This window comes from Pinus tabuliformis, chromosome 3_1, assembly GCF_031772625.1.
Source record: "Pinus tabuliformis cultivar Carrire ecotype Pingquan chromosome 3_1, CPIR1, whole genome shotgun sequence".
NCBI classification, from domain to species: domain Eukaryota; kingdom Viridiplantae; phylum Streptophyta; class Pinopsida; order Pinales; family Pinaceae; genus Pinus; species Pinus tabuliformis.
The window spans coordinates 764870468-765014646 of record NC_142301.1 but is presented as its reverse complement, the minus strand read 5'-3'; the positions used below and the strand labels follow the sequence as shown (position 1 = coordinate 765014646).

The window sequence follows — 144179 nt, the reverse complement described above, 5'->3', positions numbered from 1 at the left end:
AATCACACCTTGTTAGGAATGGCGAGATCCATGTTAACTTTGAAGAGGTTAAGCCCAACATATTGGGTAGAAGCAATACATACAGCTATCTAGTTAAGAAACATATCTCCAATTGCTTCTTTATATGTAATCACACCCTATGAAGCTTGGTTTGGTTTCAAACCTCGAGTGAAACATCTTAGAGTTTTTGGATCAATATGTTATGCGTTAGTTTCGAAAGAAAAACGAACTAAGCTTGACTCAAGAAGTTTAAAATGCACAATGATTGGCTATTCTGATGAGAAGAAAGGGTATCATCTTTTGACCAATGGAAAATTCATTGTGAGCAGGGATGTCATTTTCTATGAAACTGAGAGTAAAAGTTCTGAAGAAATTGAAAATCTTCTTAACAAGTTAGAAACTAAGGGAAGTAAAAGAAATGGAAAAATGAAAAGTCAACCAACTTCACCAAATTGGTATGAACTTGATTTTCCTTCCTCTGAAGATGAGTCATCCAGTCCATCTACATCAACAACATCATCTGGGTCTTCTAACAGTTCATCCACATCTCCAAGAAGCAACAATTCTTCTGACAGTGATTCTCCACACTCTTCACCTGAACAAAGAACACCAGTTTATATTAATCCTCTTTACAATGATGGAGATTTTACAGAAGCGCAAACAAGTGAGCACCAACTACCGAAATGGATAGTTCAACTTTTGAAATATGTAAAGCCTGATGAGCAGAATAAAACAAGCACCAGAAGGACACATAGAAGTGAAGGAAATTTTTCCTTAATAGCAAATGATTTTACTAAACCTTCCACGTACAAAGAAGCAGTAAAACATAAAGAATGGCAACAGGCTATGGTTGAAGAATATCAAGCAGTAATTGATAACAACACTTGGAAACTTGTTGATTTTCCATCAAATGTTAAACCCATAGGATGCAAATGGGTTTACAAAATTAAGTATAATCAGAGGGAGAAATTGAAAAGTATAAAGCACGACTTGTCGCAAAAGGTTTTGCGCAGCAGGAAGGCATTGATTATGAGGAAACTTTTTCTCCTACAGCTAAATGAAACACCATCCGATTAACACTTGCATTGGCTGCTCAGAAAGGATTGAAAGTTCATCAAATAGATGTGAAAAGTGCTTTTCTCAATGGGGATTTACAGGAGGAAGTGTATATGACCCAACCGCTAGGTTTTGAAATTGAAGGACAAGAACATAAAGTCTGCAAATTGATCAAGGATTTATATGGATTAAAACAAGCTCCCCGAGCTTGTTATGCAAAGATGGATGAATACCTTAAGAAAGTTGGTTTTCAACGAAGTGAATCTGATGATACTTTGTATGTGTGACAACAGGGAAAATATCTGGTAATTCTTGTTATGTATGTAGATGATTTGATCATTACTAGCAACCATGATGATCATATTGCACAGGTGAAAAAGGAGTTACATGCAGGTTTTAAGATGACAGATTTGGAATTACTTCACTATTATCTTGGAGTTGAAGTCTTCCAACGTCCACATCATATTTTCATTTCTCATAGTAAGTATGTAGCATAGGTTCTTCAGCCATTTGGCATGCAAGATTGCAAGCTCGTTCTCATCCCCATGGAGAAAAACTTGAAACTTTCAAAATTTGAAGGGGGGAAAAGGTGGACAGTACAACTTACAGACAGTTGATTGGCAGCTTGATTTATTTGAAAAATTCTCATCCTGATATATCTTATGCAGTCAGTATTCTTTCATGTTTTATGTAGGAACCACGAGACAGCCACTGGAATGCAGCTAAAAGAGTTCTTCGATATATCCAAGGAACAAAAAATTTTGGTCTTCTTTACACAAAGACTAAAAATTTTGTACTTGGTGGATATTCTGATGTTGACCTTGCTGGGAGTATTGATGATCAAGCATCAACATCAGGTTATTTAATGAACATGGGGTCAACAACAATATCTTGGAGTTGTAAGAAACAAGCTACAGTGGCCACTTCTTCTGCAGAAGAAGAGTACATTTCAGCATGGGAAGCAACATGTGAAATTGTTTGGTTGCGCAGAATTTTGCAAGACTTGGGCATTTCTCAAGCAGAAGCTACATCATTATTTATTGACAGCTAGTCAGCCATCAAACTTGCAAGAACCCAGTTTTCCATTCAAAGACAAAGCATGTGGACACCAAGTATCATCATATCAGATCTCTCATTGCCAAAGATGTCTTCAAGCTAGTTTATTGTCCTTCCGAAGATCAGATCTCTGACATTTTCACGAAACCGCTTGGCAGAATAAAATTTACTAAGTTCAGGCATGAACTTGGTATCTATTGTAATGTATATTTGGATCATAGGGGGGAATGTTAGGTGATCCAAAAGTACAATTTATCATAGGTTATAAAATTAAAATAAAATAATTATTAATTTAAGATATTAAATTAATAATTATTATTCTAGAATGTTTAATCATTTAGAATTAGTATATTGTTGTAACTAGATATGACTCTCCAAATGTGTCGTATCTTAGGCTCTATTTTAGGAGATTTGTTAGCTAGTTGGTTTGAATAGCATTTATTGTAAATGGACACTTGTTATTTAATAAGTGATCCATAATTAGAGGTAGTTAGGACGTGGAGCTTATAAATAGCTCATTGCAAGAGTGTTTGGATGTTCGGGTGTAAACTCTTGCAAAATCAAATTATGTAATTATTTTTTTCCTGATTAATAAAATTACGTGTCTGAGGACACTTCTACCATTAAATATTTGTTCTAAAAAGTGTTTAAGACTATCATGATCTATTTTTACCTTGAAGTGTCTTCCAATTAGGTAGGGTTTCCGTTTCTTAAGTGCATATAGTATTGCCAACATTTCCTTCTCATAAATAGCTTGGTGTAAATACTTTCCTTTGATTGGATGACTTTCGAAAGTAATGAGTCTTTGTTCTTGCATTAAAGCAACACCAATTCCATTTCCTGAGGCATCACATTCCACAATAAAGGTTTTTGTGAAGTCTGGTGTAGCTAGGACTGGTGCTTGGCATATTGCCCCTTTAAGATGTTCAAAGGACTTCGTTGCTTCTGGGGTCCATGAAAATGTATCTTTCTTCAATAATCTTGTTAGAGGTGTTGCTATTCTCCCATAATTGTTAACAAAATTGTGATAATTCATCCATAGATGCTCTATGGATGTGGGGGTTTTCCATTCCTTAATGGTTTTAATTTTTCTAGGGTCTACCTTAACAACTTCATGAGATACAATATGACCTAGATATTCCACCACTTGTACTCCAAAGAAACATTTGGAGATTTTTACTTCTAATTGTTTCTTCTCCAATAGTTTGAGCACCATGTCAACATGTTGGACATGATCCTTCCAAGAATTGTTATAGATTAATATATCATCAAAAAATACTAACAAAAATTTTCTAAGTAAGGGTTTGAAAATGGAATTCATCAAAACTTTAAATGTATAAGGTGCATTAGTAAGGCCAAAAGGCATGACCAAAAATTCATAATGACCCTCATGAGTTCTAATTTTCGTTTTTGGAATGTCTTCAGTATTCATTCTGATTTGATCATATCCTGAACGAAGATCCAACTTGGTGAAGTAAATTGATCCATGCAATTCATCCAATAATTCATCAATGACAGGAATGGGAAATTTATCTTTAATAGTCAGCTTGGTGAGCTCCCTATAATCTAGACACTTGAGCCATGATCCATCCTTCTTGTGAACCAATACTACTGGAGCATAGAAAGAAATTTGACTAGGTTGAATTATACCTGCCTCTAGCATTTCTGCAACCATATGTTCAATTTCACTCTTTTGGACATAGGTATATCTGTAGCGCCTGATGTTTAGAGGAACACTTCCTCGAATCAAATTAATAGCATGATCATGATCACAAATAGGTGGGAGGCCTTTGGGAGTCTCAAATACCCTGGCATGATTGTTCAAGACTTTTTGGAGATATGGAGAAATGGATGATTTTGATATGGGAACCTCTAGTGAACATAATTGTGCAATTATGCCTCATTTTTCTTTCTTTAGAAGCTTTTTCATTCCATTAAAACTGATTATCTTTCCCGATTTCCCTACAATACCCATTAATTCAACTTCCTTTCCTTTTGAAGATAATTTCATGAAAGGTTCTTGAAATTTAAAAGTTATTGTACCCAAGTATTGTAGCCATTGGACTCCTAGTACAACATCAGCACCACCCATTGGAATGGAAAGCATTGGGCTATTTAATACATATTCTCCCATGCATAGCATTATATTATGGAACTTCCTTGAGCAATTTATGGTTCCTCCACTTGCAACCATCACTCGACACTCTGGCACTAGATATAGGAAGCAATTCAATTCCTTGGCTATCTTAAAATGAATAAAATTATGGCTACTTCTGGGATCAATCAAAACTATTACCTTTTTCTCCTTGATATGCCCTTCTATATTGATATTTTGAGGAGTGGTAATTCCATCCAATGCATTATAAGGTATGGTCGGATTCATTTACTATTTTTCTAGGGTTTGTTCCTGGTGTATATCCTCTTATTTTGACATTTCTTTTTCCTTTTCTTCCTCCTCTTCACAATCTATGTAAAATAATTTCTTCTTGGCACACTTATGACCTTTAGTGTATTTTCTATCACAACTATAACAAAGCCCTTTTACTCTTTTTTCTCCCAGTTTTTGTGATATAAACATTGTATTTTGTGGATGGCTAGGGGCAACAACACTTCCATATTTATGATTGTGAGTGTTAGGATTCCTTGTTGCCATAATTTTTCTTTCCATTTTTCTTTCCAACTTGAATACCTTCTCCAATGGATCTAGTTCCAAAAGGCAAACCTCATGTTGGATGTTATCTTTTAAAGTCCCTATGAACACATCAATCCTATGGTCTTCTGGAATATCCTTTACCCTTATAATCAGTTTTTGGAAGTCCTTAATGTGCTCCATCATTGAACCTTTTTGTTTGATATTTATCAATGGGCTAAAAAAAGTGTTGCTTTTTGTATCTTCATAATGTGTTAACATTTCATCTGTGAAAATAACCCAAGTGAAAATTTGTTTACGAGGGCAAAGCCATCGATACTATGCAAACTAATTTGGTTCGAAATATAAAGCTGCAATGCATACCTTTTGTGTGCTTTTCACATTATGGCGATCAAAAAATTGCTCCATCTATAGTATCCATGTTTCGAGATCCTTGCCATCAAACTTCCTCATGTCAATCTTTGCAACATGGTGGTCTTTTGATCCAATGTTAGAGTCTTTGAAATCATGATTAACATTTATTTTCTTCTCATCATGAGTTTCCTTTACTACTCTTTCACCATTAGTAACCATTTCTTGTAGAAACTTTGTCAAATTTGTCTTCACAGCTTCCATGTCTTTCTTTAAATCATCCATCTTAACTTCCACGCCATCCATCTTAGCTTCCACGCCATCCATCTTAGCTTCCACACTGTCCATCTTAGCTTCCACATCATTCATCTTATCTTCTATGCCTTTCTTTAAACCATCCATCTTAGCTTCCATTCCATACATCTTAGCTTATACGTCTTTATTTAAACCATCCATCTTAGCTTCTATTAATTTTTGTGCGAGTGAAATTTGTTGCACTTGGTCTCATAATTTTCATATATCATATTACATTTCTTCCTCTTTTTCATGAGTCATTCTAGAGCTTTCAGGTTGCTTACTAGGTGTTTCCATTTTCTTTCTTCGGGGCATAAATTACCTATAATATTGCTTCAATATGCCCTTTGAATTCCTCCAAACTATTTTTTGAAACCAAACTTATGCAAAAATTTAAAAAAAACTAGACACCTTTTTTCACTTTGTAGGAACATGATATTGAATCTGATGTATCTCTATAATTTTGGATCTCCAAGGTTTGAAATTTCTTCCTATGGTAACCCTCTAAATAATATTTCTAACCCCGCAAGTATGATCAAGATTGGATTCTCCAATGAAGGCTTATTCCAAATCTCCCACGATGACATGAGTATAGACTAATTTAGTAGAATGAACTTGTACGACATGCCGCGGGTTACTGTTTCAACATTAGGTTATGAAAATGATACCCAAGAAGCTACAGTCCATCTTCTTTCTGTAACTTCTTACGAAAATTCAATCTAATGCTCTGAGAAAAAGTTATGACAATATTCCCATGGTCACTTGTTTGGAATGTAATTCGAGGGTTTGCTAAAACCCTAAATTCCTCAAACTATATCTCCGAAAATATAGTGGGAAAAGATCTGAAATTTTGGTATGAGTTTTAGGCCAATTCCTTCTCAAATGGGTTTTTTTGTAAGCTTCTGAAACTTTTTAGTGAAAATGTTATAGTGAAAATGCAACAATGGCCTGTTTGGAGCAACAAAACCCTAGAATCTAAAGCTCTAATACCAAATGTTATGAAACTAGCTCACAAAAAGATAGAAAATATAGATCAACGCCTTAGAAATAAGTGTCTTCAAGGGGAAAACCTCTTTTACATTACGGAAATAAACAATTCTTAGATGATTCAAATGAAAAAACCTCCTGTGTATATATAGGAGTCTAAGGGGTCACAATATAAAGGCATAAAAATAAAAATAGTGGGATTTTATGGGGCACAATAATAACAATATGGGGACAATAGGGGCACAACAATAACAATAACGGATACAAAGACAATATTAATGGGGGAATCACTAGTATTATAGGGACCTAACACAACCAATATCAGATCATTCAATCATAACTCATTTCAGATCTCATGATCCTGATCCAACATTGAATTCAAGGTGCACAGAATATTTTAGATCAGATTACCAACATAGCCCCTGAAACATAAAATATACTTCATATAGAGGTATTCCTTAGAAACCCTTTTCACTTGCACACCCTGGCCTAATGATATTCTCCTCCTTATATAGCTTTTGTCCTTTCTCAATACCTCAAACCAAAACCACTTAGGATCGGTGGTATTCTTGGGTGGCATCAAATCGTCATTACTCCACTCAATATTGTGGGCTAATAACATGATATTGACCCCTGGTATTCTCTACTCTTGAAATTCCTTGATTTTCCAACTTATACATGCTTTTCCTCTTGTGGGTGTGTGTGTATAAGTATTCATGCTTTTTGTTCTATGGACCTGTGTGTATACACTGCTTTGACTAAGTGGACCTGCGTATACATATTAAAATGATTTTCACCATCCTTTACCCTCAAATTTTGAATTCTGATTAGTAGATTTTAGTTCCATCTTATTGTTCTTCTATACCGATGCCCAATTACATCTGAATGGATTCGTTACATGGTGGGTTGCCTTTCATCAAAGCTAAACTAACCTGTGAGTGAGTTTCCATTAAGGACAACACTTGTATCATAATTCCAACAATATTCACCCTCCAAGGGGATGAATGGTACGTAATATTCATGTGGTCCTAATCTTTGCTTTCTATCATAAAATGGTGTTCCTTCATATTCTTGCTTGATGACCTCTTCACGGTTTCAACTTCATGAATGTATTTTAGCATAGTCTCCATCCCCTCCTCTCTAACCATCATCCTGTGATGTCAAGGTATAGTACCTGTAAGTGAAATTCACTCACAACAAGAAAACATCAATCCATAAATCTCCTAGTCTAACTTTCTTCATGAGAACCACTGGTTGACCTAGAAATGGGTCCTAGACTAGGAGGAGAGCTCAACGATTGCACAATGTGAAGTTCCATAGAAGAGGAGTATAGGACTAAAGCTTGTGACTGCAGAATGTATAGTTATGGAGGCCTATGTGGGAAGGCTACACATTTGAGGAGTTCATTGAGGTAGGATATCCCACTGATAATGTTCAATCTGCATTTTGAGAGAGAGAGAGAGAGAGAGAGAGAGAGAGAGAGAGGCCAAGGGATTGTGTAGTTTCATGATCGGGAAGGCAAGGAGACAACTTGTTTCTTTCCACAAGGCAATGAGAAAAAGGAGACTAGATGGAGGGAAACATTGTGCTATTGTAGAGGTCAAGATAAAATCCTTGAGTACTATGACTGCACAAGGCATGGTCCTTGGAGGTAGAAATTGTGAATTGCACAGTTCTAGGAAGCAAGGGATCAACTTGAGGTTTTCTCTTGTGCAATGTGAAGTTCAAGGAGGCTAAGTGAGGTCAAGTTGATCGGGTAGAGGATCTTCCAGAATTTGACTAAGTGTGGCATCAATGAAGATATGAAACCAAGGTAACACTTGAATATGATCATACACTCAAAAAAATTTATGACACAACATAGACCACTTAGAACTTCAGAAACAACATGATCCCTTTAATGAAATTTCGAAATAGTACTCTCCTCTAAGTCGAAAACTTAGGGTACACTTTGCAAAGAAAATTATGACACTTGTATGAAAATTCTCAAGACTTGGGGAATATGTCTAATGAATGTCTTTATGATGAATAGGACCAGGTAGTGTAGGATAATGCATCAAAACTTGCCTTTAAGAATGTAGAATTGACTGCCTTTGACTAGGTGCAACACTTAAGATCCACTTTGTGACAATAGTGATGACACTAGTATGCCAATGCATGAAACTTTTGGAATGGATCTAATACATATTTTTATGATAAATAGAACCCACTAAAACCAAACTTTTGCATTGAAATGAACCACAACTCTGACTTCAACGATGCGTGACACTTCCCATTCCAAAAGAAGATACTTAGAATAATAAGTGAAAAGTGAAAAATACACTTGCAAAGGCTTAAAGAAAGTGAAAGTGACACATGATAGACCAAGGATAACATGAAACAGACACTTATTAAAGTGATTGCAAGAAAAAATGACAATTGCAAATGTGAAAGTGACACTTATGAAAACAAAGGTTCATTAGAGTGATAGTTGAGAAAACTCACCAAAATAGAAGTACAATTTCAATCAAAGTGAGGAAGACTCACAATGGAGAATACACATTTACTGTCAAAATATATTATGTAGTACATTATGTTGATGGATTGGACAACCACTATCACTAGTGATCATGCAAGCCTTATCTTCAAGAGTTGTGCAATTCTTATCAAAAGATCCTCAGTAGGCTTCAAAATTCTAGTGTAAGGAAAATTTTTTAGGGTGTTTGTGGCAGTGACAACACCTGGTGATACACTGGTAGAACTCTAGCTTCTCTATTCATGTTTCACACTGAAGTGCAAGGTATCTTTCTTCCAAAAAGTATTGATTCATTGTATGGAATACCTCGGATTCCCCATTTGTCTCAGTTATGGATATGGTCCCCTCTATTCCTTTTCTAAATTAAACACATTTACAATGCTTACCATATCACAATTGTTTCAATTTAGGAGTAGGGTAATATATGAATGTGAGTTTAAGATGATTATAGTCTTAGTTTCATCTTCCATATTTCTCCACTTCTAGGATACCTAGACAGTACCCCAACAAAGTCACTCCAATAACACAAGAATTTCCTTGCTACCAATGATCATGAATAGTCCATTGATGAAGTTATGTGCATCACTTCTCTACGTAGGAATCCTTTCTCTTCTTTCACCCGTTATTTATTTTATTATAGAACTATGTGTAGGAACTTATTTGTTTTACTAGGGTGGAAGAGGGATCCTCACTTATTGAGGGTAGAATATTTTTTTCCTTTAGAGAAGGTCATATATATACCTTTGATACAGGTTTGTTCGCTATTGATTTTCCCCTTTCCCTTCTCTAACTGATTGGGTCGGCAGGGAGAACACCATTTAGTTACAACACTAAGTCAAAGAATGAAGGTTGTATAATATATATGGGTTTTATGGTTCAACCAAAGGATTTCCATTCGAATGGATCATATTTTCCATTCAGACATCATTGAGTTTAAATATATATAAACCCAAAAAGAGAATATGGTGATAGATTAACCAAGAGTTGTTCATCATCACAATTTCCCTTTTCAAGTTTTTCCACATTATCTTTTGAGCCAAACAAGAGTGTCTTTCATGCAAAATATTATTAAGAAAAACATGAAAGAAAATACATAACAAAGCCAAATAAAGAGAGGATCATAACAAAGTAAAAGGAGAGAGCAACATACAAGACAAAAATAAGAAAACAAAAGAAAGACAAAGACTAGATGGAGAGTAAATGTAGGATGAGTGAAAAAAGGAAACTAGAATATAGCTAGACCTACTCCTAACCCAACCATCTAGAAGGTCACGCCAAGTGTAATGACATTTCCAATGTAAACACCACAACTTTTTTGAGCTTACAAAAACAAGGATACCAACAATTAAAATTGACATATAATGATCTGCAAAAGAGAGGACAAGAACTTGAATAGCTTGCACAAAATATCGAAGGTCTTACTGAAAGGTAGAAAGAGGTGTCATAAAAGATGACCTTAACCAACCAACAACCTTACCTTTCTAATGATAACAATGGTTATTCAAACCTCGAAGGTTTCTTGTGTATGAATATTAATCAGTGTTTTCCTTCTTAGTAAGCATAAAGAAAGATTGAGGATTACTATTAGCAAATAGGCTTGCTAAGTAAGATGCTTCTATCCAGTCATAAATTCAATCATGAAATTCAAAACAATCCAGTTGAAAACCCTAACACTCTTGAGAGAATGAAATTATAGTTAGAACTTCCAAATCATAAGAATAATATTGTAAGGGAAAGATAGCCTGATATGGTTCAGAGGATTTTTTGAAATAGTGAAAACCTAATGTAACCATCAATAAAGATTGAAGTGCCTCAAATGTTCAACAAATATCTAAACAGTGAAGCGATAAATCATAAATATCATTGGATTGAACTAGATCAAATGCTGTAAAACAACCATCATCATATTTTCTAGTGGGAAAATGGTTATTAAAATCACAGTTGTTATATCCAACATTATGATTATATTGCTAGCTTAACATACGAGAGTCTTGATTGTTGATCATTTCCCTTTCTATCCAATTCTATAAGAGGCTAGTAATATGAAAGATTGTGGAGTTACAAGCAATTGCTGGTCATGTAGATCTAGCAAAAAAATAACATGTTGACAAAATATTAGAAGGGAATATCAAATTAGATCTATAATCCATATCAGCATATGGTTCTTGATCCATTGAATGTTTCAAGACTTGAATTTTTCCAAAAATAATTATTTGGGTCAGAGCCAAATGATTAGTTTAATAACATTTGTGATGAATATTAGGAGCTAACAGTTCACCAAGGAAATCAATAGATAGGAATTATTCAACTAATGATAGTCTTTAAGTGCATCCATGAAAGGCATACATTCCAATCCTAAGTTAGATAGAAGAGGTGTACATGAAGATGAATTAACCACAACAATATTACTTATTTGATCAAAAACCTAGTCTCGAAAGATAGAAGAATTGTAATGACAAATCCCAAAATTCATCAAAAATAAGTTTTCAACCAGTGAAACAATATGAATGAAATAATTCTATGAGAAAATCAATATATGACAAAATTATGGAAACTCAACAAGAATACGAGAACCTAACATAACTGTCAATGAAAGTTGAAGTGCCTTGACTTCCTGACAAGTCCCAAAAATTTGAAAAGCTAGATAAGAACATTTTGAAAAATGAATCAAATCGTAAATTGCATGTGGATAACTATTAGTTAAGTTAACAATATTACTATTATCTAGGTGGAAATAATCTACATCACTTATTTGATCAGAACTTTCAACCTCAACAGAATAAGTAATCAAGTCGTAATATTCTTATGATCATAAATCTAGATATGTATGAACCATACAAATCTCTTGAGAAAACGGATTTGAAGAGTTATCCTCATGCAAAATAGGAGATGGTAAGGGATGGAATGGATGCTCTATGATTTGAATGTTTTCTTCTTAATCATGGATATCCTTGCTACCTTGTGTCAATTCAAAATTCTGCTTATTATGTGGGAGATCAAAAGATCACAACATATAAACAATATGGCATAAGGAACAAGGAGTTAAAGAAGAAGCTTCCATGAGAAAAATTTCTTTGACTGAAACATATTCTTGATCTAAGTCTTTTAAATCAATTTTTTCTTGAGATGTCGAAAGACCAATTGGTTCACTTTGGCTTCCATCATCACATACATCAAAGGAGTTATCCTCATCAGAATGATGACTGCTTAAGACTTTAGTTTCATTAGTAAAATTGATTTCATTTTATTAACTACCCAAATTATTAGATTGAATATCATCCAAGAATGAGGAAACACCATTTTCACATGGGGGATTTTGAGAAAGATAAGAAATATTGATATAATCTTCACCTTCCTTCTCCTTTACCTATGAAATGTGACTACCTTGCACCTATTCACTTCTTGGATTTGGAAGAGATTAATCAAGGAGATAAAGGGACAAGGGATCATGAGAAAATGATGATAGAGGATGACTGGTATCCAAATTAGAATTAGGACTGAATTTATGAGTGTTAATATCTTCTTGCATAATGGGGGTATTCTTATTCACCTTAAGCTCCATAAACCATTTGAAGGTTTCCTCCATCGGATTTGGATGATGAGAAATGGATGAAGGTTGAAGAGACAAATCAACCATTTGATTTTCATATTTCCACTCTTTGACATAATTCTGGGGAGGAATCCACATCAGAACTGAAAAATGAGGGGGAAAGGAACAAAAGGAAGAGTAGGTTCTGCTTCTGAAATTAGGAGTGTCACATGATCTACAAAATTTTGGGAAACAAAAAACATTAGGGGGTTTGGGCTCACCATGTAAAGAGATATAAACCAAATTCTCAACCTTTTGTTTAAACAAATCCCAATCCATGTCCTCCTCAGGAAATTCATAACAAAGGTGAAGGAATCAATTAACAAAATCCTCAATTGATTCACCAGGATTCATCTTAGTTGATTAATCCTTTTAAGAAGATATCGATAATCATACTTATCAAATGCTAAATAAAGCTTACTGATGAAGTGTTCAAAAGAATGGATGGAAGAATATGGTAAGGTATGAAACCATTGGTTAACTTGACCTTCAAGTGTGAGGAATAAAATTATAACAGAAATATCTTCCAAATAAATTTCATAAAATTCACAAAAGTAGAGAAAATTAGAGATGTGCTCGGCTATGGATATTTCACCCTCACCATCAAATTTTAATTTAGATGAATTATAAAGAGACTCATCAAGGAGTAAAATTTTACCTTTGGATTTATTAGAAAAACACCCTAGGAGTATGGTTTTGGAATCAACCATTTAATATAATATATTCAAAAGAGACTCAAGGATCACAACTTGTCATCTACCCCTCCCTCTAGCATGAACTATTGACGATTCTGGAAATCCTTCAACCAAGGCGATCTCTGCATTGTGAAGTCCCAATTAGACCTCATACCATTCGGATTAGGAGCCCCAATCCTAGTATCTCCCCAACCACCATAGCTTAAAGGTTTTCCTCAACTACAATGAATAACATAAGAGAGTATGCAGATAATGTTTGAAATCAACAAAAAAGTTCACACTGTGAAACACCAATTACAATGTGTAAATGGACACTTTCATAACGGGAGAGAGAGGAGTGAGTCTTTCGAAATACAACACGCATTCAACAAGATAAGTAGCAAAGCCACCGAAATAGTTCAAATTCCTTAGTACATTTGAGAAAAATATATACCACAAACATGTAAAGAATAGTCTTACTACCTTCATGATACATGCATGAAAATGTGTTGCCTCATGAAGATTCTTATTATTAGGTGAAATAACCAAGTATATGGCTACAAAAGTGAGCCACTAGCTCCAATAGTGGAACATTAAGTCACTTATTGCTTCTCCAAATAATGATTTTCTTTAATATGCTAAGATAGAGAAGCCAAGGCTAGTTATTCAAAGGATAAGCCTCCAAAATCCATTTTATTTACTTATGAGGGTGTATTTATAACAAGAGGGATGTCTTTCATATCCCCATGACTCTTGGGCTTCCCTCATGACTCTTAGACTTGTAATCTGACCTCTGAAATTCTATATGACTTTTGTATTTTTCTAAAAGACTCTTTTGTCCATATATGACTATGAGACTTTTCATATTCCACGTATGACTCTTGGATTTCCACACATTACATTGTGTCCTTTCCTTTTGATAATTACATTATTATATCGACAAATGATGTGGTAAGACACATGAACACACATGACATTGATATGGCATTGTTACAAATCACAACTTCACAATGATGACATGGAATCCATAATGAAGTGGCAATGCCAAGATATTCTCTTGTTTTTTTGTCTTTAATCTTCATGGGAGGTTTGTTCAGTAATTCATCTTCATGAAAGATCTTCTTTTCTCTTCATCTTCACCCTCTAAGGGTTTGAATTGTATGGATTATTCATATGGTCCTTATCTTTGATCTTATGTTGTAAACTAGTGTTCCTTCATCTCCTAGCTTGATAACCTCTTCATGGTTTCAACTTCACAAGTGTGTTTTGGCATAGTATCTTTTTTTCCTCTCTGAGCATCATCCCTTCATGTCAATATATAGTACTTGCAAGTGAAATACAGTCATGGGAAGATGACATTAGTTCAGAAATATCCTAGTCTAACTTGGTTCATGAAAACCACTGGTTGACCTAAAATTGTGTACTATATCAGGAGGAAACCTTAGGGATAACACAGTGTGAAGTTCCAGAGGGCAGGAGTACGATACTATAGCTTGTGACTCTGTAATACGTAGTGTTGTTGGCCTAAGCAGGAATATTGTATATTTGAGGAGATTAGTGAGGCAAGCATTACCACTTAGACCATGTAATGTGTCCTTTAGGAGAGAGAGGCCAAGGGATTATGTAGGTGCACAACTTAGGAAGGTAGGAATACAACTTCTTTCTTGCCACTATACAATTCACATAAAAAACTAGCTAGAGGGAAAAATTTCTTAGTTGTGGAGGTCAAGAGGAAATACATAAGAGAAATGACTATGTAATGCACAATCCTTACAGGAAAAAACTCGACATTTCATAGTTTGAGGAAGCAAGTGCTTAGTGAGAGACCTTCTACTACACAATGTGTAGTTAAAGGAGGTTGGGTGAGGTCAAGTTGATCGGGTAATGGATCTTCCAAAATTTGATAGTGGGATCATTGAAGCAGATATGAAACCAAGGTAAAACTTGAACATTATCACACACTAAAAAAAAATCGATGATGAAACATATAACACTCATCACTTTGGAAACACCATGATCTCCTTAATGTGATGGTGAAACAATACTCTCCTCCAAGTGTGACACTTAGGGTACACTTTGTGACGATAATGAAAAATATTGTACAACAATGCTCAAGGCTTGGGGAATATGTCTAATGCATGACTTTATGATGAATAGGACATAATAGTATAGGAGAACGCATCATAAATTCCCTTTAATAATGTACAATTGACTCCCTTCAACTAGGTGCAACACCTAAGATACACTTTGCAACAATAATGACGACACTAGTATGACAATGCATGAAAATTTGGGAATCAATCTAATACATGTTTATGGGATAAATATGGCCCATTGACACCATATTTGACCCTTTAAATGAACCATAGCTCCACCTTTTGTGATGTGCAACACTCCCTATGCCAAAATATGATACTTACAAAAGTAAGAGAAAAGTGCAAATGACACTTGCAAAGGCTTAAAGAAAGGTAAAGCGACACATGCTAGAGAAAAGGTAACATGAAAATAAAAATTACTAACTTTGATCAAAGAAAAAAGGACAATTAAAAACGTGAAAGCGACACTTATAAAAAACAAAGGTGTGCGAGAGAGATAGTTGAGAAAACTCACTGTAATAAGTACAATTGAAATCGTAGTGAGGAAGACTGCCAATGGAGAGGGAACACTAATTATCGATATGTTTTGTGCATTACACTATGCTTATGGATTGCATAGTAACTACCATTAGTAATTGTGCAACCTTTATCTTCAAGAGTTGCGCAATGCCTATCGAAGCTTGCATAGAAATAAGTGCACTTGTGAATTATTCAAGAAATGAGCATGCATACACAAGTGACTTTGATTCTTAGAAGAAGAATAAATACTTTACAAAACATTATATGACCACAAAGTGACCATAGAATTATAGTTTCAGGATCCTCAGTAGGCTCCAAAATTCTAAAGTAAGAAAAAATTGGAGGTTGTTTGTTACAATGAAAACACTTGGCGACACACTAGTAGAACTCTAGCTTCTCTATTTAGGCTTCACCCATAAGTGAAAGGTCTCAGTCTTTAAGTATTGCTTCAATGTATGGAATAAATAAGCTTCATGATTTGACTCGGTTATGGATATAATCTCCTATATTCCTTTCCTAAGCTAAAGACATTTACAAAGCTTACCATATCACAAGTGATTTGATATAGGAGCAGGGGAATATATGAATGTGAGTTTAATATGAATGTGAGTTTAAGATGATCAAAATCTTAGTTTTTATCATTGGTGTTGCTTCATTGCCAGCAGCCTTGGACAGTGCCCCAACGGAGTCACTACAATAACAAAAGTATTTCTTCGCTACCATTGATCCTAAATAGTACCTTGACAAACTTACTCTCTTTTCCTCTCTATGCAGGAATCCTTTCCCTTATTTCACACTTTATTTATTTTATCATAGAAGCATTCTGAGCCACTTATTTATTTTACTAGGGTGGAAGAGGGATCTCGACTTATTGAGAGAAGAAGAGGTTGTTGCTTCAGACAAGGACATATATATACCTCTTATATAGGTTTGCTCGCTATTTGTTTTGCCTTTCCCTTTTGTACTTTATTGGATCAATAGAGAGAACACCATTTAATTACAACACCGAGTCAAAGAATGAATATCCTAAAATAGATACTAGCTTTGGGGTTTCACCAAAGGATTTTTGTTCAAAAGATTTTGTTTTCCATTAAAACATCATTGACCTTAAATATATATAAACCCAAAAATAAAAGAAGGTGAAATATTATCGAAGAGTTGTTTGTCATCAAAATTTCCCTTTCCAAGTTTCACCACATTGTCTTTTGAGCTAAACAATAGTGTATTTCATGCAATGTTTTATTAAGCAAAGCGTGAAGAAAAATACATAAAAAAAAAACTAAAACAAAAGACCAAAAGAACAAAACAAATGGAGAGAGACACATGAAAGACAAAGTAAGGAAACAAATAAAGATAGAGTCTAGATGGAGAGAAAACGCATAAAGAGTGAAAACAAGAAACTAGAATACAACTAGACCTATTTCTAACTTAACCAACTAGAATGATAGGGTTAGTGTAATGATATTTCCAATGTAACCACCATAAATGCAAACAATAGGGTACCAACAATTAAAAATGACATATAATGATGCGCAAAAGATAAGATAAGAACTTGAATAACTTATACAAAATATCGAAGGTCTTGCCAAAAGGAAAAAAGAGGTTTCATAAAAACTAACCTTAACCAAACAACAACCTCAGATTCTTGACAAGAACAATAGTTGTTGGAATTATGTCTAATATGCTTTCCTTGATGGCATCCTACTTGATAAAGTTTCAACATTATGATAACATGACGTTTACACCGATTGATACAAATGCCACAACTGGTAAGAATAGAGAAAGGATAGTTTAGTGACAAATGGATGGTAAAGACAAAGTTTGAGAAAGTATACACGAGTCCTATGAAGCAAGGTCACGTACATACGTAGGTATTGAGAAGAAAATTTGTGTAAATAATCCACACCCTGGTAATGTGAATACTAAGGTTCTTTACCATGGTATTGATCCATAGTAATGGGTGTGTCAATGGTTATTCAATCCTGTCAAAGAATACTTATGACATAACCAAGGTATTTACCTAATATATTGGCTAAGGAAAATACTATATAAAGAGATAGAGATCAAGGTGTTGTGTGTGCAATTATTGGGTTGTCTGTGAATGATTTGATCTGAAATAGGTGTGCACCAACAAGCAAGGAGAAGACTTAGATCTGAAAGATATGGAATATGTTGACATACATGCTTGTTTGATTTACTTGCTGAAAATGTCGAAATAGCTAATTTTGATGAAACTATGATATTGTGATCTAAATGATTTATTCAACAATATGTAGTATTGCTAGTAAAGGCTACAGAAAATGAAATTGTTCTTGAAATGAATTTTTACAGATTTATACGCAAGTGTGTTTGGGAATATTTATGTACATACATGGATATATGTCTGTAGGGTCGCATATATTCCTACAAAATAATTTGTGTGAATATGTACATTGGTTTTGTCAATTATAAGCACATACATATGCAAATTAGCTGCAGGGAAGTCACATATGAAATCTACGGTTTTGCAGTATGACTTGTTGATGATATTTGATCATTTCTTTTATGTTTTATATTGTCTATCGATGATGTCTCTATCCTGATAATCCATGTTTGATATTATTTGTTAGGTTGAGTGGGCTATGAATGTTTATTAGTGATGATGCTACAATATGGTGATATTTGTTTGATTGAGTAATATATGATTGGTTCAAGTGATCTGTAACTGATAAATGATCTATATATGATGCAATGATTGATGATTGAGTATTCAATATTCTGAGATTTGTATGCAAGTCTTATATAGAGGAAACACATATATACACGAGTCTTATTTAGTATAGTCATGTACAAAATATCATATTTGTTTCTTTTGGTAGGGATCTACATTTGGTGGTTTGATACTCCAAAATTTTAGCTGATTTACAGTGTGACAATATCTCAGATTCAATGCTTCAACTTTTTTGGGTTTATGATTGATATGGGTCTAGTTTTAAAAATTTGATGAAAGGTGTCCTACAGGTTGTGTGATGATTGTTTGACAGGTGGATCCAGTCTAAAATATTATGAAAAGTGGTATATAAGGAGATGATGATTACACTCTTCAGAAATGGGGTAGAGGCTCCCTTCCAGTAGGCGATGATAAACAAGATCAGGGGGTTGGAGCTCCCTTCCAGTAGGTGATGGACAATGAGAGAAGATTGTAGCTTTCTGTAGGGAGGTTCCTATGTACTGACAAGAGACTGCATCAGTACAAATGTAATGTTTTTATTTATATCATAAGAAAGAAGATAGAGACCACAACGATGGTGATTTTCTCCCACATTGGTTTTCCACTTAAAAATCTTGGTGTTCTATGTGTGTTTGGTGTGATTTATTTACATTCTTTACTACATACTGAAAATTAATTAATCTACTTATGCACTAATTAAGAATAATCATCTGATGCAATACAAAAAAAAGGTAAACTAGATATACATGGGTTTCATTCTATAAAGTAGTGTACATATGCTTGTTTCCTTAATAATAATAACGTACATTTCTTGAAATACAAAAATAAGAAGTTTGAGTTTAAGAGACTAATTCACCGCCCGTTCCCCCCCCTCCCCTGTATTTTTCCAAACAAAAGGTATTAAACGAGGTCCCTCGGAAGAAGATTGATCACTTAAAGTGAGATCCATCAAGATGAGAAATCAATAGGGAGTATCTTCTACCTGGCCACCCTTGTTTGATGGAGCTAACTTGGGTTTTTGGAAATTAAAAATGAGAGCATATTTGCAGTCGTTTGGAGCTGATGTTTGGGAAATCGTTGAAGGAGACTATCTGTCAATGCTCTCCTAGGAATATTGGCATAATCAGAATTTGTAAAGGTTATGTAGATAAATACCCCAAAATATATATCAGACAAGATTATCTAGATCTATTAAGGTGACACTAAGGTAAAGAGATCTAAACATCAAACATTTAGAATTCAATACGAGACTCTCATAATGCATAATGACGAAATTATTGCAAGTTTTTTCCTTAAGGTAGATGAGGTTGTTAACTCAATGAGAAATCTTGGTGATGACATAAAATGTTAAACCGTTGTTGATAAAATTCTAATATCTCTAACTCCAAAGTTCAATTCAAAATTTTGTACCATTGAATAAATGTAGTATTTGAAGAACCTCAATATTGAACAACTCCATGCGGTCTTAAAAACTTATGAAATGAGAAAAGGAGTCCATCATATATCAGAGAAGTAGCATTCAGAGCTACATATAAAGGAAAATAAAAAGAGGATCTTAAGGAAACATGTTATATATCAAATGAGGAAGAATAAAATTTCGTAAAGAAACTCCAAGTAGGAACTGACAAGTTTAGAGTTAAGCTTCCTTTGAAATGTTTTTCTTGTGGAAGAGTTGGTCACTATGTTATTAAATGTCCTTATAAATAAAATCATGAGAAGGGAATAATTCTTCAAAAGGGAATCTTATAGGAAGTTTTGACAATAAGAAATAAATTTATACACACGAAGATAGTGAATGTTCTTCCAATAATGAGGATGTTGAATTTGATCAAGAATATGAATTGCGTAAGGAATTTGAAGAAAAATGTGTAGATGAATCTGATGATGTTTTTATGGACTCTCTAGAAGAAAAAAATACTCTTATTGAAGAAATAAATCAGCTAAAAATCCATCTAGAAGAAGCTAAATTAGCTGAAGAACTATTGAAGAAACTAATCCTAGAAAAGGAAAGGCAGAATGAAAGTTTAGAACTTGAAATAGTGGGTCTAAGAAAGGAACTTGATAAAACAAAGGCTCTAAATCTTATATTTTATAAAGGATATGAGACTTTAGAATAAATCATCAAAGTAAAATTCTCTCCTATATTTAATACATGTCTTGGGTACAATGGTGAATCATAAAAAGTATAAAATATTTTGAAACAGGTACAACAGTCTGTCTCAATGAAGTAAAAGGAAGCAATCATTAGAATTCCATCTCTCAGCAAAGGAATGAAGGATCAAATATCTCTCAAGTAAAACACCCTTACCAAATCTAAAGGGGAATCTACTAAAGAAGGTATTATACTACCAGGTATTCCTACTTCAATTGTCAATGGTTCACATGTCATAATTTTGGTCTTAAAGTTGTTTAATGTGTCACTTATAAAACTATTATGACCACTAAAGCAAGAAAAAAAAAGAATAGGCTTGAGGCAAAGAAATATTCTTACAATGTCTTCTCACCTCTTCAAGATGAAATTGATAGTTATGTTTTCAATAAATTTGGTCATAAATAAATTGAATGCAAAAGCAAAATAGGACCATTCTATCAGCATGAACAGAAGACAGTAACACCCAAGGTATGGAAAAGGAAAACCATAGACTCTGAAAATTGTGGTCTAGCTTTATATGTAGGAGATCAAGAAAATATTTGGTACATTGACAATGGATGTTCAAAGCATATGATAGATGAAAATAATTTTATCTATTTTAATGAAATAAAGAAATAAAATAATGTAAGTTTTGGAAATAATTCACTTTCTGCTATCAATGGGAAAGGAACTGTGATATTAAAGAAAAAGTTCAAGGCTAGAAATGTTTTATTTGTTGATGGATTAAGACATAACTTGTTGAGTGTTAGTGAAATATCTGCCCAACAACATGAGGTTCTTTTCAAATCAAGGAATAGTGTGGTAATAAATCTGGACACAGGTAAGATCATAATAAAGTGAACAAGTATTCCAGGCAATATCTATGTCTTGGAAGGAGGCTAAGAAAATTTTTACTTAAGAAAGTCTGAAGAAAGTTGGCTTTGGAAAAAAATATTGGGACACCTTAGATTTTCTCAATTATACAAAGCAAGTAGAATGGGATTTGTTCATGACTTGCCCAACATCTCTCGACCGAAAAATAACATCTACAAATCATGCCAATTTGGTAAGCAAACCCGAGTTCAGTTTAATGCTAGAGAAGGTACTTCAAGTAAGCCACTTGAACTTATTCATACTAATTTCTGTGGTCCTATGAGAAAGAATTTTCCTTAGGGTGAACAATACATCATATCATTCATTGGTGATTTTACAAGAATGTGTTGGTGTTATGAAACCAGCTCACAAAAAGATAGAAAAGATAGTTGAACGCCTTAAAATTCAGCCTCTTCGAGGGGGCAACCTCTTTTACATTACACAAATGAACAATTATTGGATGATTCAAATGAAAAAATCTCCTTTCTATATATAGGAGTCTAAGGAGTCACAATATAACCCAGCTGACCTAACAATAATAATGTAAAGCCACAAAAATAACAATAGAGGGATTCTATGGGGCACAATAATAAAAATATGGGGACAATAGGGGCGCAACAATATTAATAAGGGATACAACTACAACAGTAATGGGGTAATCACTAGTATTATAGGGACCTAACATGCCCCTCTCCTCCAAAAAGTGTTGTCCTCAACGCTTGAGTAGTTCTAGATGCTTCTGTATAAAATTCTCATCCTCCCATGTGGAATCTTCAGCGGATAAGTTCTTCCACTTGATTAGATACTTCGAAATTGATTGATTTCGTAGCTATTGAGTTCTTGTTTCTGTTACTGCTTTCGATTCTGTTATCACTCAGGTTGTAGTAAAGGGATACGGTCGAGGTAACCACAAACCAACTTTGAACTGCAGGTTCTAGCCCACCTGCAGTCAGAGAGGGCTCTCTCTTTCTGATTTAGCTTTTTTGATGATGATTTTAGGCTAGTTATTGAGCTCGGGGGTTTTGTTTGTGTTTTTGGTGAGAATATTAATGTTTTCAGGTAAAGAGGCGATGCATATTCCGGTAAGTTTCAAACCATTGGGCATGGAGTAAAGGAGTAAGACTACTGGTGCGTTTTCTTGGTCACAGGAGGAATAAGGAGCAAGGTAACTGCACATGGAACAATTTTTCAAGTTTAAAGGATGGAAAGAATGCTAAGGGAGGAGAGGCACTTAAGAGTCTCTCAGTCAGCTTAACAGATAAGGGTGGATGAGCTCTATCTAAGGGCAGTAAAGAATCCCTAGATAACTGTCAAACACATGTGAATTACGGTAAGTATGAGCCAAGGGGAATTCATATTCATGTCCAATTCATTTCAGATGAAAATATAAATAAACAGCAGAAATTGAGCCTAGAGTGCAGTTAAACAAATTCTAAGCTAAGCATTCTTTCTGTTATTTAGAGGGTGAAAAATGAAAATAGAGGTAAGAGGCACTTATTGATTCATGTTGCAGCACAAGAATTCCATCATGCGGTCTCCAGAGACCATCAAAAACACATCAGACAGTCATTCCTCCAATCTCTTCAGCAATCTTTGATTAAAGAAAAAGTATCAGACATACAGTGCGAGTCTCTAATGAAAAGTTATCAATTGGCCAACCCTTGAAACAATGCAGAGGGTGGTATATATAGGAGAAATTCTCGAAAATTGTTTATTACAGTTGTGACCTAAACAGGTCTGAAAGTAAAAGATTACTTTAACCTAAACCTATCAGGAATAAATGCAAGAAAATATCTATGGGCTGCGCTGAGGGCAGTCGTATCAAAACTGAATTAAATGCGTTGTCCTCGCTGGCTTGGTGCAGTGCATCTGCAATAACTGTGCATTGACTTCTTCTCCATTGTAGTTTGGTGGCTTTAAGTGCTTTAACTGTGATTTGAGAGCTGGGATGGGCTTGCACCATCTGATTTGACTTTGTTGAAGGCCATTCAATGCTGACTGGCTTTGGGAACTGAAGATTTCTATTAAAAATTCAACTGGTACTCTTTGCCTCTTCATCTTTCCTCTGATACTCTTTGACAAATGAATCAGGCAGGTTCTCTTCTTTGCTATGGGTCAAATCAAAACTTAATGGCCACTGTTCGGCCCTCTGTTTCCTTTAGAACTGTCTTTTGGTCCCTTCTACATGCCTCGCGAAGAAAAACGGGTCATTCGGCACCTTTCGGGCTTGTTGGGGGCTGCGTAATGAGGGGTTTTCCATTTCGGCCCTTTTCCCGTAGCCATGCGCGATTAGCGCTAGGCACTAATCGTGCATGAAAAACTACCTCAGAATTTGAATCCGGGCTTCCTAAGCACGATTTTTGCCTTTCGCTCCAAAAATTGATGATGACGTCAGCATGACATTAGCGGGTGGGACCCAGTACGGTGGATTACGTCAGCATGATGATGTCAGCAGGATGATGTCAGCATGTACGGCGGGTGACATGGCAGTGACACGGTGGTAGTGACGTGGCAAGGGTGACTCGGCAGGAGGCCGATGCTGTGCAGATGACATGGCGCAATGATGAAGCATACACATAGAACAGGACAGTCGACATGGGGTGCGCGCATAGAAGGCGGGAAGCGTTTCATCGGACAACTTTCTGTACGGGAGCAGTATTCGTTAGAGCCCTTCCGATGCAATAGAAAACTGAAAGGTGTCTTTTGTACGACGGAGAAACCGCCTCACCATTGGAAGCTAACGGCCGAGCAGCGGGGCGCCTCCGAAATCACCGAGAGCCGCCGGATGGGGAGGGCCCGATCCGACGGTGGATGGAACAGGTGAATCAACGGGGGAATAATGGATGGGCGCACGAATATTCGGATTTTGATATAGCGCGGTGGGGAGGGTAAAAAATTAGGAAATGCGGGTTTTCGTGGGTTAGTTTAGGCGAGTGGGGGCATAACTTAACATCTAATCAAGCTTTTGAACTTTAATCTTTAGAAAAAGACCGCGGAGGGTTAAAATGTGGGGTTTTAAGGGGTGAAGGGGCGGTGAAGGTTGTTATTCTGACCAGGTGTCAGAGTAACTCCTGCTAGGACACGGATGGGTTAAAAACGGCCCCAGATGGACCGCTTTCTCCCAGACTTAGGAGAATAGGGCTATAGTGCCAGGGAGGGGATATTTAATATATTTTTTGGGGATTTTTATACATAGTTTTAGTAGGGGAAGGGGAGGAATCTAGGGAGTTAGATAGTAGAATTAGTAGTCAATATGGAGATGATGAGAAAGCGATAAGGTAAGGAACCTTGGGCTATTTTGGGGGAATAGAACTTTGTAAAAGAAGAATGGAAATCCTTGAGTGACGCAGATCTTCACTGAGGCCAATGTTATAAAAGATGATGAAACTAAGAGGCTCAAGCATATCTTGATCTCTTCAAGGAAGTTAGTGAGTGATTTGGGGAATAAGAGGAAGGGGGAGTTAGTTATGTCCAGTTTGAGTTCCTCCAGATGAAAAACTACATCATGACTATGATCTAAAAAGATATAACACTTTAGAAATACAAAATTGATCATGCATGAACATTATACAACCTCAAAAACTACCTACCCAGCCTACTTTCCTAGCATTTTTTCTTATTTTTTGGATTGGGTGCACTTAGACTTGCAGACCCAGTTTTACAATTTTTTTCTTTTTTGTGTTCTCCTATCTAAGCCTACACTTGTTTCTGCCAAGGACCCAGATTAAGTAGTTGGGCTCCTTTGATTCTCTACCTATCTACAAATCTGCCAAGATTAATCTATTTGGACAGATATCATTCTCTATATTTTAAAACAGGAAATTGAAACCTAGGGAGACCAAGGTTAAGCTGTTTGGCCCTCCCTTTTATAGAACATTCTAAAAAATGGTTAAGTTATCAAAATTGGAATTCAGCAGTGGCATTTGTACTGGCACACTTTCGTAGTATCTTCTTTGACCTCTTTTGGAAATATGGAACCTTGTAGCATGAAAGATGACATATTTGGCATGTAAAAATGTCAATCATGAAACATGAACACCTGTTGCGACAAGAGGCTAACAGATTCCAATATAATTTTTCCTTCGTCGTCAAGTCCTGGCAATATCATTTGAACTGGGAGCTTGTCGCCTATAACCTTCTTTAAACATGAAACATGGAAACTTGGGTGCACTGGAGACGCTGCAGGAAGCTCCAATTTGTATGCCATAGTACCAATCTTTTGCAACACCTTGTACGAACCATAATACTTTGGTGATAATTTATTAGCTTGCTTTTGGGACATTTGTTTATATGGTTGTAGCCATAGGAATACCCAATCACCTATATCAAAACCTCTTTCACTACGATGTTGATCTACCTGTTGTTTCATTCCATTCTGTGCCAACACGAGGTTATCCTTTAAGAGTTGGAGGACTTGTTGTTGATGTTTGATGTGATGTTCCACTGCTTGAACCTTAGAATTTTCTCTTAAATATGATGTGATGGATGGTGGCTGATATCCATAAAGTTCCATAAATGGGGTCATTTTTGTTGTTGTATGGAAGGAAGTGCTATACCACCATTCAACCAGAGGCAACCATTTGACCCATTGTGTCTGTTTATCAGATACAAAGCAACGGAGATATCCTTCCAAACATTTGTTTAATATCTCAGTTTGCCCATCAGATTGAGGATGATAAGATGAGCTATGAGCTAACTGAGTACCAAGACAAGAAAATAATTTTGTCCAAAAATTTCTAGTGAAAATGGGATCTCTGTCACTTACAATAATCTTTGGGTTTCTATGTAGCTTTTGAATTGTTTCCATAAATGCAGTAGAAACTATACTGGCTTTAAATGGATGTGATAATGCACAAAAGTGTGCATACTTGGTAAGTATATCAACTACCACCATGATGACACTCTTTCCCTTAGACTTGGGTAAACCTGTGATAAAATCCATTGAAACCTCCTCCCAATGTTGGCTTGGAATGGATAAAGGTTGTAATAGACCCGGGGTCTTAATTGTTTCAACTTTCTTTTGTTGGAAAACCAAACATTCCACCACAAACTTTTTAATATCCAATTTAAGGCCATCCCAAAAAAAATCCTTCTTAACCCTATGGTAAGTTTTTAAAAATCCTGAGTGCCCTCCTAAGGGAGAATTGTGCAATTCCATAAGAATATTTTGTTTGAGTTGAATTCTTACAAAGGTATAAGCGATCTTTGTACCATAAGGAATCATTTTTCCAGCTAAATGTATCAGATGTATTGGAATCTTGTTGTAACTTTCGAATAAGTGCCCACACTTCTTCATCATTCTTCCATTTCTCCCTTTCTTTGTTTATCCAATCTTGTTGGATAATAGAAATGGCACATAACAATGTTTCCACATCCTCATCTTTTCTCGGGAGTGCATCTACCACCACATTTTGCTTCCCTTTTTTGTAGATGATTTCAAAGTCATAACCCAACATCTTTGTGACCCACTTTTGTTTCTCTTCAGAGGATAATCTTTGTTCTAAAAAGTATTTAAGGCTATCATGATCTGTTTTTACCTTGAAGTGTCTTCCCATTAGGTAGGGTCGCCATTTCTTAAGTGCATGTAGTCTTGCCAACATTTCCTTCTCATAAATAGCTTTGTGTAAAAACTTTCCCTTGATTGGATGACTTTCAAAAGAAATGGGTCTTCATCTTGCATTAAAAAAACACCAATTCCATTTCCTGAAGCATCACATTCCACAATAAAGGTTTTTGTTAAGTGCGGTGTAGCTAAGATCGGTGCTTGGCACATTGCCTCTTTAAGATGTTCGAAGGCCTTTATTGCTTCTGGAGTCCATGAAAAAGCATCTTTCTTCAATAATGTTTTAGAGGTGCTGCTATTCTCCCATAATTCTTAAAAACTTGCAATAATACCCTGTCAACCTGAGAAATCCTCACATAAGCTTTATGGATGTGGGGATTTCCCATTCTTTAATGGTTTTAATTTTGCTAGGGTCTACCTTAACTCCTTCATGAGATACAATATGGCCCAGATATTCCACCTATTGTACTCCAAAGAAACATTTGGATCTTTTTGCATATAATTGTTTCTCCTCCAATAGTTATAGCACCTTGTCAACATGTTCAACATGATCCTTCCAAGACTTGCTATAGATTAGTATATCGTCAAAAAATACTAACACAAATTTTCTAAGGAAGGGTTTGAAAATGGAATTCATCAAACCTTGAAATGTAGAAGGTGCATTGGTAAGGCCAAAAGGCATGACCAAAAATTCATAATGACCCTCATGAGTTCTAAATGATGTTTTTGGAATGTCTTCAGTCTTCATTTTGATTTGATGATATCTTGAATGAAGATCCAACTTGTTGAAGTAAATTGATCTATGCAATTCATCCAATAACTCATCAATGATAGGAATGGGAAACTTATCTTTAATAGTGAGCTTGTTGAGCTCCCTATAATCTGAACACATGTGCCATGATCCATCCTTCTTGTGCACCAATACAATTAGAGCAGAGAAAGAATTTTGACTAGGTTGAATTATACCAACCTCTAGCATTTCTGCAACCATACGTTCAATTTCACTCTTTTGGGCATAGGGATATCTGTACAGCCTGATGTTTGGAGGAACACTTCCTGGAATCAGATGAATAGCATGATCATGATCATGAATATGTGGGAGACCTTTGGGAGTCTCAAATACCTTGGAATGATTGTCCAAGACTTTTTGGAGATCTAGAGAAATAGATGATTCCAATGTGGAAACATATAGTGAACATAATTTGGCAATTACACCTCTTTGTTCCCTTTTTACAAGCTTTGTCATACCGTTAGAGCTAATTATCTTTCCTGGTTTCCCTACAATACCCCTTAATTCAACTTCCTTTTCTTCCATAGAAAATTTCATGAAACTTTCTTGAAAATTAAAAGCTATTGTACCCAAGGACTGTAGCCATTGGACTCCTAGTACAACATCATCACCTCCCATTGGAATGGAAAGCATTGGGCTCATCAATACATATTCTCCCATGGATAGCTTGATATTATGGCACTTTCCAGAGCAATTTATTGTTCCTCCATTTGTAACCATCACTTGACACTCTGGTGCTGGATATAGGAAGAAATTCAATTCTTTTGCTACCTTACAATGAATAAAATTGTGGGTACTTCTCGAATCAATCAACACTATTACCTTTTTCTTCTTGATTTGTCCTTCTATCTTGATGGTTTGAGGAGTGGTAATTCCAACCAATGCATTACAAGTTATGATTGGATTCATTTCTTCTTTATCTAGGCTTTGTTCTTAGAGTATATCTTCTTCTTTTGACCTTCTTGCTCCTTTTCTTCTTCCTCTTCACAATTTATGTAGAATAATTTCTTCTCAGCACACTTATGACCTTTAGTGTATTTGCTATCACAACTGTAACAAAGCCATTTTGCTCTTTTTTCTTCGAATTTTTGTGGTGTCAAACTTATAGGTTGTGGAAGGCTAGGGGTAACAACACTTCCATCTTTATAGTTTTGACTAGTATGTTTCCTGGTTGCCATAATTTTGCTTTCCATTTTTCTTGCTAACCTGAATTTCCCAAAGGCAAACATCATGTTGGATATTATCCTTTAAAGTCCCTATGAACAAATAAATCATATGCTCCTCTAGAATATTGTTTACTCTTATGTTCAATTTTTGGAACTCCTCAATGTGCTCCATTATTGAACCCTTTTGTTTGAGACTTATCAATTGGCTAAAAAATGTGTTGCTTTTTGTGTCCTCATAATGTGCTATTGATACCATACAAACTGATTTGGTTCCAAATATAAAGTTGCAATACGTACCTTTTGTGTGTTTTGCACATTATTGAGATCGAAAAATTGCTCCATCTGTAATATCCATTTTGCGGGGTCCTTGCCATCAAACTTCCTCATATCGATTTTTGGAATATGGTGGGTCTTCGATCCAACATTAGAGTCTATCGAATCATGATTAACATTCCTTTTGTTCTCATCATGAGTTTCTGCTACTACCCTTTCACCATTAGTGACCATTTCTTGTAGCAACTTATTCATATTTATCTTCAATTCTTCCATGTCTGTCTTCAAATCTTTCCTCAAATCGTCCATCTTAGCTTCCATGCCATTCATCTTAGCTTCCATGCCCTTTATATTAGATTCCATGCCATTTATCTTCGCTTTTGTTAGCTTTTGTGAGAGTGACATTTGTTGGACTTTGTCTTGTAATTTTGATATATCATATAGCATTTCTTCCTCTTCTTCATAAGTCATGCTAGCACTTTCAGGTTGCTTACTAGGTGTTTGCATTTTCTTTCCTCGGGCCATCAGTTATCGATAATAATGCTCTACTATGCCTTTTTAATTCTTCAAAATAATTTTTCAAACCAAGCTTAAGAAAAAATTTAAAAAAATCTACACGCCTTTTTTCATTTTGAAGGAGCTTGATATTACCTCTGATATATCTGTGTAATTTTGGATCATCTAGTTCTGAAATTGTGACTTGTGGTAGACCTCTATGTCCTCTTTCCAATGCCACTAGTCTAATCCAAATTGGATTCTCCAAGGAAGAGTTATGACAAATCTCCCACAGTGACCTAATTATAGACTACTTCAGTAGAGCGAAATTGTACGACATGCCATGTGTCCTTGTTTCGACCTTTGGCTCTGAAAAATATATACAGAAACTACAGTCTGACCTCTTTCTGTAGCTTCTTACGAAACTTTAATCAAATGCTCAGATAGAATGTTATGACGATTTTCCCTAGGTCACCTGTTTAGAATGTAATTCAGGAGTCTACAAAAGACCAACTTCCTCAGATCATATCTCCGCAATTATAGCACAAAAAGCTCTTACATTCAGACCCAAGGTTCAATGTGATTTCTTCTCAAGTGGGTTTTATTTTTCACTTCTGAAACGTCGCAGAAAAAAATTTATAGCAACAATGCCACGATGACCTATTTGGAGCAGCGAAACCCTAGAATCCAAAGCTCTGATACCAAATGTTATGAAACTAGCTCACAAAAAGATAGAAAAGATAGTTGAACACCTTAGAATTTAGCCTCTTCGAGGGGGAAACCTCCTTTACATTACACAAATGAACAATTCTTCGATGATTCAAATGACAAAACCTCCTTTCTATATATAGGAGTTTAAGGAGTCACAATATAACCGAGCCAACCTAACAATAATAATATAAAGCCACAAAAATAACAATAGAGGGATTCTATGGGGCACAGTAATGAAAATATGGGGACAATAGGGGTGCAACAATATTAATAAGGGATACAACTACAACAGTAATGGGGTAATCACTAGTATTATAGGGACCTAACAGTTGGATTGGCTTACTTAAACATAAACATGAAGCATTTGATAAATTTAAAGTATTCAAGGCTCTAGTAGAAAATGAGTTATATTTGAAAATCAAATGTCTTGGATATGATAGAGGAGAAGAATTTATATTAGATGATATTTTTAAATTATTTCAACAACATGGCATCAAAAGAAAATTTTCAAAGACTCGTCAACAAAATGGAATGGTAGAAAGAATGAACAAAACAATCCAACAAATGGAAAATTCCATCATTAATGAGTCTATAACACCTCATACCTTTTTGGGGCAAGAAAAATATACAACTGTGAATATACTTAACAAATATTACGATCGAGTTAATAGTGATAAAAATCGTTATGAGCTATGGTTTGGTAAGCCTCCATTTGTCAAACATTTTAGAATTTTTTGAAGCAAATGTTACATAAAGAAAAATGATGATAAGCTTGGAAAGTTTGAATCTAGAAATGATGAAGGAATCCTCCTTGAGTACTCTTGTAGAAGTAAGGGATATACATTCTATAATAAAAGGCTTCAAAAGATTATTCAATGCATTGATGTTGTGATTGATGAAGCATCCACAAGTTCCAAAAAGGAAGAACTAGAAGATGACAAAAATGTTCCTACTACAAGTCAGAAGGTTGTAGAAGAAGGAAATAGAGAAGCATCGAAAGAAAGAAATATAGAAGAATTGAAAGAAAGAAATGAAGGTCTAGATACATCAGAAAAGACACCTTTATGGCATGTTCAAAAAACCATCCTGGATCTCAAATTATTGGTGAAAAGGACTCTTGAATACAAACTAGAAGAACCCTTATTGGAACTTCTAGTTAGCTAGCCTTACTATCCACAATTGATCCTCAAAATGTGAATCAAGCAAGCAAATATTAATGTTGGGTTAAGGAAATGAATGAAGAACATGATTAGATAGAAAATAGTCATACATGGGAATGAGTACCAAGGTTTGATGATAAAAATGTTATTGGGAAAAAATGGATGTTCAAAAACAGATTGAATGAAAATGGAGATATACTTGACAACAAAGCAATACTTGTATGTAAAGTATATGCTCAATAGCTCGAGATATAGTTTGAAGAAACATTTGTACCTATAGCTAGACTTCAAGCCATAAGAATGTTTCTTTCATTTTCATGTTTTCATAGCTTTAAATTATATCAAATGGATGTCAAATCTACATTCGTAAATGTTGATCTAGAAGAAGAGATCTATATAACAACCTGAATGGTTCATTCATAGAAATTATAAAAATATTGTGTGCAAAATTAAGAAAGAATTGTATGGATTGAAATAAGCTCCTCATGCATGGTATTATCGTCTTGAAAAGTACCTTCAATAACAAGGATTCAAAAATGGGTTTGTAGATAGAAATATATATGTCAAGATGGATAACAATAAACTTTTGATAGTTGTTGTTTATGTAGATGACATCATATTTGGAAGCAATGTAGAATCTATGCATCAAGGATTTTCTTCAGTTATTGATGAGCCCCAAAAATGGGTAACTTATTGGGCTCATTTGTCCTTTTTTCTCCATTAATCCACCATCCTTCATAGTTTATGCATGAATTTGAGTATATTTATGTTAATTTAATTAATGAGAATAGTCACTTGACCGTGAAGTCTAATACGTGCTTATTGCAGATTTTTGGACATCTTTTGGACCAAGGTCAAGCATTTATGAGCCAGTTGACAGCCAAATACAAGGGAACAAGGCTAAGGATTTGTAGTAATGGTGTCTCCTACACTAAATGGCCCCTTGCTCGAGTTCTCCACCATTCGCCAAGAGTTCAACATCCCACCGAAGATGATCTCCAAGGTCAGCCAAGCAGCTTTTGTGAAGTGTCTGATTACTTACAATTTTGAGCAGCCAAGCCCTTTGAGTTAAGGAGGGTTGTTGGATGTCCTCATGGTGATAAGTAGGAAGGCTTCCAACCTTCATAGTTTAGCTCTTGAATAGTTGTATTTTCGCACTTTAGTGCTGCTTTGCATTTCAACTTCTTTTCAAGCTTTTGTTGTAAACCTTTTTGTGACATGGTTATTTTTTGAGTAATGGAGATCAGTTTCACTTTGCATCAGCTCTGAGCTTCTTTTAGGAGGCTTTAGCTCTTGGGGTTGGGCCCAAACCAAGTTCCAGTACCTCCTTTTGTGTACTTTTAGATGTTTTTGCTGCATTCCAAGAATAATTTCTGCTACTTAGATTAACATATTGCTTTGTTATTTAGGTTGGTTTTGATGATTGAAATAGCTTTTCATGCTTCAGGTTGTTTTGATAGTTTGGTAAAGGAAAAGACACGCAAAAATGCCACCAAGAAATCCTTGATCTCATCTCTCCCTCCTTGGGACCATGAGCTAAGACCAAGGCATACTTGCTGCAACAAAAACACAGTTTTGCCTTTCCATGCAATCGCAAGTGTTAGATTTTTAGTTAGGGAAGTTGACACCAGTTGTGATGACATGCTTAGATCTGTTCTTGCTCAATTTTCATAGCTATCTTACATGATTTTTTGCCAATAAACTTCTGTCCACAATGATTTTTTGATTTTAGGTCAGAATAGGTCAAAGTAGATAGATATTTGATGTTCTTAGTATTTCTTTGATCAGTTTGGAGAAATAGTGTGCAGATCACCTATAATCCATCCCTGCCTATCCTTCCTTCCTCACACCACCTACTCCAACCCCAGATTCCAGATTCCTTCCCTTCATTCACCACACTCTGCCAGTTTGACCTAATTTCGTCATTTTTGTGCAACATTGGTCCCTCCATCCTTAAACAAATCCAACCGTCTTCATCACTCCCTAGCCTCATTTACCAATTCCTAGACCTCTTCACAACCTCATCCAACCTCCATTTCCATTTCCCCACTAGTTCTCCTCCATCAACCCTCCAAAATCCTCTCTCATCCCTTCTTGTAGAACATCCTGTAGAACCCTTGCAGACTTCCTGTAGAAGATCACGTGGGCAATTTCTCGATATCTGATCACTTTGAAACTCTCTGGAAGGGTGCTAGGGACCCCTTAGGCCCTATTCTCACCTTCCCAACCTCCTGCAAGTGCCCGCTCCATTTCCTTTCACCAATCAACCTCTGCATAGTCAAAAATAGTTAAAGCACATGCATAATAATTCTGCAAAATTACTCAAAAATACAAAAAGATGTTTTTTCTAGATTTTGCTTCAGAAGTAGCTTAGACACATGCATCTTACCTTTCTAAGAGTCAATGGCATCCAATTCAACAACTTTCATCTCTTTTCTTGCACCAGTAGGGTTAGTCGGTAAAACTAGGGTTTGCATTTCCTTTCAGCTTTCAGCTTCTTTCTGCAAGTAGATTAGCCTGCTTTGAGTTAGCTTTCATCCATCATAATTAAAAGCTTCTTCTAAGAGCTCATAGAAGTTGGCTTAAGCTGCTAGCGGAGTTGTGCCAGCTGATTAAGTGACAGCCTGCGGCAAGAGCTAGTACTTGTGTATACAACAACGTCGCTTCCAAGTTTGTTACGAACTACCGGGTTGATAAAAGTAAAGAAGGGAGTCCCAGGAGTTGCAACATTATTGCTACAATACTAGAGCCCACCATATTGTTGGTGCCATTACCGAGGAAGCATCAAAGTATTTGCGATTGCTATTTTTCTTCTATCTTCTACTACAACCTTTGCTCAGTAGTTTATTTCAGCAAGCGTAGAGTATTTGTTTCATTTCCATTCTGCAATTTCATTTCCGCAAAAGTAGATTAGACATTTCCTGCTTTCCTAGACTGGCATTTAAATTCTGTAAGCGTAGATTAACATTTCCATTCTGCAATTTAAATTCTGCAAGTGTAAATTAGCATTTCAATTCAGCAATTTCAATTCTGCAAGCATAGCTTAGCATTTCCTTTCTGCAATTTCATTTTAGCAGCATAGATTAGTCCTTTCCTGCTTTCATTTCAATTCTGAATTTTCATTCTAGCAAGATAGATTTTAGTTAGTTGCAGTTCAATCCATTTCAGTTTTGCAGGTACCAGCAGAAAAAGAAAAAATCAGCCAAAAATATTTCATTTTCATGCCTTGTATGAACAGAGACCATACAGGAAAATTCTTACCCAACACCCCCACCACATCACTGAGTCACCCTTCTCTCTTCTTCGGTGGCAGTGATCCAGAATAACCTATAGGTGAACCTCTAGAGATATAAGAAGATCCTATAACAAAAGAAGAGCAAGAAAACGTTCCTCTTGAGAGCATGGTTGAGCACAGGAATGGTATAGGGAATGAGGAGAGAATAGAAGGTGCCTTTCCCATTTGAGGAACAAGTGGGGATAGAAAAATGAAAAGAATAAGTCCCTCAGCCTTACCTCACTTCCATGGACTGACCATTGAAGACCCTGATACCTTCTTGTTTGAGTTTGTTGTCCTTTGTCGAACTTATGACTATGCAGAAGGCAAGAAAAAGTTGAAACTCTTCCCCTCTACCCTCAAGGATGCAGCACTACAGTGGTTCATGGGGTTACCTAGAAACAGTATCACAACAAGGGCTCAAATGTAGCAAGCCTTTAACAACAAACTGGGACTACTGTAGGTCAAAGGAAACGAAGGGAGAAATATTTCGAATGACCATGGGAAGTGATGAGTCTCTGGAAGACTATGAAGAAAGGTTCCAACTCAGTTATAAAAGGGCCAGGTGCACACTTGATCCCGAATCTCTGAAGTTGGTTCTGCTCCGAGGAGTCCCTGAAGACCTTCTAGATACCCTCCATTTGCTAGCTGGGGGAGACATCTACCAACTACCTTATGATGACATAAAGACTGTGTTCAAAAACCATTCTAGGGCAGCCCGGAAAAGAGGTAGGGAGAGTCCACTTTTAGCTAGTGCCACCTTCTCCAAACATGAGTTTAGAAATCAGATGGAAGACCTTAAAAGTGAGGTGAGACAGACCATTTCCATGCAACTGGATACTTTCCGAATCCAACAGAAGAAAGAAGAAGTTGAGAGGGCTTTGGCCATCTTTTGTCTGAGATGCACAAGGAAGCATCCTAATAATAAGTGTCCATTGCACTCAGTAGATGTATGTTTCATTTGTGAGGAAGACCACCCTACAAACCAATGCCCAACCTTACCTGGACTTAAAGTTGTGTACTAAGGGGCTGAAGGAGCCACTGAACCACTCTACTTCCTCAACCAAAGGAGGCCACATGGATCTAGACCTTACCAGCAGGGGATGCAAGGGACATCGAAAACATATTACAACCCCAAAAAATCCACTCACATACCTTCTTGGGGTCCCCCCGCTCATCCTTCCTGGTCCATAGCGCCTCCTTGGTCATATCCACCGTAATACCATACTCAACCTGTTGCTCATTCGTTTCATTCTCATGTTCAAGCACAACCTCAGTGGAATGCACCGCAATAGGGGTGGAGGCCCCAGTACAACTCTCCTCTAGCCATTTTGCCTCCACCACCTGCTCAACCACAGCCATTACCTCCTACTCCTCCAAGACAACCCCAGATGCCTGCTCAACCGAACCCGAACCCCAATAACAGACAGGCCCAACAAGTATATACTGGAGAGACAACATGCCCTACCTACGCTGTGGAGATTCAGGAGATTAGCCTTTGATCTGGGAAGGTCCTTCCAGATAGCCAACCTCCTCCTAAGGAGGATGAAGCTGAAAAATAGGAAAGTGAACCCAAATCCATTCCACCCTTTCCTGAGAGACTAACTGGATACACACAACCAAACCCGGAAGAGACTGAACTTCTCAGATAACTTAAACAACTGTGTGTAAAAATACCACTTCTCTAGGCCATCAAAGATGTACCAATCTACAACAAATTGATCAAAGAGAAGTGTTTCAGGCACGCAGGCAGGCGCAAGAGAGATGCCCCAACTATCAATGTCATAGGACAACTGTCCGATCTAATGTTGGGACAAGTAATTTGTCCAAAATATTTGGACCCTGGGAGTCCTGTAGTGGAAGTCCACATCAATGGCACCATAATACCCCACACCCTGATTGATCTAGGGGCTGCCATTAATGTGATGACTAGGGACACTACGCTCAAACTTAACCTTCAGGGTTCCCTCAAAAAGACCTCGATAGTACCGCAGTTAGTAGACCACTCCACTGTGACTCCCGAAGGGATTGTGGAAGATTTCTTGGTCTCTATTGATTCTTGGGAGTACCCTGTGGACTTTTTGGTCCTTCAGCCAAAGGCAAAACTCACTGGATACCCCCTCATTTTGGGAAGGCCTTGGTTAGCTACTGCAAATGCTTACATCAGTTGTCGAGCTAGGAGCATGACCATTAAGAATGGGCCAATGTCCAAACAACTAGTACTATATCCTCCTGCCCAACCTTTGCTCGAACATGACTTACCTCTCTCGTTGGAGGAGGAAGATGAGGATGAAGTCTACTCTGCACCTGTGTGCACCGTGGAGGCCACCAGGGGGGTCCTCAAACCGAGGATGACCTTATTGAGAATTTAATCCAAAATCAACCTCCCAGTGTGCTGCCATTAGAAGAGTTGGTAGGAGACACCCAAGCCAGTGCTTTAGGGGATCTCTGTGTGGCTGATCCGACCTCTTCATGAGTTAAGAATGTGGAATTTGTCCTGGAAAGAACCTTGAAGATCAACTCGTCCCTATTTCCCTCTCAAGAGAAGGAACTGTGCAGCTTGTTGAATTGCCATTTCGATGCTTTTGCATGGAGCTATAAGGAGATGAAGAGAGTCCACCCTTCAGTCTGTACCCATCATATTTACATCAAAGAGGATTCTAAACCAGTGAGGCAGCCTCAGAGGAGAATGAATCCAGCCCTTAAGGACATTGTTAAAGAAGAACTACAAAAGTTGTTGGATACAGGACTCATCTACCCCATCTCTGACAGCGAGTGGGTTTCTCCTCTGGTGCTTGTGCCCAAGAAAAATGGGAAGTGGAGAATTTGTGTAGATTATCGAGAACTTAACAAAGCCACCAAGAAGGACCATTTCCCTTTGCCTTTCATAGATCAAGTGTTAGATGGGCTGGCAGGGGAGAAGTTATTTTCTTTCCTAGATGGGTTCATCGGGTATAATCAGATCCAAATCAGCCCGGAAGACCAAGATAAGACCAATCTCACTTGTCCATGGGGTACCTTTGCCTACCAGGTCCTCCCCTTTGGGTTATGCAACGTTCCTGCCACTTTCTAGACAGAAGTACTAGGCATATTCACTGAGCTGGTTCATGATTCGGTGGAAATCTACATGGATGATTTTACTCCTTATGGGTCCAACTTCGAAGAAGCATTGACTAACCTGGGAAACGTTTTAACCAAGTGTGTTGAAATGAACCTGTCCCTCAGTCCTAAAAAATGTGAGTTCCTGATGACTGAAGGGACCGTGCTGGGTCATACAATTTCTCAACAAGGCTTACAAGTGGATCCCAACAAGATTTCTATCATCCAAAGGGTTCCACCTCCTCAAAAGGTAAGGGATGTTCGGATTTTTTTAGGTTTAGTGGGATATTATAGAAGGTTCATTAAAGATTTCAGTAAGCTAGCCTTTTCATTACTTGGTATTTTGGGGAAAGATGTTGAGTTTATGTGGACTGACAATTGTCAAGAGGCTCTGGATGTGTTGAAGGATAAGCTGGTAATTGCCCCAATCATGAGAGGTCCAAACTGGACCCTTCCTTTCCAAATTCACACAGATGCCTCGAACAAAGCCATAGGAGCAGCCTTAGGACAAGTTGAAGAGAAGCTACCATGTGCCATATATTTCGTCAGTAAAAATCTGTCCAAGGCATAATTAAACTATACTGTAACCGAGAAAGAGCTCCGAGCTATAGTCCATTCCCTAAACAAGTTCAAACACTACATCACTGGTTATCAGACATTCGTACACACTGATCATGCTGCAATTAGGTATTTGATGAATAAACCTGATGTAAATGCTCGTATCATTAGATGGTTACTTTTATTGCAGCAATTTGATTTGACCATTGTTGACAAGACAGGTAAGGAAAATGTTGTTGCTGATTTTCTGTCTAGACTAGATTTGCCTGCAGGAGAAGAAGGGGTGGTGGATGATCAACTGCCAGATGAACACCTGTTTGCTATTTCAGTACTCTCCCAATGTTTTGATGATATAGAAAATTACTTAGTTTCAACACAATTCCCGCCACACCTATCCTCAAAAGAGAAGAGCAAGAACGTGAGGAAAAGCACCCCATTCACTTGGATTGGGGGCAACCTGTTCAAACTTGGCCCAGATTAGATTTTGAGGCGTTGTGTGAGGGAGGAGGAAGTTTTTGACATCCTCCTGACCTATCATGATGGAACTTGTGGAGGCCATTTTGCAGCAGGCTACTATTGGCCCACTCTTAATCAAGATGTCAGAAGATACATCAGCCAATGTGACCGATGTCAAAGGATGGGAAACCGACTCCAAGGGATGAAATACCCCTCCAACCTCAGGTGACTTTCGAGCCATTTGAGAAGTGGGGCATGGACTTTGTAGGTCCTATCAACCCTCCTTCAAGGCAAAATTCTTACATCATTGTGTGCACAGACTAGCTGACAAAGTGGGTAGAAACAAAAGCAATCATGGCAGCAACAAAAGAAAAAGTGGTTGAGTTTTTGAGGGAAAATATCTTCTATAAATTTGGCTACCCAAGAGAATTAGTCACAGATCTAGGAAGCCAATTTACCTCTAACCTGATTGAAGACCTGCTTTCTCATCACAAGATTAAGCATAAAACTTCCACCCCTTATCATCCGCAAGCAAATGGGCAGGTGGAAGTCACTAACAGGGCTTTGGAAGAGATCTTGACTAAAGTGGTGAGAAACAACAGAAGCGATTGGGCAGATCACTTGGTTGAGGTGACCTGGGCCTACAACACTACTTGGAAAACTACAACAGGTTTCACAATTTATGAGATGGTCTACAGGAAGAAGGCTTTGTTGTCCATAGAATTTGAATACAACACATTGAGGTTGGCAGCTCAGCTAGAACTAGATCTCAGCCATGCACAACAGGAAAGACTGCTTCAGCTAAATGGACTGGATGAACAGATAATGCAGGTCCTCATCCACTCAGAGGTAGTCTAACTTCAAAGAAAAATATGGCATGACTAACACCTTAAAGAGAAGCAATTTCAGCCAAGAGATTGGGCACTGTTATATGGTTCAAGATACAACGATTTCAAAGGGAAACTAAGGACAAGATGGTTGGGACCATATACAATGGAGAAATGTAACGACAATGGTTCAGTCCTTATCAGGACCATTGATGAAGAAGCCATCCCCATGCTCGTCAATGGGCATCGTTTGAAGATATACTGGAAGCCCCTTTCTAAGCAGGAGTTCATTGAAACTCTGGATAAATCAGTGCTGGTAGTGGAGCAGGTCCCTGTCTCCACCCCTTCCACATTCTGAGCACCAAAAAAAAAGGAGAAAGAAAAAGAAAAAGAATAAAAAGATCCTTGGGTGAAAACCTCTTGGAGGCACCCGCGGTAGACAGTGAGGGTGAAAACCTCCTGGAGGCACCCCAACTGTCTCTCTCAAAAAAAAAAAAAAAACACAGAAAAATCAACCTGACTTCTTTTTAAAAATTTGCAGGTTGCAAGGAGGACATTGCAGGTTAGGAGGATCACACAAAACAAGGACAGAGGTCAACACCAAGCTACAAGCATCCCTCACAAACAATTCCTCCATGACCACTCCCCTTTCTTAAGATTTGATCTCATTCGCGCCAAGATTCCACCTTCTACAGGAAGTTCCGTGTCTTCTACAGGAAGATCCTGTATAACCCACAGACAGGCAAAATTGATCTCATAAGAGAATCCAAAGGTTGGGAATCTACCTATGAGACCTGCCAGCACCCTTGTTTCCTTCCATCACCATATGTCACCCTTTTTCATCTCTTTACACCTCCTTTGCACTGATCATGTTATTTGTTCCTACACAGTCACACAAAAAACCCTATTTTCTTCATACCGACAGCAAGAAGTTCTAGTGACAAATCAAGCAGTAGTGTCTCGCTCACCATACCTATCAATCTCCATTTGGATGCCTCATCATCTGAACCCCTCCTCAGCAGTATAGCCCTGCTCATTCTAGCATTGCATTCCAGAAGGAGAAACAGCTGCAGGACATCCTACAGGAATCCTGTAGCAGCTGATCCCTCTGGAAGACATACTTTGGAGACAGGGACAGCCAAAAGTGACAAAGGAGACATGCAAAGGGCTCTCCTTGAACATGAAAATATCAGCAGCAGCCGAATCTAAGCAAAACCTATGCATGCAGCATCAATGAATGAAGGAATGGTTTCCAAAACCTGTGCATGAAGCAATAGCAAATGAAGGAGTGGTTCCAAAACCCAAAGTCTGCATAACGTGGCCGTGACCACACATGTAAGTGCCTAAACGCATTCATCAATTGCATAAATTATATTTTAAAAGCTGGATGCCTATGAGAATGGTTCGAATTGAGTGGAATCGGTGGCCAGTCAACTGGCCACCCTCGGCCAGTTACATATCCTCGCGGGATCCAAATGATCCCCATTACATTCAAAATTGCCAACGAAATGTGCAGTCGGCACATGTGGAGTGTCCATTCCGGGAGAAATCATCGGTACTGGTAGTGGTGGCGGCAGATAACGGCAGAAAGGAGGTGATGGCGGTCAGAAACACATAGAGAAATTATGGCTGTGACGTCGGATCAACGGTCCGGTCCAGCCACCTCATCCCCTCACCACGAATCACGCCGTAGTTAAAAGATGCATGGCTGAAACTTACACCACCTTCTGTTCATCTTGCACTTGCAACATCCTTGACTGGAGTATGCGTCCTTCGCTTCCAAAAACTATTAACCAATCGTCCTTCATCGGTTTTCCTGCTTGTTTTCGAAGATTTCCCACGTATCGGGCTCACTCAGCAGCATAGTGACATTCTACAGGAACCGAGGGCCTTCTATAGGAAGGGTTCTACAGGAAAACATGCACAGCTTTCCGGAGCCGGAGAACCTGGGAGTTTTTGTTGAAATTGGAGCTCCAAATGAGGTAGGCTCGAAAATCTCCTCTATGCATGATGTTTTTGCGCAAGGTGGTGAATTGAACGACATCATATTGGAAAATCAAAGAAAAGATCTACCTCTGTATTGGAAGTAAAATGTTTGCCTATGTATTGAACTAAGTTTCCCAGTTTTCTGCATCAAAATTCTCCTCCACTTTTCCCTTTTGAATTCTCCTGTAGGGAAGATATATGCATCCATGGGGGCCAGCCTGTGTGTGTAAAAGATTTTGAATTTGCATATCTATCTATGTGTTGAGAAGAAAACTTGATCCTTTTACTCTGTCTGTAAAAACCAAATTTGTCTTTTGATAAGCAGATAGTCGAGTTCTGGGTGACAACAGTCTTAAAACCAAAGAATTGTTGCTAGTTGGCATTGGACACTTGAGAAATTCTTTCTTGGGTTCAAGGGAGACCATAAAAGGCATTTCCTTTTCTTAAAGCATAAAAAGAGCACTCTCACCATGCAAGGAGGATTCATAAGGAAAGAGCCATCAGACTCGAGCAAACTGCACGAGCATCCTGAGGTGGTGGACCTTTTCACCCGAGCAAATTGGATATCCTTCTTTGACAAAATTCATGGTCATGATGAGGAGATAACTAAGGAGTTTTTAATGTCCCTAAGACCACAGTCAAAAACACATGCCATAGTTAGTTTTAGGGGTTTGACCTTGGAACTCACCCCTGAGCTCATCAGTGCAGTTACTGGGCTACCATTGGGGCTCCCTTGGAGAAAAAAAGAGAGATCATTGGGCCAAGTTGCCAAGTCGTCATTCTTTCTGCCCACAGAGCATCCTGTAGAAGACAAAAATGGGGTTAGAAGAACCAGCTTGCCTCCTCTCTGGAGTGAAGTCAATTTCCAAATTATGAAGTACATCACTTGTGAAGGGAGGTTTAGCATCATCTATGGATATCATTTCAGGCTGCTGTGTGTTGAAGCCTCGAAAATCGGGTGGACAACAAGGGGAATACCCACCCGGTCTAGACCTTGGTTGGCAGCTCCTTATCTGTTTGTTATAGCGGGTCCGACTGGGGATAATGGAACTATTTTCCCAATCTAAGGGTGTGTGTGTGTGCAGAGTTGGATGATGCTGATCTAAGAGTACTTAAAGCTAATTTAATTCAGACTTTTAAATTAACTCTACGCTATTGTAACCTAATGAGAAACAACACATCTAATCTATGCTAACCCGGGTGTATTTCTTCTATTATGCGATCTAAAGAGATTTCAAACAATAACTGGTAATAAAGATCATTCAGCTATCATAAGAATAGAAATCAATTAAGATAAACCACTTTGCATAAAAAGTTAGGCAAAACAGTTGTGAACAGCATATCGCATAATAAGTTATTCATATATCAGACATAAATAAATGGCTCCACCGTACAAAAGTGCCAAATGGTAACTCACACATTCATGCAGTAACATATAAACAACTAAAAACTGTATATCACTTTAAGAATATAAGCAGAAATGGTCAAGAGATAAAAGTACCATTTATGACTGGTTCCACTCATAAGCTTCAAGCAACAATGATTTATCTCTCCTTGCTCTAACATCTACTAAGAGTACAGAAGTGCAACATCAGTAACAGATATCAAATGCAAACATTAATAAACCTTGATCCATCCATTCATCAAAACCCCCTCCGAGGGTGCAAAAGTGCATGTTCTGAGGACAAGTTTTTTGACAAATTTCTGGACCCTTCTCCTAATGCCTGAGAAGGGTTTAAATACTGCTAACTAATTAACTTAATTACATAAATTTAGGATACGGTTTTAAATGACCGCCCTTTTGCTAAAGCAAAACTATTTCTAAAAATTGAATCTAATTCCTAACCATTTATGTATTTGCTCATTAGTGCTGCAAGCATGCAACATTCGCCTGGGAAGAGTCGGCTGGTCGCTTTCTTCTTTTGTTTGAGCTATCAGAATAGAAATAACAAGCGCTGGCACAACTTTCTGGTAAACTAGAAGATATTTTCGAGAACCTTCCTCTGGCTGGGTGTATTCACTGCGTGTATACTTGGTAATAACCCAAATTTCTCTCAAACTGATTCTGCTTTTGCTATTTCGGTTTCCGGCCTTGCGAATGACTGAATAAGTTAGGGACTTTGCTCTCTGAACAATTTTCTGCATCGAAAACTGCCTCCGTTCTTTGTTCCGGGCTTTTCTGGTGCGTTTTCCTTCTTTAGCACCTTTTTTCTTTTTGCTTTACCGGGCATAAGCTTTAGGATCTTTTGTAAACATGCTGCTTTTGTGCGCTTTTGACTCTGGGCGTTGGATGGCCTATTGACATCAGCATCTGTTGAGTGATACTCTAGAATCTGTGGTCCTGTTGCATGCGGCATCTGTTTATGAAGGGATCTCTTCTCTGTTCTCCGAGCATTGACGCTTTCCCCTTTTCCTTAGATGTTTCATTCATTAATTTCTTTTAAGGCGTGCGCCCAATTTTGGTTTACGGACAGCTTTCCTTGAATACTGCGCCGAGGAAAATTTGCGATGGGTGATTTCTGCGACTCGCATCGCAGCATCACGGATCGCGTCGTTAAGATGTGTCATCATAGAAATTCATGATCGCATTTATCGCAAATTGCATTCATCGCAGATCGCAGATCGCGCTTAGTCATTTAATCATTGTGTGCTGCTTACGCGATGTTGCAATATGCGACATCGCATATCGGCCGTCAGAGATTTCTTAAGATCTTTCCTTTAAGAGCGCTTCATAATGTATGCGATGCGATGAATTTCGCGTCGCTTCTTCGCAGTTTATTATGCCCATAAGAACATGTTTTATTCTATTCTCGCGATGCGATATAGTTTTAAGGAGTTGGATACAAAAATTTTCATAAAATGTTTTTTTTGGATTTTTTATTAAGGGTCCCCATTTGCTTGGTGTTATTGCTAATACCAAACGAAGAGGGGGGTTGTTGGTGGCCACAACAATGGCGATTCATTGGGAAGAACCAGTTATCTCTGCTTTTCTATTGAATTTTAACTTCCAAAGCAGAAAAATTTTCATAAGTCTAAATTTTGTTATGGACAGATAGAGTACATTATGCCTTATCCTATCAATGATATTTTGTTTCAACCTTTTTCTATTCCAATTGTTTGCTTCCTCAGGCTTTGTTCTTGTATTTACATCAGCCATTACTTGGTCTTTTAAAGATAAAATAAGGTCTTCTCTGTGTGCTGGCTTTTAAAATATGCTCATTTTTCGTAGGTAGAGCCTCTGCTGCCAGCAGGCATCCATAGCCTCGACAGGGTTACCTGTTATCCAGCAATGATCCTTTATCCTGCTTAAGGCTATTTACAACTTTTCAGAGAAAAACCCATTTTGACACTTTTTCCTTTTTTATTCTCTAAAGAACAATGTCTTGGTTTGGTGGCAAAATTATGACACAGTCATTCACTTGATTTACACTTTTGCTGAATAAGCTGGCTCGTGATGAGACCCCTTGTCTTTTGATTGCAAAAATCTTGAGTCGTTGCCCTGTTTTGGTCAATAGTAGTGGCAAAGTCAGCAAGTTATAATATCTGTGATCATGATAAGCCGGCTCGTGATGAGACCTCTTATTCTTTGAGATATAGTGTTTTCTCGGATTGTTCCTCTGAATGCTGCGATTTCCTTTAGCATGGAGGAAGTCATTGTTTTTCCTTAAGAAAGCTCTGGACGACAATAATAGAGTTTGAAAACAGCAGTTTTACAGAGAATCTTTATTTTATTATTGATACCTTTCATTTTGCTGATATAAAACATTTTTTTGCCAAAGGTTGCTTTCATCAATTTTTTTTTTGAAATTGAAACTAGTATCATATCTAGGCTAAAGTTAACTCTATCTGTCAATAATAAAGATCAGATTTTTCGAAGAATTTTACTATTTGTACAAGCGAAAAAAATCAAAATCCGATAGAGAATTGGTGTCTTTTTTCGTGAACCCCTGTAGTAACCATCTACAACTGGTTTTATTTACAAGAAAGAAAAGAAAAAAAAAACTAAAACTATCCTACAAAATAGAAGAATAATCTTCCATGGAAAATATATTTTAAGGATCTGTCCATTAACAGGCAAAGAATCCCTTCTACCTGCTAAATCCTGCAACACAAACGTTGATGGGCCTATGACTTCTACGATCTGAAAAGGACCAAGCCACATCTTCTGAAATTTTGTATGTTTGCCCTTTTCTTCATGAGCCTTATCCCATTTCAAAACTAGATCTCCCATCTGAAAAAAAAATTCTGGTCATTATGCTTGAATCAAAAGAGGATTTTATTAGCGCTTGGTGATGAGCATGGGTTTTCTTAGCTTGTTCTCGTCATTCTTCTAACTTAATTATTTCCATTTATCTTAATTGTAAGGAGAAAGTAGATACTTCATCGATGTATTGTACTAAAGACAAGGAGGGGATCACTAAGTGAGTTGGAAGAACCACTTCCTTCCCATAAACTAAATTAAAGGGAGAAGTGCCGATTGAAGCTTTCTTCGTTATTCTATCTGCCCATAAAGCATTTACCAAAGTTTTGTGCCAATTCTTTTGGTTCTGGTCAACTGTTCTTTTAATAATCCTGATTAGGTTTTTATTTGTTGACTCAGCCAATCCATTACCTTGCGGATAGTAGTTGGCCGAATATTTCAGTTTGAACCATCTTTTAAGTGCAAACTCAGTCATTGCATTCCCAGAAAAGTATGAGGCATTATCAAACATTAAAGCCGTTGGCAATCAAAACCTAGTGATTATAAATTGATCTATGAATTCAATGATGTTTTCAGAATTAGCTGTCTTGAGAGGAACTGCTTCTACCCATTTAGTAAAATAATCAGTTGCCGTGAGGATGTATCTATGCTACTTAGAAGAGTGAGGAACGATCTCACCTGTTAAGTCCAAGCCCCACTGACTGAATGGTTGCTCGATGTTTACCGGCTGTAGTGGCATGGACGGTTTCTTTTGTCTCCCTGCAGTAGTTTGGCAGACTTGGCATTTCCTCACGTAACTGTGTGAGTCTTTGAACAGCGTGGGCCAATAATATCCTGCACGTAAGATTTTATGTGCAGTAGCATCTCCAGCATAGTGTCCGCCTGCTGGTCCATCGTGGAGTTCCTGAAAAACCTTTTCGGCTTCAGTTTTCTCAAGACACCTAAGAAGAACACAATCGTAATTCCTTTTAAACAGAACATCATTTATGAGCTGATATTGTTTAGCTTTCAATCTCAGAGCTCTTTTCTTGGTGTGATCCAGGTGTGATGGAGCATACCCATTCTTAAGATAATAAATGGTGTCAGCATATAATGATTCTGCATTGTTTAGGCTTACCTCATACATTTGTACCTCTTCAGATGAATTTTCAGGAATTTGCGATGCTCCAGCCAACATTTTGCAGAAGCCTTGACCTCTCACAATGCTTGTTGGTTTGATCTCAAGGTCATATTCTTGTAAAGCAGTGATCCAATTTGCTCTTTTTTCACCCACATCCTTCTGTATTAGAAGATTTCTTACCGCTGGAAATGGTACTATGACCTTAGTATGGGTTTTAAGTAAGAAAGGTTTGAAATATTTGACCGCTTTGAAAACAGCGTATGCCTATTTCTCCACGTCTGAATAGTTGAGTTCAACACCTTGTAAATTTGAGCTAAAAAATGCGATTGGAGCTTCCGCTTTCTCTTGATTTGCTTGAGTTAGAATCGCGGCATATGATTTCTCTGAGGCAAATGTGTATAAGATAAAAGATTCTGAAAAATTAGGGGTTGCTAAAGATGGAGCATTAATGATAGCTTGTTTGATCAGGTTGAATGCTTCATGCTCATCTTGACCCCATTTAAAATTTGAATTCTTTTTAATCATGGTTTGCAAAGGAGAAATAATTCGTGAAAAATCTGGGACAAATCTCTTCACAAAATTGATTTGACCAAGGAAAGATTGCATGGCTTTTTTATTGTGAGGTAGGGATATTTTAGAAATTTCTTTGATTCTGTCAGGCTCAATGTGAATACCAGATTTTGACACTATGAATCCTAGAAGTTTTCCTTCACTTAATGCGAAAAAAGATTTCTTTGGGTTAAGTGAAATTCCATACCTTAAACATTGTTGAAAGATTTGTTTCAAGTCCTTGAGATGGTCGCTTCGCTTCTTGGAGTACACTTTTATATCATCCAAATAAATTACTACAGATTTATTGACTAAACCCTTGAATGCGATGTCCATGGCTCTCTGAAATGTAGCGCCGGCATTGATCAAACCAAATGGCATCTTCTGATATGTGTATGTTCCCAATTTAGTTCGGAATGTGGTTTTTAACTGATCATCGAGATGTACCAGCACTTGATTGTATCTTGAAAATCCATCCAAAAAATACATTAGTTCTGAGCCTGCTACTGCCTGTAATATCTACTCCATAGGCGGGAGGGGAAAATTGTCTTTTTGACAGGCTTTGTTGAGATTCCGAAAATCGATGCAGATTCTAATATCTCCGTTTTTTTTTCTAACGGGTACCATATTGGAGACCCATTTGGAATGTCTGACGGGGAAGATTATTCTGGCTTTTAATAACTTATTTAGCTCAGTTTTTATCTGATTTACTAAATTGGGGTGGATTTTTCTGAGTTTCTGTTGGACAGGTTTTTCGTTATCAATCACAGGGATAGTATGTTGAATGATAGAAGTGTCGTATGTCTTCAGCTCATCGTAATTCCAGGCAAAAACATTTTTGTATTGTCTCAAAAGATGAATATACGCTAGTTTTTCTTTAGGGGCTAGGCCATGGCCTAGATTAACATTTTGTGGTTTATCATCGGTTCCTAGGTTTACTAATTCGTAGTTCAGAGTTGAACTGTAGAGCTTAGAATTGGTAGTCCTTTTAAACCAACTTTTCAAATCGTAAAAGTCTTCCAACTTAACCACCGATTTAGGTATCGCATTATCAGTGCTATCTTGTTGTATTTGTCGATCGTGATGGTCTTCATCAATTATCTGATTGGAGTAGGATCCTTAAGAAGTGAGGAAATTTACAATATCAGGATCATCATTAAATACTCTCCAGTTTGTAATGTTGTCAGGGATGGACGGTCTAAATATTAATTCTATTGAGAATCTATTTGGACTAAAATCTTCGAAGGGAATAAGTTTAGAGGCTACGTTAGCTAAAAGGTCTGCGCTCGCGTTTTGGATTCTTGGGATTGATGAAATATTGAATGCTATGAAATGCTCAATCAGATCTTGTACTAAAGATTAATAGTGTTTCAAATGACCTGATAGGCAATGTATGGTGTTACGTACCTGTTTGACGACAATCTCAGAGTCTCCGAAGACTTGAAGATATTTGACGTTCAACCTGATTGCTTTGTATAGGCCTTGCACCAAGGCCTCATATTCCGCTGTATTGTTTGTGCAATCGAATTCAAGTCTGCACATAAGCATGGTCTTATTTCCTTCTGGACTAATCAGAATGCATCCTGCTCCTGCTCCTTCGTTAGATTTAGAGCCATCAAAATATAATTTCCAAAACAAAGATGTATTTACAGGTTTGTCTACAAAATTAACACATTTTGAATTATCAGTTTGGGAAAAAATTTCGACTTGGGACAAAACTGAATTTTCTAAGTAAGGTGATGTATGAGCATTGAAATTGCCGAGGAAAGAATCTACCGAGTAATTTCCTATGATACTGCTGTTATATGCTATTGCTTCATTTTCTCCCTCCAATTCCGTTATTATGTACTTCTGGTGTAACTCTCGTTCAACCTTTATTTGATTCGGTTTACCATTGTAGGGTAACCACATGTGCGACCAGTCGGTTGAGAAGTATCCATGGAGTTTTTCGGACCAATCCCTGCTAAGAATCAAGCCATAGAATTCTGGGATATCAGCTACTAGAATGTCAATAACCTGACATACCTTCGGGTTAGACGACAATCTTATGGTCACTTGATTAAGTTCACCAATCACTTCGACTTGAGATCGATCAAGTTGAACTATCCGCACTGTGGATTTTTGTGGTTGAAAATTCAACTTGGAATATATTAATCTGGGTAAAATATTCATTGAAGCACCAGAATCTACCAAACAATTATGCACATTTTTATTGAAAATTTCATAAGTGAGAAGAAAAGGGGGAGTGTGAGACCTTGATCTTCCTCCAATCAAGGCGATGTCATTTGGATCAATCTTATTGATCGTGTTGGTTGGAGGTCTTCCCATGCTGTGGGAAGCTACAACTGTAGGCAAAGATGTAGTAGGCATGGCATGTAATTCTTTCATCATTATCTTCTGTTGATGTTTCAATTTGCTCAATTCATAAAGAGTGATATTAGCCCTAGTCTTTTTCATGTCATCAATAATATTGTATTCCATTTCATCGGACACTATCAGTGTTCTTGATGGAGGTGTTTGATCTAGTTAGACTGGGCTAGATTGAGTCGCTTTAGCGGTCGTTTTCTCTGTTGCGACTTTATCTTTTGCTGCAGGGCTTGCGCCCTTCTGCTTAGGGGTAGTTTGGGGAGGATCAAGTTGATTTTTGCTTCGTGTGCTAACCGGAAATGCTTCTTGATCTTCTTCTTGTGGGAGGATGAAATCCCACATTCCTTGTAGTTCCACAACTTCTTCGTCATCGGTCTACCCTTCAGTGGTACTCTCCTCTTCTTCCTCTTCTTCGGATTCGACATTTGAGATAGCGTTGGGTGGTTTCACATCCATTCAAGGGCCTCTTTTAAAAGCTCTGTAGGGCTTTTTTGAAGAAGTTTCTGCCACTTGTTTTTTTATGTCAATCATCTCATTGGACATGGTCTTTAATACTTTTTGCAATCCTTCCAAATCGAAAGGATCTTTCGTTTGTTTCTTCTTGGAGTCTTCCTTGAAGGTGACTTTTTTAGATTTGCGTTCCTCTATCGCAGATCTCTTTTCCAGGGCTACTACACGTTTCTCTACTACTATTGCCTCTGTCAGGTTTTCAACTAAGGTTGTTTTATTTGCCCTATCCATGAAGATTGCTAAGTTTGATGGTAAGGCCGTAATATACCATTCACATCGTACTTCTTTGCTGGGTTGGGAAGCAGTGGGAATTTTGTTGAGGATTTTATTGAACCGTAAATTGAAATCTTTGATGGGTTCTCTAGCCTCGGCTTTAAGATTGGATAGGTCATTGATTAACGTTGTCGTTGATCTGTCATCACCAAACTTGGTAAGGAATTGACTTTGAAAAATGTCCCAACTTGTGATAGACCCGGAAGGTAATGAAAAGTACCATGACCCGGCTGTTCCTTGCATTGTATAGGGAAAAATCCAGACAACAACATCCTCGTTGGTAACTCCGTTGAGATTGACAGAAAGCATGAAATTGTTAATGAGCTCTTCAGCTAGCATGCCTGCTTCTGGATTGAATTTGGGTAGCCATTTCTCAGGATGGGCCGGTATTTGGCTCAGGGGTGGAGGCATTAAAACTGCCCTAGGATTGTTCCATGGAGACTGGGCCATCGTTGAGCTGCTAGTAAATGAAAGTGCAGAGGATGATCCCTGAGGCTAGGAAGATGAAGATATTATGATATTAGATGGTTGAAGAAGAGGGATTGTGGAAGATGGATGGGTGATTTGGAGTGAAGAAGTGGGTGGCTGACTTCGCTGCGACGGAGTTGAAATGGACGATGTAGATGAAAGAGTCTCACTGTCAGACTCTTGTGGTGTTTTCCTTGCTCTTTTCCTGGTGGGGAGAGGGAATTCAGTTGGCTGGATGCCAAATTTTTCACTCTTTTATTTGCTCAGGGGATGAGCAGGATTGTACTGCGAAGTCACGCTGCTTTGAGATTTATCAGACCTCTGTGTAAAAATAGAAAATCCCTGGAGTTTGCGAATCAGAGTTTGAACTTCAGGGGGTTCAATGGTAGATTGGTCTGAAATATTAGGGTATGTAGCAGCGGTTAATACTCGAGCGACTTCTGACTCTGGATTTAAACGTACTGGGGAAGTCGGGGGAGTTGATGAGGGCGATTTACTCTCAGAATGGTATTTAGATTTTGATTTAGGTGCCATTCATAGTTCGGGCCCTCCTTCTAGCGCCAAATATGTTGAAGCCCTGAAAATCGGGTCGACAACAAGGGGGATACCCACCCGGTCCAAACCTTGGTTGGCAGCTCCTTATCCGTTTGGTATAGCGGGTCCGACTGGGGATAATGGGACTAGTTTCCCAATCTAAGGGTGTGTGTGTGTGCAGAGTTGGATGATGCTGATCTAAGAGTACTTAAAGCTAATTTAATTCAGACTTTTAAACTAACTCTACGCTATTGTAATCTAATGAGAAACAACACATCTAATCTATGCTAACCCGGGTGTATTTCTCCTATTATGCGATCTAAAGAGATTTCAAACAATAACTGGTAATAAAGATCATTCAGCTATCATAAGAATAGAAATCAATTAAGATAAACCACTTTGCATAAAAAGTTAGGCAAAACAGTTGTGAACAGCATATCGCATAATAAGTTATTCATATATCAGACATAAATAAATGGCTCCACCGTACAAAAGTGCCAAATGGCAACTCACACATTCATGCAGTAACATATAAACAACTAAAAACTGTATATCACTTTAAGAATATAAGCAGAAACGGTCAAGAGATAAAAGTACCATTTATGACTGGTTCCACTCATAAGCTTCAAGCAACAATGATTTATCTCTCCTTGCTCTAACATCTACTAAGCGTACAAAAGTGCAACATCAGTAGCAGATATCAAATGCAAACATTAATAAACCTTGATCCATCCATTCATCAAAACCCCCTCCGAGGGTGCAAAAGTGCATGTTCTGAGGACAAGTTTTTTGACAAATTTCTGGAACCTTCTCCTAATGCCTCAGAAGGGTTTAAATACTGCTAACTAATTAACTTAATTACATAAATTTAGGATACGGTTTTAAATGACCGCCCTTCTGCTAAATCAAAACTATTTCTAAAAATTGAATCTAATTCCTAACCATTTATGTATTTGCTCCTTAGTGCTGCAAGCATGCAACATTCGCCTGGGAAGAGTCGGCTGGTCGCTTTCTGCTTTTGTTTGAGCTATGAGAATAGAAATAACAAGCGCTGGCACCACTTTCTGGTAAACTAGAAGATATTTTCGAGAATCTTCCTCTAGCTGGGTGTATTCACTGCGTGTATACTTGGTAATAACCCAAATTTCTCTCAAACTGATTCTGCTTTTGCTATTTCGGTTTCCGGCCTTGCGAATGACTGAATAAATTAGGGACTTTGCTCTCTGAACAATTTTCTGCATCGAAAACTGCCTCCGTTCTTTGTTTCGGGCTTTTCTGGTGCGTTTTCCTTCTTTAGCGCCTTTTTTCCTTTTGCTTTACCGGGCATAAGCTTCAGGATCTTTTGTAAACATGCTACTTTTGTGCGCTTTTGACTCTGGGCGTTGAATGGCCTATTGACATCAGCATCTGTTGAGTGATACTCTGTAATCTGTGGTCCTGTTGCATGCGGCATCCGTTTATGAAGGGATCTCTTCTCTGTTCTCCGAGCATTGACGCTTTCCCCTTTTCCTTAGATGTTTCATTCATTAATTTCATTTAAGGCGCGTGCCCAATTTTGGTTTATGGACAGCTTTCCTTGAATATTGCGTCGAGGAAAATTTGTGATGGGTGATTTCTGCGACTCGCATCGCAGCATCGCGGATCGCGTCGTTAAGATGTGTCATCACAGAAATTCATGATCGCATTTATTGCAAATCGCATTCATCGCAGGTCGCAAATCGCAGATCGCAGATCCCAGATCGCACTTAGTCATTTAATTATTGTGTGCTGCTTACGCGATGTTGCGATATGCGACATCGCATATTGGCCGTCGGAGATTTCTTAAGTTCTTTCCTTTAAGAGCGCTTCATAATGTATGCGATGCGATGAATTTCGCGTCGCTTCTTCGCAGTTTATTATGCTCATAAGAACATGTTTTATTCTCTTCTCGCGATGCGATACAGTTTTAAGGAGTTGGATACAAAAATTTTCATAAAATGTTTTTTTTGGATTTTTTATTAAGGGTCCCCATTTGCTTGGTGTTATTGCTAATACCAAACGAAGAGGGGGGTTGTTGGTGGCCACAACACTGTGTTAACTAAGGCATGGGATTGACTTGCCTCCAGACAATAAACTAAGCATCCCCTATTTTCTTCTTTAGTCACTAATTGAATGTGGTACAAAATTAAATGAAGGGATCCTAGATCAGTTGGCCCATCATGGGCTCATCAAACTATTGGTGGAAGATGCTTTGCACACCTACACTGTCCTCATCTCTTGGGAGACCTTCCGAAACATGTCCAGGGATGACAACATCAGAATTATGGCTGAAGTCATCACCTCATCCAGCAGTGAGGGGGGAGAACACACTGAGGAAGATGACAAAACCAATGGTGAAAGAACATAGGACATTCAAGCACAACAAGAACAAAAAGAAAAAGGGGAAATGGGCTAGATTTCTGATCCTAAAATAGGGGAAGAAACAACAAAAAAAACACCACAGGAAAAGAGGATGCAGAGTAGAATAGAGAAGGCCGAAAAAGCCCAAATGAAGTCTTCCATAGCCAAAGCAGGCACACAGAAAAAAAAGGAAAAGACACACCCTATAATATAAACAACACAAACAGAAACAGTTGACACAGGGATTTCTACAGGAAGCAGGGAAAAAGAACAGTAAGAGGAGAAATCACCTGAGATATTGGCAAGGGAGGTAGAAGTTGTTCTTGCTGACTTAAGCACACCTCCAAAACAAAAAGGGAAAAGAAAGAGGCAAACCTACACGTACTTTAAAGCAAGGAGGAGAACACGGATAAAAATAGGCAGACCCCAACCACTGTCAAAAGAGAAAATTGTCATTCAGGACACAACAACTAAACCAAAAGAAGAGTCTCCTTCAAATATATCTATCACCTATGAATGAGGAAGCCCAAAAACCTCCACTTGGAGAGAGAGAATTAGGATGATGGACTCAAAGACAACTCTATAGGAAGCCGAGACGTCTCTACAGGAAACTCTGGCTAAGTTAAAGAGACCGAGAAATTTGAGGAAAAGACAACCAAATCATCACAGGGAGAGGGAACGACCAAGGAGTTACTGGAATCAAGCCCTCAACATAGCTTGGGCTCATACTACAACCTATTAGAGGGTGGGAATATCATTCCACAAAAATGTTTTGTGCCACTCTTCCTTGCATTAGAACAAGAGAGGATCAAAACACACACACGGATGAAATTTGCCAAAGCTAAGGGAATTGAGGACATAGGCCACATGGAGGAGAAGTTAAAAGAGTTAAGAGGAGAACTGGCCATGGTCAGGCATGTAGAAAGCTGCAAAAGAGCTCAGCTGCAGGAGGAGAATGAGATACTAAGAAAATAGTTGCAACTACAGGGAAGTCATAAGGAAGATAGGGCCTCAATTTTGGGAGAACAGCAACAGCAAGAATGGCCTTCGATAGACAAGGAAGCATCTGATGAATAGCAGAAAGGGGACAAGTTGCAAGTTGAGGTTGAGGCGCTAACAAAACTGCTACAGGAAAAGGAGTCACATGCAGTAGGGGAAATACAGTCCCTAAAGCAATAGGTGCAAGAGAAAGAGGCCCAACTGGCCTGCATGGCTAGCTGGGCAGTAGAAGCCTTACAATGTAGGTAACTTTCTAAGTCATATGCCTTATATCTTAAAGATCAATGGTTGTAATTCCAAATTAACACCTTGGCCCAAAGGGGCACCATTCCATTTCATAATTACCATCAATTCATGGCTTTGTGTTACAGAAGCACAGCAGAAGATAAGGCCAAGTTATCAGAATTATATTTACATAACTTAGCCCTTCCAAACATGAATCTGTAGGACCCCAATGCTTCATTGGGGGATGTGCAACTCATGGCCATGGCCTCTTGGTTAAACTATGAGGAAAAGAGGGTAACAGAGATTCAGAATGTTATGGACAGGGAGCTACGTGAGCCACTCATGATCAGAGCAGAACCAGAAGATCCCTTAGCTTTAGTGTATGCCCATCAGCAACTTGCCAACAACCCCCAGGTTCACCCAGATTAAATTGAGAAAGAAGCTCAAGCCATTGCTCACTTTGAGGACATGGAAAGATTGTTGGGGGATAACTGCATTCATGCTTGCACAAGGAGATGGAACACATGTCCCACAGTCTGAAAATAAGAGAATACCACACCCCAACAAGGATCAGGGAGACCTTGGAAAGAGTACCACTCTATAAACAGTCAATGCGAAATTTGCAGGCCAACTAGATCGGCCTAAAGTTCAGTCCTCCCTTGCTTTTAGGAATGCTGGAAGGAGTCAAAGAAGAAGAGGAGCACATGCTGTGGGAGGAAGTAGAGAAGAAGAAATCACCTCGGAAGCATGGGATGTGAGAGAGGCAGTCAAAGCAATCAGAGATGATGAGCTAGATTAGTTGCTCAGAGGATGAGCAACGCATTTAGCAGGGGGGTGATGATGAGCCCCAAAAATGGGTAACTTATTGGGCTCATTTTGCCTATTGTTATCCATTAATCCACCATCCTTCATAGTTTATGTATTCTTTTGAGTATATTTATGTTAATTGAATGAATGAGAATAGTCACTTGATCGTGAAGTCTAATATGTGCTTATTGCAGATTTTTGGACATCCTTTAGACCAAGGTCAAGCAATTATGAGCCAATTGACAGCCAAATACGAGGGAAAAAGGCTAAGGATTTTTGGGAAGGGTGTCTCCTACACTAAATGGCCCCTTCCTTGAGTTCCCCACCATCAGCTCGGAGTTCAGCAGCCCACCGAAGATGATCCCTAAGGGTAGCCGAGTAGCTTTTGTGAAGTGGTTGATTACTTGCAGTTTTGAGCAGCCAATCCCCTTGAGTTAAGGAGGGTTGTTGGATGTCCTCGTGGTGATAAGTAGGAAGGCTTCTAACCTTCGTAGTTAGCTCTTGAATAGTTGTATTTTCACACTTTAGTGCTACTTTGCCTTTCAACTCATTTTCGAGCTTTTGTTGTAAACCTTTTTGTGAAATGGTTATTTTTTTAGTAATGGAGATCAGTTTCACTTTGCATCAGCTCTGAGCTTCTCTTAGGAGGCTGTAGCTCTTGGGGTTGGCCCAACCCAAGTTCCAGTACCTCCTTTTGTGTATTTTTATATGTTTTTGCTGCATTCCTAGAATAATTTCTGCTACTTAGATTAACATATTGCTTTGTTATTTAGGTTTCTTTTGATGATTGAAATAGCTTTTCATGCTTTAGGTTGTTTTGATGTTTTGGTAAAGGAAAATACCTGCAAAAAGGCCACCAAGAAATCCTTGATCTCATCTCTCTCTCCTTGGGACCATGAGCTGAGACCAAGGCATACTTGCTGCCACAAAAACACTGTTTTGCCTTTCCATGTAATCGCAAGTGTTAGATTTTTAGTTAGGGAAGTTGATACCAGTTGTGATGACATGTTTAGATCTATTCTTGCTTTGTTTTCATAGTTGTCTTACATGATTTTCTGCCAATAAACTTCTGTCCACCATGATTTCTAGTTTTTAGGTCAGAATAGGTCAAAGTAGATAGATCTCTAATGTTTTTAGTCTTTCTTTGATTAGTTTGGAGAAACAGTGTGTAGATCACCTGTAATCCATCCCTGCCTATCCTTACTTCCTCACACCACCTACTCCAACCCCAGATTCCTGATTCCTTCCCTTCATTCACAACACTCTTCTAGTTTGACCTAATTTCTTCATTTTTGTGCACCATTGGTCCCTCCATCCTTGAACAAATCCAACCATAGTCATTTCTCCCTAGCCTCATTTACCAGGTCCTAGACCTCTTCACAACCTCATCCAACCTCCATTTCCACTTCCCCACCCATTTTCCTCCATCAACCCTCAACAATCCTCTCTTGGCCCTTCCTGTAGAACATCCTGTAGAACCCCTGCACACTCCCTGTAGAAGATCATGTGGGCAGTTTTTCAAGATCTGATCGCTTTGAAACTCTATGGAAGGGTTCTAGGGACCCCTTAGGCCCTCTTCTCACCTTCCCAACCTCCTGCAAGTGCCCGCTCCATTTCCTTTCGCCAATCAACCTCTGCACAATCAAAAATAGTTAAAGCACATGCATAATAATTCTGCAAAATTACTCAAAAATACAAAAAGATGTTTTTTCCAGATTTTACTTTAGAAGTAGATTAGAAACATGCATCTTACATTTCCAAGAGTTAATGGCATCCATTTCAGCAGCTTTCATCTCTTTTATTGCACCAATAGTGTTAGTCGGTAAAACTAGGGTTTGCTAGGATCTGGATTTCATTTCAGCTTTCAGCTTCTTTTTGCAAGTAGATTAGCCTTCTTTGAGTTATCTTTCATCCATCAAAGTTAAAATCTTCTTCTAAGAGCTCATAGAAGTTGGCTTAAGCTCCTAGTGGACTTGTGCCAGCTGATCAAGTGACATCCTGCGGCGAGAGCTAGTACTTGTGCATACAGCACTGTCACTTCCAAGTTTGTTACAAACTACCGGGTTGATAAAAGTAAAGAAGGGAGTCCCAGGAGTTGCAGCATTATTTCTGCAATACTGGAGCCCACCAGTTATGCAACAAGAATTTGAAATGTATCTACTTGGTGAACTAACATGCTTTCTTGGTCTTCAAGTTAACAGACTGTGGATGGTATATTTCTTTCTCAAACCAAGTATATTGAACAAATTTTGAAAAAATATGGAATGGAAGACTGTAAGCTAGTATACAAAACAATGATAATAGGATGAAATCGTAGTCAAAATGATGATTTTCCTTGTAGGTACAAGACTAGACATTATGCATGTAGATGGAATTATTGGAGGATTTCAAGCCAATCCTAAGGAAACTCATCTCCAAGTAGTTAAGATAATCTTCAAGTATCTACAAGGAACTCGAGATTTTGTTCTATGGTAACCTAGAAATGAAAAACTTTCACTTCATGATTATACAAACACTGATTGGGCAGGTAATATTGATGATCGCAAGAGCACTATTGGAGGCAAACATTATTTGGGAAACCACTTGGGGTCATCTTTTGGCAAGAAATAATTATCCATTGCTTTATCTACTCCAGAGGAAGAATATGTTGTTCTTGCATCTTGTCGTATTCAAATTCTATGGATGATCAAAGCATTGCAACACATCCAAATCACTTTTCCTCAACCTATACCTATTCTCTGACACAATACTAGTGCCATAAGTATCTCTAAAAATCATGTCATGCACTCAAAACCAAGCGCATTCCAATCAAATATCATTTTCTAAGAGAAAAAGTTCTTCAACAAAAGGTAAAACAAGAATATGTTCCTTTAAAGGAACAAGATGCACATATATTTACCAACCCACTTCCACAAAATTCATTTGAATATCTCATACATAAATTAAGAATGATTCAAGTTTCATCACTCTACTAATTATTCTGACACGTATTTCATGTTTATGGTGAGCTAAGACTATAAATTACTATAATTTACTTTCTGTACATGATTGATGTGAGGGACAAACATGAATTTACGTGGTTTATGAGTTAGACAAATGCATAGACATCTCAATGATTGGAGAAAATGACACAAATTCATGGGGAGCCTCCTATATGCATTCATAATTTCTTCTATTTATGACATATGTTTGATGCAATCTATTTGTTCATAGGGAGAATCTATTATCACTTGTTGGCATTATGGTTTCATAAAAATGTCTTGTTGCATACATTTTCTAATGACTGTCTATTTCTCCTGTTAGTGCTGGAGATCTATATGCTATTTTTCTGTCACTAGTTATCAATGATGGATGGATTCCAAATGATAAATTTTATCTATTGACATGGTTAATGAGGAGGATGTGTATGCAATGATTTAATGATGCTGAAGAGATTGATGATTCATCGCCCTACCTTACTTATTTATGAGGATGTTCATGTTGCTTCTATATTTCTGCTATCAAATATTTATGTTGCAGTTTCCTGTATGGTATATGGTCGTTCTTGATGACTATCATTATCCTATAACCTCATTATTGAGGTCCTGGTTTTGGTTATCTATGTAAATATCATGTAGAGACCCATGATGTCATCATTGTAATATTCAGTCATGTATGGGCTATTGAGTGATGATTTGTACTTTTGAGACATTGATGTAATGTTGGGATCAAGTCAAGCCTTGTATGTAATACCATTATTTTCAGAAATTAATTTAATATGGGTCAAATATGTAACCCCAGTGTGTTGGGTGATTGATGAAATCATGAGTCATTGGTGATAGGAAAGGTCATGTTTAGTCAAATCATAAAGTCTTCTTCTTTATTGAATATCTTCAAATGGTTCTGCATATGCTCAGGGGGAGCATGGTTAGAAGGTTTAGCAGATCAAATGTACAGTGATCATCTTTACACATGGGGAGAGAAGTCTTCGTAAGCCCTTTTCCCTTGATGTAAAAGGGCGAGAGAATCTTGTTGATTGGAGTAGAATTCTTGGTGTTTTTATAGCTATATTTGTAGGTGATAACCAAACACCAAAGTGGTTCCCATAGAGTCCAAAGGGGGGTATTGTTGGCATTATGGATGTAGAAAATCCCGTAGATTCACAACCTCATGAAATTTACTAAAGCACATGTCAAGAATCTACTTCTACATTAAACAAACAGAAGGCCATAGGTCGATGAAAAAAATATAAACAAGAAGAAGATAAGTCAATGCCACATAACCAAGATGGATCTAGGGAAATCCACTGCTCAAAACCACACTATATTTTTTGCATATATCAGAAATATGAGTGAATATACAAAGGTTGTTCTCACTAGAAAAATTTTGCGCAAGTATGCTCAACTCTCTCAACTCACAAGTTGACTCTTGGCCAACACTTAGAAAATTTTGCAGCTCTTCAATCCCCTAATCTCTTGTGTAATTCCTATGATGAATAGCCTGAATTTAAAGGGAATTCATGCTTACAAAACAACACAATCCAAAGATAGGATCAATCTCTAATGCATGCATGATATTTACACTCTAGTAAATAATATAACTGATAGTACATTGTCCCTGAACTCTAGTGTCAAATGGGTCTTTCTTATAATCAACATGCATGAGCTTCTAATGAGGGAATCTTCAGTTAACTAGAGTGACACTTCTAGATGTATTAGTGCACCAACTGACTGTTGCCTGTCTATTAGTTCCATAAATAGTTTGGAACTAATTTAATCAAACTTGACTCAGTAAATTGAGTGATCTAATTTGCAACTCAATTTAAACTCATACTGGACCCCTAAAACTTAGGGAGAACATATACATTAATATAGAAATAATTCCAACTCGAAATTCCTAAGCTAATTAAGTTAATTAAATTTAATTAACTATTTACAAGTTTCTATGAGAATAGAATTTGATTTTAATTATTAGTTTAATTCACGGACAATTTGAACTGGAAATTTTGGTTGCCATTTCTGAACACTCCATCTCAACAATAAATGGATTATCAGCTACCCCGATCCTGTCTCTGTGAAACTAAAATTCACATCTTGACAAAGCCTTTGTCAAAATGTTAGAATCTTTCTCTTCCATGGGAATGTACTTTAACAACATAATCCACCTCAATACACAATCTCTTAGATGATGATATCAAATATCGATATGCTTGGACCGATCATGAAAAATTGGATTTTCAGAGAGTTTGATGCAAATCTGATTATCGCAGTAGATCACAGTTGGATCCATCTGCTAACCAAACAAACCAACCAGAATCTTCCTCATCTAGATGGCCTCACATGCTTCTTGAATTGTAGCCATGTACTTTGTCTCTACCAAATTGAATGAAACCAATCTCTAATTGCTACTATACCAAGAAATTGTCACTAACCCAATACTGAAAATCCCTCTTGATGTGCTTTTCTAATCGGATGGACTCCCTGCCCAATTTGCATCAGTGAAGCCTTGAATCTTCACTCCCTTTGTCCATTTGTATGATAATCCATATTGAGAAGTTCCCTTGAGGTATCTCAACACATGCTTTTCTACCTTTCAATACATCTTGGTAGGCCAAACCATCACTTGAGTAAGCTGGTTAACTACATAGCACATATTCAGTCGTTTGTTCACCAAGTACATGAGTGAACACACAAGCTACCTGTAAACAATATCTTCCACTACTCCCCTTGAAGTAGCATCCTCCTTCCTCCAGTTACCTGGTAAAGGAGTCTCCATGGGTTTGCTTCTCTCCATGCAAAAGATCCTGAATATATCGTTGCCATAATTTCCCTAAAACACAAACAACTCCCCATCTCCCTACCATACCTCCATGCCAACAAAGTAATGCATGAGTCCCATTTCCTTCATCTCAAACTCTCTTGAAAGTTCCTCCTTACAAGACTTAATCAACTGATCATCATCTGTCAGTATGAGATCATCAACATCAAGTACAATGATCAACAATTTACCTTCGAGCACTTTGTGGTACAAGTTCTCATCCGCTTCAATATTTATGAAGCCCAACCAAGTGAGGTACCTATCTATCATGATGTACCAAGCATGGGGTGCTTGCTTCAGCCCATACAATGCTCTCTTGAGTCGGCACACATGCAACTCACAGTTGAAGGTATCAAAACCTTTAGGTTGCTCTATGTACACATATTCCTCAATCATGCCATTAAGGAAGGTTGTATTTACATCCATTTGATGTATCTTCCAACCCATCTGTGCTGATAGTGCCAATATAGATCTAATAAATGAGTACGTTGCAACAAGAGAAAAGGTCTCATCATAGTAAATGCCCTCTACATGTGAAAATCCATGGGCCACAAATCTCGCCTTATGCTTCTCCACGCTACCATATGCAGGTTGATTTACCTTGTTAAGCAAACAAGAGGTCACCACTGACTTGTCCTGTAGTCTCGTGACCACATCCCAAAAAATGTTACCAACTATGGGGTCATGCTCCTCCACCATGGCATCAACCCAAATTGACTAGTGCACTACTTCCTTAAAGGAAGATGGCTCTGTCACAACACATTTTCCCATCAGAGCCATGTATCAGTGTACCTCTCAGGTGACCTCCTATGCCTGTGTTGATAAGTGGGTGCTCCCAAATTTTCTTTTGCATCGTCCAACAATCTATTAGCCTCTCTGGTGTGCTTTCTTCCCTCTCTAGAAGACTCTCCCTGAGTGGATGTACCCAGTCCCGATCCTCTACATGTGGATACTCCACATCAATTTGAGGTTCCTCAACCTTACGAGCTAAAACCTCCTCACCCGCATGTAGTTCAAGCTCCCTCCCAAGGGAAACTCACATGGCCTTTGCCTCATCAAATCTAACATCCCTACAAACCACTGTCATCCTGTTGGTCGACAAGTACACCCGATAGTTGTGAGGTGTATCAGTGTACTCCACAAACATCCCCAAATCTCTTATTGGCCCAAACTTCTTTTGTGCATATTTGGTCACATAGCAATATACCGATGACCTAAAAATCCTGAACTGACCAACATTTGGCCTCTTACCAGGATTAGCCTCCTCTGGTGTCGTCATCTCAAGTATTTAATGTGGGCTACAGTTCTGGACATAAATGGTTGTGTTTCATGCCTCAGCCCAAAAGTGTAGTGGTAGTCCCTAATCATGCAACATCACCCTTTCTACCTGTACTATGCTTCTTTTCTTCCTCTTAGCCAACCCATTTAGTTGAGGGTTATGGAGTGTCATCAACTTCAATTTAATCCCTTCTGTTTCACATAAGTTCTTAAACTCATTTAAGACATACTCACCACCATTATCACATCATAGATATTTAACCTTCTTTTGCGACTCTTTCTACACCAATGCTTTAAAATCACAAAACTCTATGAAAGTTTTATCCTTTTTCTGTATGATAAATATCCATCATTTACGAGAATATTCATAAAAAAATATAACATAATACTTGTGTTTGGCCATGGATGTTGTCGAGAATGGTCCACACACATCTGAATGGACTCGCTTTAGAATAGCCTTTGCTCAACTGTCTCTTTCATGAAAGGAATACTTGGTGTATTTTCCCAAGGTACACCCCTTGCATTTATGAACTTGCTCAAGCATACCTTTGCGAAGATCGGTAGAGATCTGTTGTAATATCTTGAAAGCCCCATGATGCAAGTGGACTAATCACTTGTGCCATAACTCACCAACATCTCAACTCTGCACCCTTTCTGCTTTTTTTCTCAAAGCATCACGTACACTCCTCTACCTCCATCTTATAGAGATTCTTCACCTGAATCATACCTTCTTTAGTTGATCGATGGCTATGTGTCGAAGGAACACCTTTCCTTTCGAGAATATCACATCATAACCTCTATCCTCAAGCATGGAAATCGATGCCAAGTTCTTCTTTAGCTCGTTAACATACATAGCATTCTTCAAGGTGAGTGGAGCCCCATGCTCCCTCTGAAAAGTAATCGCACCTAATCCAGTAACACTATACTTCTTGTCGTCACCCATCTCAATATGCATCTACAGATATTTCTCCTCCAGGTCACTGAATAAATCTTTGTTTCCAGTCATGTGAAATGATGCTCCAATGTCTAAGTACCATACACTTCCCATCATTTATGACACCATGCATGCAATGAGGGAAAAGTCCAATTCGAATTGAGAGGCCAAAGCCTCACCTACTGTGCCTCTAGAGGACTTGTTCTTGGACTCCTTGAGTGGACAATTTATAGAAAAATGGCCCAGCTCATGACCATGAAAGCACTTAACTTTCATCATTTCTTTCTTCTTACCTCCATGATAAGAATCCAATTTGGAATGGGAAGTATTCCATTTCCTCTTCTTACCCTTAATTGGTAATGCACAATTCTCTTCATCATCAATCTTTGGTGAAGAGCCATCCTTGTTGTCCCTCCTAATCTCCTCCTGCATCAAATCTGACCACATTCGCTCCCAATCTGGTAGTTTTTCCAAACCATTGACAGAGTCCTAATAGCTATGCCAAATATTTAGTAGTCCTAGAAGAGAAAGATTCATCATATCACTCTCAACAACCGTGATTCCAACACTTCCAAGTTCATCACACATTGAGTGAACTTGGTCAAATATTTTGGAATATTCTCGCCTTTCTCCATTTTTAGTTTTTGAAATTTGTCCTTCAATGCCAATTTCCTTTGGTCACTGTGGTTCTGATATAAGTCCATTAATTTTTTGCACATAGCATACAAAGTTTCGTTTCCATGGAGACTTGAGACAATGTGGCCTTGAACTCCCTCAAGGATTATATGCCTCGCCTTCACCACACACTTCTTTCATTCAGCTAAATTTTTTGCATTTGATGCTACTGGCTTAGTAATTTCTTGATCAACTAATTCCTTCGAGCCATTATCCTCTAGCACAACCTCCATTATTTCCCTCTAGGCTATAAAATTCGAGCTTCCTTCCAAGGCATACTCAAGCCGCAAACCGTAGAAGACCATCTGTCGATCCTGGAGTATGTAGTGCAAATTCAAATTTCACCTGTAACCTAAAACAAAAAACTTTTAAATCTCCTCTAGTATATTGTTCTCAACTCTGATACCATGTAGAAAATCATGTAGATTCACAAGCTCATGCAATTTACTAAAGCACAAGACATGAATCTACTTCTACTTTCAACCAGCGGAAGCCAATAGATTGATGAAAACAATATGAACAAGAAGAAGATAAATCAAGGGTACATAACACAAGATGTATCTGGGGAAATACACTCCTTAAAATGCCGCTATATGTATTGCATATATCAAAAATATGAGTTTCGATAAAAATCTTGTTCTCACTAGAACAATTATGCGCAAGTATGCTCAACTCTCTCAACTCAAAAGCTAGCTCTTGGCCAACACTTATACAATTCAGCAACTCTACAAGCCCCTAATTTCTTGAGTATTTCCTAGGATGAATAGGTCATATTTAAAGGGAATTCATTCTTCCAAAACTCCACAATCCAAACATAGGATCAATCTCTAATGCATGCATGATATTTACACTCTAGTAAATAATATAAGTCATATTACATTGTCCTTGCACTCTAATCTTAATTGGGTCTTTCTCAAAATTGACATGCATGAGTTTCTGATGAGGGAATCTTTAGTTAACTAGAGTGACACTTGTGGATGCACTAGTGCACCAATTGATTGGTAACTCTCTATTAGTTCCACAAATAGTTTGGAACTAATTTAACTTAACTTAACTCAGTAAACTGAGTGATCTAATTTGCAACTCAATTTAAACTCATGCTAGACACCTAAAACTTAGTCAGAACATATACATGGCTATAGAAAGACTTCCAACTCGAAATTCATAAGATAATTATGTTAATTAAACTTAATTAACTTTTTACAGGTTACTATGAGAATATAATTCGATTTTAATCCTTAGTTTAATTCAATGACAAATTAAACTGGAATTTCTTGTTGCCATTTCTCAATGCTGGATAATGTGTCATCCTTGACGGAAACCTACAACATAAATATTTCAACATTATGATAACATGATGTTTACATCAAGTGATACAGATGCCACAACTGATATAAATATTGGAAGGAAAGTTTAGTGACAGATGGATGGTAGAGACAAAGTTTCAGAAATTATACATGGGTGTTATGAAGGAAGGTCGTGTACATACATAAGTATTGAGAAGAAAAATTGCATATATAATCTACACCATGGTAATTTGAATACCAGGGGTATATACCATGGTATTTTCCCATAGTAATGGTTGCGTCAATGGTTATTTAATTCTGTCAAAGAATATTTATGACATAACCAAGGTATTTACCTAAGGTATTGACTAAGGAAAATACTAGATAAAGAGATGGAGATCAAGGTGGCTTGTGTGTAATTATTGGGTTGTCTATGAATGATTTTATCTAAAACAAGTCTACACTAGCAAGTAGAAGACTCAAATCTGAAAGATCTGAAATATGTTCACATACATGCTTGATTGATTTAATTGTTGAAAATGTCTAAGTAGTTGATATTGATGAAACTTTGATACTATAATATAAACGATTTATTTAGAAGTATATAGTATTGCCAGTAAAGGTTCATACAGAAAGTGAAATTATGTTTGCAGAGAAATTTTTTTAGATATGTACGTAGGTTTGTTCAGGGAATAATCACATAGATACATAGATCTGTCTCTATGGGGTCGCATATATTTCCTACAAAATAATTTGTGCGGATTTGTAGGTGGGTTTTATGAATTATAAGTGAGTACATAAATTTATCATCTGCAAGGAAGTCACATATACATTCCAGGGTTTTTCAGTATGACTTGTTGATGATATTTAATCATTTTTTTCTTTCTTCTATTATCTGTTGATGATGTCTCTGTCTTGATAATCTGTGTTTGACAGTATTGGTTGGGTTGACTTGGCTATGAATTTTTATTACTGATGATGCTATAGTATGGTGATTTGTGTTGATTTAGTAATCTATGATTGGTTCAAGTGATTTGTGACTGATAAATGATATATACATGATTCAGTGATTGACAATTTAGTATTCAATATTTTGATATATGTACATCAGTTTTATATAGAGGAAACACATATATACATGAGCCTTATTCAGTACAATCACATACAATATTTGATATTTGTTGTTTCTAGATGGGTTATGCATTCGATGATTTGATACTTCAAAATTTCAGTTGATTTGTAGAGTGATAGTATCTCAGATTCAATGCTTCAGTCTGTCTCGGTTTATGATTGATATGGGTCTAGTTTCAAAAAATTGATGAAAGATGGCCTACAAGTTGTGTGATAATTGTTTGACAAGTGGATCTAGTCTTAAATATTTTGAAAAGTTGTCCACAAGGAGATGAGGCTTGAAGCCTTCAGAGAGGGGTAGGATCTCCCTTCTGGTAGGAGATGGTTAACGAGATCATGGGTTTGGAGCTACCTTCTAGTAGGTCTTGGAGAATGAGAGAAGATTATAGCTTTCTATAGGCATGTTCTTGCATACTAACAAGAGACTACGTTAATACAAATGTAATATTTTTCTTTATATCATAAGGAAGAAGAAAAAGATAGAAATAGCTGTGGTTTTCTCCCACATTGGGTTTCCACCTAAAAATCATGGTATTCTATGTGTGCTTGGTGTGATTTATTTACGTTCTTTAGTGCATAATAAAAATTAATTAATCTACTGATGCACTGATTAAGAATAATCATCTACTGAAATACATAAAAAATATGTAAACAAGATATATGCAGGTTTCCTTCTCTAAAGTAGAGTACATGCGCAGGTTTCTTTAATAACAATAGCATATATTTATCAGAAAAATAAAAATTGGAAGTTTGAGTTTAAAATACGGATTCACCCCCCCGGCTCTCTTAGTATTTTTCCCAACAATAGTCATACTGCAAACCTCGAAGGATTCTTGTGGATGAATCCTCATCAGTGTTTTCATTCTCCATAAGAATCAAGAAATAATGAAGCTTATTATTAGAAAACACGCTTGCTAAGTAAGATGCTTCCAACCAGTCATAAATTTGATCATTAAATTCAAGGTAAAGGTGGCTTGATCTAGTTTAGAGGCTCATTGACATAGTGAGAACCTAACATAACCATCAACAAGGTTTGAAGTGCCTCAACTGTTCAACAAATATCTGAGTAGTGAAATGAAAAATCATAAATATCACTGGATTCAACTAGATCAAACGATGTGAAACAACCATCATCACATATATTAGTGGGAAAATGGTTAATGAAATGGAAGTTGTTAGATCAAACATTATGATTAGATTGGTATCTGAAAATTCAAGAATATTGATTATTGATTGCTTCCCTTTATGTCCAATTCTATACGAGGCTAGTAATATGAATCCTTATGCAATTAAAAGCAATTATTGGCCCTATATATCTAGGGAACCAATAACATGTTGAAAAAATATTAAAAGGGCATATCAAATAATATAGAATCCATATCATCATAGGGGTTTTGATCCACTGAATGATTCAAGACTTAAATTCTTATTAAAAGGATTAATTCGGCCAGAACCAAAATGACAAGTTTAATAACATGCACAATGAATATTAGGAGTTGACTATTCATGAAACAAATCAACATATATGAATCCTTCGACCAAAGATAATATTTAATTGCATGCATGAAAGACATACATTCCAATCTCGACTTACATACAACAGTTCTACATGAAGATGAGTTAACCATAATACTATTCTTTATCTGATGAGAAACCTTATCTCGAGAGAACAAATTATAACGAGAAATCCAAAAATTTATGTAGGACAAGTTTACATCCAATGAAACAATATGAATGGAAAAAGTTTGTGAGAATAATCATATCTGACATGGTTTGGGAAACTCACTAGTTTTGCAAGAACCTGGCATAACCATCAACGAAAGTTGAAGTGCCTCGACTTCCTGACAAGTTCCATAAATTTTAAAAGATAGATAACAACATTTTGAAAAATGAATCAGATCGCAAATTGCATGTGGAAAACTACTATTAGTTAAGTTAATAAAATTACTATTATCTAGATCGAAGCCATCTACATCACTGGTTTGATCAAGATTTTCAACCTCAACAAACAGATTACTCAAGTACATAATATTATTCTGATCGCAAACCTAGAGATGTATGAATTGGAGAAATCTCATGAGAAAACTCATTTGAATATTGTCATGGAAAACACGATATGGTAAGGGATGTAATGGATGTTCTATGGTTTTATTGCTTTCTTATTCATCATGGATATCCTTACTACCTTGTGTTAGTTTAGAAATTTTCTTATCCAGTGGGCCATTTGAAGAGAAAAAAATATAAACAATATGACACAAGGAATAAGGATTTGAAGAAGAACCTTACATGAGAAAAACTTCTTTGATTGAAAGAGATTCTTCATCTAAATCTTTCAAATCAAAATTTTCCTACTCCTTTACATGTGAAATGTGACTACCGCGCACCTTTTCACTGCTTTGATTTGGAAGAGATTGATCAGGTAGATCAAGGGACAAGAGATCATGAGAATGATATGATATAGGATGACATACATCTAAATTATATTTAGGAATAAATTTATGAGTATTAATATCTTCTTGCGGAAGGTGGGTATTAGTCTTCACCTTAGGCTCCATAAACTATTCCAAGGTTTCCTCAATCTAATCTGGACCATGAGAAATGGATGAAGGTTGAAGAGACAAATCAACCATTTGATTTTCAGATTTAATGTGTTTGACCTCATAAAAAGGAGGTACGCACATTGGAACTAGAAAAGGAGGAAGAAAAGGAAAAAAAGGAATGCTAGGTTACTCCTCTAAAATTAGGGATGTCTCATAATCTACAAAAGTTGAGGAAACATAAACATAGGGGGGTTTAAGCTCACCATGTAAAGGGACATGAACCAAATTCTTAAAATTTTGTTTAAACAAATCCCAATCCATGTCTTCCTCAAGAAATTCATAAAAACGGTGAAGGAATTGATTAGAAAAACTTTCAATTGATTCACCATGATTCATTCTTAATTTTTCAATCCTTTTAAGAACATCTTGGTAATCATACTTATCAAATGCTAAATGAAGCTCCTTGATGAAGTGCTCAGAAGAATGGATGGAAGAAGATGGAAAGTTATTACTCCATCGGCTAAATCAACCTTCAAGGGCGAGGAAGGAACATATACCAATAACAACTTCATAATCAATTTCATAAAATTAACAAAAATAGAGGAAACTAAAGATGTTCTTGACTATGGATATTTCACCCTTACCATCAAATTTTAATTGAGACAAGTTATAAAGAGACTCATCAGGGATAAAAATTTTACCATTGGATTTTTTATCAAAACACCTCGGGATTATGATTTGGGAATGAGACATTTAAAATAAGAGATTCAAAATAGACTCAACTTGCACAACTTGTCATCTACCCTTCCCTATAGCGCCAACTATTGATGGTGCTAGAAATATGCAACAAAGGGGTCTCCCTGATGTGAAGTCGCAAGTAGAACCCACACCATTTGGAGAAGGAGCCCCATCCTATGTATTTATCCAACCATCATAACATAAAGTATTTCCTAAGTTTCAATTAATAACATAAGAGAGTATGCACATAACCTTTGAAATCAGAAAGAAAGTTGACACTCTGAAACACCAATTAGAAGGTGTGAAAGGAGAGTTTCATGAGGGGAAAGAGAAGATTAAGTCGCTGGAATGAAGTAATAGTACTAACTTAAGAGGGACACATGATATCATGCAAATATTCATTAATTATCTAGAGAAAAATTTCACATAGACACAATGAGCATTAAATTAAGAAAAAACACACATTCAACAAGATAAGTACAAAAGCCATCGACAAAGTTAAATTTCCTTAGTACAAGTGAACAAAACACATACCGCAAACATATAAATAATAGCCTTACTAAATTCATGATACATGCATGAAAATGTGTTGCCTCATCGAGCTACTAATTATTAGGTGAAAAATCAAAGTACATGGTTACAACGACAAGCCACTAGCTCAAATACTGGAACATTATGTCACTTCTTGATTCTCCAAAGAATAATTTTCTCTCCTATGTTAAGCTAGAGAAGCCAAGGCTAGCTCTCCAAAGGCTAAGCCTCCAAAATCCCTTTGATCGAATCGTGACGGTATATTTATAACAAGAGGGATGAAATTTGATATTTCCATGACTCTTGAGCTTCCCTCACGAATCTTAGACTTCTAATGCGACCTCTGGATTTTTTCTAAATACACTTTTGTCTAAATATGATTATGTGACTTTCCATATTCAACATATGAATCTTGGAATTCCACAGATTACATTTTGTCCTTTAGTTCTTATAATTACATCATTACATGCACAAATGATGTGAAAATACACATGGACGCACATGCCATTGTGATGGAGCTGGTACAAATCACAACTTGACAATGATGACATGGACTTCATGATGAAGTGGCAATGCCAAGTTTTTTGTCTTGTTTCTTTGCCTTCAATATGTATGAGAGGTTTATTCAATACTTCATCTTCATGAAATATCTGATTTTTTCTTCATCTTCACCCTCTAGGGGGTTGAATGGTATGGATTCTTCATGTGGTCATGATCTTTGGTCTTATGTTGTAGACTAGTTTTCCTTCATCTTCTCACTCAGTGACCTCTTCACGGTTTCAGCTTCACAAGTTTCTTTAGCATAGTCTCGTTCTCCTCCTATCCAAGCATCACCCTATCGTGTCAAGACATAGTACTTGTAAGTGAAATGCACTCATTATAAGACAATATCAGTATGGAAATTTCCTATTCTAAATTTCTTCATGAAAACCATTAGTTGACATGGAACTAGTCACTAGATTGGGAGGAAAGCTGAGAGGTTATGCAAGGTGTAGTTCCAAAGGGTAGGATTATGAAACTCAAGCTTGTGACTGTGCAATGTACAACTCTATAGGCCTAGGAAGGAATACTGTGCAGTTGAGGAGCTCATTGAGGAATCCTTTCCCACTGAGACTGCACAATGCATAGCTCAGGAGAGAGAGGCCAATGGATTACCAATTTTCAAAAATAAGGAAGGCAAGGAGATAACTTGTTGCTTGGCACTATGCAATGTGGATAAGGAGACTAGGTGGAGGGAAAAACTACACAATTGTGGAGGACAAGAGGAAATCCCTAATAACTGTGACTGTATAATGTGCAGTCCTTAGAGGTAGAAATGATGCACTATGCAGTTCCATGAAGAAGGATATCAAATTGAAGCTTTCTAATTCACAATATCTAGTTCAAGGAGGCTGAGCGAGGAAAAGTTATTCGAACAGAGGATCTTCGAGAATTTTACTACGTGTGGGGTCACTGAAGTAGATAAGAAACCAAGATAATAATTGAGCATGATCACACACTAAAAAAAAATTATGACACAACATATAACACTTAACACTTTATAAACAACATGAACACCTTATTGTGACGATGAAACAATCCTGTCCTCCAAGTGCAACACTTCAGTACACTTTGCAACGACAATGATGACACTTGTATAATAGTTCTCAGGAATTGGGGAATATGTTTAATTCATGTATTTATGATGAATAGGAAACAATAGTGTATGATAATGCATTAGAACATCCCTTTAAGAATATACAATTGACTCCCTTCAACTGGGTGTGAAACTTAAGATACACTTTGTGATGATAGTGACGACACTAGTACAACAGTGCATGAAACTTTGGGAATGGATCTAATACATGTCTATATGATAAATAGGACCATTGACACCAAATTTTCCCATTGAAATGAACCATAACTCTTCCTTTTGTGATGTGTGACAATTCTCATGACAAAAGATGATACTTGCGAAAAATAAGATAAAGTTGTAAACAACATTTGCAAAGGATTAAAGAAAGTGAAAGTGACACATTCTAGAATGAATATAGCATGAAAAAAAACTTATTAAAGTGAACACAAAAAATGAAAGTTTTGAATGTGAAATCAATGCTTACGAAAATAAAGGTGAGCCCGAGTGATAGTTGATAAAACTCACTGAAATAGAAGTACAAATGCAATCAAAGTGAGGAAGACAATCAATGGAGAGTGTGCACTAATTGTCGATATTTATTATGTATTAGACTGTGCTTATGTATTTTATAGCCATTATCACTAGCAATTGTGCAAGCCTTATCTTCAAGAGCTACACAATGCCAATCCAAGCTTGCATAGAAAGAAGTTCACTTGTGAATTATTCACGAATTGAGCATGCATACGCAAGTGACTTTGACGCTTAGAAGAAGTATGAATAATTTATAAAACATTAGATTACCATTAAGTGACCATACAAAGACAAATCAAAATATTTTTAATAGGCTCCAAAATTATACTGTAGCAAAATTTAGGAGAGTGTTTGTCGTAGTGACAACATGCTGCTAGTAGAACCATTTAAAAGGCTAAGTCTCATCTCTTCCTGAGTGAAATCACTCCATAGAAGATCCCAACTAGGTAGTCTATTTCACATAGAAATAACTTGGACAGCAGTATGCAACTCCTTGGTGAAACCATTGAGGGTTGTTTTGACAAGCTCATTATCTAATGGTTTATTCTCCAACAGTCACAAGTTCATCTCTCACATTCTGAATCCTGGTGAGCTACGATGTATTTCATTCTCCCTTCTAGATTCTAGTGGTCTTAAACTTATCCTCAAGAGTCATATTCCAATTCTCTGATGGATTCTCATATAGATTGACTACAAAAGCCCACATTTCCTTTCTTATTTTTAACATAGCAACATGCAGAATGATATGATCCTGAACTATGTCTAAGATCATCCTCTTATCCATAGCCTTTTCTTTCTTTTACATTTCCTACTATTGCGCATCTGCAATTATGGTAATATTTTTTTCCAAATACTTCTTCAGACCATAATCATCTAATAGGATCGAAATTATAGCCTTCCATATGCCAAAGTTAGAGGCTCCATCAAGTATGTCTTTATCTTGGAGACCTAGAGTGGCCATCTCTGTGAAACTCAAGTAATGTGGAGACTAGAACTTCCGCTTCATACTCGACCTTCCTTCTCCTACTTGGACCCCTTGCTGGAATGCAAAAATATTCCTCCCTTGCCTCTATAAACACTTCTCCAGTACTCCAATAGCTCAACTGTGAAACTTGCACTTTTGAGCAAGTCTCTTATTGTCTCCTGCAACTAGAATTCATGGATTTCCTCTTGAAAACTAGAAACTAGAAAACCTTTACTTCTCTATGTGCTTTTCTCTTCCTTCCATGTGAAAATATGAAATCATTTCACCTATTTCAAATATTTGCACTCAAATCAAATAGATTTTCCCTACAAAATCATTGATCTTCACATTGGAACCCTCCTCTATTTCTGAGGTTATTCGATATTTTCCCCAAACTGGATCTTGAAATCAAATCCGCTACTTTTGTAACTCACTCAACTAGCTGGGCATCTCAGATATGGATAAAATGTGCTCAAATCCCCCTCTGAACATGCATAATTCTCCTTCCCTTGCTTTAGAGCTTTGGATCTGATCAAAACACTCTGAAACCATGTGAAAATTCCTTGATTGCAATAACTAGAAACTTATATTCTCCTCATTGATGCAGTTTATTTGTATTCAATTAAAATTAAATTAGTGAAAAATAATGAACAACTCACTACTAAAATCTTCATAATAAAAAGAAATACATTGTGAAAAATTAAACTAGAACTAAGAAATTCATGCAGACACAATTATTTTGGAATAATGTCCCCAAAAAAAACCTGAAGGGAAAACTAATAGAGGAGATGAGGGTTTATTTTATTAATATGCAACAATAAAATATGAGTACAATAAGCTTCAACTTCCATGATAAAGTCCTCATAAAATATAATATCATATTAGAATCTATCCATGTGAGTCTCTAGAGTATTCTTGATCATCCTCAATTAATTTTTATTAATTAATATATTTCCCTAAGTTAGACTTCGGCAATTTGTAATTATCGAACGATTATTTTAATTGAGTGTTATCTAGGATTTTCTCCTAAAACCATTTCTAGGTTGTGGAGATCTTGTGTTCCTTAGTCTCTTAGACACAAATTGAGAATAAAACATGTGTCCAATACTACAAAAATCTAACACTATCCTCTTCATAGATCCAAACTTTGTGAGATAATAAAGGTCATCTTGTTTCTCACCCCACCCACTAGTACAAAATGATTAATTAATTACTAAAAAAAAAACTAAAACTTGCATATAAATGACCATTTTTCAATCGGTGACCAGTAGTAGCTAATTTATAGTATCTTATAACACAACCAACTTTTAGTCGTTTTTAGCTTATTCGTTAATTAGTTGTCTCAATTTTATCGTTTAGTAGTAAACAATGTAAACTTTGAAACGGGAACTGATACTGTTACCCGTTTTGTAGAGATAGCAAAAAAGTGACCCGATTTTGAAAAGGGGTTATGTAGAACACACATGTTTTTTTTAGAGCATAGTTTTTTGCACTTTTATTTTTTTTATGTACATTGCGTTTTAGAATGGTAGTGATTTTCATGCTAATTTTAAAAAATGGTTATTCTGCATCAGACCCTTTTTTTAAAAAACCTATTTTTTGACTTTAAATTTTCTAATGTATGAAATGTAAATAATTATTTCGTAACCCTTTTTTTAAAAGACCTATTTTTTGACTTTAAATTTTCTAATGTATGAAATGTAAATAATTATTTCGTAAATTTAATAATTTTGGAAGTGATCTTCTTCTTCATATTTTCTAGTTTTTATTTTTTTTATTTTTTTTTTGTAGTGGGGCTTTTATTGATTTGCATATTTAAAGAAGAATGTCGATATTTTACATTTTCGATATTCTACATATTTATACATCATTAACTAAATTTTCAATCCACATGAAATAATTGTCTCTAAAAAACAAATATAAAAATATATATAAAAAAGACAAAAACAAAAAATAAAAAATGTTAAAAAAATTTTATATCATAAACCATAAAAGAATTTGGAAAAAAAAAAAACAAAATTATATATATATAAGTAAATATTGAGAAATAAATAAATAAATAAATATATATATATATATATATATATATATATATATATATATATATATATATATTAACAAAAACTAGGAAAAAGAAAATAGAAACAAACTAGTTTAAAGAAAAAAATAGAAAAACAACGAAAAAAATTTAAAAAACTAGTGAAATTAATATTAAAAAAAAAAAAATGTAAAAAAAAAAAAATCTCACAAACCATAAAGAATATGGAAAAAAGAAACAAAATTAAAATATATATATATAGAGAGAGAGAGAGAGAGAAATTAAAAAAAACATTAGAAAAAACTAGGAAAAATATAAAAAAATAAAAATAAAAACAAACTAGTTTAAAAAAAGAAGAAGAAAATTAATGAAAAAAATAAAAAAACTAGTAAAATTAATATTAAAAAAACAAAAATAAATTTAAATTATAAAAAAAAACCCCAAAAAATGGTTATTTTTTATTAAAAAAAACCAAAATGCAATTATCTTTTATTAAATATACCTATTTTATTTAAAAATAAATAAATAATTTTTTTTAAACAATCTTGTCTTTTATTAAAAAAAAAAAAAAAAATTTAAACAATTTTTATTATTATTATTTTTTAATTTAAAAATTCAAATTATTAAAACTTCATTTTATATTTTCAAAAAAAATAAAAAAAAATTAAACCTACATTTTATGTTTTAAAAAAAATAAAAAAATTTAAATTTACATTTTTTTAAACCATCTTTTTTTAATTAAAAAAAAAATTATAATGTTTTTTTTTAAACAATTAGTTATTTATTTCCAATTATGATTGTGCATTGCGAATGGAATTGTTCCACCCAGAACGTCTCTCTATCGGGTTGAAAATCTGCATCAAGTAACGTTACCATGCACCATTCCTTCTTTCAGTGCACCCGCTTTCAGTTACAGGATGAATGTGTGGCACAATTTAATCTCTGCTTAATTATCTGTAGACCAAATTCATACAATCTCTGATTTACAGATTCCATTTACATTCATTGCGAAGAGAGTGGAGGAAAACAAAAGCTTTCCTCAAACTTTCGACATTAAATACCAAATATTTTAATCCTTATCGGTTACGTCAATTGTGGTATTCTTGTTAAGAGAGAGCGATTCAGTTAAATTCTGGAGAATGAAATGCAGCTTATGAATGCAATTGCAGAGAGATTTTTTTTCTGACGTTAGGAATTAAGGTAGTAATCTTTTTAGCAGGGTACCTTGATCAATGAAATAAATAACTTTGATTTGGTTTTTTTAAATGAAAATAAGTCTGTTTTGCTTAAAGTTTTTTGTGGTTTGTAGTTGTAGGTACAGGTTCAGATTATTCACAGTGATATTTGAATGTTGTCAATATTTTGAATCCTAAAGAAGATAATGAATCCTCTTTCAAATTTGGAAACTGAACAACATTCATAGACAACATTCAAACAGCACTGTGGATTGGGCCTGTGTGTAGGCCCTTGGGCCCCCAGCTGCGCCACCACCGGGCGGCGGGAGGGCGGGGTCGATTCCGGGAATCGACCCACGGCCCTCCCACCGCCCGGTGGTGGCACGGCCGGGCGCCGTTATTTTTTTTTTAATTATTTTTTAAATAAAGCAATATTATATGCATTCAAAAAATTTAATATGTTTTTAAAAAATAATTTTAATAAATAATAAATAATAAATGTTTAATAATATTTTTTAAATTTTTTTAATAAACGTAATTTATAATTATTATTTTTTGATATATTAATTTGAAAAAAAAATTAATAATTTTTTAAATTTTAAACTAAAAAATTAAAATTTGCTTTGAGAGAAATAATTTATTTTTTTATGATTTATATTTGGAAATAAATAACTAATTGTTTAAAAACAAAAGTTATAAAAAAATTAAAATTTAATTTTTATTAAAATCTTTTAATAGATTTTTTTATTAATTTTGTTTTTATTAATTTTTTTTAATAAATTAAAATTTAATATTTTTTATCACTACTGTTTAATGATTTTTTTTTCCCAAATTTAAAAAAAAATTACGTTTTAAAAAAAAAAAAATATCTTTCATTTTTTTTGTTTGTTTTTAAATAAATAATGAAAATTTAATAAAAAAAATTATTTATTTATTTATTCTTAAATCAAAGAGACCTTTTTTTGTAAGTTGAAAATATTTTTTAATTTTTTTATTGGAAAATACCTATATTTTTAAAATTTCGATATTTTTTTTAGTTTTTTTTTTTTTAATAATTTGAGATTATTTTTGTCTTTTTAATTTTTTCTAAATGTTTTTAATATTGATTTTACTAGTTTTTAATTTTATTTTTTTGTTAATTTTCTATTTTTGTTTAATCTAGTTTGTTTTTTTTTTTTTTCTAGTTTTTGTTAATGATTTTTTTAATCTTTATATTTTTACTTACCTAAATTTATATATATAAATTTTTTATTTTTTTATTTTTATTTTTCTAAATCCTTTTATGATTAAACAATTTTTTTTTTAGTATTTTTTATTTATATTTTGTCTCATATATATGTATTTTTACATTTATTTTTTAAGTAATCATCATTTTAATCTTAATTTCACTAATTTTTATTTTTTATTTTTGGTTAATTTTTCATTTATTTTTTTTTAAATCTAGTTTGTTTTTAATTTTAATTTTTTTTAGTTTTTTGTTAATGTTTTTTTTTAATTTTTCTATTCTTACCTACTTAATTTTATATTTTTTTAAATGTGTTTTTTCTTCTTTTCCCAAATTTTTTTATGGTTTACATATTTGTTTTTTTTCCCCAATTTTTTTGAAATATGTTTTTTTTACTATTTATTTGTTTATAATTTGTAATTTTTTTCTAGTTATTTAATTCTTATTTTTTATAGGTTAATTTTGTTTTGTTTTTTTTTTTTTTACATTTTACATTTTTATGATTCATTTTATTTTTGATGTTTGATTTTTTTTGTTTTGTGTTTTTTATTTTATGTTTTGTTTTTAGTATATATTTTTATTTATGTTTTGTTATTTTTATTTTTTACTTTTTTGTTTTGTGTTTTTCCATTGTTTTAATTTTAATTTTAATTTTAATTTTAATTTTAATTTTTTGAAATTTTAATGTTTTTTGGGGTCATGATAAAATATTTTATACTATTATTTTGAAATGTTGAAATTTCACCCTTGAAAAAAAAATTGTTATCCCAGCATCAACACTTTTCGTTTTGAGGGTGTTTTTTGCACAAAATTTACCATTGAGAAAAAAAAAATGTTATTTGAACATCAACACTTCGTTTTGAGGGCGTTTTTTGGACAATTTTTGCACCAAAAATTGGTTTTCACCGTCATTTTTAAAACATGTTGAAAATTTAGCTTGGAAAAAAAAAGGTGTTATTCCACTATCAACACTTTTCGTTTTTAGCACTGTTTTTGATGTTTTTTCGAGGTTTTTTGGCCAGAGTTCCCGTTTTGAGTTTATAGTTCCCGTTTCAAAGTTTACATTGTTAGTATATTTAGTCATAACTTTAGTCATTAATTTAGTTATTGATTTAATCATTAATTTCCACAATTACAGACCAAATATACAACAAAATATATAAGTATATGATCGCCCAAAAAAACCAATTAATGACAAAAGAAATATGACCAAAATGTTAGTCGTGTTATAAGATACTGTAAATTAGCTATTAATAGTCACATATATGCAAATTTTAGTCATGATTTGAAACCTATTAATTACCAAAGAAATATGACTAAATTTTGGTCGTGTTATAAGATACTGTAAATTAGCTACTAATAGTTGTATATATGCAAAATTTAGTCGTCATTTGTAATCACAAATTTATCATTTGCAGTAGTCATTTATCTTTTTTTGGTAGTTTCATATTCATTATATAAACGAATAATTTAGTAGTTTATATTCATTTCATTTATTTTCATTAATAATCATTATAAATAACTAATTTAGTCGTATATTCATTTTATTTGTGTTCATCATTAATCAATATAACCTACTAATTTAGTAGTTTTAGATTGATTTTATGTGTTCATTATTAATCAGCATAAATTAATTAGTATGATTTTGCGACTAAATTTAAAAAATGTCATACAATGTGCATGTTCCTCTAATATGAAAATGCAAAGTTGCATATGTTAATTACAATACTAAACAATATCATGTGCAACTATAAATAATTTCAACCACATAAATTATATTATATGAAATGTTAAAGTATTACAATATAAGTTTCCAACTTAATATTGGTTGGACTACAATTTACACATGAAATGATGTTTCATCACTTCAAAACATTATCATTGTGTTGCCAAGGAATTGCAGGTGAATTCACCAACTCTCAAGACTTGACCATCAGTTTCTATGTGTGTGTTATGTGGGATATTGACACTAAGGATATAACTAGACTAACTCTCTTATCTCTCTATTTTTAGATTTCTCACTCTAGTGTTACTGTCCTCGACCTCTTTCTTCAATTCCTACTTCTTACCATCAATATTGGGTTCCTTTTCTAAAAACAAAAGAATATACAATGTAGAGTGTAAGACATTAAATACAATGAACACTAGAATATAAACTAAAGTAGACTATAAAGAGTTTATATGACATATACCTTAACATCAGCAATGTTAAAGCCATTTTGCCCCATACAAGCAAGAAACGCGAACACGTTTTCTTCAGTTGGGCGACAGTGGCCACTATAATATGGATAGATGACATGTATAAACAAAGCAAATAAAATGTCACCATATAAAATAACACCTTAGTAAATTAGTATTCAATCTTCAAGGAAAGCTTCAGCATAATCATGCCAGCTAAGTTACATTCTAAAAAACTCAAGATGTAGATAACTTGTGAAAACAAATAATATGAGGTGTGATGTTTAATTCTTGTCATTTCATTCACAACATTCAATTTTATAATGCATGAACTTGGTCAAGTATATAAACAAAATGTGCTCAAATAACAACCTGAAAGTAAACTTTTTCTATAGTCATGATTTTTTTTAAACACAAAATAGCTATAAGGATTCCAATCAATATTGTGCAATATTAATTTCATCTTCAAGCTTTGGTTCTTGTTTAAATGGACATGATACAAAGTATTTTATATTTCATAGTTAAATGACAAAGAAAAATCAAAAGAAACGTTCAAAATCAAATTAAACAATAATGAGAGGATATCATGGAATGGAGATTGCAATTATAAAAAATCTGTTTACTCGTCCACCGATGTCTTGTCTGACATTCCTAAAACATTTGCTTGCCCAAAAAAACCATGAGGTGAAAGAGTCACAACATTAAAAACCATGGGAATCCCTACTAGAAATATTTCCAAAGTTGATTGCTCAAGTGCCTGAAGGATCTCTAACAACAAATGAATCATATCCAAGACATGCTCTGCATTGTCTCCCCATTTTTTTTCTAATCACATTTCCTGTAACCTTCCCATAGTAAAGTCAAGTAACAATCAAACGAAGGCATTAACATTTGTTTTTATCTTATATATATTTAAAATTTGAATCTGATTTATTTTAGGAACATATTAATTCATATTTAAAGTCTTCTTCACATATGAGAAGGTATCAATCAAGCATGATATCAGAAAAATCGACCTCAATGATGTCAAACAATTTCTACAATATTAATATTTTTCTTGCTATGATATCTTGGGTAGAAAAAAGAACATATCTGCAAAAGAAAAAATTCATATATTGCTTATTTTCAAACTTTGTATATGGTGTATTCTTAGATAACTTTTTAAGATGTTCCTCTGCCTTTACCAAAGTGAACTATAGCTTGTTTAAACTCTATATCCTTTCATTCAACATCAATTTCTGCAAGATAAATGTCGCGCATTATTCTTTCCCATTTCTCAACATGCTACATATGATAAATTGAAAGTCACATAAAATCAAGAGTGAACCCTTTTCTAACCAAAACAAACAAACAAACAACGCCTCTAGTAAACTTCATTCTAATATCAACAAATGAAAAAAGAGTGGACCATTTTTGTTGCTTGACTTTGCCTGTTTTTGTTATGAAAGTGTTTGAGCTTGAGAAACCAACAAATGTGAGGGAAATTGTAAATGTGAAAAAAATAATGTTGACCTTTGTAGACTTCTTCAAAATGATGTGAATGATGCCATTTCTGGATGTGGTAAATCTCATAATAAGAAATGGCCACATTGGATGCAGAGATTAAAATAAAATCTTGTGGACAGGGCATATATTCTAATAAATTGCATTGTAATGACTACCATGGGCCTGCATAGGTTACAGGTCCTCAGTATGTTAGTCTTGATGATGAAAGAGAGATGGCAATGATAAGTATGGGTGGTCCTCATTTGTATAGTGGATATCTTCAAACCGAGATCATCATCTTAATGAACCTAGGTTTGATATGGTAAACCTGGATCTGGTCCTCACCTAGTTTCATTCCATCATATTTTTTCAAGACTCAAGAGGACATAATGGTCCTTCAGCTTATAAAATGGTTTCTTTTGAGGTTATAGATAAATATTATCCAAATAAAATGGATTTTTGGGCTCCAAGAGCTATGGATCATTTAAATGATAACAATCATATGTTTTTTTCCCAAGATTCGAATGTAGGGATACATTTTACAGATTTTACCTGTCCACCAGTGTTTTGTCTAGCATTCCTAAAACATTTGCTTGCCCAAAATAACCATGAAGTGGAATAATCACAATACTAAAAACCATAGGAATCCCTACTAACAACATTTCCAAAGTTTATGGCTCAAATGCCTTAGCTCCTCTTGTATTGGCAAACCATATAATGTAAAAAGTGAACTGCGATAAGCTATTTTGTCTAGTAAATCCTTCATAGTTGAATTTGGAGGTAGTTCTTGCATAGTCATATATTTAACAACAATAAGAAATCCTTTATTCATGAAATTCATATGATGGTAGAAATTTCAAAAATCATACATAAAAAATTGTGTAAAAGATTAGCAAATGAATTTCAAAAAAATCAAATTGCAAAGCAACTACATCATAATATGGTGTTTTTAAGAATAGAATACTCACTTTATCATCTTCTAACGTAATTACAAGGAGACTATGCCCTAGAATTTATCCATATGTGAGAAAAAATATTTATGGGAAGTGACAATAACACCCATAAATCCATTTGGATTCATTGGATTCTAGATGAGGAAATCATAGCATGGTAGTATTTTCATATTTACAAAACAACCAGCACATTGAGCATTGACAAGCATATTAATAACAAGAAAAAGTGTCTTATGACCAATGGCTATATAAAAATTGCTAAATCCCATGGTTCTAAAACTTTAAGAAGTCAAGCCATCATCTTATGAAAAAAATATTAGTACATCTTTCACAAATGGTTGTCTCAAGATAAATGAGAAAATATTGTTGTAAGTATAGTGTACACCACCCTTTCCATGACATCATAGTAAATTCAATAAGATTTAACTACTTGTTCACTTGTAATAAGAGGAAAAACTTAAGGAATGCCCCAGCTTACACAAACGATCATTCTGGACTCCCACGCAAGAGAGTAAGTGGGAAGCATGGGGTTATGGTTGAGGATTGAGTGTCACTAGTTAAAAAACACACTAACAACAATAATAATACATTTCATTGGCATGGCCACATTAAATTTATCCCTAGTTGGCTCTGCCTTCAACGTGAGTAGAGATGTTCACTTCATGGCAAAAAAAATACGAACAAATTCTAAAACACACCTCGTCGGCCATACCTAAATTCATATGTCTACAAATGAGGTTGGATAGAACCATAATTATCATCCATCAAGAAAACAATATGTCAACAAAGTAGTAGCCAAATTTTAGGTATGTTGATGGAAGCAATACAGGCTAATGGAATGAAGAGGAAAAATATCTAGATACTAGAGAAGAAGGAAAAGAGTTGGATCAAAGATCTATTACCAAGAGGGATGGCACATCCAATATGTATCCTAAAGAAACAAAAATCAATGGAGATGTGGAAAATTTGAATGGATGAGGATGAATCCAAAAAATAATAGTTCTAAGAAAAAATACTCTTTCTCAATAGACTCAAAGAGCAATCCACTAGCCAGTGTGGGGGGGAGGAATGTTCTTGATCCTAGGGGGAAATAGAAACAGTTGTGGGTGTGGTGTAGGTAGGCATCAAATAATTGATCAACTGGTCATCATAGGAGATTCTTCTCTTATTATGAGATACATGCGAAATTTATCCAGTCCAGTGGTTCTTAATCATGCAAGAATAATCTCAAGAATCAAACATTAGGAAAAAAAGGTTTTATTTCATTGATTTCTACCATGTTCTAAGAGGACTAAACCAAAAGGTAGATCACTCAACAAATGCAACATATTTCCTACAAGCTATAAAACTAGTTACAAATGGAAGGAACATCACTCCTCATTGCCCCTGTTATGAAACCAGCTCAAGAAAAGATAGAAAAGATAGATCAACGCCTTAGAATTCAGCCTCTTCGAGGGGGCAACCTCCTTTACATTACATAAATGAACAATTCTTGGATGATACAAATGACAAAACCTCCTTTCTATATATAGGAGTCTAGGGAGTCACAATATAATCCAGCCGACCTAACAATAATAATATAAAGCCACAAAAATAACAATAGAGGGATTCTATGGGGCACAGAAATAACAATATGGGGGTAATAGGGGCACAACAATATAAATAAGGGGTATAACTACAATAGTAATGGGGTAATCACTAGTATTATGGGGACCCAACATGCCCCTCTCCTTCAAAAAAAGTGTTGTCCTCAACGCTTGAGTAGTTCTGGATACTTCTGCATAAAATTCTCATCCTCCGATGTGGAATCTTCAGCGGATAAGTTCTTCCACTTGATAAGATACTCTGAAATTGATCGATTTCGTAGCTGTCGAGTTCTTGTTTCTGTGACTGCTTCCGGTTCCAATATAATTTTTCCTTCCTCGTCAAGTTCTGGCAATATTGTTTGAATTGGGAGCTTGTCACCTATAACCTTCTTTAAACATGAAACATGGAAAACTGGGTGCAATCGAGAAGCTGCAGGAAGCTCCAATTTGTATGCCATAGTACCAATCTTTTGCAACACCTTGTACGGACCATAATACTTTGGTGATAATTTATTATCCTTATTAGCTTGCTTTAGGGACATTTGCTTATATGGTTGTAGCCGTAGGAATGCCCAATCACCTACATCAAAACTTCTTTCACTGCGATGTTGATCTGCCTGTTGTTTCATTCTATTTTGTGCCAACACGAGGTTATCCTTTAAGAGTTGGAGGACTTGTTGTTGATGTTCGATGTGATGTTCCACTGCCTGAACCTTAGAATTTTCTCTTAAATATGATGTGATGGATGGTGGTTGATACCCATAAAGTGCCATAAATGGGGTCATTTTTGTTGCTGTATGGAAGGAAGTGTTATACCACCATTCAGCCAGAGGCAACCATTTGACCCATTGTGTCTGTTTATCAGATACAAAGCTGAGGATGATAAGATGAGTTGTGAACTAACTGAGTACCAAGACAAGAAAATAATTCTGTCCAAAAATTTCCAGTGAAAATGGGATCTCTGTCACTTACAATAATCTTTGGGTTTCCATGTAGCTTTTGAACTGTTTCCATAAATGCAGTAGAAACTGTACTGGCTTTAAATGGATGTGATAATGCACAAAAGTGTGCATACTTGGTAAGTCTGTCAACTACCACCATGATGACACTCTTTCCCTCAGACTTGGGTAAACCTGTGATAAAATCCATTGAAACCTCCTCCCAACGTTCACTTGGAATGGATAAAGGTTGTAATAGACCCGGTGTCTTAATTGTTTCAACTTTATTTTGCTGGCAAACCAAACATTCCGCCACAAACTTTTGAATATCTGATTTAAGGCCATCCCAAAAAAATTCCTTCTTAACCCTGTGGTAAGTTTTTAAAAATCCCGAGTGCCCTCCTAAGGGAGAAGTGTGCAATTCCATAAGAATCTTTTGTTTTAGCTGGGAATTCTTACAGAGGTATAAGTGATCTTTGTACCATAACGAATCATTTTGCCAGCTAAATGTATCAGAAGTACTGGAATCTTGTTGTAGCTTCTGAATAAGTGCCCACACTTCTTCGTCATTCTTCCATTCCTCCCTTGCTTCGTTTATCCAATCTGGTTGGATAATAGAAATGGCACACAACAATGCTTCCACATCCTCATCCTTTCTTGAGAGTGCATCTGCCACCACATTTTGCTTCCCTTTTTTGTAGATGATTTCAAAGTCATAACCCAACATCTTTGTGACCCACTTTTGTTGCTCTTCAGAGGATAATCTTTGTTCTAAAAAGTATTTAAGGCTATCATGATCCGTTTTTACCTTGAAGTGTCTTCCCATTAGGTAGGGTCGCCATTTCTTAAGTGCATGGAGTATTGCCAACATTTCTTTCTCATAAATAGCTTTGCTTAAAAACTTTCCCTTGATTGGACGACTTTCAAAAGCAATGGGTCTTTCATCTTGCATTAGAACAGCACCAATTCCATTTCCTGAAGCATCACATTCCACAATAAAGGTTTTTGTGAAGTCCGGTGTAGCTAAGACCGGTGCTTGGCACATTGCCTCTTTAAGATGTTCAAAGGCCTTTGTTGCTTCTGGAGTCCATGAAAATGAATCTTTCTTCAATAATGTTGTTAGAGGTGCTGCTATTCTCCCATAATTCTTAACAAACTTGCGATAATACCCTGTCAACCCAAGAAATCCTCGCAGATGCTTTATGGATGTGGGGATTTTCCATTCCTTAATGGCTTTAATTTTTCTAGGGTCTACCTTAACTCCTTCATGAGATACAATATGACCCAAATATTCCACCTCTTGAACTCCAAAGAAACATTTCGATCTTTTTGCATATAATTGTTTCTCCTCCAATAGTTGTAGCACCCTGTCAACATGTTCAACATGATCCTTCCAAGACTTGCTGTAGATTAGTATATCATCAAAAAATACTAACACAAATTTTCTAAGGAATGGTTTGAAAATTGAATTCATCAAACCTTGAAATGTTGAAGGTGCATTGGTAAGGCCAAAAGGCATGACCAAAAATTCATAATGACCCTCATGAGTTCTAAATGCCGTTTTCGGAATGTCTTCAACCTTCATTCTGATTTGATGATATCCTGAACGAAGATCCAACTTGGTGAAGTAAATTGATCCATGCAATTCATCCAGTAATTCATCAATAACAGGAATGGGGAACTTATCTTTAATAGTGAGCTTGTTGAGCTCCCTATAATCCGGACACATGCGCCATGATCCATCCTTCTTGTGCACCAATACTACTGGAGCTGAGAAAGAACTTTGACTCGGTTGAATTATACCAGCCTCTAGCATTTCTGCAACCATACGTTCAATTTCACTTTTTTGGACATAGGGATATCTGTACGGCCTGATGTTTTTAGGAACACTTCCTGGAATCAGATGAATAGCATGATCATGATCACGCATAGGTGGGAGACCCTTGGGAGTCTCAAATACCTTGGAATGATTGTCCAAGACTTTTTGGAGATCTGGAGAAATAGATGATTCCAATGTGGAAACCTCTAGCAAGCATAATTGTGCAATTACACCTCTTTGCTCCTTTTTTAGAAGCTTTGTCATACCATGAGAGCTGATTATCTTTCCTGGTTTCCCTGTAATACCCCTTAATTCAACTTCCTTTCCTTCCGTAGAAAATTTGATGAAAAGTTCTTGAAAATTAAAAGCTATTGTACCCAAGGATTGTAGCCATTGGACTCCTAGTACAACATCCGCACCTCCCATTGGAATGGAAAGCATTCGGCTAGTCAATACATATTCTCCCATGGATAGCTTGATATTATGGCACTTTCCAGAGCAATTTATTGTTCCTCCATTTGCAATCATCACTTGACACTCTGGTGCTGGATATAGGAAGCAATTCAATTCTTTTGCTACCCTACAATTAATAAAATTGTGGGTGCTTCCTGAATCAATCAACACTATTACCTTTTTCTTCTTGATTTGTCCTTCTATCTTGATGGTTTGAGGAGTGGTAATTCCCGCCAATGCATTACAAGATATGGTCGGATTTATTTGTTCTTCATCTAGGCTTTGTTCCTGAAATATATCCTCTTCTTTTGACCTTTCTTTCTCCTTTTCTTCTTCCTCTTCACAATCTATGTAGAATAATTTCTTCTCAGCACACTTATGACCTTTTGTGTATTTGCTATCACAATTGTAACAAAGTCCTTTTGCTCTTTTTTCTTCCAATTGTTGTGGTGTCAACCTTGTAGGTTGTGGAAGACTATGGGCAACAACACTTCCGTCTTTATAGTTGTGAATGGTATGCTTCCTAGTTGCCATAATTTTGCTTTCCATTTTTCTTGCTAACCTGAATGCCTTCTCTAATGAATCAGGTTCCCAAAGGCGCACATCATGTTGGATATTATCCTTTAAAGACCCTATGAACACATCAATCCTATGCTCCTCTGGAATATCTTTTACCCTTATGTTCAATTTTTGGAACTCCTCAATGTGCTCCATTATTGAACCCTTTTGTTTGAGACTTATCAATTGGCTAAAAAAAGTGTTGCTTTTTGTATCCTCATAATGTGCTATCAATTCTTCCGTAAAAATTGCCCAAGTGATAAACTGTTTACGAGAACAAAGCCATTGATACCATACAAACTGATTTGGTTCCAAATATAAAGTTGCCATACGTACCTTTTGTGTGTTTTGCACATTATTGAGATCGAAGAATTGCTCCATCTGTAATATCCATGTGGCGGGATCCTTGCCATCAAACTTCCTCATATCGATTTTTGGAACATGGTGAGTCTTCGATCCAACATTAGAGTCTATGGAATCATGATTAACATTTCTTTTGTTCTCATCATGAGTTTCCTTTAGTACTCTTTCACCCTTAGTGACCATTTCTTGTAGCAACTTATTCATATTTATCTTCAATTCGTCCATGTCTGTCTTCAAATCTATCTTCAAATCATCCATCTTAGCTTCCACGTCAATCATCTTAGCTTCTACGCCTTTCTTTAAACAGTCCATCTTAGCTTCTACACCTTTCTTTAAACCATCCATCTTAGCTTCTACATCTTTCTTTAAACCATCCATCTTAGATTCTGTTCCTTTTTGTGCAAGGGACAGTTGTTGCACTTGGTCTTGTAATTTTGATATATCATGTTGCATTTCTTCCTCTTCTTCATGAGTCATGCTAGAGCTTTCAGGTTCCTTACTAGGTGTTTGCATTTTCTTTCCTCGGGGCATCAGTTACCGATAATAATGCTCTACTATGCCCTTTGAATTCCTTCAAAATAAATTTTCAAACCAAGCTTAAGCAAAAATTTAAGAAAATCTACACACCTTTTTTCACCTTGTAGGAGCTCGATATTGCCTCTGATGTATCTCTGTACTTTCCAATAATCTACTTCTGAATTTGTGAGCTGTAGTAGCCCTCTGTGTCCTCTTTCCAATGCCACAAGTCTGACCCAAATTGGATTCTCCAAGGAAGAGTTATGTGAAATCTCCCACAGTGACTTGCTTATAGACTAGTTCAGTAGAGCGAACTTGTAAGAATGCCACGAGTCACTGTTTCGACCTTTGGATCTGAAACACACATACAAGAAACTACAGTCTGTCCTCTTTCTGTAAATTTTTACGAAATTTCAATCCGATCCTGAGAGAGAAAGTTATGACGATTTTCCCCAGGTCACCTGTTTTGAATGTAATTCAGGAGTCTGCAAAAAGACCAACTTCCTCAGATCATATCTCCAAAAATATCGCGCGAAAAGCTCTGAAATTCGGACCCAAGGTTCAGCGCCAATTCTTCTCATATGGTTTTTTTTTTCGACTTCTGAAACGTCATAGAAAAAGAGTTATAGCGAAAATTCCACGATGACCTGTTTGGAGCAGCGAAACCCTAGAATCCAAAGCTCTGATACCAAATGTTATGAAACCAGCTCAAGAAAAGATAGAAAAGATAGATCAACGCCTTAAAATTCAGCCTCTTTGAGGGGGAAACCTCCTTTACATTACATAAATGAACAATTCTTGGATGATACAAATGACAAAACCTCCTTTCTATATATAGGAGTCTAGGGAGTCACAATATAATCCAGCCGACCTAACAATAATAATATAAAGCCACAAAAATAACAATAGAGGGATTCTATGGGGCACATAAATAACAATATGGGGGTAATAGGGGCACAACAATATAAATAAGGGGTATAACTACAATAGTAATGGGGTAATCACTAGTATTATGGGGACCCAACAGCCCCTATACCATGAGCTCTAATTATGATTTATTCAAAATTTTATGTGCAAGACAGAAAATCAAGATCACAGTTCATATGTCAATACAAGAAGAGGCCTGCAAGCTTGTGGCAAGAATGAGGATCAATATTCCTATACACAAAAGGGTGTGAGCATAAAACACTGGAGAAGATTGTTTTTAACATGCCAGTTAGCTCCATAACGACAAATGTAGATGGAATTGACATATTCAAAGGGTTTTTTTTTTCATTTCTAAATATTCTACAACTCTTCCTGCTGGACAGTATATGGAAGGAAGTATGCCAGGTCCTTATCATTCCTTCTCTAGGGATTGGTGTCAGACATCAAGAAAGTATATTCATAGGGAAATGACCACTATATTTTAATGGATGGAAGATAAATCATAAGAAAGAAGGCAACTCATCAAGATCCACTCCTCCAACTTCAGAATGACAAGTCAATTGATCTTACAAGAGGAAGGTTAGTGCTCGGTACATCGAGATGTTAGAAATAGTAAACTTACAAAAAAATCAAAATGCTCAGCTACAAATAGATTGTGCAAGGACTCAATGTTTCGTTCAACCATGAATAAATATTTGTTATGTGATTTTTTTGAAAAAATCTTTCACCTTAGTGCAAAGCATTTCACTATTTGATTTCCATGACCTTGGGTCTAGGATAGAGTCATAAAATCACTAATGCTACCAAACCAAGAATATCAACCATAAACTACTTTTCATAGCAAAAATATAAAGTAGTAAATCACATATGCAAATATAATAGACAAATTTTAATCTTTCAACCCAACTTTGTTATATTAACAACTTATAATACAATAATATAGTGCTCCCATACCAGGGATAATGGCCCTCTTACATACACTATTACAAGACAAGGTACTCTGACCATTTGGTTGTCGCATTCTCCCTTAGCTCCTTTTGAACATACTGTGTACCTACGCTATCCTTTGGCTCCTGATCTGCAGCTCCTACCTCTCTAAATGCTCCAAGTCCATCTGGCCATTGAACCTTGACTATCCAATCTGCTCTCTCATTGTTCCTTCATCCATCATGGCCACAACACATCAAGATTCTTGTCAAGTTGTTCATAGCTCCACTTGTGAATAACTCTCAACTGCCCATTGTTGCTCCTTAGCTACTTAGGGACTTCAACACACTATGGTCTTCCTGCGCTGCACCGATGAAGACCAACATAGGGCACGGAGGGTTGCCACCTATCACTGTAAGATGTCCATCTCCCACAATGAACATGGGATAGGAGCACTACCCATCATCTTTTGTATAAATCCTTCTCCACACACAAGTATCACACTCCACAACTACTCCTCTGGTTCATCAAACCTTGAGCTCTACAACTACCCCTCTCGCAGCTAACAATTTCCATCAAAGTGTTGCTCATCAAGATCTAACTTGGACACTATCACATTGTCCTCTAGCAAACCATAAGTGTCCAATCTCATCCACACATAGTCTTCTCTCACGTTGCCCTCCAACAATCCACGAGATACCAAGTCCATGTTGTAGCATCTGCTCCTAGTTAGGGCATCTCAACACCTTGGAGACCCTTGCACATGGCTACCCATAGAATCCACCAATTTGCCATGTGTCCTCACCTAGGACACCATCAATCCATCGTACATGATTCAATCTACAACATACCTTGTTGTTGCCCTCTTGCCTCTTGATCTAATGTGACTGTTGTCACCTTGGCTGTTTGGTACGCCTTATAATAGTCCACGTGGGATCCACCAAACAACTCCCAAGGGTTTCTACAATCAGCACATCAAACAGATCCTAGAAAGGGTCAACCCTTGACCCAATAAAACTCTAAGCACGTTGTTGTTCCCCACGCTACACTATCTATGTGGGATCTATCACTAGGGCATATGATCAACATATTTTTCCCCTCTCCTTGACTCCCATAATTGCCTTACCCTGATCCAAATCTGGTCAACACCTTCGACTGACAAACCTCCTCAAAATAGTGTTTTCCCTTGTCTGCACTTGCTTTCCACTGCAATTCTGGTTAGGGCATACCATGCAACACTTAATCCTCCACGCAGTTAGCAAGATAAGCCCTCAAGGGTTGTGGCTTGCCTTGGAGAGGCACCTCCCATGCCCTGCTATCCCTTTTAGGCTTTTTTCTCCTTAACGATGCCCTAAAGAAACCTCCAGCTACTTTCTAAGGCCTGCGACCTAGCACAACAACTTGTTGTAGCTGTGACCTTCTCAAAAACAACCTTCAAGAAACAACGTTAGCTTCTACCAGCATTGTAGCCTTCCTACCCAACAAACGTCGCCATTGAACATCCCTTAGAAGACACCCAAAACAACCATAAAACAACCTTAATATCACCTACAACAAATGGTCCCCACATAGAACTCTACGTTGCTCCTTAGGCTCCTCTATGCTATCCTTTTGGGCCCTTTCTAGCTACGTCTCAGCCTCCTCTAATTTCAGAGCTCTTCTTGAGATGTATTTGCCACAATGGATGCTCCAAATGAGACCTCACGTATCCTATATATAGCCTTTCAAGGCCTCCACGAAAAAAACTTGAACAGACACATCTAATTGTGATTTACTTCAAGTCGGCCTACTTGAAAAATCCATAATTACCATGTCAACTTCAAAATTCATTTTCTCCCAAATGACAACTCGTATTCAGATGATTTTTGATGTGTTGGAATCGTATTTCCGAGCACTATCATCCTCATCCATCACATGCCGTGAAATCATCATGGTTTTGTCCCAAAACATGATGGGTGCAAAAATCCCCAAGCTTGGTCCTCAAGCCCACAAGACCATTTGTGGCACTTTGACCTCCAACCCTCAAATGTTAGGGCTTGGAGTACCTCCCAAGCTACACAAAAATCAACATTCACAAGGAGCTAAGAAAATGTAACTTGGGAATATTACCATTATGACATAAGTAACCAGTTCCTCTTTTTAGTGAAATATAAATCCAAGACAAATGAGGATTCCGTTGTAGCCTCAAGGAATCCTTAGGCAAGACAAAATCAAGTTTAGGGCCTTCTATACTAACTACTTATTACTACAACTTAAACCTAACTTTCAAGGTATGAAATAAAATGGTTTATGAGGGGATATTGCAGATTTTAGCATATAAACCTTCAAAGACCATTTTGGGATGTTTATCAAGTTAGCATAACTTAAAGAGTAAATGACAAACACTACAAATGAAGAAGAAGTTATGCCTATTGAAAAAGTTTCAATTAAGATAGTATATTTCAGAACACAAGTTTTTATAGTAGCAAATAAATTAGCCCTTGAACTTGAATCCCAATGAAAACTAGGGTTGGAAAGAAAATTTACATTATATTTTAATTAACGTACAAATTCTGAAATTAAAAGAGCATATAAAAGCCCTAAAATGCAAACTATCCAGTTGTACGAAGGTTGTGAAATAAATCAGCAATACAAGATATGATGAATGAGTTTATTTTCAACCATACAACTACTCAAGTATGATAGCAGTATTAAACAATTTAGAGAATATTATGGGTCAATTATTGAATATGTTGTAAGTTCTTTTCAACCCAAAGCAAGTTAGCACAAATTACGTGCATGAAGAGATAGATCTCTAACTTGGGTTTGGATACTATGGTATGCCTTGTATAGGATGAACTATTAAGGGTAGTAGCATGGCTTCATGAAGCAATAGAAGACCAACACTACTTGAACTAGATGATTGAAAATGAAAGTCCACTTAGTGGTAAAATGTAGGACATGAATGAATTTAGTTGGGATAATAAATATGTAGGGGTCCAGGTTCTTGCATCTAAATTCATAGTGCAATATCAATAAATAAACCAATTTTCTAATGATTGTTTATATAGTTATAAGTAGTATTTTCCATCAGCTTACATTGCAGGCTTCATACCAATGGCTAGATTGGGCTGCTCATCAACTCAATCAGTTTGGATCAAAATTGAATGGACAATTGGCATTGTCTCTGGTCTTTGTCATCATCTTCATCATGAGAGAAACCAACATCTTCATCACAGGCTTCCTAAATTTCTAAAATGGACTTGTCGAGAAACAATTAGAAGATTTTCAAGGAAGTTTTGGAAATATTTGTTTAGCAACAATGACTACCTGAATTTGGAGAAATTGTTATCAATTAATGAGGCATCAACATTGAAGTTCATTCCACCTTTGCAGAAATAGCAGAATAGCCAGTAATATCGGTACATCCTCATGGAACTAACAAAGTAGTGGAAGTTTTGAGATATTTCAATTATCTAATAGTGAAGAGGAAAGGAATATCCGTGTTCTGAAATCCCAACCAATGCAAAAATCCTCATTTTGTAGAGTTGTTAGTGGTAGAAAATGTGGGGTCAGATTGAAACCTGTGACTTTGTCATGGCCCACTCAAAGTTGGTTGAGATAGGAAGCCCAAGAGTATAGTTGTTCACATCACAAGGTTGAATATATTGTCAAATACTTCACATTCTTTAATGAGAATGGGTAGAATGTTTTTTCATTTTTATTATTTATAATCATGATAAAAATGGTAATACTCCTTTCATTTATTTTACTTCTAAAAAAAAAGCCAAAATATATGCTTGGGAATGGAGTTTTTAAAGCCCCTGTCAAGGGAAACATAAGAGCTTGAGTCATGGCATGAATGTCTGCAGTCTTGCACAATGTGCTCAACATGAAAAAGGTTGAGATGGACCCTATAACATGGATGTTGGTAAACCTTGGGAATCTGACATGCTAAGGGGCCTCCATGGGGATGGTCAAACATATTGGGCACACATACAATGTGACAAGTCGAGAGTAGGGCTTGGGTGCACACACCATGTAACAAACTGAAAAAAGGGTTGTGGATGCACATATCATGTGGTGTATCAATATTAGTTTTAGGCCCATACATTGTGTGATAGACCTATATAAGGCTCATCAACACAAATTGTGTGGTAGGAAAAGGAATGACCATAATCGAGTAACCAACATGTTCTTAGACAAATGGTCAGAACAACTATGGACTAGGTGGATGAGTGCACTTGATACATGATGAAGAAATCGATATATGTAATGAGAAAGGGGAGAATATTAGGTGTATGAAGTTCCAAGGGGTTCATATGGAGGTTGATTAGACAAGTTATGCCTACATTCTGGTTTATGTGTAGAGCACATGATGTTGGTAGCTGGTAGAATGACCTATATGAAAAACCAAGTGGTATTGCAATGAAGCAAGTGACACATAGTTTGACATCAATTTGAAATGATATGCATGTGTTGACATGATGTGTGTGGCAGGCTACATAGGACAACTCACTAAGTTGTGGACATGATGTGTGTTTCCTTTGAAATCAAAACCTCTTGGCAAAAAACTACTCATGAGAAGATAGGTTAGTGTGACTGGTTGAAAAAATGAGATATGACCCATATTGGGTGAGAAGGAGCCTGCAACTTCAAGGGAGATAGTTCTAGTCCAACGATTCTCATAGAAAGTGTTTGAAGTGTTGAAAACATTGGAGGGTGTTTTGCATAAGGATGAGGCTGAATAACGTTGGAAAAATGAGGATGTGCCATGGGTTTGCTTCATAGATGAAACAACTTGAAATGTATTGTTAAAAATTTAGAACAATGGATTAGTCTTTAGTGTCACAAATGGCTCTCTCATAGAGGTAGGTTGGTTTTGTTCAATAACATTATAGAAACTATCCTTATTTTTTAACACTCTTTCCTCAATCCCAAAGAGCGGTAGAAAACATATCATAAACTGTTCTAACAATTTTCTCTAGAAAGGTTACTTAAACTTTAAGAGGTATCATTGGGATGGCTAGGAAAAGATAACAAAAGCTAAGGCTAGGGGAGATTGGGGATTGAAACATATTTTACCTTTGGGTGTTCATTAATGGCTAAATCTATTAATTTCCTCTAAAATACTATGGAAGAAATTTTTGTGCAAAATTATATTTCTCTTGGTTCAATTATTGATTGGATCCACTAGGAGCTAAAATGATTTTAGGGAGATTCTATTCGTTGGAAATATTTTTCATTAGCGCTCCCTCATGCGAATAATTTTTTAGCCTAGAGGGTTGGTAATGGTTCAAAATTAGCTTGGGAAAAGATACTATTATGTGTTATAGTGAATACATACTTTTGTTAGATAACTTGATTTGTCACCTACATGAATCCAATTATTTTATGTTAAATCAAAACAACAAACTAAAGTCTACAAGTTGATAGTCACAACGCTGGCTCTTTGCTACATATCAAGCCTGATTGGGGATTTTATTCCTACTTTGCATACATTTTTATGTGAGTTATAAACGGATCAGTTTATATTAACACAAGACTATGATTCTTTAATCTAGAGTTTGAATGAAGTTGGAGGGGTTTTCACAATAGAGTTAGGATGTAAATAAGCTTTAAATTTAGAATTAAATTCTAAGTGGTGCTGGTCCAATATTTAGAAGACAATTGCACCAGCTAAAAAAAATATTGATGTGGCATACTATTATGGGTAAAATCCTTACTTGCAGTCAATTTCATAAAGTGGAAATAAGGCTTGGAATATGTCTCCTTTGTAGATCTAGAGACGACACCAATAATAACTTATTTCTCCATTGTTTTAAATCTTTACTCCATTCAAGTGTTAGTAAAATATGTGCTAAAAAGCATTTGTCTTTTGGTTGTCTGTAGCTAATATCCCTATTTTTATTATAAATAATCTCAAGCAAAAAATATCCAGCTTCATATGAAGGAATGGTGAAATAGTAAGAAATGTATTCACCTAGCCTTTTTGGACTCCCTGTCTAAACCAAAAGTATTCGTTGGTGGGGTTTTAAAAATCTACATTGGTTTGAAAAGGATTTGGCCCTAAAAATTATGTGGAGAGGCCTATTTGGGGTGGGACTTTGGGGCCAATTTTTGAAGGAAAAGCATCTAAAAAGAATGTTGGTGATGGAAGTTCTTAGAGTAGAAGTAAAGAAACTTTCCAAGAGGGGATCCATTGTTTGGAAGCCCCTTACTTACTCTCTCCCATTCCTTTTTAATTGGCTTTCCTGGAAAGTTGGGGATGGTAAGAAAGTGAGCTTAGGAAAGGACCCTTTTATAGGTGGTTCTTGTGTCTTCAAATTATCTTCTGATTTAATCCAACGCCTAAATGAAAAATCCCTCTTCTCCCTCCATAATGCTAAAGAATGTCTTTGCTCTATCTTCTAAGAACTAATGGTTGAGTTATGCTAAGTTAGGATTGGATCATTCTTTGGCAGAGGAGTGGAAATCTTTCATTAAGGAGCTAAATTATCAATGGGGTCTATTTAAGTAACTCCAAGGACTTCCAAGTCTGGATCTATATTCCTCCTTAGGTAAGGTCTTGCTTAATATGGTGTAATAGCCCATTCTGCAATGGTCCAAGATTCGAGTTGCTGGAACAAATATATTTGGAAACAAAATATTCCCAACCTCAAATGATTCACATTTCTTGTTCTTCAAGACAAAGTTCTAACCTAGGATAACCTGCAAAAATATGCCTCACTAGACCAAACTATTGCTTCCTCTGAAAATAGTACGATGAATTTGTTGATCATATTTTTATTTGTTGTCTTACTCCTAAGAAAATTTGGCATGCAGTTCTTCTGGTTTTGGGCATTAGGGAGAATCTGGAGTAGATCTTTGTTGAGGTCCTTCTTTTTCAATGGGGGGAGAAGTATAAAACAATTTTCACTCTACCTATTTCTGTTGCTTTGGGTATCTGGTTGCTTAAGAACATGGTAATATTTCAAAATGTGAGTATTTTCATTCTTCTTCAATATTCTAATATTGTTTATCTCTACGAGGAATATTTCTCTCTTCAAACTAGAAAATTCTGAGAAGGATCGAATTTCCTGGCATCTCACATGACCCCCTTGATTTGAATCTTCAATGGAGATTCTCAAGGAAACATCTGTGGAGAGGGGGGGGGGATTATTCTATCAAGGAACATTTTTATCCATTTCAGAATTTTCCTAGGATATGCATCCAATACCAAAGTTTAACTTATAGTAAATCAGCCTCCCTATTTTATTTTTTTTGTAACTTGCATCACCCTAAACCCTCAAAGGATTAAAAAAGCAACACAGTCCTCATAGTCCACACACAAAATTGTCTTGTTGAGGCACTTTAAAGGGTGGAGACATTGAGCAAAGAATCCATCACATAGTTAATCTACTTCTTGTTGAGATTTTGGGAAAGGCCAAGCCCCTGGAAGATATCAACAGGTTCAAAAATTTGGTTTGTTATTATTTGCCATCCTCGAGATAAATTATGGTCCATGGATGGAATTTCCAAATAGGTTTCAGTTGGCGCCCCTAGCACCTGCAGGTCTTGTGTTCCCCTTGGATGTTCCATCAAAGAGTAGTTCCAGAAGGATATGGATAAAATGACTTCATGGAGGGACACAAGATATCCAAATTTGTGGGGCTTTGGAGCCAATCTCACATTTGAAAGCTTTAAAGTCCACGGATGGACCTATCATTTCCCATTAAAAATTGGATTTTAACAACTCCGTCTGGATGGACATGGAATACCTCAAGGCTTGGGTCCCTAGATCCAATCATGCATTGGAAGGATTTAGAGAATATAGACCTATCTCTTCCTTTTAAAATTAGATTTATTTTGTCAGGAAAGTTGAAAAAAGATAAATTTGTGGTGCTACAATTGCTGGAAGCACTAGTTCTTTTTAAATAAAAAATTCAGAAAAATTTCCCTAGATTGTTATAGTGGTATAAGAGCAGAAGTCTTGCCATCCTGAATGGTATGTGAAAATGGAACTACCGCAAGATTTTTTTTGGGAAAAGTATGTAGAGTTTTGGGAATAGCAAGCAATGTCTTGGAAAAGGCTAGAAGAGCAGCAAGGAAAAAGGATCTGAAGATTAGAAGAATTCAACAAAAATTCCACAAATGAAGCAAAGGTAAAGGCATGGCCATGGCTATACAAGAAGCAGACAAGTGGCCATAAGTACCAAGATGTCATAAGTTGGGTGACCAAGGTTCCTGTAGCCCATCCAAGGATTCTAATTTTTTGCAATAAAACAGTTCAAATGTCTTTACTCGCATAATATGCAAACTCTTTTAAAGATGGTGAAAGTTTGTTTGAAAATTCAACAAAGACTATTTATTTTGAAACAAATCCTTAGCTTGTAAGAGAAATTATAAAGCATAAAAAGTTAACGATCCAAGTGTCAGAAAACCCAGAAAAAGTAGCAGAAAAAGAACAAAAAAATGCAGAAGTTTTTGGTGCAATCCTAGTTGAAAATACCCATGTGCCAAAAGGAAAACAATTAACTCACACTAAAGAAAAATGTACAAAGTTGAATCAACCAAAATTAGGATTTCCCAAGAAATAGAATATGGAAACTGATGTGAGTCATGTAAATGGTATTGGCTTATATTTTGAGCAAGAGATTCCCGTGGTAAAGAATGCTCCCAATGTCACTAGGCTAAACCAAAATCTGCAGATAAAGCAAGACCTCCATAGTGGAAATAATGGCGAAGGTCTAAATAAGATTTTGGTTAAGCGTGTCTCAAAACTTGAGAAATTAGCAACAACAACATTGTCCAATGAAATATTTACTGGTCTGCAATGAAGGAAACAACACTATTCTGTGAAGGATTCCTTAGTGTTTTTAGCAAATGTTGGTGTGGGCTTTGTAAACCTGACCTATTTGTTTATAAATTACACTGTTGTTTTGAACACTGTAGAAATTCAATGTATGTTGAAAGAAAATTTGTACTGGATGAGGGTGATCATTTGATGTATGAACCAACCAATGGATCTCCTTCAGTTTCCCAAAGAGATTGTACCTTGAATAATTGCAGTCCACCCTTGAAATATTCAAATTTAAAGAAAAGGGAGCTATATCTAGCATTACTATTATTCCCCGCTGAAAGGGTAGATGACCCTCTTTCTAGTGAAGGGGACATCTCAGTTGAATTTTAGCTTTATATGGAAGTGTTTCTAATTGTCTTCACGACCTTGGAGGTGTTCTTTGGAATGAGATGCAGAAGAGTAGAGGAAGCCTTAATACATATGTACCCTAGGCATTGTCTTCTATTCCCATTCAATTTGAATCTCCTCTCTGCATACATATTAAATACCTTGCGCAATTTTTTTATGTATGTGGACAGTATGGAATCAATCAATTTCAAGAGGAGAATAATAGAAATCTTAGTTTACAGAAGGAACCCCAAAAGCCCACTGTTGAATTAGTACTCATGGCCTCTGAAATGTTCCATGGTGTATATCCCTTCGAGAATTTCATTATCATAAAGGCAGACTTTTATGAGGACTTTCGAGACAAGCCTCTTCCATTAGGTGATCTGCCTAAAACACATATGCAACTAGAATCACTTTTAAGACCCACACTTATCTAACTCGATAGGAAAATTATTTTTAAAGGTAATCCTTTCCAGAGTTTGACACGTGTTTCTAATCTTGAATGCTTTCTTGAATTACTTTCAGGTAATGAATCTACGGGGGACTGTAGCAAGAGGAGCCTATGAAGGAAGTGCAATTTTCAGGGTCAATAGCACCCTTGTTAAGAGTGAAAAGAGAAAGGATACGATTTTCATTGTTCTTGCTGATGACACTTGTGAAGAGCATAAGGTCAGAAGGAACAAAGTTGTTAGAAAATATCTTAAAATAAGATTAGGGGATGCAATACAAGCTCATGAATGCTAATATGTTAGGCATGGGAAGCATGTGTATATTCTGCCTAGTTATGAACCTATTATTGTTATGTTACATACAAAGAGTCCATCTAGTAACCTTGAACAAAGACTAGTTGTTGTTTCTTCTGTTAGAGACCCAGAATATCTGTTAGCGAGATAAATTAATAGTGTCCTTACAACTTTACTTGGTATGCCTGATATGGCTCCTTGGGAGGCAACTGTTGAGTGATAAAAAGGTGTCTTTTTAACTCCTAATTATCTTCACATTAATTGTCAACCCAGGGACGACTTTTTATTTCAAGAGTGTACTCAGTCTGAGGCGGCTCTTTACTCAAGAGTAATGTTTTGCAGTATAGTGCTTAAAATCCAAAAGTAAATGAATGCTTGAAATAAAATATACTTACAAAAAGAAACATGACACTCTGAAACTTAAATCATTCACTTAGAAAACTACACCAATTTATCAGTCAAGGATGCAGTAGCAATAACTCATTCCTTGTTTAACTGATATAAATTAAATCAAACATAAACAATATCCGCAATCTGAGAACTTAGGCAGTGATAGCCAATGTCCTTTACAGTTGTTGATCTTACAATCCATACTAAAGAAATAAACTAAAAATGATAAATCAATAATGCTGCTAACAGAAATGGAATAAACACGCTTGCTGCAATAACATTTAAAAGGAAAAAACAAATCCTTGCATGAAAGAGATAACAACAAAGTCTATTTAAAAAACAAATCTAATTTACCGAAAATGAATAGCAACACTGAATTAATGGAAATGAACAATAGCAAAGCTAAATTAACAGCAATCTGTAATGAACATCAAAGTCTGAAATGAACAAAGAAGCCTTATATTTGAAATTAACAGTATAACAATATAAGTTGAAAAGGATAATAATCTCTATTATGATGGAAAAGAACAGCCACACGATTCAATCACAACTTGTGAAATAAAACAATTTCATAAAATACTATAACAGCACGCTGTAAAAACATGAAAATGTGCAGCAATGCGATTCAAAGGAAGAAAAATTAAATCAAACCATCACATAGAAGAAATCGTAAAGATATAATACAACAACAGCTTAATCCACCAGAGGCTGGGCCCTTAGCCGCCAGCAGATGCTACTGGGCTACTTCAAATGAGAAGAATGAACAACAACTCCCAAATCATATATTAATCATTAAACTTGGTTGACATTACAATATGATCACGTCCTCTTGGCACCACAAGTCTGTAAATCAGAATTACAATTTGAAATAATAGAGATCCACGCTCTTTCCTGCTATCCTATCCTATTATCTCTCTCTAATCATCCATCATGGATCATGAATCCATCATTCTTAATCCTCAATTCTAAAATCATAATTTTGCATTCTCTCAGCCATCCTCTCCCAATACATAATACATACTCTCTTTTTATAATAATAAAGAGGAGAAATCAAATAGTAAATATGATCTCTCATAACAATATTAGATTGTTTTTAACCAATTGATCAATAAGAAAATATATTTCCATCCATCTTTCAACAAGAGCAAGGAGAATTTGGCTTTGCAGCTGAGATTTGGAAAACGGCCACACAACAAATCTAAGAGAATCATTCTCAAAGAACCATGTGTTTCTCTCAATACAAGCCGAATTTGGGAAAACTTATTTTTAATTCAAGTTAACTTGGCCCGTTCTGGACAAAACCCATGTTCCGGATTTTTCCAGATTCTTCTTCATTTGCCCAGAACCTCAACCGCAAAACTGCCACTTCTTATTCCAGCAAATTTCTGAGTTGGAATATTTAGTGATCAAATCTTTAATCTGGAAATTATCTTGGAGGTTAAAAATGATGAGTAATGTTACAATCAATTTATTAATAAACCATCATTGATAAAATCATGCATAATCATCAATTTATTAGAAATAAAGGAAAATAAATAACATTTGTTCATAAGAGCATAAATCATTATAAGATGGAATTATATAATAAATTATATGATAAAGAAGAGTAAAAATAGATGAAATAAGTGTTAAAAAGTGGTTGTATTCAGGGCCCAACACACCCCCACACTAAATATATTGCATGTCCTCATGCAACAAAAATTGAATATATTGCATGTCCTCATGCAACCCAAAGACAAAACCCCTGGGTTAACCAAGCAATAAAAAAACTGTTCATCCCAGCTCATGAAATGGATAGAACAAATGAATTCTTTTTTAATTAATGAATATTCAATTTTAGCAATCTTGATGAAGGCGTAACAATTTTTACAGTTGGCGTTCAACTATATGTATATGAAGTTGCAGAAAAATGTGGCATAAGTAACAGCAAACTTCATTAACCATTTTCTCAAAAACTAGAAACTAGCTTGGCAAGTAGATTTCTACTATATTAATGCTTCTATGATCCAAAAATCAGATCGTTTTGATGCATGGATCATGAGATATAAAGAAAATGGCTATAGGTGATAGTGCATGATTTCTAAAATTTTATGAACCAATTTAACTTAAAACTATCTGGGTTCGTATATTTTAATGATACCTCTGTGTTTTCCAGAGATCATAAGAATTGAGTTCATAGTTCTAAAAGTATTATGGAAATCAATTTCTGCACTGTATAAAAATGAAATTGTATGCCTTAAATGAGGAATAAAGTAGAAAACATTCATCATGCATAGCAATTCCTCCCCCTCTCTGAAGAATTAGCATGCCCTCATGCAATTCTAGAAAAAAAATTGAGATGGTTGCTACCATCTGTTGAATTCTATGCTTGGTGTAAAACAACATGGAATAAGGGAGGGGTTGAGAATGAATAAGAATAGCAATGGATGATAAATAATATGAATGACATGGTCATAAGAACGAAATGAATGAAAGCAATATTCCTCCAAAACTGAAAGATAATATGTCGCTGAAAAATGAGAAGTGGTAAAGATGTGGAATGAAGGATGATAAACAATGCTCAAAATGGATTTTCATTAAATTCTCCTAAATTCATAATAAATTAGAAAATTATGCTATTTTACCTCAAGTTTTACCTCCAAAAGAAAAATGTGGAATGACATATATGGACTGGCAGTTGTTGACGCTGATGTAGGCAGAGTTGGTGTTGAAAGTGATGCAAAATGTGGAATCCAGGCAAGCACATCATGTCTGAAGAATTGTTCATTTTCGCGAGTTGCTCAAGCCTCTTCTGTTAGTTGCAATAGTGTGGTCATGCTACGAATAGAGTTTCCCTCCCATACTTGTTGTTCTCCTGTAAACAAATCGCTAGTTTGCATACAATGTTCTTGAATCCATAGTGTTAGTTTTGAATAGCAACAGCTTAAGATGAATGTAAAAATTGCAATTAGAAAAATTGTTGTATACATGTAATACTAATATTTTGTCAAATCAACAAGTTATGGCAGAGTGTAGTAATCTTATTTCATGCTATCCCATAATGCATACATTCCCCCTCCACTTGAAAAAGGGATTTCATGACCATAAACCTTATGAAAGGTGTTATGTTGATGGCAAGGGAAGGGAATGAACAATACGGCAGTGAATGAAGCAAAGTACACATATCAATGATAGGACAGCAAGAGTTATGGTTATAATGAGAGCAGAGTGTGTAAAGATAGTTATAAATAAGAGACATGATGCTTTGGATTGATGATAAGTTATGAAAAAAGAGAAAAAGTACAGCAATATGCCAAAAAGATGCTTTGCTGACGGTATTCTAGGTGAAAATGATGCGATTGATCTAAAAACAATTTCTCATGCGTAAAGGTTCAAAATAGGGAAAAAATTAAGGAAAAACTTCGCTGATAAAAAGAAAAAATAAGAAAAGGGTATTATAGTAATAATTGACAATAAGATATTCCTTCAATACCATAAGCAGAGCCTCTGCTGCCAGTAGGCATCCATAGCCTATTTAGAGTTACTTTTTAACCCATATGAGCCAGGATCCTCAATTTATAAATGGAAAGTTCCAGTGTTGTTCTACAAAAGAAATCAGTGTGCTGGCGTGGTAACCAGATAACCACACTGCCATTCACTGAGATGTGGCAAAAGTGATCAGGCTGGCTCATGATGAGACCTCCCGTTCCAACGATAATTTGGCTAGGCAATGGATCATAACCCTGGTGTGGTGGCCATAATGGGAATGTCACTTTGTTACAGCCTTATGAACATGGTAGGTTGGCTCGTAATGAGAACCCCTATCCTCCATCTACGAACAAAATTTTGCTGTTATTACACATTTTTATGATAAAAAGAGGGAGGCTCAGTACTCTTTAAGAGTAGGGATGGTGGAAGAATTGAACATGTTAATAGAAAAAATATACCCATAATCTCATTTATTACGGACGGAGAAGATTATAACTAGGAAGGGGGGAACCAACATGGTATTAAGATGATCAATCAATATCATGTTCAGTAAAAAACAATGCAGTAAAGTAGTATACAAATAATTGTGTCCCTTTTGAAAATAATCTATCATCAAGGAGTTGTCCTGTTAAAGATCATAACGTGAATGATATTAACTCGCTTCAAAATAATCCATAATTCTTTTCCTTATAAAAGTAGTGTACTTCATGCATGAAATAGAATCAGTAAAATGTGGTTGAGAGGAACTGGGAATAATCCCACAAGAGGAAGAAAAGGTTGCTCTCGAAAATACTCTCAAAGTGTTGCTTCTTTGAAGGAACAACAAAAACGCTCAAAAAAAGTGTTGTTTATTGTAGGGAACAGCACAGGAAATGCACACCAAAAAGAAAAAATACACACGAAAAAGTGTTGTTCTCTGTAGGGAACATCAAAAAAATGCATGTGAAAAAGTGTTATTCCCTAAGAGAAACAACAAAAAATGTAAAAATGTTGTTCATTTGAAAAGGAACAACAAAAATGTGAAAGTGTTGTTCCTTCGGAAAGGAAAAACAAAAATGTAAAAGTGCAGAAGTGTTGTTCTTTTCATAAAGGAACAACACATGAAAGTGAAGAAGTGTTGTTCCTTTCAGAAAGGAACAGCAAAAACGTGAAAGTGTAGAAGTGTTGAAAAACATGAGAATGCAGAAGTGTTGTTTCTTTTTAAAGGAATAGCAACGTGAAAGTGCAGAAGTGTTGTTCCTTTAAAAAGGAACAACAAAAATGTAAAAGTGCAGAAATGTTGTTCCTTTAAAAAGGAACATCAACGTGAAAGTGCACAAGTGTTGTTCCTTTAAAAAGGAACAGCAAAAACATGAAAGTGCAGAAGTGTTGTTCCTTTCGGAAAGGAATAGAAAAACGTGAAAGTGCAGAAGTGTTGTTCCTTTCGGAAAGGAACAACAAAATGTAAAAGTGTAGAAGTGTTGTTCCTTTCGGAAAGGAACAACAAAAATGTGAAAATGCAGAAGTGTTATTCATTTAAAAAGGAACAACAACGTGAAAGTGCAGAAGTGTTATTCCTTTAAAAAGGAACAACAAAAACGTGAAAGTGCAGAAGTGTTGTTCCTTTAAAAGAAAACAGCAACGTGAAAGTGCAGAAGTTGTTCCTTTCGGAAAGGAATAGTAAAACGTAAAAGTGCAAAAGTGTTGTTCCTTTTGGAAAGGAATAGCAAAAACATGAAAATGCAGAAGTGTTGTTCCTTTAAAAAGGAACAACAACGTGAAAGTGCAGAAGTGTTGTTCCTTTAAAAAGGAACAGCAAAAACGTGAAAATGCAGAAGTGTTATTCCTTTAAAAAGGAACAACAACGTGAAAGTGCAGAAGTGTTGTTCCTTTAAAAAGAAACAGCAAAAACGTGAAAGTGCAGAAGTGTTGTTCCTTTTTACATGAAAATGCAGAAGTGTTGTTCCTTTCGGAAAGGAACAAAAAAAATGTGAAAGTGCAGAAGTGTTGTTCCTTTAAAAAAGAATAGCAACAACGTGAAAGTGCAGAAGTGTTGTTCTTTTGAAAAGGAACAGCAAAATGCACAATCATAAAATGCAAGAACGCAAAGAATGAATTAGCTGTTCACTGTATTGATGCTGAGGATGGGCTACAATTTGAAGGAATAAACACCTGAAACACAAAAATATAAAAGAAATCCAAAAAGAAACAACATCTTATTTAAAAACAATATGTAAATAAATAAATTAAGTTACAATAGCTATGATATTATGTAAAAAAAATGATCTCTTTGAAAAATGTTTTGGTAACAATGACAAGACATGAATCTTCAAATGGAAATCAATTCTTCATCTGTTTTATTATGAATCCTTTGGGTAATGAGTTGGATGAAATTCTCTTGTTTCATTAAAATTTCTTTCAAGAATCACTCGTCCATAAATTGACTTTCTTTTTCTCTTAGGACCTGTAAAAAAACGAGTGTCTACCTGCAATAAAACATTAAATAATGGAGAAATAGAGGTGATTGAGCTCCCCTAATCCAAGAATTATGCAAAAAAACAATTAGTTACTCTGTATAACAAATCCACGGAGAAAATAACAAAGTAAAATTTATTTGTCAGCTGCGGGAGAGCAGTGGTCGACCATACTAACCAGCAGTGTTTTAATCACAGCTTCTTCTTTTTTGCGTCCAAATTGAGTGCTTCCAAAGCTAGATGAGAGTTAATTCAATGGTGTATCTCCAGTAGAAACATGTTTCAAAAATTCAATGATATGATATGTCAATTTTAGTTAGAACAACCCGCATAATAGAGTCATTTTCGATTACCCCATTTAGAACAACAGTGGATATTTTAAGCATAGATTCTTCATTTGATGTCGGATTCAAATGATTGAAATTGAAAATGAAATTAGATTCATTTATTTATCTCCAATATAAACAGAGTTTGAATACAAGAAGAATTGATAAGTCAAATATTCTAAGGAACAGCTAGAAAGACAGAGTTTTAAGGGTGCTGATTTACGACAGACAGTCAGTATTTTGATCATAACCTCCCCATACGATATCGAAAATGAGTGATTCCAGTTGCCTTGTAAACTAGATTCATAGGGGAATCTACCATAGAAATAATTTTTAAAAATATGGTCATTTAGGCCTCAAAAAACTGATTGTCCCAACTCTGTTCTTGAGCTTCCCGCTAGACATCTTGTCAATGTTTTGGTTCTAACATTTCCGTTTCAAATCCAAATTGAGTGATTCAAATTGGGTTGGAAAGTAGACATCAAGGGATACTTAGGATAGAAATATGTTTTGAAAATATTCCCTTTTGGTCTCTCAAAACATGACTGTCCCGACTGTGTTTTCAGAAATTCCATCAAGCCCACAAGCCAAAAAAATATGATATTCGAGCATTTTTTCAAATTGGTGATAAAAGTGAATATGAGTATTTGTAGAGCTATTATTTCCATTATAATTAATCTACATACACAAATGAATTAAAATAAATTATCATCGATGTTGATTTCCATATCATGTTGCAACAAAAAAGCAACTAGTTTTACATAAAAACAAAATGTATTTATTTATGTCCTTATTTATTTATTTATTTTTATTTTATTTTTTTACACTAACCTACTTTGATTTGTAAAATGAATATGACTACGTATATGAGTACTTCCAGTGGAACCATTTTCGAAATAAGGCTTCAAGTATGCACATACCCAAATTTGAAAAATGCATGTTAATGAATATTAGGGTATGAGAAGCCAACTTCCATTGAAAATATGGTGTCAAAAAATGTTGTAGTATGGAGTGATGCTACAAAAAAATGATGGAGTGAAACCAATCTTCAATATATCCTTTACTTTCTTGATTTCCCATACCCATCATACCATGAAGTTCTTGAGCTTTTAAAATGACTTGTTGATGCATACTAAAAGAAACCTCACTTTTTCCCATAACTTCTACAATTTTTGAATTTGAAACATTCTGAATCTCATTGTAAGTTTTCTCCATTGGTGCATGTGAGATAGAATGGGTGGGAAGAGTAGGTAAATTTTTCAGTTCAACACAGTAAGCATGTTGTATTGGTTTTATTGTGGTGAGGGTGTGGAATTAGTTGAGCAGGAAATTGTGTACGTAATGAAGCATTTTGATGATGTGGTTGATTGGGTTGAGTGGATGATTTTGATAGGAAAACAAGATGTTGTGGAAGAGTTGGTGAAGAATATGGAGGAAGTACTTGTGCTACAGGATGAGGGAGAGTAATCATGTAATCATAAGATGAATCATGCGAAGCTTGTAGACAAGTTTGGTGGTGGTTATATTGACATGGCTGCCCTAACACATTAGTATTCTATAATGGATTGTGCAAGTAAGAGAATGGAGAAGAAGTGTTTCGAACCATACCTGTAGGCCATGATTTCCATGGTTTTGACCTTGTTGCAGCTTCCTCATCTCTTTGATATGCTACTTCCATCCTAGATAAGGGAGAACAACTATCTATGGGATGCTCCTTTCGGTCATGAGGGAAAAACACTTCATCAAATTCTTGATTTTTCTCAACCTGCAAAACATCCAATTGTGAATTTAGAGAGCTAATAAAATCAGTTTTTTAATGTTCAAATAAATCATTGATTTTAGCTCTTATGTCTTCTGTTCTTGTAGCAGATTTGGGAAAGAAAGAACAAACATCTCTAGACTTCTTACCAACCTTGGATATTCCTCTTGAATACCTTATGCATAATTCACAAACATCATCATATGACAACTAAAAAACATCACCGTTTCCTATCAAATTTAAGAGTTCTAAAAATTCATCTTTAATTCCTTCAAGAAGGAGTGTTTTTAAGATCTCTTTTTCCAAATGCTTATGTTTTGATTTTTGAAGGGTATATTGAAATCTCTCTACATAGTCCTCCAAGATTTCATCTTCCCCTTGTATCATATCGAAAATATCTTCATCGGCCTTGCAATATTTTGGTACTTATTCAAGAATATGTTCTTCATGTCGTCCCATGTTTGGATGCAGTTCCCACCTAGGCTCATGAACCATCGGAGAGTTGCTCCTTTTAGAGTAAGAGGAAACACTTTCAACCCTTGATCATTAGTACAATAATCATATCCTCTACAAAGTAGTTCAAACTCAAATAAGAATGTATCTGGATCTTCATTTGCTAAACCATGAAAATTTGGTAGAGAAGATGGGGGAATTATGTGCATTTGTGTCACTCCTCATAGATCTTTGATAGGGAATTCAAAAGTACAAATGTGAGCCATTTCTTACCATAATAGAAGATGTTCTTCATGTGTTTCTTTGATGCTCCTTCTTCAAATGTTCCTATCAATTGGTTAGTGAAATGGGTGGTGCTTATGTCACCACTTGATAGAAATCATGAGTTTTGTTTTTCCAAAATTGATATTTTTTTCTTAGTCATTCACACAAAAATTCAAACATTTATTTCTACCCTAAGTTCTTTAACAATTATGTTGGAAAGTGGGCGGGGGAGTAGGGCTTCTACATGCTCCATACGCAGGTTCTTACCTTCCATTTTTAATACCCAATTCTTTCTTAATAGGCACTCATCATATGCACACTACTCTTTAAAAATGGCTACACTCTCCCCGGCAATGATGCCAAAACGTTGAGCAATAAAAATGTGTCTTTTTAACTCCTAATTATCTTCACATTAATTGTCAACCCAGGGACAACTTTTTATTTCAAGAGTGTACTCAGTTTGACGCAGCTATTTACTCAAGAGTAATGTTTTGCAGGATAGTGCTTAAAATCCAAAAGTAAATGAATGCTTGAAATAAAATATACTTACAAAAAGAAACTTAACACTCTGAAACTTAAATCATTCACTCAGAAAACTACATCAGTTTATCAGTCAAGGATGCAGTAGCAATAACTCTTTCCTTGTTTAACTGATATAAATTAAATCAAACATAAACAAGATCTGCAATCTAATAACTTAGGAAGCAATAGCCAATGTCCTTTACAGTTGTTGATCTTACAATCCATACTAAAGCAATAGATTGAAAATGATAAATCAATAATGCTGCTAACAGAAATGGAATAAACATGCTTGCTGTCATAACATTTAAAAGGAAAAAACAAATCCTTGCATGAAAGAGATAACTACAAAGTCTATTTAAACAACAAAGCTAATTTACTGGAAATGAACAACAACACTAAATTAATGGAAATGAACAACAACAAAGCTAAATTAACAACAATCTGTAATGAACATCAAAGTTTGAAATGAACAACGAAGCTTTATATTTGAAATGAACAGTATAAAAATATAAGTTGAAAAGGATAACAATATCTATTATGATGGAAAAGAACAACCACACGATTCAATCACAACTTGTGTAATAAAACAATTCCATAAAATACTATAATAGCACACTGTAAAAACATGAAACTGTGAAGCAAGGTGATTCAAAGGAAAAACAATTAAATCAAACCATCACACAACAGAAATCGTAAAGATATAATACAACAACAGCTTAATCCACCATAGGCTGGGCCCTTAGCCGCCATCGGATGCTACTGGGCTACTTCAAATGAGAAGAATGAACAACAACTCCCAAATCATATATTAATCATTAAACTTGGTTGACATTACAATATGATCACGTCCTCTTGGCACCACAAGTCTGTAAATCAAAATTACAATTTGAAATAATATAGATCCATGCTCTTTCCTCATATCCTTTCCTATTATCTCTCTCTAATCATCCATCATGGATCATGAATCCATCATTCTGAATCCTCAATTCTGAAATAATAATTCTGCATTCTCTCAGCCATCCTCTCCCAATACATAATACACACTCTCCTTTTATACTCATAAAGAGGAGAAATAAAATAGTAAATATGATCTCTCATAATGATATTGGATTTTTTCTAACCAATTGGTCAACAAGAAAATATATTTCCATCCATCTTTCAACAAGAGCAAGGAGAATTTGGCTTTGCAGCTGAGATTTGGAAAACGGCCACACAGCAAATCTAAGATAATCGTGCTCAAAGAACCCTGCGTTTATCTCAATAAAAGCCAAATTTGGGCATCTTGTTCTTCGATAAAATTAATTGGGTCCGTTCTGGACAAAACCCATGTTTCGGATTTTCCAGATTCTTTTTCATTTGCCCAGAATCTCAACTGTAAAACTGTCACTTCTTATTCCAGCGAATTTCTGAGTTGGAATATTTAATGATCAAATCTTCAATCTGGAAATTATCTTGCAGGTTAAAAATCATGAGTAATGTTACAATCAATTTCTTAATAAACCATCATTGATGAAATCATGCATAATCATCAATTTATTAGAAATAAGGAGAATAAATAACATTTGTTCATAAGAGCATAAATCATTATAAGATGGAATTACATAATAAATTATAAGAAATGATATGATGAATAAGAGTAAAAATGGATGAAATAAGTGTTAAAAAGTGGTTGTATTCATGGCCCAATAACATCTGGTAATAATCACAAGTTAGACGATTGTCTAAAGAAAGATGATGAGAAGATGGGACAAAGTCACCTATGTGCTGCAATGAATCCAAGCATAACAAGAATTAGGCGCCGAGTAAGCTCCAACCCAACACATCTTGCAACTCCATTGCAACTCATGTGTATGTTAGCGTCATGAAAAAAGTATGACTATTAAGAAATAATCAAATAAAAGGGATAATACAGAAGTGAAGAATATAGAACTTTACACTAAAGTGGAAACTATAACTAGCTTGAATCAATTGCAGAAATCATCTTCCATACAGGAAGAAGTCCTAACAAGGCTTGAATTTCCACTTATGGTATCATAAAAAGAAAATGAATAGAAGCTTCTTACTGCATTTAGAATATATGTGGATGTAAAAGAGGGTACAACTACTGAGGTATCAACAACAGATAGGGCGAAGAAAAATTTGGCCCTCACATCTCCATATTCTAAACCTGGTGATTTTAGGAGACCTGGTCATACCTTCCCTCTGAAATACAGAGAAGGGGGAGTCCTATAGAGATTTTGTCATACAAAAGCATCTGTAGATATGCCAACATTAGCAAGATTAAATCCTACTACGGTTCTTTATGAGATAGTTGATGATGATGGTTCAATGGCTCACTTACCAAGGTTGCAAAAATTTGCAAAGGAGCATAATTTACCACTTATATCCATTTCAGATCTTGTTAGGTACAGGAAGAAATGTGAAAAGTTGGTTGAACTAAGTTCTATTGTTAGGTTTCCTACAATGTCGGGACCATTTCAGGCATATTTCTATAGTTCAAAGTTGGATGGCATGGAACATATTTCCATGGTAAAGAGTAACATGGGTGATGGACTAGATGTATTGGTGAGGGTTCATTTTGAATGTCTCATAGGAGATATCTTTGGGTTGGCTAGGTGTGACTATGAAAACCAATTGGCACAAACTATGCAACAGATTGAGCTAGTTGGGAGAGGAGTGTTGGTTTACTTGTGTGATCATGAGGATAGTAGTATTGGTTTGGGACACAAAATGTGAGCTTACAATCTTCATGATGAAAGTCATGATACTGTTGAAGCTAATGTGAACGTTGTTGGCTGCTTGTTCACTCCCATGAATAACAATGCTAAGGAATCTAAAAGGCAACCCAATCTTCACATGTTTCTTAGCAGATTGAACAAGAGGAGCATCAAATGTTTTTACAAATGCAGGTTCTCTTAGTGCTTTTGATATGCCATCCTCCACAACTGGTTGAGATGGTTGGTCATCATATATGAACAAGGTATTCATGATTATATCAACTAATAGTCTATTGGTAGCTACCAAGAACACCGGAGTCTATTGGTAGCCTTTTCTCTATCATAATATTTATAAATATGACACCTTCATTACATGTGCCAAAGTTTATATTGATATGGACATGGGAAAGATCTTGCCAAGTGTGATTCACTTGAGATGTGTACTATTTTGTACAAACATACTCTAAGCACTAGTGACATAACAAAAGAGTTTGAAGTAATTTGAAGGGAATTAAATAAAATATCCACAGAAGTGAATACCAGGAGATAAAACGGGAAGTAAAAAACACAGAGAGGAGGAAAAAACAAAGGAAAAAAGAATGCAAAAACATGAAACCTTGGAAATACCACTTACTTCCACTGAAAGTCAAACAAATGAAGAAATAAAAAATACTCCTTCCAAAAAGGGAAGGGATAGTAAGGATATCAGCACACATGACAAGATCTAGTAGTACGTTGCGGCTTCCCCAAGAGTATGAGGTTGTTTTCAAGAATAATGATAATAGATTATGTAGCAAAATAGAAAAATGTGATATGTCCAATAGTGTGTTGCGGATGAGAATCGAAACTAGGTGCAAATCCCAGGTGATTTTAAAAAGGTAAATACACTTCAATTACTGCAACTTAGCCAAAAGTAAGGACTGTTGTAATCGATTTTGTACACTACCCAGAATTATGTGCCTTACACTTCTTGTACAAACACCCCTAATGATTGCCAAGGTTGCATATCCCTTTGCGCACTAATTTTCCAAATGCCATGTTTGAGAGAAGATCTTACAATTCAAAGGGACGTTTTCATATTCCAATATGTTTCTCCCACAAATAGTCCTTTACTCCAAGTGGAGTTAAAGTCGGTAAAGGTTAAGTACATCTTAAAATCCACACCCAATATTGTGTATAAGAGGTTGGTTCGTACTATTGTGAGCTTTGTTGGCATCAAATAAGTACCCAGAGTTTTGCACCCAAGAAAGTACAAATTCATGCCAAGGCTCTAGCAGTAGGCTGGGGAGGCTAACCCACACTGTGACAGAAGATGAAAACTCTTCAAAGTGATAAAATCTCAAGCTCTATAGTTTCATAAACAAAGAAACCTAACTAACCAATCCTATCATCCATGGATACTCTTCAAATGGTAAGCCTCTATCTGTAAGATTTGAGAAGAAAAACAATAAATATTCCATCAGGATAACTCTTACTGCTACACTATGTTTATAGGGTTTGTCATTAAATTTTATCCATTTAGGCACTATATCAAAAAATATGGGAATAACTACTACACCTCTGGGAATTTATCCCATATACTAATTCTTATCCTTGGAACATGGGATTAACTATTCCTGCAACATGACATCACTGATTTGGAAGTTTATTAATGGCAGCAGGTTTTGGTGTCTATTAATGCCTACAGGTTTTGGTGTAATGGAAATCTTTTACATGGTATCAGAACCTTGATCCAAGTTCAATTCCTTTGGTTCCCACTCCCTCTACATACACTAAATTTTGCAATGAAACCCCCTAATGTAAGAACCTCATGTAAAAAAGATTGGATGCTACAAATTTTCTTATGGGTATTTTTCCAATGTGGATTAAATGTGGCATCTTCTTATTTTTCAAAATATACACGTTTTTTCATGTTGAGTAGCCACATCATAAATGAGGTTAACGATGAAGGCCTTACTATACATTCATTCATTGCAGAAGTATCTATATTATCATAGTGTGAAGAGCAAAGCTTAGATTCCTCTCAGACTTGAGATTATGCTTTGCAACATTAACACATCATCACAATTTTGTTGTGACAATTAGATGCCCTTAAATAGGGATGTGTTATCTGAAATGGGTCTAGGTACGAGATCTAGTTTCAGTTTCAACATTGGGCTAAGTTCAACATGTAAAAGTTGCAAATTTTGCAGGTTTACATACATACCTTACTTGAAGTCCTTTCTATTGCCTTGGAGAAGTTAAAATAATAGTCAAAGACATGAAATTTATGTGGAGATTTAGGCCACATAATTGCATAGATAATTGAAGGATAGCTTCAGAATTTGAACAACATATTTCAAAATGGTTTTCCTCAAATTCATTCCCATCATGGTGGCACTGATTGGACATTTGAATATCCAAAGCACAAAATCAACAAATTGTTTGAGGAACATGAGATAGGGACAAATATTGGAGAAGCATGCCAATGTATATGGGACTATAATATGCCATTCTCCACGACAAGGTTGTGAAAAAAGCTTTGGTTAGGGAAATGGAGAAAAAAAAGATAGGTTGTCGAACTTACTATAGGAATGTCCAAGTGAAGGTTTTATTGCAATAAATCAGATGATGAATGGTTTCACAATGGTAGGTTAATGACTTGGCCTTGGATATTCCCAAATCTAGGGAAAGTTTTTCAAGTTATGTTGAACAGGAAAAAGTGAATGGCTGGCTTGTGCCATCTTTCACCTACAACACAAAATATGATCCCATAGAGTCAAATGGGGACATGTATTCATGAGATTAGAGATATTTCCATGCCTTTGTCCATAGGGTCAGCAAAACTAGTGTTAGTAAATGGACAAGTATGGTTGTAGAATTTATATTTGAGGAGATCTTTGGAAACATGAACTGGATTTCCGTTCAAAAATGTATCATAATAGATTTTACAGCTAAGTTATATGTTTTGGTTGAGAATCTCATGGCTTTCCATAAAAGAAGCCAAAATACACTAATAATGACAATTTAAATTGATAATAAATAGAAGTACATCTTATACATGTACAAAAGATTCTTTAACATGGTAGGGAATAGTTTTCTTAAATGAAAAATTGAATGCAAGGAGGAACAGTTGTTGAGGTGAAAGTAACCAAGATATAGTATAGGGACATGGTAACGTGTCTATACTTGTACCAAATGGTGTTTTCAAAAAGATACAAAAGTCTTGTACGTTACCAGCTTCGAGCACAATTTGTTTCCTGTAAGTCGAATCACAAAAGAAAACATAAAGTAGAGCTTGTTGAGAAGAATTGTCTTGACCAATGTTACACCAAGTTTCAGAGGAAGGGGGGAAAGGATAAGGGATTTTGGTGATGGATATAAGGTACCCCAGAATTAAACAATGGACCGTAGAATGGGGGCAGAAAAAAATAAAATAAATAAAGATGCAAAAATTGTTATTACAAATTAAAAATGTAAAAGCCTAAAACAATGAAAATGTTAAATGCACAAAGTGAATGAAATTCAAGTGCAAGAAAATTATAAACATACATGATAAATTATGAACGATAATATTCATAATTCCACATGGGACATAAACCAATAGCGTTCATAATTCCATCATATGGTAAAAGACAACTAATCAATATACAACCAACACCATTCATAATATCTCAAGGAGAAACTCCTCCATCAATATGCAAAGCCTCATCCCAATAGCCAACAAGCAGACTTGTCTAGTTCAATTCCTTCACAATCTACCAGAACTGCTACCCAAAATGCTACAACTTCTAGTGCCTTAAGCTGGTACCTGTGTGAGAGAAACCTCCAAAAAGTGCACTAACAGAGAAACCCCTAGAAAGTGCCTAGCTTGTAAGAGAAAATGATCCTACTAAGGTCTAGCATTGGGGATACCTAGGCAAAATTAAGTCCTAGAGATAGGGCTTCAGATTCCCAAAGATTCCACCATTAGAATGGCCTGGAATTTTGAGAGGGAGGGGACCCACCAATTTAGTAGCCTAGGGAAGATCAAAATTTTTCCTTGGCCCAATTGTCAGGAAATTGATTCCCTAGGTGACCTAATGGGGCTAGACTTGGGAAAAAGGGGAAAAGTGGTAAAATGATGGTTGAGATGATCACCCTTTTTATGGAACCAGTGCCTAATACACTTGGGGATATGGAGTCAAGGATGTTAATGAGTAAGGACTTGGATTCTTGATCAAGGAGGCCTAGAAAGTCAACTTCATCCAATGTAGATAGTAAGAAAAGAAAAGTGACTTTCAAGAATTTATACTTTAAAGAAAATAATGCAAGCTTCTCGAGATAAAATAATCTCTAGGACATTTCATTCATATAACATTGGCCCATACATTTAATAACTAAAACATAGCTCAATTCCACATTACAATAGTACAACAAATAGCCCTAATTTTAGTCCTATGCGGCAAAAATAATAACAACAATAAAAAGCACTTACAACATTATAAAGTATATCAAACCAAAAATTTATTTACATAACAAAGATCCAAGATAAGAAATATAACCCAAATCCATACATCAAAATTCATCCATCTCTCGTAAATATCCTCCAAGGAAAAAGTGAAAAAATTCTCTGAGGCTAGGGATTTCCCAAATCAAGTGATGATACAAATGAATGTATCTAACATCAATATATAGCCTCCTAATGTAATTTGAATTAGCCTATGGGCCACTAAAGATAAAATAATGTGAAAACAATAACTTGTAATGGTGACAAGCCCAACATACTATCTCATAATGTAGAAATAAGCCTCACAAGGGGCCAAGTAATGATGTATGCATGTCATAGGGCCCTCCAAAGGCTGAATAACATCCTGAAGTGCCATATTGAGGAATAAATTCCTTGAAATATGATGGACAAGGGGGTGGCCCTTTTTTCTCGAAGTAGTAGACCTATGGTGCTCTCAGTGGGTCTGAGGGCATGTCGATGACCCCGTGGGTCTCCATATGAATCAGAGATGTTTGTAAATCTTTTGTAATGGTCCAAGTGGTGGAATGAATGCTGCCATGACATCGTACAAGTGTTGGGATAGCTGTCAAGAGTGTGGGGCTCCTATGGGGGCCTAATGGGCATAGTGTACCAATTGGGTTACCATCATCCCAAAGTGGATTGCTAGTAGTCTTTGAACATCCATGAATATCTTTGGAGTTTTGTTTGCTGCTACAGATGCCCATGGCTCTCTATGCACACCCTACATGTGCCAATGTGAACCTCTGGAGGTCAAGATTGTGTATAGGGAGAACAAACCCAAATGGAAACCACCTGCAATCCTGCATAAGATCCAATGTGTCACCTAGGCTTCCAGTACAATCAGTCATTAAAATAGTCCAATAAAGGAGCTTATAGACCATGGATAACAAAGTGGGCATTTCATAATGGCATGCCCTTCCGTAGTGGGATTTGGCATGTGCTAGTGTCTCTAAACTCCAAAGGGGGCTAGCGGAGGACCTTGTTAGGTGGATTTAGCCCCTAGAGGGGATAGTATGTCCAAGGTACATCCTTCTAATGGGGGTGGAAAATGAAAAATAGGTGAGATGGAATAGGGAATGAGAGGGGTAACCCTAGGCCACATAATGGGGCATAGGGGTAGCTAGATAAGGGGAAGCTCGTACCTGGGTATATAATTTATAGGAGGGAGCAGTAATGGTACATGAGGTGCCTAACCTTGATTTTTCCACCCTTTTTCATATGCCTTTTGAATTTTATGAATTTTTCTTTAGTTAATTGCTTGGGCTCAAAGGACAAGAGCATGATGTGTATAATATAGCAGTGATTACCCCTTTTGAGGTAGGGAAATTCATTGCCCTCTAGGGTTTGGGACAATCATGGGTTCCTAAATGATAAAGGAGGGTCATCTAGGGCCTATGGAATCAGGGTGATGGCCATGGACGGGGTAGAGCTTCTGTGTTGTCTTTTTCCCACATGCTAATTATTTTGTCCCAACCATCTTTTGCATTTTGTGGTATAATATCTTGTTAAATGTGGCCATTTATGCTTTTCAATTTATTTTTTTAATCGCTTCGACCTATGGGAAATCACTCTAGGACTTATCCAAGGTGGGGGCAAGAGGATACGGAGGCTCACCCTATGTGGACCCAAAATGGGAATGTGGACCCAGGTGGGAGAAAATATGAATGGGGGTAGAGAAACCACTATCAATAAGAATGCTAAAATGTCCCTTTAGATAGTTTATGGTCCATGATATGGAACCAAGAGAAAAAAGAAGAAAATAGAAATAAAGCAAACTCCCATGTTCAAATATGTATTTGTTTTTTAGTAACAAGAAAGGATAATTTCAATGGGACTGAGGCTTTGATAAAAGAATAAATAGTGTCCTTTGTGTTTATGGGACATTTACTTCTCGCATTCACATTAGATAAATAGTTTTGACAATAGTTGTTTATTTATATTGATGTTTCTTTGAAGAATCTCACAAGTTATATATAAGAAATTCATGGGTTTAAAAAAGAATTATTGATCGAGGTATTGAGGGCAAGCATGTTGTTTTGCGAAAAATATGAGAAAGATTTGACCCAGATGGCTAGGTAAAAAACTAATTTTGGCGTTAGTTTATGTCTATGGAGTGTTGAAGAGTGCTCCATGGAAGGATCCTCATCCTAGAATTATAAGAAAGTAAAGAGAATTTCAAGAATGGATTCCGAATAACTCTCCTTTAATGATTCTATCTCAGGCATATTTCTCCATTGGGAGCAAAAAACCCCAGTGAATTCACTATTAACAGAGTTTTGCATATATTTAATTGAATCTTGGTCAAACACTTACTCCATTTTCTGGGTTGAGTCTATCAACTTTTCTTTTAGCTTTCAAGGCTCCATTTTCATTTGATCTATGATGCCATCTTTCAATCTATACATGCCATTCAATTTGAGATCATCAATCACAAAAACAACATCAACTATAGTCAATTTCAATCAATACATGTCATTCAACTTGAGATCATCAATCACAAAACAACATCAACTATAGCCAATTCAATCCTCTATCAAATTTTCCCATGCAAAGCAAGGCTAGTGAGGGTTCCTATTACTGTTATCATAAAACTACAGAATTGTACATTTGTACTAATTATCTCTCTGCTGAACTATTGAATACTATAGAAGAATTGATCAAAGGCTTTCCCCACATTGGGGTTTGTCCCTGGCTAGCTGCCACATCTGGTGTCCCTTCTCTTGTCTTCTTTTATGTCGATCTATTAATGTTCTATCAACATTTTACTTAATGTTAATGTGATTGCTAAATAATGGCTAATAAGGAGAAATTGAAGTAAAGTGCTCTAAGCATAGAAGATACCATAAATTAACATGGCATCAGAGCTCAGGTGAAGACAAAACCCAAGAAAGAGCAAGAGCAATAGCAATCACCGATGTCTATTGAAGCAATCTTAAAGACTTCATGGGGTCCTCATCACTCTTCCCCACTGAAGACAAGCTCTATGAGAAGTCTAACTATCACGGTTGGAAGATGTCTCTCGATTTGACATTGGAAGAGCAAGGAGTGTTGGACCATGTGTGAGGAAGAATAATTGAGCCTCAATCAAATGCATCTATGGCTGCAAGGAAAAAGTGGACCAAGGGAGAAGTGAAAGCAAAGAAGATCATCCGGGACTCTATCGACAAGTGCCTAGTGGCCTATGTTTCTGACCTAAACACCTCCAAGGAAATCTATGATAGATTGGTAAGCATGTTTAGATTTAGTGATGCAAATCAAGTTTTGTTCCTTAAGAATAAGTTGAAGGAAATTAAGAAGGGAAAAGATGAGAATATGCAAGCCTTCTTCTTAAGGATCATTGGGATCAGGAATGATCTCCTATCGATTGGGGAAGTCATTCTTGACGGGGAACTGACCATCACAACTCTTGGAGGGCTTCCATCAGAATGGTATGTATTCAGAACCACTCTTCTGAACAATAATGTAATTCCAGATTTGAGGAATTGATGGTGAGATGCATTCAAGAATATAAAAGGATGGAAGAGCAAAAAATGCCTACCTTTAGAGGCAATCCCACTGCTTTATCCTCCGATGCTAAAAGGAGAAATAATTTCGGGGAAAAATCTAAGGGAAAGGTTGGACTGAAAGGTGGAAGGAAAGGAAGATGTTTCATTTGCAACAAAATTGGACACTCTGTGAGGGAGTGTCCTGATAGAAAAGACACATCTCATGACAATGATCAAAATCACTCCTGAGGCAATTCCAACAACAATCAAAGGAAGGGCAGGTTCAATGGCAAAGGAAAGAGGAATGATGGAAATCAAGGAAGTGGTCAACCCTCCAAGAAGTCAAGAAACGCCAGGTATGAATCTAACATTGTTAATAATAAACAAGATGAATATTGTCTGGTATCGGCCCTCTCTACTACTTCTTCTCCAGATTCGTTGGGAAATTGGCTTATTGAGAGTGGTGCCTCAAGGCACTTCATTGGTTACAAAGAAGCTCTCTCTAATTTGATAGATAAGGAGACCATCCTGGAAATTATTCTTGGAGACAACTCTAAATATCCCGTGAAAGGTGTAAGGAATGACTCTCTTCAATTGAATCAGGGTAACAAAATTCATTTGCAAGAAGTTCTATATGTACCTAATCTCAAGAAGAACTTGGTGTCCATTTCGACATGGAAGACAAAGGCTACAAGGTGACCTTCATCGATGGCAAGGTATGTGTATAGAAAAATAATTTTAAATATGATTTCACTTTTTGGTTTTGAGTTGACTTCTTATATCAAGTCAGAGGAAGTCAGCTGGTTGTCATGTCTTGTGACACATCTCTTCAGTCTGAACTATGGCACTGGACATTTGCTCACCTTCATTATAAAGCTTTACCCGATGTGAGACAAATGGTGACTAGGATGCCCGAGATCAAACTAGAGCAAGAAGGTATATGTCCGGGGTGTGCCGAAGGAAAACACAAAAGGGGACCATTCCCCTCAAGCCATACCAAGACCTCCAGTATATTACGGTTGGTTTACTCTGACATATCTGGTATGATGCCTATGAACTCTTTGGGAAGATATTTATATTACCTCACTTTTACAGATGATTATTCTCGCAACACTTGGATATACTTCTTGGAAAAGAAGGATGACGTGTTCTCCTGTTTCCATCACTTCAAAGCCTTGATCGAGAATCAAACTAAGAAGAATACCAAGATGTTAAGCACTCATAATGGGACCGAGTATGAATCCAATGAGTTCCATGAATTTTGTAAGGAAGCTGGCATTAAGAGGGAGACCACAACACCATATACTCCTGAGCTGAAAGGTGTTGCAGAAAGGAAGAATCATACGATTATGGAAGATGTTTATTCCATGCTCCATGATCAAAGGCTTCCGAAGTTTCTATGGGCCGAAGCTGCAAATGCTTCCATATATGTTCAAAACCAATGCCCTCATCAAGAATTGGATTCCATGATACCTGAAGAGATGTTCACTGGTATGAAACCTAATGTATCTCATTTTAGAATTTTTGGAAGTCCTCTTTATTTTCATGTGCCGAAAGAGAAAGGGAATAAATTGGGTGCATATGGAAAGAAGGGAATCTTTGTGGGCTACAGCAAAAATACTAAGGGATATAGAATCTATGTGGCTAGTCAAATGGAAGTCGAGATTAGACATGATGTAACCTTTGACGAGGATATGGCTCTTAGCAAAGTTGATAATATTCCTATACTAAAGAAATCTGGAGAAGCTAACACCAACAAACCAGAGGAAAAGCAAGATGAAACGATGCCCGAAGTGGAAGAACCTATGGACCCTATTGATCCCCCTCTGCAAGAGCCTTCCTCTTCTAGGAAGAGGCCCTCATGGCTTAGGGGGACACTAGATGATGCAGAAGGAAACATTACACCCAGAGGGACTTTTTAGGAAAGTAAGAAGTCGACTAGGTATCATGGATACTTGACCATTATGAGCACGATCATTGAAAATGAGCCCTCATTGTTTATAGAAGTTGTGAAGCATCAAGTATGGAAGGATGCTATGACTGAGGAATATGAGTCCATCATGAAGAAAGATGTCTGGGATGTGGTTCCCAGACCCCAGGACAAATCTGTTGTCACTTTCAAATGGCTTTACAAGATAAAACATGTAGCTGATGGAAGTGCTGAAAAGTAAAAGGCTCATTTTATTGCTCGTGGCTGCTCTCAGAAGGAAATGATGACAAGATATTTTCACGTGTTGTCCGATATACCACCATATACTCGATCATAGCCCTTACTGCTTCACAAGGATGGAACCTACATTAGATGGATGTCAAGACCATGTTCTTGCATGGTTCAACCGAGGAGGAAGTCTATGTGGAATAACCCGAAGGATTTGAGATTCACGATCGAGAATATCACGTATGGAGGTTGAAGAAAGCCCTATGGGCTAAAGCAAGCACCCCAAACTTGGTATGAGAGAATCGATAGCTACTTGATGAAGTTGGGATTCACTAGGAGTGAAGCCGACCCTAACCTTTACTTTAAGGTTGAAGATGATAAACCTCTCATATTGGTGTTGTACATTGACAACCTCTTTCTGACAGGTGCAGACCCTCTCATTCACAAATGTAAGAGGGAGTTGGCTTCTAAGTTTGAGATGAAGGACCTAGGATTGATGCACTATTTCCTAGGACCAGAAGTTTGGAAAAAGCTAAGGGAAATTTTCCTATCTCAAGGAAAATATGTGGTGAAGATATTGGAGAGATTCGGTATGGTGGACTACAAGCCTGTGACCACCCCGATGGAGCTTGACTTCAAGAAGTTAAGCGGTAGTGCTGCCAGACCTGTTTTGCAAAATGCTACCAAGTATCTTCAACTCATCGGAGCATTGATGTTCTTGGTGAACTCTCGTTCGGATATACGTTTTGTAGTCAAGATATGGTTGAGCCTCACCACTCACATTGGATTGGTGCCAAGAATCTATTGAGATACCTTCATGGCACAATCATTCATGGGTTGAGATACACTACCGGAGATGTGACACTACATGTATATACCGTTGTTGATTGGGCAGGCAATGTGGTGGACCGAAAGAGCATTTATGGGTTTTGTTTCTCTTTGGGATCTACCTCGATATCATGAATGAGCAGGAAGCAGAAGTTGGTAGCTTTGAGCACCACTAAGGCAGAGTACATTGCTACGAGTATGGCCTCTTGTGAGGTTGTCTGGTTCCAGAAGATCTTCAGTGAGCTGTTTTGATTTACATTGGACACTACCATGATCCTATGTGAAAACTAGAGTGGGGTTTGTTTATCAGAGAATCTCGTACTTCATGATCGCTCCAAACATATCGATATCAGGTACCACTTTATCTGGGATATGGTACAATGGTGAGGAATAAGGCTCCAACATATCGGTAGAGATGAGCAGGTTGCTGACATTCTGACGAAGCCCCTAGGAAAGGTCAAATTCTTAACTTTCTGAGAACGACTTGGAATCATTGAGAGACCCTCTTATGAGGGTCCTGCATGAGGCATGCATTGAGCTCTGGGAGCTCTATTTGGATTGGGGTAATTCTTGGAGTGACAAGACCATAGGGCAACTCACCCTCCCCTAGTGGTGTGCTATGTATAGGGTGAAAGTTTCATCCTTCCCCTGTGATACCGTGTGGTGACATAGGGAGAGGACGAAGGGTTCTCATGTTGAGGCATCTTACCGATGCAGTCTGGAACTCATGGGAAGTACCTCTCATCTGGCCAATGACTAGGGAAATGGGGTTAGGGACCATAGTAGTACTATCAATCGACGCATCGTTGTATCTACCGTACTCCCTATGCAAGGATGACCTCCATTGATCTGGCATCAATGAAACTGATCTGGGATCAATATTAGTGGTTTGAGACACTCTCTTCTGGCACTATATGGGATCAGTAAGAGTGGTATGACACACTCTTTGGGAGTGAATTTAGGTCAGTGGAGGATGGTATGATACATCCTCGTTCATTTCTTCCTCTTCATTGTTCAGCAGAGAAAAGCAGAGTAGAGAAAATCTTAGAAGAGTAGAGTAGAGCAGAGCCAGGCAGTGCAAGGCAGTGCATTGATGGGAGAGATAATACCGACGGTCAGATGTATTAGCAGATGGACTTCTCCCTAGTTGAGATGGAGTGTTAAAATTGGAAACTAGGGCCAAACTCCATGTGGGTCATCTTATTTATGGAAGCTGATATTTTTCTTGGATTCCTCTCATCGAGAGGTGTAGGATTGATCTAACAATCATCCAATTCTGACAAGTATTTATGGAGATATGAATTTATTTGTTTTTACTTGACAAATTGTCAAGGTTGGCTAGCAACTAAATGTGTGGCACACATGCTCAACGTTTCATATAAATACAAGATAGGTTGAGGCATTATTCATTCATCTCATCTCATCTAACATTCTTCTATCTCTCTCGTTTCTTAATTGGGTATTCAGGGAGTAGCATCTCTCACATGGGAGAAGAAGGACACGAGAAGGAAGCAAGGTTTAGCTAGGAGGAGGACGCGGGTTTGTTCTAGTGTTGACTGTGGTTGACCTAGGCACAACAAGCTAAGGGTGACTGCGTTGACCAGTGAGAAGGTGTTTTAACTTCGGCCTAGTGTGAGGAGTCTCCGACAAGAAATTTGTAGATCTGATCAACCATCCATTGACCTGATTTGACCAGCAAATTGACCAGCACTCACTGGTTAGGGTTGACTGTAGGGCTGCTAATGTATTGACCTATTTTGACCATTTCTTTTCACTTGTTTTGGGTTGACCTTCATTGTTGTTAAAGGCTAAGTTGACCAAGGTTGACTCAAGGTCATTTGTGGAATATTTTACCATCTTTGCAAGTGCTCGTTAGGGTTTCTATTACCACTGTCATAAAATTATAGAACTGTACATTTGTACTAATTCTCTCTCTGTTGAACTATTAAATATTATAGAAGAATTGATCAAAGGGTTTCCCCAAATTGGGGTTTTTCCCTGGCTAGCCGCCACATCTGGTGTCTCTTGTCTTAGCTTGTTTTCTGTCAATCTATTAATGTTCTATCAACATTTTACTTAATGTGAATTTGATTGCTAAATAATGGCTAATAAGAATAAATTGAAGTAAACTGCTCTAAGCATAGAACATACAATAAATTAACATATTAGGAATTTCTTTTGCACTGCCATTATGTACTTGCACTAATTCTACTTTTCAATCCCACTAAGTAACTCTTGTGGTCATTAGTTGGACATTAAAAATAATATTTTCTTATCTTATCTACAACTGCATTGCATTGGTCTGAGTATCTATCACTTTAGCAAATAGTTTAGCACTTAGATTCATTCATGTACTTATAATTCTTTCTACTTTTGTTCTAGGAAATGTCTTTCACACTCCCACATTGTCCTTTTGTTTGTTGGATGTATTGTTTAGTCCCATTGAGCTACTCTTGTGATCATTTATTGAAAAAAAATAAAACCACCTTATCTAATATTATAATCTTATCTAGTATTGAACTGTGTGTTAATAAGCCTAATGCATTCAATTTAGTTTCTATCAATTCAAAGTTAAAATAAAGAGTATATTTGCAATTTTGTCTACTATTAAAGAGGAATCAAGGTCTACTTGAGATAACCAGTTTGCAAAAATACATTCTTCCAATAGAATGGTGCTTTATCGAGTAAACAATTTCAACAAATATGGCCTGGGGAGAAACCAAGAAACAATCAAAATCCTTAAAAAAAAATTGATAAAATTTAATTGACATTTGATAAAATTTAAAAGGGAAAATTGCAAGTAAAGGTAGTGTTCTGGTAAGGTAGTGTTCTGCCTAGGACATTTCCATTTTTAGTTTTGGTAAGGAAAATTGTAGGTAAAGGTAGTGTTCTGACTTCATCTAAATATAGATTCATAGTCTGTATGTTTTTGGAATGTCACTTTATTAAAAAAAATATAACACCAATTTGGAAACAAAGTGACACCACTCACGCTTTATAGAAAGTAATGGAGGCACTCCCTAGGAAAAAAATTAACCATTAAAGGAAATATCATGAAATAGTGTCCATGAGAAGCATTTATTATGCATGCATAAGCAAATGCACTAGAATGGTTGGCTGAATTAATCAGTGAAACCACAGTTGAAACTGCCTATTTTGAGGTGAATGTCCCTATATTTCCAAAAGCCTACTCACTGTAATAGTAGGTGTTGATTGGATAGTGTTGGGATAACACCTACTAGTGCCTAACAATAAATAAATGTTAACTTCGAAGCAATTCACCATTGAAGAAGTTGCAACTAAAAAGTAAATAATAAGCATGAGGATGGTCAAGTTAAAACCTGATACATTCAGTGCAGGCTGCAATTTTGACTCCTTCAATCTTTGTAGGTTCCTTGCCATCACTCATGGGTAACTTCGCATTAATGTCTACAAACACTTCTTCACGACTGGTGCTAGTCCACAATGTATACTGAGACTGAGCTTGTCTACAGCCATTCTCCTTGTGCATTTCTTCTACCATGGGCATGCTCTCTTTCCTCTTCCTTGCCCTTCCTATACTCTATTTTAATGATTTCTTGCATTGTCCTACTTTTATCAAAAATAAGAAAGTCATAAGCATCCATTGTCTCTGCCTTTATGCATTTTTCTTGCTGAGTCTACTACGAAGTTTACTTCGTTTGTCTCGGTCTACTGGGCTACAGTGGTGTCTGGAACCCAACTGATTAAATTCCATGTTGTTTAATGGATTGCTGGTGGAGTGTCTGTTGATGAAGAACTTGTTGTTGGAGGGCCTATTGGTGGGGACTTCCAGGAGAGGGAACTAGGCTCTAAAAATCATTCACAAGAAACACTACTTTGCATCCCTGTGACTTCTATAGTTGCTGCTATTATTATTTTTATTATGGGTCTTTCCATATGTTGTGCTATGCCATGAGAAGGTGACTTGAATTTTGATACATTGGGTGATTCTTGGAAGCAGAATAATCCTTCAAGGCACACATTCTAGAAGATTTCACCCTCTGGTGTTGTTGTGAGGACAAGGATCAAATAGGAGGATCCTCATTCTATGCAATACTGCTATGTTTAGATTCAGATTGCGAGACTTCAAAAACATGACTGGATTGTCTTTCACCATGGCTCATAACCACATCAAATTCATCCACCACACCTCATACCCACATCTAAAGAAAAGCAAGGCCAATTTTCCATAGCTCAAACCCACATCAAATCATCAAAAAATGTTGACCCAAATCACACAGGGTCCACTTTTGCAATTATGCATGGCTTGAAATTGCAACAACACACTAGAAATTTGTCATACTTGCAAACCTAGAGGGGACCAAGACAAACATAGCTAGTGATAGTGAAAGGCTCTAGTGATGTTGATGTGGCATTTAAACAATAGGTAGTTGAAGATATGCTAGAAAATTCATAGAAAGAAATGCACAAATTGGAATAAGCAGGAACTCCAAAGGAAACCACTCCGCCTCTTGATTTTGTCACTGGTTAATGGCAGAAGTCGAATTCCGAGAATGAGAAAATGAACCATACCAAATATGAGGGTTGTATTTATAGATTAATATCTTTAGCCAGTCTCCTTTGTTCACATGAAGTCCACTAGAAAGAGGAACATGAACACTAGTCAGTCTCCTCTGTTCACATGAAATCCACCAAAAAGAAGAACATGAACACTAGTCGGTCTCCTCTATTCACATGAAATCCACCACAAAGAGGAACATGAACACAAGGACTTTGTTAGGGGAATGTGTTTCACAGGATGCTTGTCCCAGCAAGTCATTATGGGACATTGGGAGCCCCTCGCAGAGAATAGATCTCAAATCTGGCGAGCATGCGAAGCTGAAAGTGGCCTCGACCCTCGATCTCTCCAAATTTTTCATCAATGAGGCGCTGATGCCTGCCTATGTATGTCATCTTTATGAAACTTTTGACATATTTATTTGGGAATAAATTGATTTTACTGAATTTTTCATCCCTGAGTTGCTGCTGCCGGCCTGTGTATAGTGTCTTTATGAAACGTTTTACTTGTTTATTTGGGAATAAACTGATTTTACTGGTAAAAAAATCAAAAAATTGCAAACAAGAGTCAATTTTGAAGCTAGAGTGTGATGCAATGGCCATGCCCTTCCTTCTCCTTCTTCCACATGAATAAACCTTTCAGATGGAGGGAAATACATAATTTTTCTCTTCTTCCCCATGGAAAAACCAATAAACCTTTCAGATGGAGGGAAATAAAGAATTTTGCTCCTTCTTCCCCATGGACAAACCTTTCAAATGGAGGGAAATAAACAATTTTGATATTTAAAATAAACAAATCAATGAAACTTTGAATGGAACTTAAATGAAAGGCTATTATTAAATGTTAGTGTGTTTTTTTGGGGAATTAAATTCTATTAAATATAATGTTAGTTTTTTTTTAATAAGAGGTATTTCTAATTATAAATATTTGTTAATTTATGAAAAAAAATTAGGTCTTTGTGTTACTAAATATTATTTGAGAGGATTTTGGTTGATTTATCAAAAGTGAATTATGGTGATATCAAAATCAGTTTTGCGTAATGATTAATTATCATTTCTAATTAAAATTTTGTTTAATAATGATAGTTAATTTATGTATATTTTTCATAATGTTTAATAAGGGAGTGAACATGGGAAAGGTAATACTTTGGCTCTCACATGTTTTATAAAATTGATATCTCTTTGTCCATAAACATTAGGGGTGGAAAAATAGCATAGATTCTAGAGCTAAGTTTGTTCCAACTTAGTTATATCTTGAACCACAAATTGGTGTTGACCTCATGCATTGTATGATAGAAATTTGGTGGCTTGTAGGGTAGCCTTGTCATGAAATAAGAAGGGTAGACATCAAAATAAGCTTTGTGTGGTCGAAAAGTATAGTGAAGTAGTAATGTCGTAGGATTAATGATCATTGCCAATTAAATGTTTGTTTTAGTAAGGATAACTAATCTATGGAGATTTTTCAGGATGTTCAATATAAGATGGAGTCGACATGGGAAAGGTGATTTTTTGGCTCCCACATGCCTTAAAAATTGATCTCTTTGTCCATAAACATTAGAGGTGGAAAAAATCCTAGGATCTAAAGCTAATTTTGTTCCAAATTAGCTATATCTTGAACCACAAGTTTTTGTTGACCTCATGGATATGATAGAAATTTGGTGGCTTGTAGGGTAGTCTCATCATGAAAAAATTTTGTCACTTATTATCTAGTCATATTTTTAATCCTAGACTAAATTAGTAATTTAAGTTAGTCTCTTTTAGTTTAGTCACTTATTAGCTAGTCCTATATTTTATCCCTAGACTAAATTAGTTGTTTAAGTTAGTCATTTTTAGTTTGGTCACTTAAAATTGCTCAAATTTAGTAGTAATTCACTTGAAATCATTGCGGTGACTAACTTTTTTAGTCACGTACTCATTAATTTCATCATTTTTTACTAGTAACCTATGAAGAAATGTATTTGTGAGAGCTTTCCATGGATGAATGGCATTTCTTGAACCATTTTCTAACCGCCACTTCAAGATATTGAACAAAGAGACTCATATATACATCATCATGTTCAATATTCATGTATTTAATAACTAGCAAAGTGATCATCTGCAACGATTTCTCCTTCACCATCATACTTAAGTAAATATTTCATATATCCCTATGGAAAATCATGCAATTGAGCAGGTGAACTAATCGAGCCATATCTAGCCGCTACGAAATTAGTTACTCCAACAATTTTCTATTGTAGATTTTGTGGGAGATTTTGTTGTTGTGATTGTAGATATTGAGAAGTGTGTTCTTGCAAACTTTTCCCTACATATGTAGCAAGAGGATTAATATATAATCTTAATTTCTTACCTTACTATGGAATGAGAAGAGGAACAAAATGTGAGAACAAAAAAATTGACTCTTGAACCTTTACTTTTGGAGACTTTCGTTCATAAAAAGTGGGAAATGTTCCTTCAAGAGTGCCAATTTGTTCAATGAGGAAAGCAATTTGGAGGAAAACTCATTTTTTGAAGGATAGAAATCACTCTAGGATTTATTCATGGAATTGATTCTTAATTTTTTCTTTAGAATACTTGGGAAGTGAGACAAATCATTGAGAAGCTATAAAATAACTAACTTCTTGTGTTCATCTAAGATTTTCTTGTATGTTTAATCTTTGAGGATTAGAGAGTTCTTAGATATCTTTAGGATCAAGGCTACTACTTGTAATCTTCCTTTGAGATGTAAGTATTTATATAGTGAACTTTTGTAGGGAAAATTTCTATCCATCCAATTCCTTTTTCACCACCAAGGAAAAGGTATAGTCATTGTCTCGGGGAGACATATCCTTCTTCCTTCATTCGTTAAAAATGGTGCAAATGATGTTGTATCTACGATATACTTTTTTGCTAAATAATTATGCTAAGCACCAATAATGTTTTTAAAAAGAAAGGTTTTGATTCAAATCAATTCCTATTTTATGGATTGTTGGAAAATACCTTTTGGATATCCAATCAATAGGCTAGCTTCCAACTAAGGTAGATAACTAACTAGATAGATTGTTGTGATAGAAGGAAAAGGAAAATGCATAAAAAACTTTATAGCATTCATTGAATACTTTGAGACCTATTATTATAGAAAACCCAAAGGAATAATATTCTAGTTATTCTATAACTAAACAAAAACTTCAATTATATGAAATATCGACAACAATCTAATTATTATTCAATGGTATGATAAAGTAAAATTGATTCTATCATAAATATTAGTGTATAACATAACAATGCCAATTGGTTATCAATTTACCCTCTTGGGTATATCTAATATAACTTGAAATAATTGTAGAGATGAAAACATAATGTAAACTTACAAAGGAAAACTAATGTAAATTATTACACATTGCTAATAGCTGAAATAAGAATCTATTGATTAAAATATATAGTACTATTATCCTAAGATACAGTAATACACTTTGACTCTTAGAATTTGAACCCATTCTTTTAGTTATTCTTGACATTTTATATAAAAATATTACAACAAACTTTTGATTAAAAAACAAATTTCTAGGAACAAACTAACAAAAATATAAATAATTTACAAAAGCTTACAGATGTCGAATAACTCTCATCCACTTGTCCCTTTTTCAAAATGAATTTGGATGATGGAGTCAAAATTATTAAAAGGTAAGAGTTAGACAACCACTCCAAATCCTCCTTGATTGGAGAACTGTATGATATCATTTTCTTATAGATAATATCCAAATATGTGTATTTTTTATATGTTGGAGTAGCTAAAAATAACATTTTCTCTGAATGGTGAATGTAAGAATCGTCCATCAAGTTATCTATTATGGCTAGCTTCTTCAATGTTCCACTCATGCTTGAAATTTTTTTGGATATGACATGGTTCTTAACAAAGCCTCTTTGATTGTGTATAGAGACATTAGTCTACCACTCTGATCCCAATGGGAGGGAAAACTCATTTCCTTTAAAACATTAAATGTCGAATTAAATAAATAAATCTCCGCTTTAAAAATATTGCATTTATCCTGTGCTTTATTGACCTCCATGATAACATATATTCTTTATTCTACACCTAGATTTCTTAGTTCCTCTCAATTTTTAGTGTTTAGAAACTTTAGTATTTTAGTGGAAATCTAAGGTTGATCTCCTAACTCTCATTGGATTTTTTAAATTGTCAACTGAATATTATAAACCAATCTTGATTCATCTTGAATCATTTTGATGGATCCCCACATCTTTAAAACACTGATCACTATCTCAACCTAAAGAATTTCCCTAGCCTCTACCAAATACTGTGTTCTTACTACTTGATTCTTCATCTAATCTATTCGTTTCTGTAGTCTTACTTTTATGTCATCATTAATATGAATTGTTGAATTTATATCACCCTGTTCCTCCATGACATTATTTATTTCAAAATTATTCACTATGAGTATTTTCTTGATATTTTCAATTCTAATATCTTTGATACTCAAACTTGACATAGTTTTAGTAATTTTCTCAGAATGATCAACCTCTTTTATAGACGATATTGAAGAATTTGATGCACAAATGTGTTCATACTTTTATTTTGCGAGGATCTCAATACACTGTGCATAATTTTCAACATGATTATTTTGTTCAATTGTTAGGGACAGTAAATGTTGTTCTTATAGATGTGAAACCTATTGCTTAGGTGTCCGAACATGTTTAGATGCTATAATTTTTAGCATTCTTTTGAGAAATTAAATATTAGTGTCTCAGGATTTGAATAAGGAATCTATAGTAGAAGAGTGGTTTTATTTTTAAGTTAGACACTTTGCATTACATAAAATGATGACCGTACAGACCAAAAAATTCCTTCTACTTGTCTGACTAAAGGGAAATCATACTTTAACATAAGTTTAGAGTATTTAGGTTGTTAACAACTCATCTAACTAGAGCATATTGTAAATAAAAAAATAAAAAAATAGGCTAGTTGTGCTAGATCTTCACATACAACAACATGAGAAGACCCAAATTACTAATAGTGTTGCAAAAAAAAAAAGGGCCAAAACAACTATTTGGCACAATATTTAATCATTTGTGTTGGCCGGTCGCTATCCTCATTTGGGGAAAAGGAGATGTTGGTGTATCTCTTTTCTAGAATCGTCATCTTGTGGTCTAAAATGTCAAAATTTTCCTCTAGTTATGCAAATACAATAGAATACTCCCATTGAGTCTTCCCTATGCCACTGACAATATTGAAATAAAATTTAACCTTGTGTCAACTTCATGTCATAAGCGATAAAGTGACAGGACCACATGCAATGTCCTAAGTATAGTCAGAGTCACAACCCTATTTCTTGTGAGATTGTGTCATATAAAGACGTGCAGGAAAGACTGCTCCTAAGAACCCTCCTTAGGGGATAAATTCCCTCATACCTTGATATTGATAGTGACTTTGAATGGATTTTAGAATTTCCTCACTCCAATCAAAGTGAACGGGATATTTTTTTATGATGAGACCAATATTGGTTAGCTTATTAACCATTTTATTTCCTTCTTTGTGGAAAATGGAAAGGTAAATAGTGGTTTTTTCCAGGAGTTTTCTTGTATTAATTATTTGAGCTTCCAACCTCCAACTCTTAAATACTTTTGAAGGTAACCCACATTGAATTTTTTCAAAGGTATTGATAATTGTAACACCCTCCTCCCAAATCTACCCAAGCAACCAGCTAATTTAGGTAAACATGTGATGAGAGGCCTCTATGATATGATTTGACCTACTAATTCACATTAAGGAAGTGGAACCGATGGAAAGACACCATACACACATTCAACATCAGCTTCAAGACCCTCAAGAACCAATCCAACACTTTAGTAAACTTTCCCTTGGGTCCCACTGAGATTTTGGACAACTTAGTCCCCAATCACTCTCATTCTATAGGCATGACAGTATCCAGAAACACAAAGTCACTCTCACGGGTTTTCCTCCCACCGTTCAGAGACTAAATATGTCAATGTTATGCCAGCCTCCTCAGGCTTTTAGCAACTTTTTCAGTCCAAAAGCCCAAGTCACTGCCAAAAATCTCATGAAAGCTTTAGAAGAGTAAAATAACATGTAAATCACACTACTAATCATGAATATGTAATCTATGAGTGCAAATAATAGCTATGAGCATAGGGGTCTCATACTTAGTTGAGTATCACCAAAAACCATTGATGTCTCAACACATCACCTACCATTCCATCCATTAGGTCATAGATACATTGATCATTCAATTACATGTAAAAACATGGTGAAAGCCATACATAGATGTTGCCATAAAAGACGTACATAACCAACATAATTGAAACATAAATACTAATGAAAGTACAACCATACAGACCACATATAATACATCAAAATAATCATAGAAATACAAGGAGAAATAACCATTCATTAACGATGCAAATCCAAATTCGGGATGGGACTTCCACGTTCCACCTGACTATAGAATGGCTAAGCCAAATCTCTCTTCATCCATTCACCCCCGTGCAATATTCCAAGGATGAATGTAGGAGCTGATAGAAAACATCAATCAAACTCGTCTAGGGCTTCCAGAGGCCATAAACCTCAACCCATCAAACAATGTTTCCTCCTCATGGTTGTAAATCACAAAACCATCATCAGACTGGTCTCTATCCAAGCCTTCCAAGGCTCTAGAACATTTCTCCAACCAAGGCTCTATGATTAGTAACTCAACCCATAGATTTTACCAAGATCTAGAGCATTTATGCTACCAAGTCCCCAGGACTAATAAATCAACCCACCAAGGTCTCCAGAGCATTTTTATAACCAAGGCTATGGGACTAGTAATTGAACCCAAGTTATTTTAGGGATCTAGATCGTTTGTCCAACCAAGGCTATGTGATTAATAACTCAAACCAAGCTAAGAAAACATGATAACCAACCAAAAACAAAACAATGAAAATAAACCCACAATCATCGTGGTTATCCAGGAAATGGCAAGGCTAGGCAATCCACTATCAATCTTGGCCATCCTCCATGCCAATGACATATCAAAACCAACAACCCACATTCATATGCCATGCATGGAAAGACTAGTGAAGAAATCATACATGCAACTCAATACATGCAATAAAATATGATGTAGTTGCTGATATCAATGCCCTCTTGTGATTTTATGCTCTTCCTTTGCCTTCTTGCTCCAGGAATCCAAGTATGGCAAATCCACCAAGAGTTCTCCAAGAAAAATATAAGTCTCCAAGAGTATGAGAGAGAGAGAGAGAATAATGAGAGAGCTCCAACACTTATCTGAAAAAAGGTTACCAATTGGTCCTCAGAATCCTTTGTGTGAATGAGGCCTCTATTTTCTTCATTATCCATTATTTTCCTTTAATTTCCTCCTCACATTAAACCTGTGACCTCTCACCTCCCTTTTCTCCTAATTTCCATTATTTTCGTAAATAAATGTCTCAAAATTCCATTTTTCCTTTCCAAATCCTTAGCCATTGCCTTTGCAAATTTCCTTAGCCATAAAAAATCACAAGTGATCCCCATCAATAGGAGTTTTCCCAACATTCACCTTGGAATAAGTGTCCCATCATCTGTGTTTATTATTTTTCCTTTATTAACTTTTATTACATGGAATTTTCACTAGGGGTATTATAGAACCCTCCCCTTAGGGTAACATTTTCCTTGGTGTTCAAAAACACCTATAACCATAAAACTGATGTAAGAAAAACATTCTTCCGGTGGAGCTTTATAACTTATCTCAATGCAGTGTTTACAATGATCAACCTACTAAGAAGCAAACCAACACAAAAACATAACAACATAACATCATAATGACATTATATCCATACCAATTATTGGATCTTTATAACATAGATCATGGTGGTATTTACATCCATATACATATTTACATATAACAACATCATCAAAACATATACCAAATCATATAACAAAATCACACCAAAACACCAAGTCAAAACTGCTTTTCTTCAACTAGAAAACAAGGGTACATAGCCAGCATCTAATCCGTCATCGCGCATGTAGCTTAATCCAACCCGAAGTGCTTCCATTGCACCTTAACTTGCTCGATTGCTCAGTTCCAGAGCATGAGCACCTTTTTCTCCAATATACATTGAGGATCCAATTGGAATTCTCCATCTGGTTTGACTTGCAATACATACCAATCAATCACATTATCAACATATTTAATATACTTCTTAAGCAATGACACATGGAAAACATCATGGACTTTCACTGTCAGAGGCAGTGCAAGTCAATAAGCTACTAGCCCAATTCTCTCAATGATACTAAAGGGTCCACAAAACCGTGGTGCCAGCTTGGCACATGATCTAATCCACAAGGAAATCTTCTTTGGTTTGATGTGCAAATACACTTGCTCCCCAACTTGGAACTGCTGGAACAACTTGTTCTTATATACATAGATTTTATACCTATCCTATGTTGTCTTTAGATTCTTCTTTATAACCTACGTTTCATGTTCCATGTCTTCCAATATGTCTAGTCCAATCAACAGCTTGTTAATCAGATCACTCCAATTGATGGGAGTATTGCAACTCCACCCATATAATGCCTCACAAGGATTCATCCTCAATGACTTATGATAACCATTGTTGTACGTAAACTCTACTAATGGAATATACTCTTCCCATTTCCGCTACTAATGCAGCACATGCATGCTCAACATGTCCTCCAATATCCTCTTGACCCTCTCTTTTTGTCCATCTGTCTGTGAATGATACACTATACTAAAGTCGAACTCTATGCCCAAACTTGCAAATAACTCCTTCCAAAACTTGGAAGTGAACTTTGCATCCTTGTTTGACATAATCTTCTTTAGAACACCATGCAATCTGACCACATCTCTGATGAATACCTTTTCTACATCGCTAGCTGAGAATGTAGACTTCATTGTAATGAAATGTGAAACCTTTTTCAATCTGCCCACAATGACCAAGATTGAATCATGTTGTCTCATTTACCTCGGCAACCCTGTAATCAATTCCATGGAAATAACCTCCCATTTCCAGTCTGGAATTGCAATCAGTTGTCATAGTACATCTGGATTTTTACACTCTACCTTCACTCACTGATAATCAAAACACCTAGCCACAAACTCTACTACATCCCTGTTCATATTTGGCCAATAGTAAAATATCTTCATTGCTCTTAGTGTCTTCTGATAACTTGGGTGACTTGAATAATGTTTCGTATGAAACTCCCTCGAGATCACCTTCTTGAGATCACTACTATCTAGCACATATATCTTGTCTCTGAATCGAACTAATGCATTTGTCATAATAAAATAGTCCACATCCTGTGCAACTGGACTTGTACCTATACATGTACCTACACCTGTACATGTACCTATACCATCACTTGTACCTATACCCATACTCTATTGCAACCTGTGAAAAATCTCAATATATTTGAAATCTTGCTGACTTTCCCACAATATCTTATGTTGTAGATTTGTCTCATAGGAGCTCATAGTTGCTAAGTGATTTCCCTATACCCACCTGCTAAGAGAATCTACCACTATGTTCTCTTTAACTTTGATATATCGGATCTCAAAATCAAACTCACTGATCGTAGACAACCAACAAGCGTGCCTACCATTCAGATTTAGTTTATCAAATAGATATCGCAAACCACTGTGATCACTCATCAATATGAACCTCCTGCCTAGAATATAGTACCCCCACATCTTCAATGCATGTATAATCATTGCTATCTCAAGATCATGTGTGGGATAGTTTTTCTCGTGCTCATTCAGTTTCTGTGACTCATAACATACCACCTATCCATCTCGCATAAGGACTCCACCAAGTCCTCTTTTGCAAGCATATGTGAACACTATAAATTCTTTTTCTAGATCTGCAATCTTTAGCACTGGTAGATGTGTCAGCAACTACTTGAGCTACTCAAAACTAGCCTCATACTCCTTTGTCCATTGGAAATTCTAACCTTTCCTTTGCAATGATATAATAGGATAAGAAATTTGTGACAAGTTCTTGATGAACCTCTTATAATAGCCTACCAACCCCATGAAAGATCTCACCTCATCCACATTCTTAGGAGCTACCTGCTCCATGATTGCCCTTATCTTTTCTGGATCTAGAGTCATGCCCTCCTTGGAGACCACATGCCCCAAGTAGTGTACCTCATTATTAAAGAAACTACACTTGCTAAGCTTAGTATAAAACTAATGCTCTCTCAACAACCCCAACACTGCTGCTAAATGTTCGGCGTGCTCTTCCTCATTTTTAGAATAACTAGAGTATCATAAATGAATATAATAACAAACTTATCCAAATATGGATGCAACACACTCTTTGTCAAGTACATAAATGTAGCTAGAGAATTAGTTAATCCAAATGGAACAACAACATACTCATAATGCGCATACTTGGTCCTGAATGCAGTCTTGTAAATGTCATCTTCTTTGATGTGTGCCTGACGATATCCAAATTGCAAGTCAATCTTCAAGAACATTGTTGCTCCGTTCAACTGATTAAACAACTCGTCAATCCTCGACAATGTGTATGTGTTCTTGATAGGCACTTTATTTAGCTTCCTCTAATTAATGAATAATCTCGAAGTACCATCTTTCTTCTTCATAAACAATACTGATGTGCCCCATGGTGATATACTTGGCCTAATGTACCCCTTGTCCAAAATTTCCTTCAATTGTAGCTTCAACTCAACCAACTCAAGTGTACTCATCCTGTACGGTGCTTTAGATGCTGGAGCTGCCCCTGTCACTAACTCAATAAAATAGTCTACATCCCTATGAGGTGGCAACTCTAAAATGTCCTGAGAAAATACATGATTGAACTGTTGTAGAACTGGGTACTTGCTCAAAACATCTATATCCTCAACTTCCTTACCCTTGTCACTTGAATGTGTACTACAAATAGCTTACACCCTTTTCTGTGGCTGCACTTTGCTTGCATAACTGTCACCATCCTAGCATATGTGGATTTCTTCTTTCCTTGTAGGACTCTTGGTTCTCCATTGTCATCAACACACTCAATGGTTTTCTCATAACAACCTACCTTGGTTCTATGAAGATACAACCAATCAATTCCCAAAAACATACTGTATGAACCCAATGGTACTACATTGAAATGTGTTGTGGTCAGCATACCATTGAAATCAAATTCACAAACTCTCACCCAATTATGAACTCGCTTCTTTGTACTTGTATTCAACTACACTAACCAAGACTCTGCATGCAATTCCTTACTCACTAATCCAGATTTAAATAGGAGCACAACAAATTATAGAGATAACCATAAACACAGAGATGCAACGGAAATGATACTTCATTTCATTAATGTAAAATATTGTAATATGATTACAATCAACAATGGAAATAAACCAGCTAGGGCGATGGTAGCTTATCTTTGAGAAGAGATGTGGTGGCTACATGCCTCTAAAATGTGTTACAATGAGGCTCGAAGGCCTATTTATTGTTGAGAAACAATGGAAAACCCTAAAAATCCAAAAACCTAACCCTAGAAGATGAAACACGAAACTGTGGGCCCCGTTTGTGTAAATTGGTACATCAACTTCCTGAGGTCGTAACTTTGGCATATGATCTCCGTTTGACGTGCACAATATCTCATTAGAAAGATTGAACTACAAATTTGGGAAGAGAAACATGGTCCATGGACTCATGTTGCTCCCAGTTTTCCCAAAAAACGTCATTTAGGGCCTCGAAATGGCTCCGAAAGTTCAGGACTCAAAAATTTGCTAAAAATAGTAAATTGTGCTACAATTAGGGAAATTGAAAAGCTGAAAAAAATAATGGTGGGGGTCCAAGTGGACTTGGTAGGTTGCCACCAATATCCACCTGGATAATTCCTCCCCCATTAGGAAGCAATGGTCCCCATTGCATTGAGTTCCTCCATGAGATAAGGAAACTTCTGCTGAACTTGGTCCCTGGTGAGCCACTTGGCCTGGTGAAGGAGTTGGCCTGCTTTGACAAATCAATAAATTTGGATATTCTGTTGGTGAGTGTGTTTGATCTGTGTGTCCATGATCCGATCAGTTGTAGTTTGTTCCATGCAATCTGGATTTAACTCTGTGGGTGTGAGCTATTCTCGAATGTCGGATGTGTCTAGTAATGGTGGAAAGTATGGCGGAAGGTGGTCCACATTGAACATTGGGTGCAGGCCAAGGAATGGGGGAATGCTGAGCTCAAATGCATTGTCTCCCATAGCCTTGGCAATGGTGTAAGAACTATATCAGAGTGGTCTGAGTTTTCGATAGGATCCGGTAAGGCATTCCTTTTGCAAATGCAACCAGACTTTGTTGCCCACCTGAAACTTGTGTGGCACCCGATGCTAATCATGTCGCTAATTGTACTTGGCATTTGATTTCTCCAAAGTGTCATGGAATTACTAGAGAATATTTTGGTTGTGCTCAATGAAGTTGGTTTCCTTATCTGTTTCAGACTAGACATGACTCGAATCTGCATGAGTAGCAGCAAGTGGCATAGTCACATCAATGGGACATAGTGGTTGGAATCCCAAGCCCACTTGAAAAGGGTTGTGGCCAGTCGAGCTGTGAAGAACCCGGTTGTAGTTGTGCTGAACATAGGGGAGGTTCTTATCCCATGTGCATGGATGCTTTTAGTGGTAAATGTGCATAATGTGTATGATCATCCTGTTCACAACCTCTGTCTAGCCATCAGTTTGAGGATGGAAGGTTGTGGACTTAGTGAGTTTGGTGTCCAGTATCGATCAGAGACTAGACCAAAATGTGTTAAGGAACCTATTGTCCCAATCTGAGATGATAGACTGTGGGATCCCAAAGTGTACCCACACTCGTTCAAAGAAGAGTTTAGCAGTGGCTTCTATTATCATATTCTTCTTGTAGGCCACCATAATGGCCATCTTCGAGAACTTGTCAATGACCAGAAAAACACAGTCATTTCCATGCTTAGTGGAAGGAAGGTCTGACATGTAATCCATGGAAATGGATTCCCAAGGTCGACTAGGGGTAGGAAACGGGCTATAGAACCCTTGCTTCTTGATGGTCGGTTTGGCAATGGCGCAGGTAGTGCATGATCTGATGTACATCCTGAAATCCTGTCAAAGATTTAGCCAATAGAAATACTTATGTAGTACTGCCACTATTTTCTCAACCCCGAAAAGCCTAGCAGCCTGACTGTAGTGTGCTTCCCAAATCATCTTGGCACGCTCGCTTGAAGGAACACAAAGGTGACGCAGGTGGTATAACAAGGCATCCTGGAGGTGAAAATCTGGGACATGCTGACCCTCCAAGGGTGTCTAGTATGTGTGGCTAAATTCTGGGTCATTTTTGTAGAGAAGTGTCCAATCAGAAGCCTCGTGCCCACAAGAGTTGAGCACAGTGGTTAATGCCATGATTAATGGTCAACTGAGGCAATTTGCAACATTATTGGTGTTTACCTTCTTATACTTGATATTCAAATGGAACTATTGCAGGTATGTGGACCATTTCTGATGGTGATCATTCTATAATTTCCCTTGGGTTTGTATGAATTGCAGGGGTTAGTGGTCTGTGTGGATGATAGTTTCCTTCCCCAAAATGTAATGCTTCCATTTTCAATAGGCCTGCACAACGGAATACATCTCTTTGTCATAAGTGGGATACTTCCGAACTACGTCTGAAAGTGCCTCACTATGATATGCCATTGGATGCCCATGTTGAGTAAGGACTGCCCCAATAGCATAGTCAAAGGCATCTGTCTCAACCTCAAATGGTTGTTGCAAGTCTAGTAATGTGAGCGTTGGTGTCATGTAGAGGTGATATTTCAACTTTGTGGATGACTTCTATTGAGATTCAAACCAAAATAATTTTTCTTTCACTCCTCCCTTGGTGACTTGACTCAAGGTCCAAGTGATATGAGAAAATCCCAACATGAACCTATGGTATAAGTTGGAAAGCCCTAGAAAGTTGTGGAGCTCTGTCAAAGTGGTTGGAGAGGGCCAATCCTGAATGACTTGGATCCTGGCTAGATCCACATGCACCCCCTGTTCATCAATAATGTATCCTAGATACTGAACCTGGGTCATGCCAAAAGTGCATTTCTCCAAATTGGCACATAACTTGTGTTGTCGCAGTGTTTGGAGAACCTGTCGGATGTGGTGGAGGTGCTCTCCCCAACTCCGAATAAAGATCAGGATGTCATCCAAGTATACCACTACAAATGAGTTGGTGAATGGGCACAATATGTCATCCATTAGCCTCATGAAAGTTGTAGGAACATTCATCAATTCAAAAGGCATAACCAACCATTCACAAAGGCCCTCCTTGGCTTTGAAGGTAGTTTTCCACACATCGAAGGGTTTGTTTGGTCCTAGTGATATCCTCACTTCAAATTGATCTTGATGAAATATGTTGCCCCCTTCAGCTGGTCCACGAGGTCATCAATCCATGGGATTGGGTACCTATTATGGATAGTGATCTTGTTCAGCGCCCAATAGTCAATACAGAGTCTCCAAGTCACATCCTTCTTCTGTACCAACAAAATCAGGCTCCCATAGGGTGATGAACTTGGACAGATGTGACCTTTCTACAACAGCTCCTGAATCTGCCTCTTGATTTCATCGTTCTCCAGAATGGAGCACCAGTAGATTGGTCCATTGGGTATCAGCACACCCGCGTCAAATCAATGGAGTGCTTGACCTGAAAATGTAGGGAAACCCCTGCAGGGGAGGTGAAGATGTACTCATACTCCTCCACAAACTTCTCCATCTGTAGTTGTCGTGCAGAGGGGCCCTGTTTGGAGGTTCTAGAAATCGTCTTCTTCTTTCCTTGAGAATGTATCATCAAGGAAACAAATTTCCAGTTTTGGAAATGAGCTTACAGCATTGTTTTGTAGTAACCAAAGAGATGGCAGAAAGTAATGCTACCTCTGGTATCCTGTACAACTTATTTCCCAAAGTAACAATAACAGCACGGGGCCTTCATTGATACACAACATGTCGCTTCCAC

The 144179-nt window shown here is 36.2% G+C and overlaps 1 pseudogene; it reads left to right on the top strand.

The window, feature by feature from the left end:
- Positions 1-41792: 41792 nt before the first annotated feature.
- Positions 41793-113896, top strand: LOC149189627 (bifunctional riboflavin biosynthesis protein RIBA 1, chloroplastic pseudogene; annotated as a pseudogene).
- Positions 113897-144179: the final 30283 nt, after the last annotated feature.